We start from the raw sequence: 112,222 nt of genomic DNA on the forward strand, positions 1-112,222 counted from the left end.
TTACATTCATTTATATAACAAAAAATGTCTTAAGTGCCTATTATGCAAGCTCATGACTTGGTTTTACCTTCATGCCCGTTCTCTGGTCTTCTGGAGGAGCATCAGACTCAGAGAGTTTTATCATTTGCTTTTGTGGTTAATTGCTATTCAGATACTCTTTTTAACTATAATGACATAAAACTCCTCAGAAAGGCCGCCTCTGCTTCTCCAGTGAAGACACGTGTGTGTGTGTGTGTGTGTGTGTGTGTGTGTGTGTTTATATGTTTACATATATTTAATTTTTTCCCGTTTTCATATCTTTCTAAATCTTCTTTTGATACCTGAGTACGAGGGCTATTTTTTCTCAGCTCATATATAAATTGGACACATGCAATTTACAGGTTAATTTTAAAGGAGAACCCCATAGGGTTAATTAAACGTAGAGGTTAGCTACTGATAGGATAAAGTAGCTGTGTTAGAGTCCCTTCCTGAAATCGAATTGTCCCTGCATAGAGCCATAACTTGCCTATTAAAGAAAAAGAGTTCAATTCTAATTAGCAACATTTTTGCCACTTAATTTGCTTTAATTTTAGAAGCTCACCAACTAATGAATTTATCTGTCTCCATAAATGAGCCGCTACTATGCGCAATATTGTGCCAAGTTCCACAGGCATTCCTGTACACAGTATGCTGGATTCTTATTTGCAAACAAGAAGAGGCTACCGATGGTGGTGAAAAAGAGTGCTAAGGTAGATATTCAGAAACATAAATAATGCTATTATGAAGCAGAATAGGAAAATGGCCATGAGAAATAATCAAGAAGTTATAGAAATTTAAAAAAAAGCAATTGCCTTTTTTTGGGATGGGGCAGGAAAGGTTTAATGGAAGAGGGGGATGTGAGAGGGGCATAAAAGTTTCTGTTTGACCAGCAGAGATGAGGGAAGGCATTCCTGCAAAAAACAGAGGGGTGAAAATATGAAGGTGCAAAATATGATGGATGTATACTATCTGCAGACGGGGAGCCTTGAAGATCACTGTGAGTGACCTTGTGAAAGGAGTCCCACAGGAGGCTGGGATGATATGGCTAGCATTCAGTTGCACATGAGATTGGGCAAGACAACTCTGTAGTGTCAGAGGAAATGGCCAAGAGAATCTATGGCAGTGACATTGAGAAGATGAACTTCAAGGGACCTGGGTGCAGACTGTGTCTGTTCTGGAGAAGGTAAAGAGAGGTGAGGAAAGGGAGGGGTAAGAGAAACCCACAGAGAGTGGATTGAGTAGGGAGGCAGAAGCAATACATTTTATTTTAGACATGTTAATTTGAGCATGAATGGCTTATCCAGATGGAGACATTCAACAGGAAGTTGAAAACATGCCTCAGGGGAGGGTAGAACTGTAGATACAGATGTGGAAGCACTGAAGATAGAGTCCTAAGGGTCATGACATTCTTGAGAGAAGCAACGGTCTCTTTTTCTACACTGTCTCCCTCAAAAATCTCTTCCTTCTTAGTGGAAATATTTTTATTTAGGAAGTGGGAAGAGATGATGCAACAAGAGGTCACACAAGGAATAATCTGAGAAGTTTCTGGGTTAATAGTATTAGGGGAATGAAAGGAAAGGAGAGGTTTAAAAGGTGGGGGTGTGGTGGTCAGCCTCCTCAAATACTGCAGAGAAGCTGGATTGTTTGAACACTAAGACTCTCCCCACCCCCACCCCCGATTCCACTGTGTCTAAGACTCCTGACATAGCACTTATCATGTGATATATTTTTGTAAATATTTAATGTTTATTTATTTTTGAGAGAGAGACAGAGTGTGTAGGGGAGGGGCAGAGAGAGAGAGAGAGAGAGAGAGAGAGAAACACAGAATCTGAAGCAGGCTCCAGGCTCTGAGCTGTCAGCACAGAGCCTGACATGGGTTTCGAACCCACAGACAGTGAGATCATGACCTGAGCTGAAGTTGGATGCTTAATCGACTGAGCCACCAGGCACCCCTTATGTTATATTTTAATTGCTTATTATTCTCCCCCATAAAGTAGGTGTAATTTGATATTATTATTTTATTTCCAGCATTTATCACTAACAAATGAGTAAATGAATGAAAACACATGAATGAAAATGTCAGTTGTGACAGTTTCAATAGAGAGGTGGGTGTGAAACAAATTGCATTTGTTTGTGGTAAGGAGAGTCAGGGAGATATACTGAAATATATAGTTTTTACTTTGTAAGAAACAAGAAACAACCCCAAACACATAAATTTTTATAAGTGTCGGCTTTAATTGTGGTGATCGAAAAATGAACTGCATTGTGTCAGGGAATGTTCTGATTTAGGATAGGTAGGAGGAAGTTCTGCTAAGTATAACATTTCTGTTTATTTTGAGATTGTCTGTTGACCTAGTGGGACTTCAGAGAGATTTAGATGACAAGAAAAGCCTCCGACAGGTATCTATGAAAGCTGGATTAAAACAATAATATACGCAATCAACTGTGGTCCAAGGGCTTGTAAACCAGTGCCAGATGGAATGCTCAGAGAATTGGGAACAGCGATCTTTATGCAGCCAGGTGAGACTAATCTGGAGAAGCTTTAGGAAGGAGATAAATTTAAGCTGTTTTGAAAGGGGACTATTCTAGTCAATTGGCAAAGAGTCTTAAAGCACAGGATTAGGTATTTTAATTTGATTACTTGAGGTAATTTGGAGCCACCCCAATGTTCTGAGAAGACTTGGTATAAATGTTGTTTGGAAGATGACTCATTTCAGTAGTTCTTAACTCTAGTTACGTATTAGAATTACCTGCAGAGCTCTGAAAAATCCTGGTGCCCAGGCTGCACCCCAGAACAATTAAATGTAGAGGTTGGACCCAGCTATTAGCATTTTTTAAAAAGTTCTCTGGATGATCCCAGTAAACAGCCAAAAGTGAGAAGCACTGTTCTAAGAGTAGGGAAAATTGCAAGCAAGCAAGAGACTGAAATTAGAAAGGTTAGCATGGAGGCTGGAAATTGGAGTCTGACCTAGCTTAGTGAACAGAGATAAAAGGGGTGAAGCTAAATAAAGTATTCTGGAGGAAAGCTTCGTTGGACTTTGTGACGCATGTCAGTTGCAATTTTTCATAAAGCTATATTCCAGGAGCATCACTGCTCTTTATTATGATAGATTAGTTGGAAAATGAGCAGGTAACTTGCTTTGCTAAAATTTGGGGCTTGTTCTTTAGTAAAATGCTCAGTTTCTGAAGTAGCGAAATGGGTCTGAAGAGAAAAGAAAACACAATCATGTTAAAAGTATGGAAGCTTTTGTTTATATTGGAAGGATGAAATAAAGCCAATGACGGATGCTCCGGAATTAAGAATCAAAATTCAGACTTCAAATTGAGTTATGGTTAGGAGATATTGGGCTGTGGTAAAATTATCCCTCTAGAGTAACCTTGAAGGAAATGAAAAGTCAGCCTATTAAGGACACTGAAGAGAAGGATTCCCCATCATTTTCAATCATAACATTCACCTTTCTGGAATGAAGAAGTTGTAACAGATATGGGAAATGGATGGGTAGTGTCTCAGAAATTATGACCTCTCAGAAAGGTAGGCTGGCAAGCAATGATGAGAGTTCCGATGTTCCTATTAGATCACTTTAAATTTATTCTGGCATGTCCCACCTTTAAAGTTTAGAGGAAGGGCAGAATGTCCTGAAGTGGCATATTATTTATTTAAAAAAAAAAGTGGTGTTTCATAATATAACCTGTATATGAGTATTTGATAAAATATAGATGCTGAAAGAAAAACTTCATTGGTGAGAGAATCCTGAAGAGAAGCAATTGAAGCAATAGTTGTGGAGCAAAATCATTTTTTTCTAGCTCTGAGAATGAAGCTGTCTTACAACCGTGATAAGCCTACATCTAAGAGCTGCTGTCATTATTTAGAGAAGAAACTTGGAATTGTAAGTGAAATGTAATTGTTCCTTGATTCCTGCTCCCAAATGCTGGGTCCCTGGTATGTGCAGAAATAAGGGGGCTGGCCAGGGCTATTCCTAGCTGCAAGTCAGTAGTCTCCCCTGTTTCTCCCTCCCTAAAACTTCCTCATATTTGCAGGGAATGGAGGTAGAGTAGGAAGTTAGGACACTTTTTCCAGAAGACCCTTGAGGAAATAAATTGCACTATAGGGATCAAAAACACACCACGAAATAACATTCACCCCCTTTCCCTCAGAGGAGTCCAGGGCACTGGCTGGGCAGGAGGGGATGTGGTGAAGCTGGGGGTCAGAAGGGAGAAGAGGATCAAAGTTCAGAGGCCTGGGTGGGGTGCAGCAGGAATGAGCCATTAGGTATCCAGTGGGAAGCAAGTGAGGGGGAAAAGGAAGACTTAAAGTTATGCTGAGTCTCTGAGAAGAGAAACCTGATTCTTCCATTCCGCCTCCACCTTGCCTCACTCTTGGGCACACCAGCCACTCTACTTGATTTCATATAGCTGGCCTGATTACAGGGAGGGGAACAAAACATGTGTCCAAAGCCACTCTGTACCCTTTAGTACATTCAGGTCTCCTTAAATGCTTCCAGTTTCCCTTCCTCGGATTTGCTGTTCCAGGAAAGAAGGCTCTCAATTAATACTGGACAAACTCCCCTTGCATGTTGGTTTGTAAAATTAATGACCCTACTGGAAAAGTAAATTAATCTTTGAGTGCTTGGTTGAGGCTAAGGAGAAAAACCACTGTGTAGGGAACTAGGCCTTCTTAATACACCTCACCCATAGTATTCTCTCCCTCTCTTTCATAATAACCACACTCACGGGGGGTGGGGGGGGGAGGGCTATATAGTTTGAAACTCCATCCCTGAGTCCAAAGGACCATGATGCATTTACTCAGTCTGCAAACATTTGTTATATATCATCCTGCTTTGTGCAGGACTGTGCAACGAGCCCAAGAGAAGCCAAGAAAGGCTGCACTGAGGAGGGCTCCTGATGTGATAGTCCTCACATGTCAAGTTTTACTTGCACTTTCTACATTCACGGTTTGAAAGGACTGCGGTAAACATGTTGTAAAAAAATTGTTTTAGGAAAAACGCTAACAGCTTTTCAAAAGCCCCCATCACAGGTCTGACGGTTCAGAGATCTTTTGGGATGAGCTAGATGTTAAAGGAATCAGAAGTTCTCTGATTGCCTTGCTGTGTTTTTCTAGCCAGAGCCTCTGCTGCACTGCATTGCTCAGTTCCTTTCAACTGAAAAATTCAATCTGCGCTCCTGTCAAAATGTGTCATCTCACCCCCGGACACTCATCTCAGTTCACCATCCTCCATGCAGAGTCAGAGTTGAGGTGGCAAGGACGGCGTAGCTGCCCCTTCTAAGGTCTGGAGAAGCCAGATGTTTGGGAGGAGCTGAACAACTGGTGAACTGGGAATATCCAGCAAAGCCAGCTCTGGGAGTTATCACGGGATACCAGACCCTCGGTTCTATGAAAAGGGCTCGTGTCAGTCCATTTCCTGGGGTGTGAATCACTCTCCCCGGCTGGGCCTTCGGGAGAAAAATTCACGAAGGACACCATCAGCGTTGTAGACCCTGCTAAATACGCATCAGAACCATGGGTGTGTGTGTGAAGGGGAAGGGAGGAGATTCTCCAGAGGCTTTCCTTCGGGAGTCTGTTTATCCTTTGTGCCCCAAGACTGGGTTCTTTTCATGTAAACTCTTGGAAAGGACAGGGAGGAGCCTCTTTTACGTCCCATGAAGTACCTTGCCTGTTAGTAAATGCTGAATGACAGCGGCGATTTCGGCCCGGAAGAACAGCGCCGATTGGATCTGACCGACCCTCTTGCGGGCGCGGTTCCGGGCCGGGGCCAGGAGACCCGGGAGAGGAGGCCGGGCGCAGGCGGCGCCGTCAGGCCCCGACGCCGCGGGCGCTGTCTGCCGGCGCTCGGAGGGGGGCTCCACCTGGCCGCCGCGCCGCGGCCGGAGGGGCGGAGCCCGGCTTCCCGGAGGCGGCGACGCCTCCTCGCGCCCGAGCGCGCGCTCCCCGGCGTCCGGCGCACGCGCGAGGCCGAGGAGGCGCGCGCCCCGGCGGCGGCGGCAGCAACGGCGGCGAGAGGAGCAGGGGGAGGAGGGCGGCTGAGGGGAGGTTGGCCGAGCGCGCGGTGGTGGCGGTGGTGGCGCCGGCGCCGGCGACCGTAGCCGGGGCGGAGTGGGGAGCGAGGGAGGGGGCGGAGGGAGGGGAGGCGGAGAGGAGTGAGAGCCGCATTTCCAATTCCCAACTACGAGCCCCGAGTTTGTAGATGGGGCTGCTCGGCGGCGCCTGCGGCTGAGGGAGAGCAGCGGCGGCGGGCGCAGGGGAGCGGCGGCGTCGCGGAGGCGGCCGAGGTGCGAGCCGGTGAGTTGCCGGGGCCCCCATGCCTCTGGGGTAACGGTCTCGCCGCGCGCCGCGGCCGGCCGGGGGGCGCCCTGTTGCTCGTCGCCGTGCGCCACGCGGGGACCCTGGCCCGCCCCGCCCCCTCAGCACCTGGGCTCGGCGCGCCGGGGGCCCGGGCGGCGGAGGCGGCGCGGGTGGGGAGGGCTGCTCGCGCGCCTGGCCCGGCCCGGCCGGCGCAGAAGGGGCGCGATTTGCCGGGCCCCTGGCTCCCGGGCTGCGGGCGGGCGGGCGGGCCGGAGCGCGGCAACGTGTCTGGCCCATGCTGCCCGCCGGCGCGCGGCTCCCTGCTCTCTCCACGCGCTCCCCGGCGCGGCCCCGGCTGGGGCAAGGCTGGGGCTGGGGGCGCGCAGGCCCCCCTCCAGGCTCTGGAAGCGGTGCGCGGGCGCCGACACCCTCTGCGGCGGGAGTGGCGTTTAAGGCATGAATGGAGAGCCGCGCCGGGGGCGGTAGTTGCTGTGACTGACACCTCCGGGGTCAGTGCCGAGAGGGGGCGATTCCGCCGGCTTCTGGCGTGCTCCCGAGCCCCAAGTTCTTGCGGGAGGAGGCTTTCTGCAACTACTGCTGCTACTTCCGAGGCACGAGACTCCTTTGGTCAAAGTGGTTGTGGGCCGTGCACACGCTGCTCCGGAGGCGTTCGTTGCTGAGGCAGTGTTTTTCGATCCTCGGTACGTTAATATGGAACCAGAAAGGTGCTGGTGTCTTTTGTTTTTTGGGTTTTTTTTTTTTTTTTTTTTTTTGGCGGGGTGAAGGGCCTCTAGGGAGTCGATTGAGGGCTCAAACAGGCCAGTATGATGGCAGGATGTGGATTGGTTGGTGGATTCCCCCCCTCCCCCCAGAAGGACTTTTTTAACACTTTATTGGGAGTTTAGTCTCAATCTCACCAGCTCCTGAGATTACAGTTGGAGATTATAGCCGTTAAACTTCCATCACTTGGGGCATGCATTTATGTAAGGGGGCTGGGGGCAGGCGAGGAAGGGAATTGAAGGCTGATGGGGAAGCTCAGAAAATTCTCCGCATTACTTGTAAACAGCTTGTTAAGGTCAAGAAGCTAGCCACGTTTTACTCTTTCCTACGCCTTGGGGGATTGTTGGAATTTTACTTTATGCTTCCTGAATTAGTCTTCTTGTAATATGGCTCACAACATTTGAGGTGTGTAAAAATGCTCTTCAATTGGAGTATGGTTTAGCAGCCATTTCTATCCTTGGAATCTTTGAAATGGTCGTTTGGAAACTTATGTATGTCGAATATATTAGGCAAGGTAACTATCAATGCAGAGATAGTTGCGGTACATACGTATAACAACGGACGTCAGGTAATAAATGCTTATTTTAGGTATCTACTGTGGAGTTGTGGTAAGGTATGAGGCCTGATTGTAGTCATATCTTCTGAGGCCTTTTTACAGTAAACAAAGAACTTTTGTGGGTTGTGTCATTTTGAGGTCATTTGTATCTGAAATCTATCATATATTTAAATACCTGTTTAAATATATGTTTGCACTACATGTTACTTTTTAAGGTCCATGTTTCTTTTATTTTAGACTAGGGTTACATAATATTCAAATGGTAACACTTTTAATTGCTCTATTTTGTCCTGTGGGGTTACACAGTAAATATCTTTATGAAAAAACACCACGGGTGTGTGCGTGTGTCCATCCGTCCATCCGTGTGTCCTCATTGATGCTACTCAATTCCTTTTTCACCTGGAATTTTTTTTAATGGATTATTTTACATTCTAGATTAAATAAAATTAAGGTGCTTAAGCAAGTCTGGTAGCACTATATAAGACAGACTCCTTTTTTGTTCTCAGAGCCAACTGTTGGATTTTTTAGAAATGAATCATATTTTTCTTAAACATTTGAGGGAGCAGTTTGCTTTTTTCCTGAGTCTCATTTCAGGCTGAAATTGTTCCAGAAGACTACACTGCCTGCTTCTCTCCCTCCTTCCCCACTCCCCTTCTTTTTAGCTTGGGATAACCAAGACAACCATAATTGTATTACCTTTTAAAAAGGCTCCTTTTAAATTGAAGTTGAGTATTTACTATATTTTTAAGATATATTTTACCATTTTAATAATTGATGGTTAGAAGACAGCAGATGCTTTAATTAATACCTTTGACATTTTTGGCGTCGAAGCTTTGTTAGAAGGGAGTAACAGCAAATTATTACTGAGAGTTGCAAATAATACAGGGTAAGTGCTAGTCATAGGCTATCTAATTGTAAAAACACCAAGGAAATAAATATTCAAAGAAACAAGAGGACCCATTTGTATGTTTTACATCACTTACTTTATATAAATTATAGTAGTTCTGGGTGGTTTTTGAAAGAGTGTTTTGCAGAGTAGACATTAGGTATATAACACTGATAATTTTCTTTTCCAAGGTAATTTATTTGGTAAGTGACTAAATTATATCAGAACTCTACTTCGGGTAAATGTGGTTGACTTACAAGGGATATGCTATTTATTTCAGGAAGAATGAACACCTGCCTGTTTTTAAATAACACAAATATTGGGTTGTCTGAAGATACTGTTTATTCCTTAAAAAATTATACTGAGAAAAATTATGCTAGTTTTATTTTACCTGTCAGTTCTTTACTTCCAAAACTAGGCTTCACATTTATGAATATCATAAGAACATATAAACGTAAAATATCTCTTTACTGATAGGTTGCTAGTTTTGAATTAAAGATTTTCTTTCATTTTTGTAGCAACCAGTTTCTGCATAGTGAATCTTGTGGTCATTCTCACAGAAGCTGCAATGATTTCTCCACTCTTCTTATTTGTCTATGACCACTGGGGGGAGACTATACACTTTAGGTTGACCATATCACTCCCTTACGTACACTGGCTGCTAATCATCTTGGGCACTTTGCCAAACTGCTGGCAACGTGTTGAGGAGGATGCGCTTAGAATCAAGTCTTGATCAAGGTGTCTAATGACTTTTTTTTTTTTTTTTAACTCACACCACACTCGCAAAGTACCTCTCTTTATAGATTGTGTTATTAACAGTCTACTTTTTGGTCTGTTGTTAAGTGGGCTAACATAATGAAAGATGAGATTCATGAGTACAGTAGAGCTTTCAAAGCCTGACTTAACTGACGTTAATCTTAGTAGCCATGTAGGCTTGATTACTTGCCTAGTTTACACAGAAGTTGTCTGGAAGGATCTGGAGAAAACTCTTTTCTATGAGGTGTTCCATATCTGAACCTCTTCAAACAGGTTGGTCTTCTATTTTAAAAAGCTTTCAGAGGAAGAGATATTAAGGCACCCCTTGTACCCAATTTCACCACAAAGGGAGAAGTTCTTCCTTTTTTTGTAGTAGTAAAGATAAGATTAAAATTCACAACTTTGTTGACTTTGTTAAATTATGCTGTGGCTGTTCTTAGAAGCCTGGTGTCCACTTTTTCTCCTCTGATAGTATTTAACCTAGGCAATGTCCAATTTAGTAATAGTGAAGTATGTTATGTTTATTGTAGCTTAGAAAGAACTTAAATTTTTATGTTCTTCCTTAACTAAGACCTTTGTACATCCTTGATCATAGTAAATAGGATAGAATGTGGAGTAGTCTTTATAATTTTGTCATACTAGATTCTTTTTAAATGGCTTTGCTTTTGTCCTAAATTAAAAAAAAAAAAAAAATGTTCAACAGGATATTTTCTGCTTAGGAAGTGTTCATTTCTAGCTAACTTCAAGATTGTGTTGAGTACTTGGGGATGGTGATTTCTAAAGGCCTGTTTTGTTAAAGTTATCAATGATTCAAGACAATATGAGAAATACAGTGTGTTTTTCATAAAGCTTGTTATTTTCAAATCCTTTCCTGCCTACTAGTTCCTATACATGAACTCATCCCTATGTACTTCACCATCTCATATCTCTTCTTCTTAGATCTATTACTCCTTTACCACTTCTTTAACATCCTCCTTATTCACTATATTCTATCTACATAGCCCTACTTTTTGTCCCAGAAATGTAATGGTTTGTTTCTAACTTAGGACTTTGCACTCTGCCTGGAATTCTCTTCCTAAAACATTACATGACTGGCTCCTTTTCATCATTTCAAGTTTCAGTTCAAATATTATCTTCTCAGATAAGCAGTATTATCTAACCACCCCATAGAATAACACTATCCTTATTTCTTTCTATCTCATTACCTTTAATTTTTTTTTTTCCTGCCAACTGCTTATCACTATCTGACATTGTATTTTTATATTATCTGTCTACTCTCACTAGGCTGTAAGCCCCATGGAAACAGTAATTGTATCTCTTTTGTTTAACTATATTTCAAGGACTTAAACCTGTTCCTGGCACACAGCTGCTATTAAATAAATATTCCCTCTTTAAGAATCTGAGGTTCTCTCCTTACTCAGCTTTTGGTGTTAAAATGTCCCTTTATGGAATGATTTGAGTAGATGGTAGGCTACTTTTGGCTCTAAGTAATAGAAATTCATCTAACTGGTATAAACAAGAAGTAAGATTTATTATAAAAATGCAGGGAGTATCTGATGAAATCCAAAGGTTGAGACAAAGGACTCCATCTGGTGCCAGAATGATACACTTCATCTCTTTATTCCTCATGCACATTTGCTTCATTTCTTCTCTTGCTGTGGAGGATCACTTTTTCATCCTCTTAATGGAATACGTGGCTGGCAGCATCTCCTGAGTTTTCTCAGTACCATCCTGGATGACAGGAAGGAGATTCATCTAGTACCCATTTCTCCCCAGTTCCACAACTTATGTCGTACTATTAGAACTTGGTGGCATTTGCTGTAACCATGTGAAAAGGGATTGGAGAGACAGCCCAAGTAGATGCTACAAGGGTAATTAACGTTCACCCTTTACTACCCCTAGAAGTTTGGTTTCCCTTCTTTTAAATTTTGCTGGTATATAAAGTTAGAAGATCTGAAAAGCACTGTTGTGGGGATATTCAAAAGAAATGTCCTTTCTTTCATGGTAGGAATTTACAGTTTGGTTGAGGACAATATATATACGTGAAGGAAAGAAGTGATCAAACACAGCATGATGGTAATATAGGAGCTGCGGAAGATATTTGCAACTTGTATTGGAGACAAAAGGCAAACTTCCTTAATATATAATGAATATCTGCAAATTGATAAGAAAAAGAACAACCATAAAGTTAGGCAAAGATTATAGACAGATAATTCACAGAAAAGGAAATCTGAATGATGCCTAAGCACATACAGTAAAACCTTGGGTTGCAAGTAACTTGTTCTGCCAGTATTCCACAAGACAGCAAACATTTCTAATAAATTTTAACTTGATAAACTAGTGATGTCTTGCATTACAAGTAGTACGTGACACTGAATGTCACACGATCACAACTGAGCCAATGGTTCTTCTCTCACTCGGTTTGGGATTATGAGTGATCGTCTCCCATGCTCAGATACTTGGTCTCAGGCTGCGGTGTTTGGCAGAAATCATTGATTTTTCAGAACATTGGAAGGTGCCCTCAACTGGCAGTAGTGTATTTTTTGTCACTTCAAAGAACCTATGGACAGTCATTTGCTTTTCCATACAAGAGTAAGCTTAGGAATGAAGCTTTCCTTCATTCTAGGTCAGGCTGCCTGCAGATATAGACCCTTTGCTGCCTTATTGCCAGTTTCATTAAATAGAGTAAATGACAAGAGTTTGTTAGTACTTTACTGTAGTCAACATCTGTGCAAGTCTATAAAATGGCCCCCATGCAGAAAAAGGTTGATAAGAAAGGCTACCGGTAAGAAGAAGCAGATGACTACAATGGAAGTTAAGAGGGAAATCATCAAGAAGTACGAACGAGGTATGCAAGTGGCTGAAGTTGTAAGATTTTATAAGATTTTCTATGTCTGCATCTCATCTGTAGAGGAAAAGAAGGTGGTGGAATCCCTCACTTCAAATGAGGTTAGGGAGATGTGTAAAATGTGGGAAACAGTGCAAAATTTTGAAGAAAAGCATCACTCGAATAAGGCTGTAGCAGTACAAGTGATGAATCTGTTTAACGACCACACAATGTCTCGTTTCTGCGAAATCTTCAAAAGGAGACAAAAAGCAAGTGTCATGGGATAGGTTCCTTGTTAAAGCTGCATGAAAAGAAAAAGATTCCATTTAGCTAATAGATATCAGTGATTCCATACATAATAATGAAAGTCATCCTGCATGACTCCCTCACATTAGCCACACAGGTTGTCAAAGGTAAGTGAAGGGTATTTTATTTTTCTTTATATTTTGTATTTTCTTTATTATTTTGTATTATAGTATTGTAATCATTTTTATATGAATATTTTTGGGTTGTGGAACAAATCATGTGAGTTTCCATTATTTCTTATGGGGGAAATTTGCTTTCATATACAAGTGCTTTGGATTACAAGCATGTTTCCAGAACGAATTATGCTCACAAACCAAGGTTTTACTGTATATTCAAACTCATACATAATATAAATTAAATTAAAACTATGAGATACAATTTTCAGAAATTAGACCAAAAGAATTTGATAATACTTTTGAGGAGGATAGACACTAAAAGGTGCTCTCTTTTGTTGCTGGTGGAAATATAAATGAATAGAATTTGATGTGATTGAAGTTTCTGAAGAGTACTGAGGTAAACAGAAATACCTGGAAATATGCATAAATTAATGTAGGTATTTATGGGAGAGGAAAGAATGTACAACTTAATTATCTGCACTCTAACTTGTATTGTTTTATATTTAGCTTTAGTCATGAAACAAGCCCAGGCTAGGGTAAAGCCAACAAGATCACTACCCTTCTCCCCCCCACCAACAAAGGAGATTCCTTTTAGGATCATATTCAGTTTCTATTCCCAGATCACCCCTGTCTTTTACCCTAGTGCTCAAGTTTGTTTCCAAATCACTGAGATTTTCATATACTTTGTATCTTTCAGAGCCTAGCACTTTGTTAACTACTTAGTAAACACTTAAGTAGATTCAAGTGAACTGTGGCTCTTCATAGACTCCCTTCACAATTTTATGCTTTTGGAAATCTTTTGTAAAAAGTGATTTAGAATTTCACTTGATAAATGTACTTAAGGTTTTATTATAATAAATGGTCAACAGGACAGTTTCATAAATTGTTTCTAATACATTAGTGGAACTTTACTTTTACATGGTTCTTTTGTTCTATAAAATATTGTCAGATCTTAGTTGGATTAGATATTAAAAGTGGGTAGGGCAGCTTAAGATGCATGGAATTTTTCTAGAAAAATTTGTGAGAAAATAGGGAAATGACTGAGCAGATCAAGGGCATATGCTTAGGAAAGGAAAAGTGTTGAGGGATTAGTTTAGAGAAAGTATGTGGTAGAACCCAGAGGGGCTACATCTTAGGAAGAATTTTCACCTAGGAAAATGCTAAGCTAGTTTAGCTGAGTACATACTTCAAGGATATGACATATACTTTATAATATTTTTATTCTGTAGGTCATTTATCATGATTTGACTTTGGTACAGAGGTTCTCCACCTTAGCAGGCGTCAAATCCTTTAGAGTTACTCTACACCAAAGGATTCTAATTTAGTAGGTCTGGTGTAGGGCCAGATTATATTTTTAAAGTCACTGAAAGCCAGTATTTGTAAAATACATTCTGTAAAATATTCTCTTTAATAACCAAATCAGCATAGCTTTTAGGGTCCTATACCATTTACATAACGCTAACCCTAGAATTTGGTCTCTTACCATGATGTTTACTTTAGTCAGATTGGTATCTCTACAAGCATCAAATTGATTTCCATTGCTTTGCTCACTTTCATACTCTTCCCTTTATAACCTTGTTTGTTCTTTACTAATAAATGTTCAAGCTTGCCTCTCCCAAGAAGCTATCATTGGCTGGCCTCATGCACAACTTATCTTTCCAGTACAGGACAGATTGTAGCACAACACTTACATAACTGTCAAGAACACATCATATAATGGCTGATTTATGTGCTTTCGCTCACATGAGCCTTGTGCATATGTATGCCCAGTTTTACTGTTTGAACATCCTTAATTTTTCTTCTCAGTACCAAGAGCTTGGAGCTTAGTCATAGTGTCAGTGGCATGAACAATGTTATTGAATGCTTATTATATTTTAAGACTATGCTAAATGCTGTCCACACATTTCATCTGCTCATCAGAAACAGATTTTTAAAATCAAAATAAAACTCATATATGATTGTGTCAGTTTTCTGTGTCTGCTATAAGAAATTGCCATAAACTTAATAAGTTTAAAACAAAAGAAATGTATTCTCTCACACTTCTGGAGGCCAGAGGTCTGAAATCAGTATCCCTGGGCCAAAATCAGTGTGTCAGCAGGGCTGTGCTCCCTCAGAGGCTCAGGAGGAGAATCTGTCCTTTGCCTCTGTCATGTTTCTGATGGCTACCAGCATTCCTTAGCTTGTGGTTGCATTGTTCTAGTCTTCAAGGGCAGTATTTCAAGTCTCTTAGCTCTGTTCTTACCACCTTCTGTGTGCATGAGAGAAGGAAACCTCTCCCTTTGCCTTTCTTTTATAAAGACCCATATAATGGCATTTAGGGCCCACATAATGATCCTTAATAATCTCCATGTCACAGGATTTCCAATCACATATGCAGACTCTTTCTCCAAATACGGTAACGTTTCACAGGTTCCAGGGACCAAGACCTGAGTATCTTTGGGGGACCATTATTCAGCCTGCTATAGTAATAATTTAAGTAGTCCAGAAAAGGATTGCTGGTAAAAGTCTTTATGCCCCATTCCATCCCTCTCTTTGTAAGTCAGTATTTCTTAGCCAGGGATAGATTTTGCTGCCTTCTCACTCCCCCAGGGACATTTGGCTGTTATAACTGGGAGGCCACTTATCAGACGCCAGGGATGGGCCTGGCCCATCAGTGTATGGGACAGACTGCCATGGCAAAGAATTATCCAACCCTACATGTCATAGTGCTGAGATTGAGAAACACTATTTTAAAGTTAACTATTGCCAGGATTTTCTTGTGTATCTATCATTCTTGAAAAAAGCTATATATTTGTATCAGCACATGTTATGAGTAAAACCCCCTAATCTGAGTTGATTATGACTAGTGGTGGTTGTGGTTGATTGAAAGTTGACTTAAGTGAGGGGTCATTAAAAAATGATTCACATGTAGTTTAATATATTTTTACTTAAAAATATAAATATACATTCATGTGCCAGTCTTCTTTGAGTATGTATCTTTTGCCTGGAGCCCTGGGTCATCATTCTTCTATAAATTAGCGCATTATCACCAATTCCTAGCTTTGGAGCAAGAACTTAAAAGTTTATGAAAGAATCTGAGTGTAGGATCCTTGTATGTTTTATTACTCCTCAGTTGTTTATAGTTGTTTTATGTTTAATTATACAGATCACTCTTGGTTTTCTTGTTGTTGTTGTTTGGTCATTTGCTTTCTTCGGGTCTCTCCAAAGCATTCAACTTGATTCTCGTATGAAGAACAATATAACTCCATGGTCTTGTATTAAATACAATTGTGTGTGTGCATGTATTTTACACACACACACACACACACACATATATATGTAATAGAAGTAATACGTATGTGTAATATGTTATATATAAAGAAATTCTGTTTTGTCTAACAGCTCCCCAAGATACTGGGAATACTACTCTCCATTGCAGCTAATTTGCATAGCTTCTAATCTGGCAGTATGATGAGAACTCATATCCTAGTTGCTTCCAAATTTTTGGAAGTTGTAGAAAATTCTGTTTTAATACTGTAATTACAGTTTATAAATTATAGGATGTTACTATAAATACTTTATTGTTATTACCAACTTAATGCTTGGGTTACTTTTTTACTAAAGGAAACATTGGCTTTTCATTATTATTTGGAGTTTTGCTTATTAGCGAAATATTTTCACTGCTTATATAGTTTATTATTAGCGTGGCAAAAGAGCTTGAGGCATGGGTTGTAATCCCAGTTTTTCTAACTTCCAGCTCTTTTACTTTGTTCAGGACACAGAGCTTTACCTGGTACCAGACAGTAAGCTTGCTGGCAGACATGTCTCGTGTTACCACTGAACTCAATATACCTCGTCTCTAAAACAGAGGTTAGAATATCTATAGTGTTACTATAAGATTTTAATTAGATAATATAAGTGTCCAGCACAGAGCCTGGTACATTTTAAGTGTTCAGTAAATGTCAGTATCCTTTCCATCACCTACCATTAGGTTCAGTGTTATATGTACACTGAAAAATATTTGTTGAATAATGTTTTCAGTTGCCTTTGCCCGATTCATAACTTTGTTTTTTTTTTTCACTCTGCTATGAGCCATGTGTCATTCAGTAAATATTTTTTTAAAAGAGCTTTGCTTTTAAAGTAGTCCAATGAATTATGTGCTGTTAACTAAAGTTAATAAGTCTTATTTTTACATGACATTTAAGTGTGTTTACAAGATGAAGATATGAACTCAAAGATCCTTCCAACATAATCTGAAGAGTTTATAAAACTCACATAGCCCTTATTTTTCTTCCTGCTTTCCCTCTAAAAGTCTACAGAAGTAAATAGTGTTTGGTAATGTAGCCTTTTTTTTTTTTTTTTTTTGAATGAAGAGAATGACCGTGCTTGTAATATGTTCCTAATTGTTCATTATCACATAATAGGAATTTTTTTAGTATCTTGTATGAATGTGGCTGTCTTCAGGTGGATTTGTCTTTTTGTATTACCTAGAATATATATGTCCGTGTACATATAAAATGTTTTACGGCAAATTTAGCTTTACATAAAATTATACGCCTTTTTATTCATCTGGTAAATGCCCTTCTATTTGGGACTTTGATGTAAGAAACGTAGGTAACTGAGTTAAAGAAATTTAATTCATTCAAGTTCCTTATTTCAGAAATTAAACAATGGTCATGCATATTTGTATGTAAGTTGATTCAGATGTTTTTCATTTTCTTTCTCAAACGAGTAATCTTTTGGAATGGGGGATAAATGAAAAAAACTTTAAACAATGTGTTAAGGTTGGAACACCTATTAAGGCAAAAGTAGGCAAAGTACTCCCTGGATGCCTCATCATTCTTAGCATTAGGTTCTTGAAAATCCAAAGGTAGACAGATATTCCCTGAAGGAATTTAAGATGTTATGGGGGAAATAAGGTTAAGGAGTTTGTGATTGTGAACGAACCCTTTAAAAATCTTTATAGACTTCTAATGTTCATCCAATTAAAACCTTAAATAAAATATATCAAACAGATTATCAACATTTTATGCAATTAAATTTGGAAATACCACGTACTATATAGTTATTTTCCATTTACTCCTACTTTCTTGAAAGAAACTTTTCAGATTTCCAATCTAGGGGGAATGGGCTGGGCATTTCTTAAAATTTTTAAGCATTTTTTAGGGTGTCTTATAAAAAAGTGTCTTTCTTATTTTCACTTAAAAGTTACTCCAACTTGTAGTTCCAACTGTTTGCTCTAGAGATAGCATAACTTGGATATTTAAATTAAAAAAATAAGCTTTTAGTAACCTTTATTTAACTCAGCTTGCTAGAGCTGAGTGGGTATTTATAGTTCTACCCATGATAATTTCATGCTAGCACTCATCAGAACATAACATAATGTAACACTGACTTGGCTTGTCCTTCTCATTCTCATATCCTTTCTCTCCTTCCCCAAAGACTTTTCAGATTGAAGGCTGGAAACTTGTTTTGCTCCTTCTTCTGTCTCTTCTAAGAGCACACTGAAAATACCTTCTCTTACTCTGTCGTCTCTTTATTTCCCTTCTCTTTTATCTTCCAAACCTGCAGTTCCCCCTTTTCCCAAAATACCTCCAAAAAGAGCACCTTAGAACTCATTACAGTCAAGTAGAAATTTTCACTGGAAGTAAATGTGTGTATATATGTATATACTGGAATTTCACACAATAAAAAGGTTACTGTATATGGTTTATGTGAAGAAAGAAACTGTCTTTGCATCCGCTCAGCCAAATATTGTCCCATGCTCATAGGCTGTGTTTAATATTTATTACTGAAATTAGGAAGCACAAATTACCATATAAATAGCATTTTATCATGTGCAGCTAAGTTCTGAAAGAGTTTGAAGTTTAGGAAAAGAAATTCTCATCTGTAGGGAGGGACTTTGCTACTCACTTGATTGAATTAATTTTGAGATGAGTCCTTTCAGCTCTAAACCTTTGATTCTAAAAGAGCAAGAAGTGTGTTATAAATCGATTAGGTATTGAATAACTAAGAAAAAAGAACACTGTTGGGTGGGGTAACATCAGTGAAGGCATTTAAGTAGGAAGAGATGTGTTTATGCATATACAAAGTAAAAAAGAACAATGGTTAGAATAGTTTATATTAGAGAACAGAGGAATTAGGCTGAATAGATAAAAAGCTAGATTTTTAAAAGAAAAATTTAAACATTCCCAGATAATAAAAAAATTTTCTAATCTAGTATCATCATTAAAATGACATTTTTACATGATCTGTGTGATAGTTTTGTGCTGGGTGAGTTACAGTGAAGAAGAGAATAGTGGAAAGAGACTTGCAGTGATAATTAAAAAAAAAACTTTTTTTAATGTTTATTCATTTTTGAGAGAGAGAGCGAGCAAGTGGGGAAGGAGCAGAGAGAGAGGGAAACACAGAATTTGAAGCAGACTCCAGGCTCTGAGCTGTCAGCACAGAGCCTGACCAGGAGCTCAAACCCACGAACCGAACCGTGAGATCATGACCTGAGTGGAGGTCGGACGCTTAACCGACTGAGCCACTGAGGCACCCCTCTTGGAGTGGTAATTTAAAGGAAATAAGCTTGAAAGTGGTGGCAGAAGGAATGAGGAATGAGAGTTGGATACAGGGAAATTATGAGTTCCCTGTGTCCAAATGACATAAAGGGGTGTCTTGAAGTTTGCAAGGAATTCCTAGGCAAAGGACAGTCCCTGGATCTTCAGGGTTTGGGGATCTTTTCCCAAGGTAAGCCCTGATCTTGTTTAAAGGTTCATTTAGGTTCTTATTTTTTAAATAACTTTTTGTACTCCTTAGATTTAAGCAATTTATTCTTAACTATATTTGACCGCTTTATTATTATTAAAGGATGGAGATGTCTTTTGCAATCACTTACCTGGGTATTAGTCACATTTCATTTATCCCTGCATAAAATACTGTTAAGTTCAAAGGAAAGATATTTACAGTAAGGATGATGGGTGAGCTATGTGGTTGCCATGGAAGGGAGGGGCAAAGGAACTGTAAATATTAGGGAAAAGGGAAACTTAGAAAATCAAGATGCTTAGGGGTGCCTGGGTGGCTAAGTTGGTTAAGCGGCTGACTCGTGATTTTAGCTCAGGTCATGATCTCGCGGTTCATGGGTTCGAGTCCTGCGTCAGGCTCAGTGCTGACAGCTCAAAGCCTGGAGCTTGCTTCGGATTCTGTGTCTGCCTCTCTCTCTGCTCTTCCCTCACTCACATTCTGTCTCTGTCTCTCAATAATAAATAGGCTTTAAAAGTTAAAAAGGAAATCAAGATACTGATAGGAAGATTATAAGAATACTAAAGAATTTTAAAACATTTTAAAAGTATTCAAATACTTGAAAGATGCATTGTTTAAAATTCTTTAGTATTCTTATAATCTTCCTATCAGTATCTTGATTTCCTTATGGTTTCACTCTTATGTGGATCCTGAGACACGTAACAGAAACCCATGGGGGAGGGGAAGGAAAAAAAAAAAAAAGAGGTTAGAGTGGGAGAGAGCCAAAGCATAAGAGACTGTTAAAAACTGAGAACAAACTGAGGGTTGATGGGGGGTGGGAGGGAGGGGAGGGTGGGTGATGGGTATTGCGGAGGGCACCTATTGGGATGAGTACTGGGTGTTGTATGGAAACCAATTTGACAGTAAATTTCATATATTAAAAAAAAATAATAATAAATAAATAAATAAACAATGTTAACATTAAAACAATGTTAGAAGTTGTGGGCAAATGAGAGAAGTATGTGACTTGATTTTTATTATTAGATAACACATGTAAAGTATGGTCATGGGCTTTCTTCTCTGACATTTTTTTTTTTTATTTCACTAAACACTGTATAGCAAGTACTTATTTTCTGTATAGAGCTAAATTATTATGAGACATTTACTAGGTGAGCAAGAAAATTGGATGATTTTGATGTTAGAAATATCAAACTGTATTAGCTTTGTGCATCTATCTGCGTTATTTAAAATATACAACTGATTCCGGGGCAATTTTGCCTCCCACAGGACATTTGGTAATATCTGAAAACAGTTTTAATTGTCACATTTGGGGTGGAGGTGGGAGTGGGGATGCTTGTTAGTGTCTAGTGGGTAGAGGCCAGGGATGCTGCTAAATAATTTATAGGACAACCCCACATAACAAGGAAATATCAGAATGTCAGTAGTGTCGGGTATAGCTCAGTGGTAGAGCATTTGACTGCAAAATGTCAGTAGTGACAAGATTGAGAAATCCTGGAATACAGAGTAGGCAAATTCTCCTGTGGGCAATTTTAGAAACCTATCAATTTCTTCTTTTTTTTCTAGGATTGACCAGATACTGTCTTGCTGTTAACATACTTTTTTTCAATTGCTTATAGTACACTTGTCACTATTTTCCTTATTATGTTCTTATCCTAAGGGTATATCTTAAGCACTTTAATTAGACAAATATTTCCAGTAGTTCTACCCCTCTTGGGGTAGTTTTTTTCTACTAACCTTGTGTATCTTTTGTTTCCTTTCATTAATTTAATTCTTGAGGGATCACTGTTTCCAAATTGTGAGAGCCTCTTGATGTGATTTCCTAAGTACTTTCTTTTAACAGGGATTTTTATGTGCTTTAAGGTGCTTTATGTCCCAGGTTTGGGCTGAGCTAGTTCTTGAGTCTAGGTTTTTTCTGATAGTGTTTGCATCTGTTCTAACTTTTTTATGCAGGATTTTTTTTTTTTTTTTCTGGCAGCATTTGAGCCTTTTCTAATTTTTCTATATACAAGAAGTTTGTTTAAATAAAATTCTTAGCTGCAAAGAAAAAATCACTTAGGAGTTATTTCTTTTAGAATAATTTTATCCTTGCTTAGAGGTAAAGATTGCCCTACATACAAACAGGTATATATGAAAAGGTTTTAGAATAGTTTTATAATGATAAGTGGAAAACATTGAAATTCTAGAGTGAAGGTATGCAAAGTTTTTTATTTGGTGTTATTGTTAAACAGTGCAAAATAATTCATTGGAATATAAAGATAAAAGTTGAATGAACATATCACTGATGGAGAAAGATACTTTGAAAGAACCTTAACCCATCTTAGTTTGGTGTTGACCTAAACATATTGGTCTTTTAGTAAAATATAAGTGAAGTATACCTTGTATACAAGCTACTCTATGTAAAATAAAGAAATTGAGAGGGAAAGCAAAAGTATAGAGAAAACTATTCTGTAGTGGTCAGGGTGTGGTGATAAAAAGGGAGAAAGAGAGAAGAGTGAGCGAGAGAACATTGCCCCTCAAAGATGACAAATTCTCAAAGTCGTGGAGTAAGTGCAGGTTTTCTTTTTAGTAGACAACTTTTTGTCTGCTTCTAGTACATATAAATTATATTTTCATCTTCCATTTTCATCTGTGCAAGTGTTTCATTAATTGGCCTTTATAAAATCTAAAACTGATCTTCCTGTTCACAGGCATCATGTCCTCACTGCATGAGCACACAACCCTCATCAGTAAGCTTATTTTAATTGTGGAGATGTGTTAGCTAGGAAACATTTACATATTTAAAGAGATTTCCCTTCTGAGTCTAGGAATTCTAGGGTAGTCGAGTACACAGTGTTCATGTTCTGATCAATCCAGTTTATATGGAGGGAGGGATTTTATGTTGGCCAATGAACAGGACAGCTTTTCCTCCCTAGTAATTTATGATAAACTTGTTTTAATCAACTTTTGAAAAATACTGTTACATGGTAAAGAGTTAAAATAATACAGAAAAATGAATGTGCAGTGAAAGCTAAAAATTTCTGTTCCCGGTCTTCATAGAGTTAATCATTGATAACAGTTTTAGATTTAGTTAGTAAAGTGTTTCTCAACAATTCATAATTGGCATTTTGGCAGTACTGTTTTGTATGGTGTTGTCCTGAACACATCTTAATGCTTAGTGCCCCTGTTTCTCTGCCACAGCCATTGGGGCATCAAAAATGCCCTCACGTACTTCCAAATGCTCCTTGGAAAGGGGGTGGAACTTACCCTGGATGAGAGTATTGTCATTATTAAAATTATTCCACGTGTCTTAGAAAACATGTCTTTTTTCCATTTTACACAGTAATTATATTGACTCCAGTATAAAAGAAGAATATTTGAGCACACATGTACTTCTCAAGGGAGGCTTTTTCTTGGGAAGAACTGAATGTCTTAGATTACAATGTTTATTCAATCTTATCTGCTTTCCTTTATGACAGTGTTACTGTCTTGTGTTTTCAATTACTTTTTTTTTTTTTTTTTTTTTTTTTTTGAGTGTTCTGTGGTTTTTGAGTTGTGAGCTCATGCTTGGCTGGGTTTTATTGAAAGGTTTCTGTACAGCCTGATTAAAGAGCACATTCCTCCAAGGAAGATTTGCTAAGGCTTTTCTTTGGCATCTTTGTAAATTCTCTGCTCATGGTTTTCTGAACTTGGTAGGTGTATTGGAACCCTGAATCCTTGAGAGTAGGCTGTGGTTACAAATTCTCAGGCAATATTTTCCCCTAATATGGAATCCAAGCTAAGACAAGCTAATGCCCTCATTGTCTTTCGTGACCAGCAGGCACGTCTTTGCTAGGCCACTCTTTTACAAGGTGGGGGTTAACCCTGTAAGGTCCCAGCCTTATATGGAGGGTCTCATATGCAATTCTCCATTTTGAGCAAACTAAGGCCTAAGCTGCTGCCTCTGAACTTCTAGGTACTAACATCTGCAAACCCTAGAGGAGCCAACCGGTCTTTTATCCTCTTCATGTGGGCTCATGGAGATTTTCTTGGGGATTTGTTTTGTATTTGAGAGGATGTTTTTGGTATTTAGCATTTCTAGCTGTTTTGTAAATGAAGGAATTATTTTCAGATTATCAAGCCTAATTTTTTGCTGGACCTCCAGGCCTCAGTTATCTGTTTTCTAACTTCCGGGAATTTCCTAAAATTTCTGGTTTGGCTAATCTCTTTGACTTCTTTCCCACCTCACCTCCAGTATTCTTGGCATTTTATTCTTTTTTTTTTTTTTTTTTTTTTAATGTCCATTTTTGAGAGAGTGGGAGGGAGGGGCAGAGAGAGAGGGAGACACACCGTCTGTCAGCACAGAGCTCGATGCAGGGCTTGAACCCAAGAACTGTGAGATCATGACCTGAGCTGAAGTGGGATGCTTAACCAACTGAGCCACCCAGAAGCCCCTCTTGGCATTTTATTCTTTTTAAAAAGTGTTTTTCCTGTCATTTCACTGTGACCTCAGGAGGAGAAAATGTGGGCATGTGTGCTCAGTCTTCCATTTTGGCTGGCAGCTTCTCTGTTTTTAGATCTAAGCTCATTAGGGCTAACTGATGAAAAGTAAATCTCTATAAATGCCTTTTCATTTAACTTTGATTTTTTAAGTTTGAACTTGAAGAGCATGATCTTTGGTTATAAAAGAGGTGAAGGGGCAGGGATGGAAGATAAAGTTCAGACCATTCACTGTCCAAGTGGAGCAAGGTCTTCCTGGGCTGGGGAACAGTTGAGGATCCTACCATAATGTCTAAACGTACACGGCATATCCACATTACAAAAATGAGAAACCATAGTTGTAAAATTATGTGCAATAAATGGTAACTTCAGTATGCATGTCTGGCATAATACTAAGAATTAGAGTTCAAAGATAAGTAAGATGCATTTCTGCCCTCAGCCCACTAATTTTGTGGTGGAGACACGTAAATGAAAATACAGTCAATTTTCATTATTCATGGTAGTTATGTTTTAGAAATTCTTTGTGAACACTGAATTAGAAAATATTGCTTTTAGAGGAAACTTCAGGGTTAGATTCTTATGAGCCTCTGATCACATTTTTATTAACTGGTCAGTGCATAACCGTGTTATTTGTGTTTTTTGTTTAAAGACACCTTAACATGTGTTGTTGATTCATTAACATTGAATGGTCAACAGCAATAACTCATGCCTAAAGGAAGCTCATTGAACACATGTATTTTCTGTGCAAGGCACATCATCAGGCTTCTTGTCCTTAGGAACACTAAACAGCACTTAAGCATTATGCTTGGGGGACATTTTCGACAGCAGAATCACCACAAAAAAAAAGCACAAAAATGTGAAAAACATGGCACTAAATAAACTGTGAAAAGGATCCTTGTTTTTAGTGTGAGAGCTGAAACAAAAGGGCAGAGTGTTTCCTTGTTGGACCTATGCTGGGGATGCACACACTGGACACATTTTTTGCCTCTGTGCCTGTCTGCAGGTAACCACAAAAGCACTCCAAGTATTGACTTTAGGGTTAAAAATAAATTTCAGCAAATAGGCAAATTCATAAATACAGAATTCATGAATAATGAGGATTGACTATACTTATACAGTAAGTGTTGTAATTCTAAATCTGCTAGGATGGGTCAGAAAAGGCTCCATTTGAGACAATTAAGATGAAGTTACAGCAAAATGAAGCAGTGGATTTAGGGACTAGCAAATGGCCTAGCGTGGCCAGAATTAAAAGGGCCCCTCCAAGGGGGAGCAGGAGAGCATGTTTGAACAGTTACAGGGGAAAATGTGAGGGCTTTGTGCCATGTTAAGGAATTTGTATTTTATAGATGATAGGGAACCAGTGAGTGATATTAACCTGGGGATAAACATGGTCATATTTGTATTTTTTTAAATTTATTTATTTTGGGGGGGGGGGGAGAGAAAAAAACGTGAATGGGGGAGGAGCAGAGGGAGGGAGATAGAGAATCCCAAGCAGGCCCCAAAGAGGGGCTTGAACCCATAAACTGTGAGATCATGACTTGAGCTGAAACCAAGAGTTGAACACTCGCCCAGCTGAGTCACCCAGCTGCCCCTTATATTTATATTTTTGGAAAGCTCACTCTAATGGTGATATGGGGGATAGATGAAGGAAAATAAATAGAATGTTGTGGAAGTTAAGGTGAGAGATGAGAGAATGAACTAAGGCACTGACTGTGGAGATAAAGGGATATATATGAAAGATACTACACTGAAAGGTCTTGGCAGCAGGTTAGCTAGAGACAATAAAGGAGATTGACAACGTGTACCTGGGTGCCATTACCTGAGATAGGAAATATAGGAAGCAAACCAGATTTAGGAAGTAATGCAATACATGGGTACATTGAGTTTATAGTACCCATAGAACATCTTTACAGAGAGGTAGGCAAGGAGATAGGACTCTGAAACTCAAGAAATAGAACTTTGAACGGCATTAGCACATATTTCTGAATTGGTTGATAAATATCTGAGTGCCTACTGTGTGTCAAGTTATTGCCCTAGCTCCAGAGGAGATAAAATGACTGAATTTTTAGTGAAGGGAGACAGACAATAAGCAAAGGTACTTCAGATAAGCACTCTGATGGATACAAACCTAGTAGGAGGGAGAGTGCCCAAGTGTGTGTGTGTGTGTGTGTGTGGAAAAGGCTAGTTAGGATTGAGTGTTTAGGTTGTTTCTGGGGAGGTAACATACTGAGACAAATGAGAGAGGAAGGATATATGTGTGGCTATCTGGGAATCCTTTCAAGCAGAGAGAACAGAAAATGGTAAAGATGAGAAATGGGAAATTAACTAGGCCTGTTTGAAGTACAGAAAGCAGGCCAGTGCGACTGAGGATAAGCAGATTGGGGAGAGATTGTCAAGGGTGAACTCAGCGGGGCACACAGAGTGCCAACTCGTGAAGGCTGGTGTAGGCCATGGTCAGGATTTAGAGCATTTTATAAGTGCAGTGAGAAACAATTGGACAGTTTTGGCAGAACAATAACAAAATCTTTTTTATGTTTTAAAATAATGTTTCTAGCCCCTCTGGAAAATACTGTTGAGAACTAGAGTGAAAGTAAGTGACCAGTTGAGTGGCTGCTGAAGTAAATAAGCAAGAGGTGATGGTGGTTAGAGTAGTGATGGCAGTGGAGCTGTGAGAAGGTCAGGTTTTAAGTCCATTACTTAAGATTACTTTTCTTCAATCACCTCCGTCATGGCTGAATTTAAAAACCATTTTATTACTGGTTCTGTTATGAACTCTAGGTATTTTTGTAAGTGTATTATCTTGAAAAAAGAAACTCAATGAAATTTATTACCATAAAATAACCTAGTTTTCAGATACTAAAAAATATTCAAATTTGCATATTTAATAAGATCGAGCAGTGATCCTATAGTCAGTCATATTTCAGGTTTATTAGTGCTTATTGTATAAAAACATTTTCAGATAGTTCGACTAGTTTAGTTATAACAACTACATATTTTCTTACAATAAGTAATGAAACTTTGACCTGCTTTGTTAATTAGTGGTGAGGTCAGTAAAAATATTCAAAACAGGACTACTACACTGTGAGAGTAAATTAGGGACAGCGCTATTTACTTGAGCTGTTTAAAAAATAAATCTCTGTAGATCTAGCTTTTCTCTGGATGAACTCTGCACTTTAACCAGATACTTCTAGACATAGTCTGGAGCAGGGGCCAGGGTGGGGAAAGATTGGGGCTTGGTAGACTAGTTAAGAGAATTTTAAAATAGTCTGTGCAAAAGAAGATAAAAACTTTAAACCAAAGGTCTGAGAGTGGAAAATTTGAAGATGATGAATTTGAGACTTTGATGAAGCAGAATAAAAATATTTGAAAGAGAATCAGATATCTAGAAGTTAGGGAGAAGAAAGAAAATCAGATGGCTTTGAGATTTTAAGCTTTGGAGAATGGGTGGATGGTAATGTCATAATAGGTAGAATATATAGTAGGAAGAGTAGGTCTCAGTTAGGTGAGTGAGTAGTTTTGAAAATGGTAAATCGAAAGCACCATCTTTGGGACGCCCAAAGAAAGTATGTTAAGGCAGTCAGAGAAAGGTGAGTGCTGTCACTAAGATTTGAAAATCATGTTCATATAGAAACTAGTTACAGTTCTGGAAGTGAATGAGATCACTCAAGAAAAGAATGAAAACCCGAAGGATGTTAAAAGCAGTGATGGTTGTCCTCAAACAGGATGAGGACAGATTATGTAACTGATTTATCAGTAAAGTCATTCCTAAATTTATTTACAAAATTTGGAGAGAATAGTGGCTGGGGAAGCCAGAAAGCAGTGGCTGAGATGGGAAGGGTAGAGAACTGAACTACTCTTTAGAGGAGCTTGGTGGGGTAGGAAAAGGACAGAGAGAGGGTATGATTTAGGGAAGAGGGAAGTGGGGTTCTAAATAGTTATTTAAAAGAATTATTACTGAAGGATGAGGTAGATGTTAGCACATTTACAAAATGTTTAAGTATAAAGTGAGGAAAAAATAGTGACAGTGTAGGAGAGAAATGACCTTTGTTTCATGGTCCCACAGTGGGCGAGAAGGATTTGATTCATTGCAGCCTTGTAGGAGAGGAGGGGCATATTTTCTTCTGACCTTGGAAAAAAGGGAGGAAAGAATGGTGCTGACATATCTGATTCTAGAAGTGGAGGGAAATTTCAATAAATCATAAATGATACCATTTTTTTCCTTTTGTCTTCTAAAAACATCATCTGTTGGCAGTTTAGTGTAGTGAATGTTTGAAATGGGAGTATGGGAGAACCCAAGAAGGGGCAAAATAATGGAATTGTGCAGCAGTATTTGGGACCTTGCTGTTTTTTGGAGAAGCAGGGAAGTTTGAAAACCTGGGGAGAAGAATACATAAGAGGACACTAAAATGGGGGAAAGAGCTGTGGACATCAGAAGTGAAGAGAGAGGAAGAGAAATTTGATTCCCTGATGATTTTGTCTAGGGCTACCTATTTTGAAATGAATGACGGCAAGCTTGCCAGAACACTGGGTGACTCTTTTCACTAAGTCTAAATGTAAATAAACTACATCATTAATAGCATTTTATCAAATCAGAGCATATGAGGGAAGTTTTGTTAAAGCAGAAAACTATCATTACAGAAAAGGACTTGTAAAACATCCTGCAATATTTGAAACTATTATGTAACCTTTAAAAAGAATTATGAAAGACTAAATTACCATATTTTTAGTTCATTTTGTTACCAGTATTCTCAAAACATGGTATGTAGCTCAATCCTTAGCTGCTAAGAAATGAAGTCTGGTAAGGATATCCAGTTGTGTCCAGTGTTTATGCTTGCCATAGGGAAATACACAATAAGATTTAAATAGTAACAGTGTTCAATTGTTATTTCATCTATTTGGAGTACTCTTTCACCACTTTGAATATATTGCATGTTCTTTAAGTTTCTTATAACCAGAAAGTCTTCCAGATAATAAATGTGAGGTAACAACCTAAAATAATATTTTCATTTTGGATGGGATATAATTTGCTCCTCTTACCAAGGTAGGACCTCTTTGGACTTTGTAAATTTCTAAAATTTTGTTAAATAATTAGTAAAGCTAAGGCTACGCAAGGTTTTCTTCTGGACCTGTAAAATCAAAATCTTCTAATATTTGAACTATGTTTTGACATTCCTGTTGCTAGGACTCCCCATGTGGGGAGCTGGTGTCCCTCTGTGTTTTCACATGAGCATTCCTGCCCAGAGGACATGACTGAGTGACATTATATCTTTGAGAATATTTCCCACTTTTTTTTCACCATCAAAAATAAAGTTTTGTGCTTTAATGCAGTGCCTTGTAATGTTTTGCTCAGTGCTTTAAAGGCTGGTGTAAGTACAAATGGACACAATCTGAGAGTGCTAAGACACAAAAATACTCCAAATTGATGGCTAATTCTAGTAGCTTGTAAAATATCTTTGCATAGAGAGATCTGTGTCATTTTATTATATTATAATCTGAATTGTACTTGAGTACAGGTCAATGATTTTTAAGTCCCAGTTTTTTGTTAGAGTGGAATTGGTAGGTACAAGTTAAAGAAAATGATTTGAGGGGCACCTGGGTGGCTCAGTCAGTTAAGCGTTCGATTTTGGCTCAAGTCATGATCTTGCATTTGGTTCATTTGAGCCCTGCGTCAGGCTCTGTGCTGACAGCTCAGAGCCTGGAGCCTGCTTCGGATTCTGTGTCTCCCTCTCTCTGCCCCTCCCCTGCTCCTTCTCACTCGCTCGCTCTCAAAAATAAACATAAAAAAATTTTTTTTTAAATGATTTAGGTTGACATTAGATACACATGGCAGTAAGTAGAAGCAGTTTTATGATGAGTCAAATAAGATTGACTAAAAAATTCCCTTTTATTTAGGTTAAATCTTTATACTTAAAGATGTAAAGAATATTCATACCTTTTGAAAATTGAAAATATTCTTTGTAGGCTTTTAAATGTTGGTTTTATTTTATTGTTAGGTTGAGTGGAATATTTTACTAAAATATATTTAAATATGTTAAATATGTTTAATGAAGCTTATTTTCCAAGGACAACTTGGTCATCCTCGCCTTCAAAGAAAAAGTCCTATTTGTTTTTAACTCTGAAAGAATGGTTATAATTCTCTGATTTTTCTGGACTCAAACTGGCATTACGACTTATACATGAGAGTTGTATTTTTTGTACTTTTTAAAAATTAAAATTGTTAGTGTACATATAGATGAAAGACTGACAGTACTTCTCAATTTTATCTCTATTTCTTGCTCCCCAGAGGCTACTACTTGAATTTTTTAAGATGTCATGCTTATGCTGCTGCTTCTTGATTTGTTGATTTTAACCATTATTGAAGATGAGGATTTAGCTCTTTCCCACTCTCCTCCTACTCTCTCTGTCTATACACACTTTTGATTCCTCAATTCTCCCAGTGTAATTATATTAGTAATTTTTATTAGATCAGTATTTATTAACTGATCCATTAGTAAACTATAGTTACCTTTCTCCATTCTTATATTTTTATTCAAGTTATTATTTGCTTAGTTCTGTATATATACTACTTATCGATAATCCAATCCCCAAATCTCTGCTAGTTTTCTAAATCACCTTTCAGTATGTTCATTCAAATTTATCAATTTTATTTTCTTGAAGATGTCACTCCTGGAGGCTTCTGACCTGTTGAATATGGACTCATTATTCTCTATACCTGATACACACTTGTCATCTTCTCCTGAGAATTACTTTTGCCTTTCTCCTAGTTTGCGTCTTCTAGTATCTCTTGGTATCTAACGTCTTTCCTTTTCTATGTTGCTCCTTTGTTTCATGCTTACAGAGCAGCACACCTTTGTTTGTCTTTAAATCGTAGAAAAAGTGTTGTGGTAGATTAATTTTATGAAACCGTATAAGCAAGTCTGAAAATAATTTTTAACTGTCCCCACACTTGATTGATAGTTTGTCAAGGTAAAGAATTTTAGGATGGAAATGTTTTTAAATGCATCACTTAATTATCTTCTATCTTTAGATGTCATTATTGAAAAGTTTAAAAGCACTTTGATTCTTGATTCTTGACATGTGAGTGTGGTTTTTGTTTTTCCTTTGTCCCTAGTGTTGTGAAATCTCACAGTGATGTCTCGTGCTATAAGTCTGTTTTCATCTGTTTCACTGGGAGCTATATGCCCCATTTAGTCTAGCAACATAATGTTTTCCAGAACCAGAAGCAGTAAGTATTTCAATAACATTTTCCTCCCCTCCAGGAGGAAAATTTATTCTTCTTTATGTAACTCCTCTTAGATGCCCTCTTATCAGGTCGTGTAATTCTCTTCTATTTTTCCTGCCTCTGTGTTTTTCTACTTCTTTGGTTTTTCCCTGAATTTATCTTCCATGATTTCTACTGAATTTTTTATTTCTACTTTTGCATTTTTTGTTGTCTAAGAGTTCTTTTGTTTCCTCTGGATGTTCCTCTCCTAGAGCAATCTTATTCTGATCTCGTGAATGCAATATTCTCTTCTTTCTCTGAGAATGTTAATGATGTTGATTTTCTTTGCCCTGAATAGTTTCATTATTCCAAGTCAACTTTACCTGTTTGATTGTTTATTCTGGTCTGTATCTTTCATGTTATAGGCTTTTCTCAGCATCTAATATCCCAAGGTTATTGGTTCATTGTTAAGAGTGGAAAACTAAAAACATAAAGCACATTTTGCATTTTGAGCTTCTCTGTAGACATTGTATGACTTGATTGGGGGTTTAATACGTGAGCTTGATATCTATGTCTTTCCTGTTAGGTTGGTCATATCTTGAGAGAAAACTCTTCACATCTGCCTAGAAGGTCAAGTATAGGCTAAAATAAAGTCTTCTGATAGTCAAAAGGGAGAAGCAGATGGAGGGGTTGTTTCATTATTCAGTAATTCCGTTTTCGATATGATTTCAATCCCCTTTGTCCAGAGACAGTTCTTACCTTAGCGTCTCTAGAAAATAAACCTCTAGTTTTTGGTCCTCCATGGTGGAGGGTAAGGGGCAAACACCCTGCAAGGAGGGTGAAGTTGAATTATTGATAAGTAGTGTATGAAAATAAATATAACTCTAAGAAAACAAAATTCAGGAATGGAGAAAGGCAGCTACAGTTTATTAATGAATCATCTAACAAATCCTGAACTAATATTATCTAAGTCTCCTTATTATAGCCCCCCTCACCTCAGGTACCTTGTTCTGCTAATCCCTGGGCCTTTGGAAAATTGAGATGATTTTTTTTGCTTTACCCATAGTTTGTTTAAACTTTAGCCTCTTTGGGTTTGCTCAATCCATTCACTCCTTTGCTCACAGGTTTTATAGCTTCCAAAATCAACTTTTCACTCATTCTTTCCATTTTTGTAAACTTAAGCTGTTAAAAGTAAAATAAAATTATAGATACACATTTATTACATTTTAGAGGGGAGAGAACAAAATTAGATATGTTCAATTTACCTTTCCCTGAAAATATTGATATTTGTCCTCTTGAATAAAAAAAAATTTTTTTTTTATTGTGTATTTCTGTTTACTTTTCTTTCAAGCTTGACACTTGATTTTGTCAAATCCAAGCACACCAAAAGTTTGGAGCCTGTCAAACGGAAGAGCTGCTAAAAAACCATTCGTTATTTTATTTTATTTTATTTTATTTTATTTTATTTTATTTTATTTATTTTGAGAGAAGAGAGAGCATGAGAGCGTGAGCAAGGGAGGGGCAGAGAGAGAGAGAGGAAAGAGAGAGAATCCCAAACAGACTCCATGCTGTCAGCACAGAGCCCAAAGTGGGGCTCAAACTCATGAACCATGAGATCATGACCTGAGCCGAGATTAAGAGTTGGACACTTAACTGACTGAGCCACCAGGTACCCCTTAATTTAATTTAATTTAATTTAATTTTCATTTTTTATTTTTTTTAATGTTTATTTTTGAGAGAGAGAGAGACAGAGTGTGAGCAGGGGAGGGGCAGAGAGAGAGGGAGACCCAGAATTCGAAGCAGGCTCCAGGCTCTAAGCTCTCAGCATAGAGCCTGACACGGGGCTTGAACTCATGAACTGGTAGATCATGACCTGAATGGAAGTCAGCTGCTTAACTGACTCAGCCACCCAGGAGCCCTTTAATTTTGTTTTTTTAATTATGCTTTAGGTACAAAGATCTTTGATAAAGAGCACCCTTCAGCTTTCTCTCCCAAAATATTTTTTTTTCTCTAAGAGTCACTGCAGTCATCTACACTTTGCTTCAATTTGAACTTTTATTTAGATTTCTTGAGTGTTAATATGACCTATGAATTGGCTCCTTTGACATGCTGGTATTATTACAAACTCAAGGTAATTCCAAAATAACTTCATATTTTACTTTGGCATGTATCAGTTGATTGTACAAAATTTTATCTCCAATTTGGGCTGAAAGCTGGGTAATGGAAGGAAAAATAATTCAGAGCATTAGTTGAGCATTTTTTGAGTACCTATTGTACACAAGGTAATATACTGGGCTATGTAGAAGAGAATGCTCTTGTTCTTTGAGAGGTTATAAGAGAATAGGGAGCACACAGGAAACACCTAGTGAATGCTGAAAAACCATTATTTCCCCTCATTTTACCAGATATTTTAAAACATTTGGGGAGGGGCGCCTCGGTGACTTAATGGTTTAAATGTCCCACTCTTCATCTAAGCTCAAGTCATCTCATGGTTTGGGAGTTCGAGCCCCATGTGGGGCTGCGTGCTGACAGTGCAGAGGCTGCTTGGGATTCTCTCTCTCTCTCTATCTCTCTCTCTCAAAATACATAAACATTTAAAAAATAAAAAAACATCTGGGGAAATAAGAAATTATGAATGTAGGGGCGCCTGGGTGGCTCAGTTGGTTAAGCAACTGACTTCAGCCCAGGTCATGATCTTGTGGTTTGTGAGTTTGAGCCCTGCATCAGGCTCTGTGCTGACAGCTCGGAGACTGGAGCCTGCTTCGGATTCTGTGTCTCCTCCTCTCTCTGCCCCTCCCATGCTCATTCTCTGTCTCTCTCCATCTCTTAATAATAAATAAATGTTTAAAAAAATTAAAAAAAAAGAAATTATGGATGTATGTTTTCCCTTTGGATCTTAGCTTAGCTTCAATTATTAATTATTATAATAGTCCTTTTTGGAATTATGTCGTGTACAGTGACATAATTTGAATCTTTAACCATTATCACTCTTCCTTCAGTATTTCTTGCACTTGATAATTTCCTTTAATCCTAGGAAATTACTGCAAGTGAAGAATATGAGAGAAGAAAGAGGCATTTTTTTTTAAAAAGCAGGTGTTTTATATTTAATCCTTTTCTTTCCTTTCAGTAAATACATTTGATTCAGTGGCTATTTATCTATTACAATCCAGGGAGACAAATAATAAAATAGAATGAGTTAAGTGTCTTAACTCAATGTTAATTGTAGCATCCAGCATCTCTGGATCCTTTTGACTGCAAATAGTTTTTAATGGCCATTTCTGACCATTAACCTTTATTTCAGTCATCTACTGTTCTTGCAAGCATTTGTTTCCGTCACCTGCTGCTTCTGAGCACATTATTACTGGCAACTCATTTTCTTCCATCTTACTAAACTTTGTAACTGCCTCCAAGTTTTTGCAGGTTATTTCTAATTCCATTAGCATGTCCAAACACTTGGCATGGCAGTAGGAATGTTGAGAGATGTTGACCTGTGGAAATTTGTGTGTCTACTCTTTCAGGGCTAAAATCATAATAAAGTCATATTGCACAATGGCAAGACTAGAACTAGAAACTGCCATTTTCTCATACCCAGTGCCCTCTCCACTACCCAAACTAGATTGTTGCATGATTTTTCTTCATACCTGCCACTTGTTAAAATGCAGACCCTCAGTGATAGAAATGAGCTTATCATGTTCTTATGCTTATGGTCAGTTCCTTGCAAGGAAGGTTGCTTATAATCTATGATTACAGCTGCAAAAGTTAAGCATGGTTTGAGACCAGTCAGTTGAACTGAACTCTCAATTTTTTTTCTCCTGTTGATCTGTTTCTGGCATGTCACTTAGTTTTGGGGCTTCATTTTTTTCATTTATAAAGTGGAGATAACACCTAACCCATCCAGCTTACAGCATTTATTTAAATATTTTATTTACTTTTTATTTATTTTAGAAAGATGATGCACGTGAGTCGGGGAGAGGGGCAGAGGGAGAGAGAGAGAAAATTTACATGGGACTCCATCCCACAACCCTGGAATTAGGACCTGACCCAAAATCAAGAGTCTAACCCTCAACCAACTGAACCACCCAGGCCCCCCACAGCATGTTTAAAAGACTAAAATGGGTTAGAAAATGTAGGAAGGGATAATAATCTACACATAAGGTGGTTAGGGATTCACCAACTTAGGGAAAATGCAAAGATATTTATTGAATTGACTAATGTGGTTGGGAGGCAATGGACAACTGACCTAGAAATGAAATGGAAATAAGATAGTCTCTGTATCTATAGTGTTATTTAGGCAAGATTCAAAGTGGTGGAGTTGTGAAGAATACACATTGTTAAGACTTCTGCCACCAATACCACTTGATGACTTTTGGTTAAATTAGCATGTGTAGGTGCATGTTTATATTAGAAAAGTCTAAAAGAGCTCTTATAAGAGGACTGTTTAAAGCAACAATAGTAAGAAATTCTTCCCAAGTCACTTAGTATAAATACAAAAGATTGTTTTATCATTTTATAATTGTGAGAGAGTAATATAATATTATAGGAGAGTAAGTTCTCTGGCCTGATAAATCAAGAATCAATATCAAGATATCTTGATAAATCAATATTTATCAAGAATCAATATAGAACTTAATTTTTAGCAGTCTCAAATCAAATACCCTTAGAGCTACATGTGGGAACTACAGTGTGTGTGAGTAAAAGTGAAAGATAAGTTGTTTTCATCTATACCCACAGTGTCTTGAAGCCTCCGTTTTCTTTTTGAAATCTGTAAAGGCTTTGATTAGGGCAAAAATGGGAAAAATATCTGATTTGTAGGATTTGTTAATGAGTTTCATTTACTCTAATTGTTTAGGCCTTAAAGAAATCTTTTAATTTAAAGCCAACCTGCTAAAGTTTTTAAAAGGTATTATTTAGTGTGACATAGCTGGAAATGGCTTACTCAGAAAGAAATCCATGATAAAAAGTACAAACTAATACATAAGGAACAGGATATTTAAGGGATGCAGTATTCTCTATAAGGAGATTATCTTTGGCAAATTCATGACTTGAGGAATGAGGCTAAGCATTTTTCCCTAATAAAATCTTGTAGATGGTAGTACTTAATTTTATTAGGTGAAGTGATTTTCTTTAATCCTTATGGGTCTGTACAGAAATCTCTAGGAACTCTCTTGATAATGATTTACCAAATATACAATTTATAGCTAGAGCAACCTATTAAGTTATTGTTTTTTTAAACATGTATATGTAAATATGTTAATTTTGTAACAATTTTAATTATTACCAGATAGAGCCGAGAGCCTTTTAACCAACCCTTCTTTCAATCTTTCTCCTCTTTCCTAAGGGGTAACACCTGTTACACTTATATCTTTTCAGACTTATTCCTATATATTAACATATTTGTACCTATGGAAAATACAGTTTTGTGTACTTCATTTCTATAAATACCACACTTGTTTTTTTCCCACAGAAAAATGTGTTTTGGAGAGCATTTTTATGTTAGTACGTGAAAAACCATGTTGTTCTTTTAAATGTTTGCACATTATTCATATAGGATGGATATTTACCCATTCTCTTCCGAAGTAACATTAAAGGTTGTTTCTGTTTTCTTCCTATGTTTTTGAATAATATCACCATGTGCATCCTAAAAAATTGCCTCATTAGAAGCAGCATTACCAATTATGATTATCTTTTTCACTTGGGACAGTGAAGGTTTAAACTTTGAAAATCTTTATTAAAAACATTATTTGAATTCTAATAATAATGGCATGAAAAGGCTGGCAGTTCCCCTGTGCAAAAAGTAAATACAAAACTGGACAAAATCATCAAAAACAGCCATTTAGGAGTACTGGAAATTGACCAAAGGCAGTTAAAAAATTGATCTTGCACAACTGTTAGGGCTTGGGGTGAGAATAGTGTGAGTCTATGGCCTTCATGCCTGATATCTTCCCAGATAGATACCTTCCCAGATAGATACCTTCCTAGCACCCCTCTGTCCCTTCATTTGGTGAGAACTGAAGTTTTACCAGATTGGGTCTGACAGAAAACTAGCAGCTTTGCTTCCAGAACTGGGGGTGATGTGACTTAGGGAATGGGGGACTAAGAGGGAATACAGAAACCTGCGGCTTTGCTGGTGAAAAGTGGTAGCTTTGGTTAGGAACAAAGAAAACCTGCTGCCTTGCTGACAATGGTTTGGAGTGAGTAGTGGACCAATAGAAATTTCCCAGAGAAATCCTAGAAATGAGAGAGCCACAAAAGGGCTGAGATAAGCTCTCCATATAGCTCTGGTTGCCTGGGAAACTACATATGTGGAGGGGAGACCGAGGGAGTCTGGCAAAAAGTTCAAAGCAAGGGAGACTAGAGTCTAGGTTTGAATCCATTCCCCACTCTATATACAATCAACTGGCAGATGGTGGAAATCGTACAGGCTTGAGATGTTAAAAAAGACAACTCTGAAAAATAAAATGAATGCCCAGTTACTGTAATATATTAAAGATTCAGTTTTCAAGCAGAAACTTCTGGACATGGAAAAATAAAGGCAAGAAAGAAAAGCCAGGAAAATATGACCCATAATCAGGAAAAATAGTCAATGGAAAACGCACTCTGAGCTTGATGTTGGATTTAACAAAGACTTCAAACTGGCTATTTTAAACAGGTTCAGAGAATTATAGGACAGTTTGTTAATTTTCAATAATCTCAATAGAGAATTTAGAAAATAAGAACCAAATAGGAATTTAGATTCGAAAAGTACAGTAATTAAAAAATTAATTAGATGGGCTCAACAGCAGATTTGAGGTAGCAGAAAAAACATGAAGATAAGTAAAAGGTATTCAACCCAAAGGAGAAAGAGAAAAAGATGTTAAGAAAAGTAAACAGAGCTTCAGAGACCTTTGGGACAATGTCAAGCATTTCAACATGCATGTAATGTGATTTCCAGACAGGAAGAGGAGAAAGGGACAGGAAAAATATTTGGGGGCGCTTGGGTGGCTCTGTCAGTTAAGCGTCTGACTCTTGGTTTTGGCTCAGGTCATGATCTCATGGTTCATGAGTTCGAGCCCCACATCGGGTTCTGCACAGACAGTGTGGAGCTTGCTTCGGATTCTGTCTTTCTCCTTCTCCCTCTCTGCCCCTCCCGCATTCTCTATCTCTCCCTCAAAATAAATAAACTTTAAAAGAAAGAAAAAGGGGCACCAGGGTGGGTCAGTTGATTGAGTGTATGACTTTGGCTCAAGTCATAATCTCATTGTCAGTGAGTTCAAGCCCATCGTCGGTCTCTGTGCTGACAGCTCAGAGCCTGGAGCCTGCTTCAGATTCTGTGTCTCCCTCTCTCTCTGCCCCTCCCCCAGATTCTCCCAGAAATAAACATTAAAAAATTTTTTTGAAGAAATAAAGGCACCAAACCACCCCAAATTAGGTGGAAAATATAACTCACAAAGGGTTCCAGTATGGTAGAATAAACATGCTATATCCTGTCTCTCCCAGTGAATGCATCTATAAAAACAGAACTGAATATAGGAGTATCTATTTATAGATTAAAGGGTGATAGTACCAGGCAGGTTGAGAAGACAACCAGGTATTTAAATACCACTGAATTTATGTTGAGTTTACTTTTGGCATCTCCTGAACTAGCCCCAAACCTGAAAGTTGGCATCAGAATGAACAGTGAGAACTTCCAAAACCTTCTAGTTCTGGCTTAAAGAGCAAGATACTCAGAGTGCAGAAATCTCTTTTTTCTTATTCTGAGTTCTCTTGCCCCCCAGTCCCCAGGAAATCCTTTGGTAGCACTGTTGAAGCAGCTGCAACAGCCAAGAAGACAGTAACTCCAAGGAAGGAAACCTTCCTCTTCTACTGAAGGAGTTGTGATTTTAGTAAGTACATGGCAGAGTAGGTTAAACAGAGCCCCTGATTTTTGGCTGGAGCATTGGTAAAGAGCATCCCAGAGAACTAGAAGTACCAGGCATATTTATGGAGAGGAAGTAGTCTAGAAAGGGACCCCTTAAAGTTGTTTATGCACTCCTGGACTCGCCCTTGAACTGTGCATGTGTCAATCTGAACCTAAAGAGCATACATAGATGTTGAGTACTGAAACACTGATAGACTACCACCTAAGTCCCATGTTGCCTATGTGGGACAGATCCAGATAACATTGTGAAAGTTTTGAACAGTTTCATAGTTTCTGATGATGTTAAAAATATACTGATCATGTGACCCAGCAATCTCCTAGATATTTACTGGGGAGAAATGAAAACTTAAATTCATAAACAAGCATGGAAGACTAAACTAAAATGGCCATAGTACCTCAAAAGGTCAGAATCTGAGGCCTGCCCTCAACTGACTAAATTGCTTGCTAAAACAAAAATATCAACACTCTCCGTAAGTTTTCAGCAAGATTCAGTCTCATATGTTAAAATACACAGCATACATTCCAAAATTACTTGGCACGTTGACAACCAGGAAAATGTTCAACTCACATGTGCAAAGATAACAGACACAACACTGAGATGACACAGATGTGGGAATCACTTGAGAAAGACTTAAAGCAGTTATTATAAATATGCTATGACAACGGTGAGCTCTCTTGAAGCGAATGGAAATGTAGAATGTCTCAGTAAAGAAATAGAAAACAATGGAAAATTTGAACTGAAAAACACAATAACAACTCATTGGACAAGTACAATAGCAAAATGGAAATGACAAAGAATCCGTAAACTTAGAGATCAATAGAAATCTATCCAACCTCTGAACAAGAGAGAAAAAAAGTTTGAAAAAAATAATGAGCAGAGCTTCAGGGATCTGTGGGGTAATACCAGAAAATCTAACATTTTGTTTCATCAGACACCCAGAAGAAAAGAAGAAAGAATATGGTGCAGAAAAAACTATTTGAATGGTTGCTGAAAACTTCCCAAATTTGGTGAAAGGCATAAACCTATAGACTCAAGAGGTTCAACAAACCTCAGTTATCAATAAGTTCTATGAAATACATGCCCAGTCACATCATCAAACTGCTGGAAACAAGACAAAAAAAAAAAAAAATACTGAAAGCAAAAACCACTAATAGATGAATGATTTAAATTCATGGGAATTTCTCATCAGAGATTATAAAGACCAAAAGGAAGTAAAACAGTTTTAAGCATGGTGGTAGGGAGGGGATATATCAGTCCAGAATTCCTTATTTAGTGAAAATATCTAGATGCTGCCTGTTTCTTATCTTTTTTTGTTTTTGAAGAGGACTTTTTTCTTAAAGCATTGCCCATAATAGGAAATTGTTTCTAGCAAGAGTGTTGGTGGAGCTAGAGAGTGTTATGCTAAGTGAAATAAGTCAATCAGAGAAAGACAAATACCATATGATTTCACTCATGTGCAATTTAAGAAACCAGTGACCATAGTGGTGGGGGGGGGGGGGGGAAGGCGGGTAGGGAATAGAGAGGCAAACCAAGAAACAGACTCTTAACTATAGAGAACAAACTGATGGTCACTGGAGGGGAGATGGGCTGGAGGATGGGTTAAATAGGTGATGGAGATCAAGGAGGGCACTTGTGATGAGCACTGGGTGTTGTATGGAAGTGATGAATCACTAAATTCTACACCTGAAACTAATATTACACTGCATGTTAACTGGAATTTAAATAAAAATTTGGAGGAAAAAAGTCTTTTCTAACTAAGAATGCCAGAAAGTTACACTAGCTGCTTTTATAAGACACTTGATTTATAATAGGAATATTGATAAGTTCTTTACAAATGGTAGTTCACTTTCATTTCTGAAATTTATCAGACGATGACAAGGTGCAAAGTGGTCAGTTAAGATAATGAAATTAGGGAAACCCTCAACTATTTTTTTAAACCATGTTTTCAAGGTAGGAAAAAATATATTTAAATTGCTGTTATTGGGATTTGTTTTTCATTGACACTTTGAATAATTAGCAATAGTCACAATGAGAGATGAAGAGACTGAGTTACAGAATATTAGCCTGAGCAGAATATTTAGCGTTTACATGTTTTTAGTAGGTGAGTCATTTAATTTTGTTGAATAACCATATGAGCTGGATCATTGTCATTTATTTTTTACAGATAAGGAAATAAAGGTGCTGTTAGGTTTATTTTGATGCCACGTTGGAGGAAAAATGAGATTAGCATTCAGAATTTGGTTCTCTCTAAAACCACTCCTTTTGCTGCACAAGTTCTATGCATTTGTATTGATATGTCTTTATGAAGCAATTCATTATTATTGTAAAGATAATGAAATGAGGATCTCCTGATGGAAATGTAATTGATAGACCCTGTTTAAAAAACAGTTTCACAATATCTGACAATTGAAAAATCACATATCTTCTGAACTAGCAATTCTACTCTTAGTATTTACTCACTTATGGTACATACATTTATGTATATGTGTATGGATATAGAGCTGTAGATGCTGATTATAAATGATAACTGCAGAAAGTGGAAGCAACCTGTATATCTTTCAGTAGAGGACAGACTAAATAGATGTTGATGCATCTAGTGAAGTACTAGATATATTGGAAAGGGTGAGCTCCAATATGGAAAGATCACAAAGATATTAATAAAACAGTCACATTTGCATAAATAAAGGATATATTTAAATACAGGCATAAATTTTGTCTAGAAGGCTAGAAAGCTCTTTGGAAGAGATTGTGTTAAATATTTCAACATAACTAAACTTTTACCACATACGTATGTACACATACGTGAACGTATTTTATGTATATATGTGTGTGCATGTATGTAATGTTTCTTTAAACTTATTTTGCATCAAAACTTTGACATTCTTACTCTGTTATCTTTTGGCATTCAATATTACCAGTAATAAATGGCATGGAAGTCTGATTATTGTTCCTTTTACACAACTCTTCTTTTGAGAAATACCCACTTACCCCCCATTTTTAATCCTCGGCATTGTGAGATGTCACTTAGATGTGGCCAGATCTGGATCTTTTTCATACAATCTGCTCTGTTCTTGGAAAGCCTTGCATTCTGAAGGTTTGCATGTCATTTAAACTCAGGGACGTTTTTTCCTATTGTTTGACAGCTATTTCCTCATCCTTGTCTTTGATCTTGTCTTATGAAACTCCTGATAGGCACTATTGGACTTGCTTATGTGTTTTTTCTCATGTTTTCATCTTCTGCATTTAGGACTTTATCTTCACTTGATTTTCCAGATTAGCACTTTTGACCTTAACAGTCTTATCATTTAGTCTACTGTTTGAGTTTTCTAAATTTGACAATATTTTTAATTGCCAGGAACTTTTTCTTATTCTCTAGATGCCCCATTTTCTCCTTCTTAGTTGCCTGTTCCTTTATGAATGCAGTAGTCTCTCATGTATCTCTGAGAATGCTAATAAAAATTAAAATTTTAAATTGTATTCTCAGCACCATCTGTTTCTCCTTAGTTGAGTTTGTTCAGCTTTGTCCACTGTCACTGATGTTTTCTTCAGATGTCTGGTGATCTTAGCAGTTGGTTTATATTGATAAATGAAGGACTAGGTTGATTAATCCAGAATATGTATCTACTGAGGATAACCTCTATAGTGTATAGGCTGTCCCCTGAACCTGCTCCACTCTCTCTGGAATGAGAGGGCTTGAGCAGGGGCTGAGTGGCGAGCCTCAGGCAGGCTTCTTCTTGAGATTTGAAGGCAAAGAGCAGGTGAGCAAGCTAGGAACCCTCGGATAGCTAAATTGAGAGGGAAGAATTTACCCTGGAGATAAAACATATTAGTGCAAGCCTTTCTGTTGGAAGAACAGAAGGGGAGAAGATGGTACCACCTATAGATGTGTCAGAAAATGCAGTAAGGGGAACTTTCGGTTGTCATAATAACTGTAGAACACTATAGGCATTTGGCAGAGAACAATCCTGTGCCAAAAGTATTTTTTGTTCCTGAAATGCTAATAGTTTCCTGTTTCCTGAAACACTGTGTATTTGTGTATTCCCTCCTGTATCGTAGCCTTGCCTCCACCCCTTCTTCTTTAGAGTCCATTATGAAGAACCAGATTTACCTTGGCCTCCGTGCTTCTTTGTTCAGGTCCCAACATTTGTGTTAGGAACCCTTCCCATGCAGAACACCTACCCACTGTCTCTGTGAAGAAATGTATGGGTACTTAGGTTAAAATGTATGCTCTTGTGTATGGGATTCCTTATTTACCCTGTATGGTTGCCCCTTCACTGTGCCGGTGCTTTTGTTGACTTCAAGCTTAGATTTTTCTCTAGGAATACTTTAGGAAATACAGCTTCATATAGATAAATAGGTAGATAATAGATTTTTAAAAATTAATGTTAATTTTTGAGAGAGAGAAAGAGAGTGAGCATGAGTGGGGGAAGGCAGAGAGAGAGAGAGGGAGACAGAATCAGAAGCAGGCTCCAGGCTCTGAGCTATCTGCATAGAGCCCGATGTGGGTCTCGAACTCATGAACTGTGAGATTGTGACCTGAGCCGAAGTCAGATGCTTAACTGACTGAGCCACCCAGTCACCCCATTTTTTGTTTGTTTGTTTGTTTGTTTGTTTGTTTAGAGAGAGAGCACAAGTTGGGGAGGGGGCAGGGGGAAGGAGAGAGAGAAAATCTTAAGCAGGCTCCATGCTCAGCATGGAACCTAATGTGGGGCTTGATCCCATGACCCTGGGATCATGACCTGAGCCAAAATCAAGAGTCGGAACTGTGATTCCTTCAGAGTGTTCTTATCACTATTGTGTTTTGTACACATGTTTACACATTTTGGTCTGCTAGTTTTCAGTTTTTTGGAGCAAAAATAGTATGTTTGTAGTCGCTTCAACATGTAACATCATACCTAGCCTATAAGCCTTTAGCTAATTTTGATTAAATTAGCTGAGCACGTTCAAAGTTTTTTTTCTTTGATTTGGTATAACTGTAACTAAATTAGAATTTTAAGATATTAGTTTGAGAGCTAAAATATTGACAGCATATTATCATTTTATGGAAAACAATTGTTATTGACTTAACATTAATGATTTGCATGAACTCTGCTGTGATGGTTAAATTAGTTGTGTGGAAATACTGTGTCACAATTTAGTTGTAAAGAAACCTGATTTGGTCCAAACCTCAGTAGAAATTTGTCTTAGAAATATATTTTTAGAAAGAATTTTGATGCTCTGTTGCAACTACATGAGAAGTAGTCCAAATGACTTTTTAGATACCTCCTTTAAAAGTTTGATTAAACCTTTCCAAAAGCACATAGGAGGAGATTTTGTTTTTCATTTCAGGAATTCTATAAATTATCCAGGGTGGTTCTGCTGAAATAATTGTTGTTTTATCTATAAAATATAACAACAGAAATAAATTTTAACATGTTATGAAAACTTAACTTACCTGTCATATTTTTTTAACTTTTATTTATTTTGAGAGAGAGAGCGCGCACAAGTGTGAGTGGGGGAGGGCCAGAGAGAGGAGAGAGAGAGAGAATCCCAAGCAGGCCCCACAGTCAGTACAGAGTCTGATGTGGAGCTCAAACTCATGACCCATAAGATCATGATCTGAGCCAAAGTTGGATGCTTAGCCGACTGAGCCACCCAAACACCCCTTACCTGTCAAATTTTCAATGGGAAATCTAGTTTGTTGAGTTGAATGGGAGTGAATATACCACCAAGTGTGGTTACAAAAGGATTTTTTATCTTAAGACTCTAATCCTAATTTATTAAGGATAGCTCATTTAATTATAGTTCTAAAACTAGTTAGAAATGCTTACATAAAACAATTCTAAAGAGTTTTTGAAACAATATAGGTGGGTAAATTTATTTTTTATATTTACCTTACATACTGAATTATATTCTAGGAAGTTAGAAATATAGAGAAGGATTACTGAAAAAGCCATTTTAAGTAGACTAAGCATTGAAAGATACCATTTCTATCTTTATGGCTTATTATACAATTTGTGGAAAGTTAGTAGTTTTAAGGTTACTGCTTTGTAAACTACACCACATTTTGCCAGTTCCAAGCAGTAGGCAGATATTTTGTTTATAAATAACAACACATAATTTAAAACTATTCTTGATTTTTTTTTTCTTTTGGTGTTTATTTTGAGAGCGAGAGAGAGAGCATGAGCTGGGGAGGGGCAGAGAGAGAGAGAGAGGGAGAGAATCCCAAGCAGGCTCTGTGCTGTCAGTGGTGAGCCCAATGCGGGCCTGATTCCACAACCCCGGGATCATGGCCTGAGCTGAAATCAAGAGTCAAATGCTTAACCAACTGAACCATACAGGCACCCCCTATTCTTGATTTTAGTAGGAGAAAAATGGTACATTTTTGTGACTGAAACTGTATTATGAAGAACGTAGGATGTACCAGACTGTGGGCTGGGAATATGGGTTTGAACAAAACAGATACAATTTCTATGCTAAATTAGAGTTTAGAAAAGAAATTGTACATTAAACCAATATCAAAGTACTTAATTATAGGTTTATCAGAGTTATAATGTATAGAATACTGTGAAAATATATGTTAGGAGAATTTATCCTAATTGGGGCAGCCAGGGACATAGAAATCCTGCTCCTAAAGGGTGAGTATGAATTAAGTACACAAAAGTGGTTGTGAATATGGGGTGGTAAGTGGAAGGAGGACTTTGCATCAGGACAGGGATAGGATTGATATAGCTAAAGCTATAAAGGATGGTGCAGATTGAATCTAGCAATGTATTACAGGCCATAAAATCTAGGTTTCAGTTAATTACACACAAACACACACATATACACAAGAGAGGCTCTTGTAGTCTGGACAAGAAATGATGATGGCTAGGACTCATGAGGGGGCGATGGAAAGAAGTTGTTATATTCCACAAGTATTTAGGAGGTAGAGCCTACCTTTGCTCTAAGTTAGTTTCTTTTTGTATTATTCCAATATTTTTTTGCTATTTTTTGTCCTGTTTTTTTTCTCTTTATTTTTGTAGGGCTTTACCTTTATTAATACTTTGCTACTACTTTAATAGAAGTTCTGAAGGGAAAGAATATAAACTCAAGTAGTTATTCTACCATATTTAACTGAACCCTACCCACACTGATTTGAAATGTCACCTTTAGCATATTAAATCCTGGGTAGCTCATCTCTTTCCTTTTTTTTTCTTTTCTTTCATTTTTAATTTTTTAAAAGATTTTATTTCCTTTTTTTTTACTTTATTTTTTAAAATTTAATTTATTTTTTAAATTTACATCCAGGTTAATTAGCATATAGTGCAACAGTGATTTCAGGAGTAGATTCCTTAATGCCCCTTACCCATTTAGCCCATCCTCCCTCCCACAACCCCTCCAGTAACCCTCTGTTCTCCATATTTAAGAGTCTTTTATGTTTTTATATTATTTTATAATGTTTTTAGATTATTTTTGCTTCCCTTCCCTTATGTTCATCTGTTTTGTATCTTAAAGTCCTCATATGAGTGAAGTCGTATGATACTTGTCTTTCTCTAATTTCACTTAGCATAATACCCTCTCGTTCCATCCACGTAGTTGCAAATAGCAAGATTTCATTCTTTTTGATTGCTGAGTCATACTCTGTTGTACACACACACACACACACACACACACCCCACCTCTTCTTTATCTGTTCATCCATCAATGGACATTTGGGCTCTTTCCATCCTTTGGCTATTGTTGATAATGCTGCTATAAACATTGGGGTACATGTGTCCCTTCAGAACAGCACACCTGTATCCCTTGGATAAATACCTAGTAGTTCAATTGCTGGGTCGTAGGGTAATTCAATTTTTAATTTTATGAGGAACCTCCATACTGTTTTCCAGAGTGGCTGCAACCAGTTTACATTCCCAAGCTCATTTCTTTCAAGATTTGTCTGTTGCCATTGCTGTGTCAATACTGCACTATTTTAATTTATACTGTTTTTATACTTGATAATGCAGGTTACTCCTTTATATTTATGCTTTTGTTTTCTAAAATTATTGGCTACTTTTACCCATATTCTCTTTCAAATAAATTTTGGAATAATTTTATTTAAAAAATCCTGTTGGGATTTCTATTACGATTTATTGATTTTTTTAAAGAAAAATTTGGAGAGAATTGACATTTTTATAGTATTAAATCTTCCTATCCCAGGACATGGTCTCTTCATTTATTTATTTTAAGCATTCTTCATTGTATTTTATAGTTTTTCTCATACCTATCTGGATGAAAATTTTTATTTTAGCATTTTTTACTATTTTTGCAAAATAGATTTTGTTGCTATTGTTAATGGGATCTCTTTTTTCCCTGCAATGATGTTTTCTAGTTGGTTATTACTATTAGGAAAGTTTGTTTTTTTTTTTTTTCTTTATTGCTCTTATGTCTAGTCACTTAGCAAAACTCCTTTAACTTAAAACTCCTGACTTAAATAATTTTTTAGCTGGTTCCTTGAGACTTTTCCAAGTAGATAGTTAACATCTGTAGTTTTTTAAAATGTCATGTCTTAATACCTTGGTTAAAACTTACAATATAGCTTTGAAAAGTACTGGCCTGAGTGGGCATTCTGGTCTTATCTTTGACTTTAATGGTAAAGCCTTTGGCATTTCTCCATTAAGTATGATAGTTCATATAGATTCTGGTATAAAATGACTTTCTTCTATTCTTATTATGGTAGCAGTTTTCCATCAGGATTAGGTTTTTAATTTTATTTGATGTGCTGTATTCAAAACATTGAGATGATAGGGTTTTCTTATACTGTGACAAATTACATTATATTTTTCTTAATGTTAAGTCATCTTTATATTACTAGGATAAAGTCTACTTGGCTATTGTTACTTTTTAAGACCTTGTTAGATTAAATTTGCTAGTACGTTGTTTAAGGTATTTGCATATATGCTCGTTAGTTTAATATATCATTTTTTTTTTTTTTGAGTTTTGAAATCTGCATTGAAGTTGGAATGCTTTCAGTCCTTTCTATACTTTCTTTTAAAAATGTGAAGTAGCTCTTTCTTGAAGGTTTGATAGAATTTATTCTTATATCTCTCCTGGCCTGTGTCTTTTTAAGAAGGTAGATCTTTGAAAACCTTTTCAGTTTCTTCTATTATAATCTATTTCTATTTTTATCTTTTTCTCCTACACTTCTGTCGTTGACATTTTCCAGGAAAAATCTCTACTTGACTAGATTTTAAAATAAAGTTGTTTATTACATTCTCTTTTTAATCTTCTTTTTGCCTGCAGTTACTTTCTCATTGCATCCCTAGTGTTACTTATGTCTTTTCTTAATCAGACTAGCCAAGCATTTATCTATTTTTATAGGTCTTTTGAAAGAGCCAGCTTATTGATCAAATTATGTTTTGTTTTTTATCGATTGCTGCTTTCCCTTTTATTAATTCCTTCTGTCTATTAATGAATTTCCCATCATCTTGTAAATTTTGGTCTTTGTGATCCACAGCAGGGTTTTTTTTATGTTTTTCTTCTCATAAAGAAAATTTTTAGTGGGAGAATTTTTCAGTTTGATCTTCCTACACATTATAATTTCATCTTTTTTTCTTACTTTTACTCTTTCTCCTCCCCACTCCCCACCCCAGTAATTCTGTTTCTTTGGCAGTTAATGTTTCTGTTTGTTGAATTTGGTGGTCATATTCATGCTGCTAGCTTTCGTAAGTGTTTGATGATTCTTGATTTGTTCATTTTTGTAATGGGATGATCTGGATTAAATATACTTTTCTCTTAAGTAAGAATTCCATTTATATGTGTCATTGAATATATATGTCATATATGTCATAAATAAGAATTCCATTTATATATGTCATTGAATATATATATTCATATATTTATATGTGAATATATATATTCAATATATTTTTCTCTTAAATAAGAATTCCATTTGTATTTTTCATTGAATGTAGCTTCTGAATAAAGGGTCCATCCTATAGTGATTATGGAGGAGGAGTGGAACTTGTAGGAAACTTTTGAGTTTTGGGGTTTTCTTTTATCCCTGGAATCTCTGAGTAAAGGAGGACACTTTACTTCCCTGGCTCCCACTCAACTTTGCTAGGTCCCCACTATAGAGAGCTTCCTCTTTAATGTGTTAAGGTTTTACATACATTAGATTTGATAGGTTTAATTTATGTTTTAATATTTTATAGAGTTAATTTTCATTATTTTTTGTTACAATTTTCTCACAGTTCCTCATTTTTTCATATGCTTTGAGGGTAATTTTGTTAAAAAGAACAATGGCATTTTTTGAATAGGTCATGTTATTAGATAACTAATTTATAAAGTCAGACCAATGAATTGATTTAGAGGAAACCATTCCCTCACACCATCCCATAGCATCCCAATACATGAGGGAGAAAGGGATTATGCCAGGTCAGAACATTATTCATTTTATTCATGATAGTATGAAATGAAAGTGTCAGAGCAAATCCTTGCATGTCAGGGAAGTTGTGTTAGTGTTTCCACATCCTGGTTTAACTGGAACACCAGGGTAGGTTGTTCCATATACACCTACTGCCTCACCAGTTTCTTCACCAGTTTCTGTCTGCCTACCCTACTAATCTACTCCAAGATGCCCAAAACCCAGATGGTTCTCATTCAGTCACGTAAAAAGGGGAATCCATGGAAGAGACCAAGTCCCTTCATCTCAACTCTCACCTTTGGGATTAGATAGCCTGGAACAAGGCAGACAAACTATGATCAAAACCAAGAAGGGGGGAAAAAAAAAAAGGAACAAGAAAAAAAGTGAGGACTTTTAAGGAAGCCTTGACAGGAATGTTAAAAATAACATCTGAATTCAACTCCAGAGAAAAGTGTTACCAAGGGAAAACAAAGTCTTAGTGGATGTTCTGAAACTGCCTATAAGAAGGGGTTGGGGAATGATCTCTAGGAGCTTGGGACTCAGTGAGGCTTTGGCTTCCAGTCTGAACCTGCCCAGCAAGCACACTGCAGTCTGTTTGGCTCAGTCTTCAATGAGAGTCCTTCAGCTCTATCAGAGTACTCCCCAGTGTGTTACATTGTCCTCAAAGTTCTGTAATTCAAGGAAGTGCTTGGCATGTTGACTCTTCTAACTGGAGAGGAGGTTTTTTACATGATGGCTGTTGGGGAGACTTTAGTTAGGTCTCTAGCTGCTGACTGTTGGTGTTGCAGACAGCTCCCAATTTGTGCCTTGACCATGGTGGGCCAGCTTGGTCAGGGTCTCCTGTTAGAGCAAGTACTCTCTCAGTACTTGCTACCGACCCATATCCCATAGTGGGCCATCTAGCCATCCAGCAGGAACAGGGTACCGCTGAGGGCTTCAAGTACTCCATGAAAGGAGTACTACTGATTCAAAGTTCTAGCAGGTGGGGGGGGGGGGGGAGTTCTCACCCATAACGGAAGGGGGATACCAGCCTCAGCTTGAAACGGGATCTCATAGGCATGGATGGCATCCAGAGCTTTCATCCTGGTTAGATAGTTGTAACAATTCTGATTTCCTTGGGTTTCCATTGTACCAGCCTTGCATCATCATTCCCAAGGAGCTAGGGTTCATACTGCATATCATGAAGCCTGAATAGTGGAATATCGGGTAGAAGCATGGGTCCCAAAGGGACTTGAGGTCCTTTTCAAGATTTCCTTGTAAAGCACATGATTTGCTTTTTACTAAAACTGACAATGTATACCAGGTTCCTGTAGACATTCACTAGCACAACATTGCCCCAGGACAACCAGTTACTGCCAAACACTGTGGTCTCCCCAACCTGTGGAGAACTGCATTGGTTTTTCCCACTCCCCTGCCTCATTAGCCCAGGTTTCCTGGAACTCCCTGGCCATTTCCTTATGGGGGGGGGGGGGGGGAACAAGCCAGACCTGGCCTGAAAACATGTGGGAGGGTCTGTTGCATTTTGATTAGAACTCCATTAAATGTACAAATTAGTTTGGGAATGTTTGACAACTTTATAACATTCAGCTTATCAGTTTCTGCAATAAAAGGGAAGGGGGCAGCAGAGATTTTGACATGGATTGCATTAAGTCTGTAGATCAGTTTGCCAATTTAGCAACATTAAGACTTCCAATACATGGAAATAAGGTATCTTTCTATTTATTTTAGTCTTCTTTAATTCTTTCAATGATGTTTTATAGTTACAGTGTATAAATCTTGCATTTCCTTTGTTGCATTTATTTGTAATTATTGTTTTAGTGCTCTTGTAAAAAGAATGTTTTCATAATGTCATTTTCAGATTATTCATCGTTAATATTTAGAAATACATTTGATTTTTGTATTTTCCGGTTGTATCCTGCAACAAAACATAACTTGCTGAACTCAGTAATTTTTTGTGTGTGTAGTTTAGGATTTTCTGTATACCAGGTATTATCATCTGCAACAATAGATAGTTTTACTTATTTCTTTCCAGTGTGATGCCTTTTATTTCTTGCCTAAGTGCCCTGGCTGGAATCTCCACTATAATGTTGAATAGAAGTGGCAAGAGTAGACATACTTGCCTTGTTCCTGATCTTATGGGAAGGCATCCAGTCTTTCACCATTAAGTATCATGTTAGTTATAGATTCTTCATAAACACCTTTCATGAAGTTTGGAAATTTCCCTTCTGTTCCTGGTTTGTTGAATATTTTTATCATGAAAAGGGTTTGGATTTTGTCAAATGCTTTTTCTGTGCCTCTTGAGATACCATGGTTTTTTTTGTTCTGTTAATACAGTGTATTACACTGATTGACTTTTATTTGTTGATGAACCACTCTTATATTCCTGGGATAAGTTGTACTTGGTCATGGTGTACAGTCCTTTTCATATGTGGCTGGATTTAGTTTGCCAGTATTATATTAAAGATTTGTGCATCTATATTTATAAAGGATATTGACTGTAATTTTCTTGTGATACTTTTTTGTGGATTTAGTATCAAGATCTTATAGAATAATTGGGAAGTATTCCCTCTATTTTTTTTTTTTTTGAAGAGTTTGTGAAGTATTGTTTTAAATTCCTCTTTAAAGTCTGATAGAATTTACCAGTGAAACCATCTAATTCTGGGCTTATGGAAAGTTTGTATTAGTAATCCCATCTCTTTACTTTTTTATAGATCTATTAAAATTTTGTATTTCTTCTTGAGTAAGTTTTAAATTAAAAAAATATATAAAGCAACTGCAAAGTGGTAAGTATGTATAAGGTAGTCTGATAAAGCCCAAATGGCATACAAAAAACTGTCCTCATGGGAATTCAACTTGAAACTTACAGCATTTAACAACTCATTTTATTAAAACATAACTTTCCAAAAGAGTGTTAATTGTTAATGTCTTTTTATTTAAATTATTTTACATATATAAAATATATCTTATTTTATAATTATATTTCATAATGGCTTGTAATTTAAGTTTTTTTGGTTTTGTTTTGTTTTTTGCTTTTATCTTAGCAGCAATGCAGCAAGTGTTGGATAACCTTACAGAGCTGCCCTCATCTACAGGAGCAGAAGAAATAGACCTTATTTTCCTGAAGGGGATTATGGAGAATCCTATTGTAAAATCACTTGCTAAGGTATAGTGGTTTATTCATAAGATTACTCAATTAGTTTTAAAATTGTCTTTTCAGAAGTCTTTTTAGATATTACTAATTTAGGACTTGGTTGATATACCTTTTGCTTAGCAAATAGTAACACTTATCACATAATGAAATCATGCACACAAAAATTTAGACCACTTTTGCCTCACCTGTGCAGACTTTTAATACAAGATAAAATGACTCTTAGTTTTAACCTAACACATTTAAAGTTTTAGGGAAATGGTAACAGAACCTGTGAAAAAGATCCTGGTGCTATCTCCGTTTCAACAATAGCAAGATACTGATTTTCTTCTTTTACATTAGAACATGTACCTGTTTTTCATTCTGGTTCTTGACTTCCTATATCTAGTACTTTTTGAAATCTTGTCTTTTTATGGCTAACCCTGATATTCTGAGTATTTTTTGTAATGAACTCTGTAGTTATGTCCTTAACTCATCCATAAATACACTTTTACAAGTATTTTTGGTCCAGTTTTATTTCATTTATACTATTTCCTGTATTAATTTTTATAAATATCACTAAAGCGTGGTGTATTAACTACTTCACAACCCAGCTCTCCCATTCTTTAGCATTCCCTCAAATAATTCTTGCTCTTGGGAACTCTGTGCCACATGTGCTCTCTGACCTGTCCTACGTGTAGTCATCTTGTCTCTCCCTTTGCCTCTTGCACTCCTACCTAGTATGTTGATTTCACCCCCTCCCATAATCATTTTTTAACCACAGTCTCTTTTATTCTTTTTTTTTTATAATTTTTTGTTTAATGTTTGTTTTATCTTTGAGAGAGAGAGAGCACAAACAGGGGAGGGGCGGAGAGAGAAGGGTACAGAGAATTCAAAACAAGCTCCATGCTGACAGCAGAGGAGCCCCAGTGTGAGGCTCAAACTCTCATCTCACACCGTGAGATCATGACCTGAGCCGAAGTCGGATGCCTAAACGACTGAGCCACCCAGGTGCCATCTTTTTTTCTTCTAACTTGTATAAAATGATACGTTTACAAAATTTTCCATTTGTAAAAGTGAATTAATGATGCAGATCCTCATTGTATTCAGAGCCTTACCCATTCTAAGATCCCATGATAGAAAGGCTTTGGCTCCTCCGTACAAACTAATCCATGTGTATATTACCCAACTGGAATTTAAATTTAGTAATTTTTTTTATAGTATACCAATCCCAACCTTTTATTCTAACAAAATAAGGGTTAATGAGTTATGGCTTCTCCAACTCTATAATGTTTACAAAGCAAAATTTCTGAATAGGAAAAGAATTTGTAAAGTTAGTACCTGGAATTAACTTAAAGGAAAATAAAAACTTTATCACATTGAGCTGTCTTTCAATAAATACAAATTAAGAGTGTATTTAACAACTTGGTAAGATATAACAGGACTTCAGAGGAAATCAAACATTTGTTTCTTATAATTACACAACGAGAGATAGATTCAGAAATGATTTCAGTTAGTATTTCAAACTTGCTTTTACAACTTTATGGATATTATTTAAAATTTAAAAAATACTTTCATAAACATTAATGCCTATAATATAAAATTGGTAGCAGTTAATAGCTTCTTCCTTAGTCTGTCTATATAAATAATTGATGAACCAATTAATTTATCCCTATTCTGTAAAACTAAATGGTCAATGCATTTGATTTCAGATTTAGCATTTTTGAAAAAAAAATGACCCAAACATCTAAATACTTATTTTAATACTTTGGAGAATTATAGGAATATGAAAGAAAAATTTTATTTCTTGTATTTTTTATTACTAGAGAGTTCTAAAACATTAAAAAGTATTTTTCTTTTTAACTCATTTAAGACTATTAATATGTAGAAAAAGATGAGAGATTTTTGTTATGCAAGCAAATAGTTGTGCTTCAGACTGGAATTGCTTTTGAATTCATGTTATTTTCCCCTCTAAAGAGAAACCAGGAAAAAGAGAATCCTGTAAAACTAATAAACCATCACAAGTGCTTTCAAATTATTCCTTTTCATACAGGAACTTCTAAGCAGTCACACTATGGTGAATATCTTTCCTTCACTCCTCTTCTGGCAGACCAGGTGAGGTTAGCTAGAGAAGATCTCCGGGGGAAGGGCACATGTGAATGGAGAGGCTTACATCTGCTTTGATTTTCTTCCCATTGCCAAATTAGCTGGTCTCTGTCTATTGATAAGACGATTCATCACAAAAATAAAAAATACAAAAAAGAATTGTTGTAACCTCATTTTTCTGCTACATGGAAGCAGAGTAATAGCTCTCAGTGTAAATGAAATAATCTTTGAATAGTCTGTGCAATATCTGTGTGGCTTTCCTCATATTCTAACGAGGTACCTCAGAGAACTGCCAGCTACATTTACCAGAAAGGTTAATGATCACATCACACAAGGTTACTGATGCTGTGGTCTAGCCTCCCTCTTTCTCAAGTCCCTCCTCCATCCCTCCCCCTCCCCCATCACTCCCTTTTATTTCCATAAGCAAATATTGTTGAAATAAACCATTCAAATGTGCTGTAACTTAGTGGAAGTCTACTAGTAGTGGAAGTTCCTAGGAGAGACTCTAGTTTAGTAATTTTTGATTGCAGTCTAAAGTTTATTAGATAATACTTTATTTTAATAGTAATAATAAAGGATATGATTACTTACTTTTTTTTAAGTTTATTTATTTTGAGAGAGAGAAAGTGCAAGTGGGGAAGGGACAGAGCGAAGGAAAGACAGAATCCCAAGCAGACTCCAGGCTGTCAGCATAGAGCCTGATGCAGGGCTTAAACTCATGAACCATGAGATCAGGACCTCAGCCAAGATCAAGAGTTGGACACTTAACCGACTGAGCCACCCAGGTGCCCAGGATATGATTTACTTTAAAATTCAAGCTTCTTATCATAAATACCAATTACTGTACCAGGTCAAGGTAGACTAATAGCTTCAGGGTCCATTGAAATATGTAGGGGCTACTTAGGCTATATTGACTAACTCACCCTTAGTTCTAATTGGTACTTTTAAAATAGTTTTTGACTCTTCCTTTGGTGTTAGTTGTCAGTTTTTATTATCAGCATATCTATTATACCTGTGTCTCTGTATTTGTTTAATTTATAGCTTTTGATCTGTAGATTTAGAAACTAGATAATAATATTATGTAAGACATCTTAAAATGTGTTTATAATTTACAGAGGTCTTTAAAATATATTGTTTTGAGGTCACCTGGGTGGCTCAGTTAAGCGTCTGACTTTGGCTCAGGTCATGATCTCATGGTTTGTGGGTTCGAGCCCCATGTTAGGCTCTATGTTGATAGCTCAGAGCCTGGAGCCTGATTTGGATTCTGTGTCTCCTTCTTTCTCTGCTCTTCCCCCACTTATGCTCTCGCTTTCTCTCAAAAATAAACATTAAAGGAACAAAATACATTGTTTTGTCTTCACAGCAACTTAATGAATTGAAAATCATGATTCAAAGTACAAAAATTATTTGTCTAAGGTCACTGTCCTAGTAAGTGACAGAGATGAGGTGTAGACCAGGTTTTCTTTCTTTAAATTCTGTGCTCTTTCTACTACAGCATAGGTTTTTGTGTGCATGTGTATTCTTAAGAATTTCTGGTAAAAAATTATTTTTAATGTGGCTTTGGTGCCATTGATACTGGCCTTATGGAGGATCATCTTGATCACTATTTTCAATAAAGGAAATGGCTGGATGGCTTTGGAGCAGCTCAGGTACTAGTGTAATGTAATCTTATGATAAAAATGAAATTAAGAACAGAATAACCAATAGTATCCAACATTCAAGCAGTTTCTCAATAAATGGGAGCAATGATAACTTAGTATTCCTACAATGAAAGAAAAGAAATTCTAGGAGGAAGGGAAGACATCTACTTCCAAGAAAGAGATATTAAGTCACAGCCCGCCAATACTCCCGGTACAAGTAGAGGAAAAATGGTTAAGTTGCTGAAGAAACAGAGAGGCATATGTTGCTAGACACATGGAGAGACAGGAATATGTGACTAATAATCACGAGAAAAATAATGGAAGCAGTTCCATAGATGATGCTTTTATTAGAGTTTATAAACAAATATTTTTAAATAATTTATTAATATCTTTTTAATAGAAGAAAAGAGAAAGTGAAGACATTTAAAATATAACTAGAAAATTAGAATAAAAAGCAATCAAAAGGTCATTTGTTCTTTTATTTTTTTAATTTACTTTTTACTTTTTTAATGTTTATTTTTGAGAGAGAGAGAGAGACAGAGACAGAGACAGAGAAAGAGTGTGAGCAGGGGAAGGGCAGAGAGAGAGGGAGACACAGAATCTGAAGCAGGCTCCAGGCTCTGAGCTATCAGCACAGAGCCCAACTTGGGCCTCGAAGCCACAAATCACGAGAACATGACCTGAGCCAACGTCAGACACTTAACTGCCTGAGCCACCCAGGCGCCCTTGTTCTGTCTTTTAGATTCCACATATAAATGAAATCATTTGGCATTTGTCTTTGATTTATTTAAACTTAGCATAATACCCTTTAGGTCCATCCATATTTTGCAGATGGCAAGATCTCATTCTTTTTTATGGCTGAGTAGTTTTCCATTGTTGTATGGATATCAATGTGTGTATATATATACACATATATACATATATATACACACACTATGTAATCTTTTAAAAATTTTTTTTTCTTTTGAGGGGTGCCTATGTGGGTCAGTCAGTTAAGTGTCCAACTTCTGCTAGGGTCATGATCTCACTGTTCGTGAGTTTGAGGCCTGCGTCAGGCTCTGTGCATACTGACAGCTCAAAGCCTGGTGCCCACTTCAGATTCTGTGTCTCACCCTCTCTCTGCCTCTCCCCTCTGTGTGTCTCTCTCAAAAATAAACATTAAATTTTTTTTTTCCTTTTAAAATAGGGTTGACACAGTGTTATTTTAGTTTCAGGCGTACACCATAGTGATTTGACAAGTCTATACATTATGCTGTGCTCACCACCAGTGCAGCTACCGTCTGTCACCATGCAACACTATTACAATACCATTGACTGCTTTCCTATGTTGTACCTTTTGTTCACGTGACTTATGCATTCCATAACTGGAAGTCTGTTATCTCCCATTCCCTTTCACATATTTTGCCCATCCTTCCACCTACTTCCCCTCTGGCAGTCATCAGTTTGTATTCTGTATTTATGAGTCTGTTTGTGCTTTTTGTTTGTTTTTTAGATTCCACATGTAAATGAAATCATATGGTATTTGTCTTTCTTTGTCTGACTTATTTCAGTTAGTGTAATACCTTTTAGGTGCATCTGTATTTTACAAATGGGAAGATCTCATTCTTTTTAATGTCTGAGTGATATTCTGGAACTATACAACATTAAGAATGGATCTCAATGTAAACTATAGGCTTTAGTTAGTAATAGTATATCAAATTGACTTATAACAAACATATCACACTAATACAAGGTGTGAATAAGGGAAACTAGGATGAGGCAGATACATGGAAATTCTCTGTACTTTCTTTTCAATTTTTCTTTTTTTCAATTTTTCTTTTTCTTCAATTAATTAAAACTTAATTCGCTAAAGTGCATAGTGTACATTAGTGTTCATACTTTGTGTTGAATATGTCTGTCTGGGTTTTAATAACTGTATAATGACAAATTAAGGTTTTGTCAAGTTTTGGTATTAGAGTAATGCTCTCCTTGTAGAATGAATTAAGAAATTTTTCTTCGGCTTCCTGGAAGAGATTGCAGAGAATCGGTATAATTTCTTCCTTAAATGTTTGGTAGAATTTACCAGCAAACCCATGTGGTCCTGGTGCTTTCTGTTTGGGAAGGTTATTAATTATTGATATAATTTTTTAACAGATATAGGACTATTCAAGTTATCTATATTTCCTTTTGTGTGTTTTGTTGGATTGTGTATTTAAAGGAATCGATCCATTTCATGTAGGTTATCAAATTTCTGGGCTTAGAATTGTTCATATTATTCCTTTATTGATAGTGTCAGTAGTAATGGCCCCCCCTTTCATTTCTGTTATTAATAAATCTCTGTCTTCTCTCTTTTTTCTTAGTTAAGCTGGAATTTTAATCTTTTCAAAGAACCAGCTTTTGGTTTCATTAACTTTTATTGATTTTCTCTTTTCAGTTGATTGATTTGTGCTTTAAATTTTTCTTTTCTTCTACTTTGTATTTAATTTGCTCTTTTTTGAGTTATATTGTAAGGTGGATGTTTAGATGATTGATTTTAGGTCTTTTTTCTTTCCTAACTATGCATTCACTGCTATAAATTTCTCTTTAAATATGGCCTTTGCTGCATCCCCCCAAATTTGGTAAGTTTTATTTTCATTGGTTGATATATTTGTAAATTTTTCTTAAGACTTCTTGGACCTGGGGCGCCTGGGTGGCTCAGTCGGTTAAGCGTCTGACTTCGGCTCAGGTCATGATCTCACGGTCCGTGGGTTCGAGCCCCGCGTCGGGCTCTGTGCTGACAGCTCGGAGCCTGGAGCCTGCTTCGGATTCTGTGTCTCCCTCTCTCTCTGACCGTCCCCCATTCATGCTCTGTCTCTCTCTGTCTCAAAAATAAATAAAAACATTAAAAAAAATTAAAAAAAAAAAAAAAAAAAAAAAGAAAGAAAAAGACTTCTTGGACCTGTGTATTATCAGAAATGTGTTGCTTTGGGGGACCTGGGTGGCTCAGTCAGTTAAGCATCTGATCTCAGCTCAGGTCATGATCTCATGGTTTGTGAGTTCGAGCCCCACATCAGGCTCTGTACTGACAGCTCAGAGACTGGAGGCTGCTTCAGATTCTGTGTCTCCCTCCCTTTCTGCCCCACCCCCAATTGCGCTCTGTCTCTGTCTCTTAAAAATGAATAAACATTAAAAAAAAATGTGTTGCTTTGTCTCCAAGTGTTTCATGGGTTTCTGGCTGTTTTTCTATTACTGAGTTTCGATTTAATCCCATTGTGGTCTGAGAGTATACTCTATATAATTTTTATTCTTATAAACTTTTTAAGATGCGTTTTATGGCCCTTACTGTGGTCTGTCTTGGGAAATGATCCATGTGAGCTTGAGATAAATGTGTACTCTGCGCACTAGTATGTTCCCACCAGGGGGAAAAAAAATGTGTGAGAGTGTCTGTCTTCTACCCTATTCTCACTAACATGGTATGTTACCAGAATTTTTATCTTTGCCAATCTGATAAAAAAAAAAAAAGAATATCGTATTATAATTTGCTTATACTTCTCATGAATGCGGCTGTGCATCTTTTCATATGTTTAAGAGTTTGAATTTCCTTTTCTGTGAATTTTTCATATTATTTGCTTATTTTTCTTAATGTGTTGATCTTTTTCTTATTGGTTTGTAGAAGTCCTTTATATATAAGGAAATTAACCCTTTGTCTATATTATGATTTGTAAGTATTTTAACCCTAGTTTTTCACTTGTTTTTTGACTTTGCTAATTTTTAACAAGAAATTTTAAATTTTAAATGTTAATTTTATTGGGCCTTTTTTGCTTAATTTATGGCTTTTCCAGATTTTGCAACATAAGTTAGAAAGGTCTTTCCCACTCAAAGATTATAAAAAGTATCTTTTATATTTTCTCTGAATACTGTTAAAGCCAAGCTTTAAAAAAAAAAAAACAAAAACGGTTTTTCTCATTTTTAAAAGCATAACAGATTCCCATTTCTAGTTTTTTGACATCTGTGTGGTTCTCCTGATTCTACAGATACCTCTAAGAATGGCTCAGCAATGTTATTTAGAAGCTCCCTGAGTACTTTGATATACAATTTATCTAACGTAAGAATTTGACCTCTTTGGTTAACTAAATTTCTGACAAGTTCTTTACTCATTAGAGAATTCAGTTCTAATTTATTTATACTTATTTCATCTTTGTTGTTCAAAACAAATCTCATTCTCTTTGATATAATGTATGCAGAAGCAAATTAGAAATTGCTTTCTATTCTCATTTCTACTTTCTGCTCAAATTCTTATTTATTTTTGACCATTTGTGGGCTTCTCTTGATTTTTCTTGTCCTAAATGTCTAGTATAGAAGAGGATAACTCTTTGACCACAGCCAAACTTATTTCTCATGTACTTAGCTTTTTCAGGAAATATTTAATGAGCAACTACCACGTACTTAGCCACATTCAAAGAAGATAGAAACAAAATTTATGGGGCACATGGGTGGCTCAGTTAAACATCTGACTTCGGCTGTCAGGATCTCATGGTTCGTGGGTTCAAGCCTTGTTTTGGGCTCTGCGCTCACAGCATGGAGCCTGCTCCAGATCCTCTGTCTTCCTCTCCCTCTGTCTCTCCCCCACCTTGTGCATGCATGTGCACGTGCTCGCTCTCTCTCTCTCTCTCTCTCTCCTAAAAATATAAATAAACATTTTAAAAATTTTATGGTATTTTGGTCCTTGCTTTTAAGGGAGAAAAGGTTACTACACAAAATGATAATAGTATTAGATACAATATAATAAATAGTAGTATTTGTCTCTTTATTATAGCCCACAGCTTCTGTTAGACTTTTTTTTATTATTGTTATTATTATTATTTGCTTGCAAGCATGGTTAGACTATGCCAATATAAAATACCTAAAAGTCCTGAAAGAACTCTTTCCTCTCTGTAGGTCATTTTTCTAAGATGCAGTGGTGAATAGGTTTCTCAGAACTGGACCTACCAGGTAGATTAGGCCATATTTGTGTCAGCTCCAAGTGTTCTACAAAGCCAGTTGTGGCATGTTCTTTCAACCCTTGTGGCAAGTGGAATATATTTTTATTAAGTTATGCTCGTTTTTTTTCTTTTTTTTAATCTTTTTTAATTTTTAATGTTTATTTTTGAGAGAGAGAGAGAGAGAGTGTGTGTGTGTGTGTGTGTGTGTGTGTGTGTGAGCAGTGAGGGGCAGAGAGAGAGGGAGACACAGAATCCGAAGCAGGCTATAGGCCCTGAACTGTCAGCACAGAGCCCCTCATGGGGCTCCAACCCAAGAACTGCAAGATCGTGATCCGAGCTGAAGTCAGACGCTTAACCGACTGAGCCACCCAGGCACCCCTTCAATCTTTATTTTTGAGAGCACAAGCAGGGGGAAACAGAGAGAGAGGGAGACACAGAATCCAAAGCAGGCTCCAGGCTCTGAGCTGTCAGCACAGAGCCCATCGTGGGGCTTGAACCCACGAACAGTGAGATCATGACCTGAGCCACCTGGGTGCCCCAATTATGCTAGCTTTCTAATAATGCTTTTTCTTAAAGGAAACAAGACCCATTTATTCAAATAGCTAATGATTCATCTGTCCTTCTGGTCAGTTTTTAGTATTTCCTTTTTTTTTTTTTTGGTTGGTTGGATTAGTTAAATTCAAGTTGGTACTTGCCTCTTAAAAGCTAGTAAATATATTCTGACTTTAAAATGAATAGAGGTCCCAGCTTCTTTCAACAGTATCTTAGAGCTTAAAAATCTACGTAGTTAACAAATATGGACCTACACTTGCTTTCTTGGAAAAACTAAAGTTGATCTTGATAGCCCCAACTGTATTTCAGAAATGAGCTTTCCGGGGTGCCTGGGTGGCTTAGTTGGTTGAGCATCTGACTTCGGCTCAGGTCATGGTATTGCAGTTCATGGGTTCAAGCTCTGCACTGTGCTCACTGCTGTCAGCGGAGAACCACTTCACATCTCTGTCTCCCTCTCTCTCTGCCCCTCCACCACTTGTGCTCTCTCTCAAAAATAAACATTATGAAAATATTTTTTAAGAAATTGGCTTTCTGTGTTAATATAATTACAGCTACAGTTTCACTAAAAAGCTTTTTTCTGAGAATTTCTGTATTGTGTGGTGATATTCTTTTCCTACTACAGAACCAGTCTGTGCAGTTCATGTGAAAAAACCTTCAGGTATGTTTGTTTTTATAACATAATTCTGCCCTCCTACTTACTTCCTCTTTCTTGTGGGTCTTTCCACATTCCCATGTGTCCTCACCCAATTTGGGAGCAGTAAGGTAGATGAACATAGAAATGAAGGGTTTATTAGAGTTCTCAAGTCAGTGATCATTTTGGTTTCTTTACTTGTCCCAGTGTCTTGAATTGATAATGTTACATAATCATAGAATGTTATAGAAAATATACTGACTTACTACCTGAAAACTGTAAGCCAGTCATTATCTGTTTTCCTGGAGAAATAGGTGGTGTTTTTATACCTCTTATTTGGAGCACAAAGGGTACAGGTTGAAGGGGTGGGTTTTATTCTGAACCATAGGAGTATAAAATAACTATGAGGACAGATGTACTAGAACATAATTAACACCACATCTGGACTAGAAAAACATGCCAAGAAGCAGCAACTCAACTAGCAGTCAATGAGAGCATATCTCACACAGTTAAAATGAGTTAGAATGATACATCATATAGTAGATGGAATAATTAACCACAGTGGCTGTCTATATAGTGATCAAGTCAGATATGCCTTGGTATTAGACTACCTGACTGCCACTTACCAGTAGTATGAATTCAAGCAAATCACTTTATCTTACTTTGCATGAGTGTTTATAAGGTGAAGATAATAACACATCTATCTTTGTTTGATATACACATATACACACACTCATTCACTCACACAGCACTGAAAACATGGTGTCTCTCTCTCTTCCTCCCTCCCACACACACACACACACACACACACACACACACAGCCCTCAATAAATGTTAAGCTTCTTTCCTTTTTTTTGCTTAAACTTTCTTATACTACCATAAGAGGTTAAACAAGGTTAGCAAGGTTAATGATGCTAAATTCAGTATTTGTTAACAGCGAATATTTGTATTAAAGTAATAAGCAAGTCTAGTTTGTTTTGTAAGAGTTAGCTAGTTATGTCTGTTATTTTAGTTTTTTTCCAATGGTGATAATCATTTTATGATACATATTGAGTGTCCTCATCATCTTATCCTTATTAGGCTTGTGTTATGCTTTCAGAAAATTACAAATTTATCCATTTCATTCTTTGTGACGTTTTCTAATCTTAATTTTTTTATCTATTTTTTTCTTATCCAAATGTAATAGAAACTGCTTTCTCTAAATTACATTTGGTCTTTTGACATTTTTCTTCGTTTAATAACAGTTATAATTTCTTCTGTCTTCATATGACTTAAATTTCTTCTTCTGAGGTATTTCTTAGAAATGTTGCTTAATATATGTCCGCCTCTTCTACTTAAGCTCTTACTTCACTCTTGTAAGTCACTTAGAGGAAATACATTTAAATGAAAAAAATTGCATTTTAAAAATTAGAATCTGTATTTGTCTTTGAAGGATCCACTCTGTGGTAAAAATAACAGCTGAAGTATTATAGGTGCAGATAAAGTTTAACTGATACTGTTACCACTTGAAACTTGGATTTTTCCTGAGTACTTAGAGAAATTGATCTTAAAATATTAAATATAAGGTTTGTGATCTTACATCGTTTCATTTATACATTAAATCTTAACAGTTATGCTCTGCTTTGTCTTCAAAATCAGACAGCAACCATTTATCAGAAAAACAAAGAGCAGTTAAAAGAGAGAGAATGCCGGGCACCTGGGTGGCTCAGTCTGTTGAGCATCTGACTCTTGGTTTCGGCTCAGGTCATGATTTCAGTTTGTGGGTTTGAGCCCTACACTGGGCTCTGTGTTGATGACGCAGAGCCTGTTTGGGATGCTTTCTCTCTCCTTCTCCTGCACCTCCCCTACTCACTCTTTCTGTCTCAAAATAAATAAACATTTTTTAAAAATAGAGAATATTTAGCATTCATTTCCAGTTTGAATTTTTTTTTTTTTTTTTTTTTTTTTTTTTTTTTTTAAGAAAGCGATTTTGCAAGCCTGTAAGCAGGGGAGGGGGTCAGAGGGAGTAAGGCTAGGGAAGGAGGGAGAGACGATGAGAGAATCTTAAGCAGGCTCCAGGCGTAGCGTGGAGCCCAGCGAGGGCTTGATCCCAAGACCCTGGGATCGTGACCTGAGCTGAAATAAAGAGTCAGAGGCTCATCTGACTGAGCATTCCAGGTGCCCCTCCAGTTTGAATTTAAAACTCTGCTTTACCCTCACTATTGAAACCTACTTATTTTCTGTGACAGTGTGATTCACAGTCCATTTTGCATGGAAAAGATTGTGAGATTAAAAAAAAAAAAAAAAAAAAGGCAACTTAATACAGAAATATGAGAGGGTCACTCCCCTAACAAAATCATACAGTCTTTCAAGGTCCAGTTCAAGAGCTACCTTCCCTGAATTGACACTATTTTGCTGATTTTCAAAGTTGGAAAATGGTAGCTTTAGGATTCTGGTGCTCCCAGAATGGTTTTTATTATTTTTTAATGGCAGTCCATATAATGATTATATTCCTATTTTTTTGTTTTTATTTATAATCATTTATTTTCATAAAGCATATGTAGTATCATCTAGAGTTTGAGCCTAGATAAGAAGGTCATGAGGAATTTATATTGGCTAGAAAATGTTTTTTAAATTGTCATTTGACCTGTTCAGTTTTTTCTTTTTCCTTTTTTTAAAAAATTTAAAAAAAAATTTTTTTAATGTTTATTTGAGAGAGAGAGAGAGAGAGAGAGAGAGAAAGAAAACAGGAGTGGGGGAGGGGCAGAGAGAGAGGGAGACACAGAATCTGAGGCAGGCTCCAAGCTTTGAGCTTTCAGCACAGAGCCCGACACATGGCTGGAACTCATGAACCATGAGATCGTGACCTGAGCCACAGGTGGACGCTCAATGGATTGAGCCACCCAGGCTCCCCATACCTACTCAGTTTTTCATGGTTTAATTAAAAAAAGTTTTCCATGACTTTTAGGTTAGGAATAGAAGCCAAGATTTATTATACTGCATGATAACATTTACTATAGAATCTATATATTGCCTCTGATTGGACTATTAAATTTGGTTTCAATGAACCAAACCTTGGAATAACATATTTTAAAACATTCTTTTTGAAAAAAATCAAGAAGAAAACCATGGTCTGGAGCAAGACAATGTGTGTTATGACTTTAATATACGGTTATCTTTTCAGGCTCATGAGAGGCTAGAAGATTCAAAACTAGAAGCTGTCAGTGACAATAACTTAGAATTAGTCAATGAAATTCTTGAAGATATCACTCCTTTAATAAATATGGATGAAAATGTGGCAGAACTGGTTGGTATACTCAAAGAGCCTCACTTCCAGGTAAACTTTGCCTATTATTCTTTTTCCCAAGTCCCCTGTATTCCCAAAGTATTCTCTTTTATTTTTTTTTTTTATTTTTTTTTTTTTATTTTATTTTTTTCAACGTTTTTTATTTATTTTTGGGACAGAGAGAGACAGAGCATGAACGGGGGAGGGGCAGAGAGAGAGGGAGACACAGAATCGGAAACAGGCTCCAGGCTCCGAGCCATCGGCCCAGAGCCTGACGCGGGGCTCGAACTCACGGACCGCGAGATCGTGACCTGGCTGAAGTCGGAGGCTTAACCGACTGCGCCACCCAGGCGCCCCCCAAAGTATTCTCTTTTAATAGTTAAGTTCCAGCTTAAGGTGATATATTTAAGATTTTTTAGAGCCATATTTTGTAAATATGTGAATTCCAACTTAGGTATTTTACTACCCTGATATACTAAGGATACAAAAACAGACACACATAACTAAAACACAGTACATAAATGTATAGCAAAAAGACATCAGAATGGATTTTCCTTTGTGTAATTAAAACCAGCCTTGATTCACCATCAGAACGTATGCTAAAGATGTTTTTCTTACTGTGATAATGGATTTTTATTCCTCACTACCAGTTTCACAGCCTTCCTTGTTAAAGCTGTTGCAGTATTGCTTCTGCGACTGAGATGCAATCGATGACCTTGGAATAAGAGAGGACTGTGTAAGAATAGAAACTTATCCATAGCATATCCTCCACAGGTGCAAAAAAATAAATACAATTGAAGCATTGGCCTGTATCAGTGAAGAGTTAACCTGTTTAACAAAGAGTCAGTTTCAGAAGAGAAAGGGAAGGGGGCGGGGAGGTTTCTTATAAACCCATAATTAAGTGTGGTATTGAGACAGTGTTCGAAAAATAAATGAATAGAAGAGAATAAAAATCCCAGAAATATATCCACATATATACGGCAGCTTGATTTATGACAGAGATACTGCATTTTAGGGGAGAAAGAATGGACCGTTCAATAAGTGGTGCTGGGATAGAAGAATAAAGTGTCACCTGCTTTCGCTGTAAATCTTAACATTGAAAATCAAATGGCAAAACCCCTTTGGTTTTTCTCAGGAACTTTATATGACCCTTCAACAATGTGGCTGCAAAATATGAAGGTTGATAGTGAAATGATTTCTCCATGAATCAGGATCTTAAGTACAAAAAAAAAAAAAAAAAAAAGGACAGTTTTTGGAGACATCTTATGTTGGTACTAGTTGATTAAGGTCTTATAAGTCAGAGTGAACTATTTGGACCTTATCCTGAGAACAGTGGGAAACCATGAGGGGGGAAAAAAGAGGAGTATGTAAGGATTTTCAAGTTTTAACCCATAAAATCAACAGGACTTGGTGATTGATTACATGTGGTGTAGTTGCAGAAGAGGGATGTGGGAAGTTGACAAGGGTAAGATTTCTGAAAAATAATTGGTGGCCCTCACTGAGATGAGGAACACTCTAGAAGAAACTGATATGTTAATGTTAAGGTAACTGGCCATGTTAAGTTTGTGATATCTCAAGCATCTGGTAGAGCTTTCAGGCATGCTATATGTTTTTCATAAATATATAAAATTTAATAAGTATATGAATTTATATAAAGTTCAATAAATATAATTAGAAAATACAAGCAAAAATTTTTAAATTAAGACATTGCATTCTTAGTACCCAGAACACTACTGTACTATTCTAGTGCATATTCCTCCATACTTTTTCTGTGCATATACATACGTATTTTTTTCTTTAGTGATTGAGATCCTTTGGCACAAGGTATTTTGTAACTTACCTTTTTTTTTCCTGTCATTAATTTCCACTTTTCCATTTCAGTGAATCTTTATCTCATGTAATATGCATATCCTATTCATCTCCATTTGACAACAAAATATTCTTTACAGCTGGTTTGTATTTATGGGTTTCCAACCTAGACCCATGTTTGGCATTTGATTGAACCATCTATTCTCCCTTGATTATGATGTTGACCTCTTAAGAGACCAGGCCACTGCCCTCCAGAATATCCCACTGTCTGGATGAGTCTGGTAGTCTCTTTGCTGTGTTGCTTAGTTTTCCCTTCTATTTCCTGTAAATAGAAGTTCTAAAAGGTTGATGATTCAAGTTAATTATTTGGAATTAGAATGCATCATTAGTGATGTGATGCAACATGAATTAAACTACATCAGAAGATGTGTGACACCTAGTTAGCCCACCATTATTAATGCTGAGATTGGTCCCTTGATTAAAGGCAAAGACAGTCTAATCCTTCTTTTGAAATATTCTTCACTAGGACATAATCTAGTGTGTTATTATTCTAGCATTATAGAAATGCTATTTCTTATCCAACCATTTATCTACTTATCAACACAAATTAATGCTTGCCTGAATCAGTATTTTCATTAGAGGCTTCAAAATGACATTTTTCTGTTTCACTCATTTTATATTTTATAGCTGGTATTCTTGTATAAAGAGTAGAGTGTTTCCTTTTCAACTGGGTTATTTACTTATCACATAATGCATTTCATAAAAGAGAAGTGCCTGATCCTTCCCTTCACCAATTTTCAAAGTAAAGAATTGTTTAAAATAGCAGTCTCGAATGGTAACAGATGAGTTTTTCAGTACTTCTGTTTTTGAAATAGGATTGTGCAGTTACGGATTTTTCATTAATTCAGTATGTTTCAATATTCTACAGTCCTTACTCTTTTTGATTTTGAGGTTATCATGACTTTGGCTAGTTGTGGACAAATTTTTAGTCTATGAATCTGAAGCTCATGAGAGTTCTGGAAGTTATCAATGTATGAGTAGTGGTGCAGTCACAGGAGTAGATAATATTACCTAAGAAGAGGGCATAGGATGAAAACTAAACAGCCCAGGTTAGAGGTTTCAGCACCTTCTAGCTTTTATAAGAATAATCTTTACATGTGGATTAGTGAATTTTTCTTTTGGAAATTTTCTTTAGTCACTTACAGCATATTTTCATGAAATGACCAGAAATTACCAATTAAACTCATATCTTGATTGCTTCTATTCTGAATCTGTTGACATTTTCTTCCTTTCTATTTTGATTTGTCTTTGAACTTGCATTGCATCCACTCAAAAAAATAACTTTTTAGCTCAGTTTTATGTTGGGTATACACAATTATAGTATAAATGAAAAACTAAAATAAATACACAAAAAATTGTAAGAAATTCCTAGAAAGCTAGATCAAAGTCATCCTTTATGATAGCACATAGTAAATGTAGGAGGTAAAATTATATTCAGGACCATTACTAGCTCATTAGTTTTTTTTTCCCTTAAAATACATGTTTTACAGACTAAGGCTTTCTCAGTAATAGAACATCTCATCACTGATATGCAAATATTTATCCATTTTCTATTGGATATCTTTTTAGCAGACATTTTGTACATGTAAAGAATTAATATAATAATTTTAGAGTAAAAGTGAGGGTCTGTACCATTTGAATTTGTATGATACCTAATAAACAGGGATTGATGATAAATACTGAATGATGATATTGCTGATGACAATGGCAGCAGTGAAAGCCAGTGCCTTCAGTGCACCTCACTTTGAAAACTAGGTTCAGTTTCCTCTGAACATTTTTTTAAAAAAAAATCATAAAACCCTATCAATCTCTCCAAATCTTTTAAAGCAAGGAATATAATACTATTTATGTTACTGAAACTATTTATATTTCTTTAAAAGGTTCTGTTGACTTTGATTTAACTCATATTTTAGAATTTAATAATGTGTGCCTTGGAATATTTTAGCACTCCACTGGGATAATTAACTCTTTATTTTTTAATAACTTATTCCATCAATAACCAATAACCACAGGCTGTTTTGAATCCTTATAGTCACTCTTGGAGGCCCATGATATTGTGGCATCAAAATGTTATGATTCACCTCCATCAAGCCCAGAAATGAATAATTCTTCTATCAATAATCAGTTATTACCAGTAGATGCCATTCGTATTCTTGGTATTCACAAAAGAGCTGGGGAGCCATTGGTGAGTAGATATATCAATGCCTTTTAAAATTTGAAATCTGACATATTTGTGGCTTATTCACTATCTCATTTTTTTCTTTTTCCTAATTTGTATTACTATGAAAATTTTAATTCATGTTTATCTGTTTTATCAGTGTTTTTTGGCTTGTATATAAATACACAACTGATGCTCTCTCAACTTAATATAGCATACAAAATTAAACAAAAAAAAAAAAAAAGTGAAACTGAATAGAGGCCAGAAGTTTGCTAATGGGCAGCAAAAATTACAGGAGATAACGATACTCCATTTCTTCCTATACCCTTTGAAGAAATGAACTCAAGTTGCTTGCTAATTATAGTATCAAAATACAGAAGAAAGTTATTAAAAAGTGAAGGTATTGGGGCGCCTGGGTGGCTCAGTTGGTTAAGTGTTTGACTTGAGCTCAGGTCATGATCTCACAGTTCGTGAGTTCAAACCCCACATCTGGCTCTGTGCTGACAGCTCAGAGCCTGGAGCCTGCTTTGGCTTCTGTGTCTCCCTCTCTCTTTGCCCCTCCTCCACTCATGCACTCATGCTCTCTCGCTCTCTCTCTCTCTCTCTCTCTCTCAAAAATAAGTAAACATTAAAAAAATATTTAAGAAAATAGGATATTGGGAGAGGAGAGAACATCGGAAAAAATGGGAACAATTCACTCATCTACTTTTAGTATTATTTTTTTATATACATATTCATGAATACTTAAGATTTCTTCCTGAAATATAAAATCAGTGATAATTCTGTTTTTTATTTCCTTTAGGGTGTAACATTTAGGGTCGAAAATAATGACCTGGTAATTGCCCGAATCCTTCATGGGGGAATGATAGATCGACAAGGTCTGCTTCATGTGGGAGACATCATTAAAGAAGTCAATGGCCATGAGGTTGGAAACAATCCAAAGGAATTACAAGAATTATTGAAAAATATTAGTGGAAGTGTCACCCTAAAAATTTTACCAAGCTATAGAGATACCATAACTCCTCAACAGGTTAGCAATAAAATTCTTGGTAATATTAAGAATACTTTCATTTCTTTAATCACACTGTTGGGTATAACTGCCACTTGCTACTTTTTTTTGCTAAAGAGAAAACTATGATTTCCGTGTTCTGAATTGCCTTAATTTGTCAGGAGTGAATTTTTGAATTTTTAAATTTTTAAACAATTAACACTATCTTTTTATAAAGGAAGGATAAAGAAATGTCTTTGTGAGCACTATGAACCTTAGTATTATAAAATCTATGGCTCGGTATCAGAAAAATCATGAAGCCTTTTAGTCATTAATCTAGCGAACATTTTTGATACCTGTCATGTTCTGGGTATTGTATTAGGCCCTGTGAGAGGATAAGATATAGCTCCAATTAGCTCTTACTTAGTATTCATGTGATGGGCTAAATTGGGAATGTGGCCAGAAAGAGAGGATGGGTATAAATTGAGAAAAACCTTGAATACGTGGTTTGTACACATTTGACCTGATTTTTATAACTAACTTCTAGGTAAAGTAGATTATTGAACAGGGGAACGTTTTAATGACACTTTTCATCTAACTTCATCATGTTAAGTGAACTTCCAAATGGAGAGAAATGATATCGTGTAACCCAGAAGCAGAATTTTAGAGATGTGAGGAGGTGATTTGTGAGAGACAACTCTAATGGAAAGTTAATACTGAGTTCAAATACCAATGCTGCCACTTACTAGCTTAGCCTCTCTCGTGCTTGGTTGTCTCATGTATGTAGTTAGGGATAATATTTATTTTCTCAAAAGATATTATGAGGATTAAATGAGTTAATTCATACTTCATACTCTCATAGCCGTGCCTGGCACATAGCGCTCAACACATAGCTGCTGCTATTGTTGTGATGGTGATGATGAGGTAGTGGTGGTGTAATAGAATTGTAGAGAAAGAAAAGTAAAAATGTGATTGCAGAAAAATATTTGGCAGTCATGGTGGGGTGTTGGAACTGAGGAGACTTTCAAACCTAGATAATATAGACATAGGAAATATCTATCCATGTTTCAGATTGATGCCTTTAATTTTTCAACTTTATTCCACAAATTTATTGTTTCATGAGTAAGTGAAGTTGTAAGTTTTTACGTAAGATGCTGCCAATGGTCTTATTTTCAATATGAGAACTTAAAAGTCTATATAATTCTTTGAAATATATGGATAACATGTTAAATACCTGTTGTACATTGTTCATTGAAGGATAGGATAGCTCTGAGTTCTCCCAGAGGTAAGCATGCTAACCTTTACAACTCCAGGCTTTATTTAGGCCTCACTGGTTGCAAGAACTCATGAACTTTGGATGCTCTCCCTTTCCAAGGCAGTTGCTCCAGGGATTCATTTTCCCCATGTGCTTCCCTGTGTGCTTGTCTGTCTCTTCCCTCCTCCATGACCATGGCTCCCTCCCCATCGCAGTGGCCAGGATCCTTTTCTCTCCAGGTCTTGTCTCCATACTTCCTACCTTCTTCACTATGGCCTCTTCTCTACCTTTAGTTGTGGAATTTGTTCTGCCACTCTTCAGGTAGATTTCTGGTGTATTTAGGATGATTTGATAGTTATGTAGTTGTATTTGTAAGATAAGGCAAGCCTAGGGACCTCCTACTCCTCCACCATCCTCCTTCAATAGGATAGAATATTTAGTCATGGATTTTATTATGTATATTTGACTTCTGAAAATAAATAGGTTTGTCATGAACTTTGGTTGAGGTGAAGGTAGAGACCTTGTCTTCAGAGAAAAGAATCATGAAAAGAAATGGGTATTTGAAATTAGACATTTCACATCAGTAGTACCTCTCAGACCACCTGCATTTCTCAACTGGCACATTTCCTTTTGGACCTGAGTAGTATGGAAAAGTAGAATCTAAGATTTATTTATTATTTTTATTATGTTGTGATAGCTAGAAAGATTATCTTTCCCTCCCTGTGGTTTAAACCAGGAATCTTCCCAGTTTACCAAGGCTGTCCTGGATTTTTACAGGCAAGATAAATTTTTATAATATTAATATGTTACATGTTAGCACTTTGGCTCAAATTCCTTTGTAGATTCTGCACCTTGTGAACTGATCTGAATAGTGTGAAGTGCCAGTATATTTAGTCCCATCTTAGGCATAAATTTATCCCCATCCCATGCCTTCTCAAACTCTTTTACTAGCCTTTAGAACTGGGAGAAAAGATTTAATGGGTTAGGAGAGGTCATCCAAGCCTGAGGCAGTTCTTGGGCCTATCCTAGGATAAAAAAGAAAAGAGACTATAATATGAAGGCTTCCAAAGGAGAGCTAAATAAAACATGTTTAAAGTGAGTAAGGAAATGATTACTAATTATGTTGGAACAAAAGGCATTACCAGTGCCTCTCCTGAGCAAACTATGGTCATCTTTCCTAAGAAAAGTTATGGAGAGGCAAGAGAATTTAGCCTCTTCAACTCTTTCAATAGAAGCTTCATCATGTAGTCCTGGTGGGCCTATCTTAACTCTTCCTCTGAACTGCTGTGAGAGCAAAGGGAAGCCAGGAGCTCCCTCTCCCTGGTGGTGTGTTTCAAAGCATGAGCAGTAGATTATTTTTATCAGAATCATTTGAGGTGGCTTATTAAAAATCCAAAATTTTTCATTAGGCCTGAGGATCTATAATTTTAAATTTGAGACCAAGGTGAATTAGAAGTTGTAGCTAATTCTGAAGTTCTTCGACTTAAGTAAAATGGGTTTGTTCCGAAAGGCTGTTCATAATTCCATTTGTTCATTAAAGCCAAACTGACAGGAATTCTCTTATTCATCTTTGAGGCCACCATGAGCTAGGTACCAAAAATATAAGAAAATAAATTATGGTTCCATTTCACTCAAGGATATGCATGTAAAATTTTTCAACAAAATATTAGCAAATGAAATTTCATGATGTATAAAAAGATAACAGGATATGTCCAAGTTGGATTTGTCCCATGTGTGGTAAGATGGTTTCATACTGGAAATCAATATGTGTAACCAAGCACATTAGCAGATTTAAAGAGAAAAACCTCAGTGCAGAATTTGATAAAATTTAATACATATTCATGTTTTTTAAAAGGATAAGTAAATTGAGAACAAGAGGGAAGTTCCTTAATCTTAATTTTTAAAAAACACTAGATAAAATACTATTCTGGATAGGTAAATATTAGAATCATTCTCTTTAATATCAGGAACTGAAATCTCAGCTGGTGTGCCTAAGACCATTTGGGTGCAACCCCATTCCCCCACAAAGCCTCATTTCTACTCCAACAAGATGTAAGAACCTATCATAAACTAAGAGAAGCTTGCAGACTTCAGACATTATTATGCAGTGGTAAAAAAGAACTGCCCTGGGATGGTATACAGAGTAACAGATGACATAACAAATATCTGTTATAATAAGTGATATCATTTTTCAGTTCTTCTTAAAGAAACTAAGAATAAACAGTATCTCTGATATTAAGGAGGTAAGTATATTTGCAGACTAGGGAATGGTTATCTACTTTAATAATCCTAATGTTCAGACATTTCTAGAAGCAAACATTTTTACCATTACCAGCCGTGTCAAGACATAGCAGCTGACAGAAATGCCACCCAGCTTCTTAGACCAGTGTGGTATTGCAAAGCTTAAGGACACCGCAGTGGCTGGGTGGAAAAGCACCACTTGCTATTGGGGAGAAGGGTGATCTTGTTCAGGGTTTTGATGAGGTTTCCAATAATTAGGCAAACAATTGACTAAATTTGTTTAAAAAAATAATAAAGCTTGAATAATTTTGACTGCTTTAAAAATTTTTGTTTAGGATGAATATATATAATGTTGAAGTATAGAAACCTATAGTATTTTAAAGTCTGCTTTTTAGTTATTGCTTATACACCATTATTTGTTTGTAGTTAGTTAAGCCAAAGAAGCCAGAATATGAAGTTTAAAAGAATGATTGATAAAGTCTTTACCTAGTTAAAAAAGTAAGAACTAGGAGAAGGATGTTCACTAACACTACTTCTATTTAATATTTTATTGAGAGTTTCATAAGCACAAAAAGACAAATTATAGAAGCAAGAAATTTGGAAAGGAGAAAATAAAACTTCGTATTTTTAAGTAGCATGATTTTTTTTTTTTTGCAAAGAACACCCCAAGACTATAAATTATTAGAAATAACAGAGTTTAGCAAAATATTTGAAAATAAGATTAATATACGAAAGTCACCTCTATTTCTGTATGTCATCAACAAACATCAAGAAATGTAACTAAGACAAACATCGTTTACAGCAGAGTCAGAGAATGTCACATTTATGTCTAGGAATAAATCTAACAAAAATATTCAAGGCCCCTACACACACACACACACACACACACACACACACACACACACACATTGTGACGAATTATTATATCATCCTAAATAAATATATCCTGTTCGTGGGCAGGAATACAGTATTGTGAACTGTATTCACAAGGCCCCTACACACACACACACACACACAAATTGTGATGAATTATTATATCATCCTAAATAAATATATCCTGTTCATGGGCAGGAATACAGTATTGTGAACATAGCAGTTTTTCTCAAAATCTTTTAGATTCAGTGAAATTCAATACAAATTCCAATAAGCTTGTTCTTGGTATTTAATAAGATGAATAGCCAAGACACTTTTGAGGCAGAAAAGCAGGAATGTGGCATTACTCATATGTAGAAATTAAGTACCATTGTATTATTGGCATAGGAACAGATAGAATGATCACTGGAATAAAGAGTTCAGAAAGAGAGGTAACACATGTACTACTTTGATGATGTATCTTTCAGTGAGGAGAGACTATTCAGTGGATGAAACTGGTCATTAAATGTGGATAATGTATGAAGTTGTGTTCCTGTCAATTTACATACACAAATCAAGTAAAAGGACACAGTATCGGTGAACATATGAAGAGATACTAAAAATCACAGTGTAAAATACCATTTTATACCATTCAGTTGGCAAGAACATACATGTGATTCTACAGTATCTCTTCTACACTGCTAGTGGCAGTGTAAATTGGTATAAGCACACTGGGTAGGGGAAAGTTCAGCATTATCAGAGTTGAGTGTTCACATATATCAAAATGAATTCCTAGAGCAATTCATATGTATGTACAGCTGGAAACATCTTAACAAGCCTGGAAATAGCAAAAGATTTTATGCTATAGTGTGATGCTATTTTTTATGTTTAAAATAGCTGCATAGTTTAAGGAACGCCTATATATGTACAATAAAACTATACAAAAGGAAAGCAAGGTGTTAATGAGCACAAGATTCAGGATAAGGGTTACCCTAGCTGGCAAGCCAGAGTGATCAAATGGATGGAATGAGAGCAGGAGCCCCACTTAGGGTTGTAGCCTCTGTTTTGAGTATAAGTTAAGGCTATTTTTCACATTATTAAAAGAAATAAAATAACCAAAAGTAGGTTTTGCGTGAACCAGTGAATCAAGTGTGATGTAAATTAAGAATAATTAACCTGAACAGTGTAATTTAATAGATTTTTTTAAATAAATTTTTTGACAGAAGCTTAAGTGTATGGCCCACAGATGGATATTTACCAAATAGGAGTGTGAATTGTCCCTCAAAGCTTTTTTAACCAAACATATATTCCAGCCTCCCTGCTCATTTCAAAATATGTGTGTGGCATCATGTAACTGAATAAGATGAGGTCATGTACTTGGAAAATCTTTAGAAAAATAACATCCTTAATCATCCTGATATTGTCATAGTGAACTTCATAGCAACTATGATTGCCGCATTCACCACCTTGTAACTCATTCTGATTGCAAATTCATATGGACCTGAAAATATGTGTTGAGACTGAGGGTGTGTGAGAAACTCTTGCTCTATGTTCAGACAACATATTCCCAAACAAATTACCAGCCACCTTCTGGCTTAACATAAGAGTCATGGTAGAGCTGTTTCTCCAGCCATTTCATACATTTATTTTCTCCTGTTAATTATTGTCATTTGCATAGGCCCAGCATAATCCTGTGCGATATCTTATTTTTTCAGTACTTTTACAGTTTTTAAAAAATGTTTGTTTATTTTTTAGGGGGTGGAGGGACAGAAAGAGAGGAAGAGAGAATCCCAAGCAGGTGTCACACCATCAGTGCAGAGCCTGACACAACCCTCGAGCTCACAAATTGTGAGATCATGACCTGAGCTGAAACCAAGAGTCAGATACTTACCTGACTGAGCAACCCAGGTACCCCATACTTTTACAGTTTTTATCTTTCCTTTTAAAAAATATCTTTGAGGTGCGCCTGGGCGGCTCAGTTGGTTAAGTGTCTGACTCTGATATTGGCTCAGATCATGACCTCACAGTTGGGAGACCAAGCCCCATGTCAAACTCCATGCTGAGCTTCGTGAAGCCTGCTTGGGTTTGTCTGTCTGTCTTTCTCTCTCTCTCTCTCTCTCTCTCTCTCTCTCTCTCTCTCTCTGCCCCTTCCTTGCTCACGCAACTCTCATCTATCTCTCAAAATAAATAAACTTTTAAAAAATATCTTTGAGATAAAGCTTCTATAAATAGCATATATTTAAAGTGTACAGTTTGATAAATGTAGACACACACACATACATACCTGTGAAACCATTAACACAATCAAGACAACATATATATATATATATATATATATATATGTTAATATCTATCATGTCCAGAAGTTCCTTTGTATCCATTTATAATCCTTCCCTCCTCCCCTGCATTCCAGGCAAGCACTGCTCTGCATTCTGTTTCTATAGCTTAGTTTACTTTTTCCTTATTTTTATATAAATGAAAGCATGCACATGAATCTTTTATTTGCTGTGTTTTTTTAAAATATGTCGTCTTTCAGCATAATTCTTTTGGGATTCATCAATCTTTTTATGTGTATTAGCAGTTGATTCCTTTCTGTTGATGAGTGGTATTCCATTGCTTGGCTATACCAGTTTATCCATTAACTGGCTGATGAACACTTTAATTGTTTCCAGTTTGAGGCTATTATAAATAAAAGATGCTGTGGACATTTACATGTAAGTTCCTTGGGTGAATACCTAGGAATTGAAGGATTAGGTCATGGTAGGTCCATGTTGAACATTTATTTATTTATTTATTTATTTACATGGTAGGTCCATGTTGAACATTTATTTATTTATTTATTTATTTTTCATGTTGAACTTTTAAAGAAGTGTCCAAACCACTCTCAAAAGTGGTTGCACCCGTATACATTCCCATCAGCATACTGTACATCTTCACCAACATTTGGTGTGATCAGTCCTTACAATTTTAGACACTCAAATAGGTGTGTAGTGGTATCTCAATATGATTTTAATTTGCATTTCCTTAATGACTACCTAATTTTGAGCATCTTTTCATGTGCTTATTTTTTAATGTCTGTTTTGGTTGTTTTCAGATCTCATCCATTTTTTGCCAAGTTGTTTTTTATTTAGTTTTGAGAGTTCTTTATTTTTTTTTTTAATGTAAGTATTTTATCTGAATTATGATTTACAAGGATTTTCTCACAGTGAAAAGGCTTATCTTTTCATTCTCTTAATGGTGTAATATAAAGAGTAGCAGTTCTCAATTCTGATGAAGTCCAGTTTTCTTTTATAGATCATGCTTGTATTCTGTGTAGAATATTTTTGTATAACCATAGGTCATAAAGGTTTTCTTTATTTTTTTCTAAAAGTTGTATAGTTTTACACTTTACATCTAGTCCTAGGATCCATTTACTCTACGAGCTTTTGTATATGGTGTAAGATCTGGACAAAAGCGGGAAATGCATACAGATACCCAGTTTTCGAGTTCCATGTGTTGAAGAGACAGTTTCTTCCATCAGATTTGGAAAAATTTTGACTATTATCTCTTCAGCTTATTTTTCTATTCCTGTTTCTCTTGCCCTTTGATGCCATCACTTCCACATATATTAGGCTCCTTGAAGTTATCCCCTTGCTCAGTGATAGATACTCTGTTCATTTATTTCAGTCTTGTTTCTTCCCTGTTTTTTTTTTTTTTTTATCTTAATTTCTAATTGCTATGCCTTCAAGTTTACTAATCTTGTTTTCTTCAATGTCTTCAATCTGTTAATCACTTCTGGTATACTTTTTCATCAGAGATATTTTGGTTTTCATCTCCAGAAATCTAAATTGAGTCGTCTTTATATCTACCATGTTTCTACCCAACATGCCCAGTCCTTCCTCTAGTTTCTTGAACATAAGAATATAATATGTAAAGTTAAAAATAACTATTTTAATGTCCTTTTCTACTAATTCTATCATATTTATCATTCATGGATCACTTTTTTCTTCTGTATCATTAATTGATTTTTCTCTACATTTTAGATTATGTTTTCCTGCTTATTTGCATGCCTGGTTATTTTTGATTGGCTGTCAGACATCATAAATTTTACCTTATTAAATGCTGAACATTTTTGTATCTTAGAATTTTTCTTAAACTTTCTTCTAGGGTATTTAAGTTACTCAAGAGCAGTTTAATCCTTTCAGATCTTGCTTTTTAAGCTTTAGGTGCAGCCGGAGCAGGATTAAGTCTAGGGCATAATCCTTCTGATTACTCAATGCCTCATGAATTATGAGACTTTTCCACTCACCTTGATGAGAACAGAAACTATTCCTGACCCTGTATGACCTGCTGATATTGCTACCTATTGTGCTTGTTCTTTATGTGAATTTGAGTAGTTCCCTTATACCCATGCACAGATCAGTGCTCTGCTGAAGACTGAAGGAAGCACTTTGAAGTTCTTGAGTCCTTTCTCTGTGCAACCCTTTCCTCACTGATTACTGGGTTCTGTACACTGTAGCCACCCGATCTCCCTGGTCACCCAGTTCATCTCCTCAACTTGGAGACTGCCAGGCTCCACCTAGATTCTTCCTTCCTGAGTTGCAACCTGGAAATTTTTTTTATGCAGTTAGCTAGGGCAACTGAATAGTTCACCTTGTTTCCATTTTTTAGGGATTGCTGACTTCATTGTCTGATGTATTAAAAAGTGGTTTGTAAAATTTTGTCTGGTATTTTAGTTGTTTTAGGCTGGAGGGGCCTTTATTCCTTCATCTTAGTCAGAAGTAGGAGTCCTCTTTTATCTTGTATTACAATAAGAAATTAATTTTTAAATAGGTGAATCATTCCCATGTTTCAAAATTCAAGAAATATACGTAGGTATTCAATTGAAATCTCTCTTTCAAAAAATCCACTGTCAACCTAGTCCTTACTCCCCATAAGAAACCATGCTATTATGGGGCACCTGGGTGACTTCATTGGTTAAGCATCAGACTCTTGATTTCAGCTCAGGTCATGATCTCATGGTTCGTGGGGTCAAGCCCTGCATTGTCAGTGCAGAGCCGCTTGGGATTCTCTCTCTCCTTCTCTCTCTGCCCCTCCCCTACTCATACTGTCCTCCCCTCCCCCCAAAATAAATAAATTTTTTTTTTTTTTTTAAAAACGTGCTTTTTAGTCTTTCTAGAGTTTTAACCACTTACCTATTGTTAAACAATTAGGTTGCTTCTAATCTTTGGCTATTAGGAATAATTTAGTAGTTAATAGTCTTGTATGGAGGTCATTTTGCATATGTCTGAGCAACATTGCTGTTTAATACATTCCCAGAGGTGGATTACTAGGTCAGAGGATTTTTGCATTTGTAATTCTGATAGCTTTTGTCAAATTGTTCTCCCAACTGATTAAACCAGATCTTCCATCAGCCTGTTAGGAAAATGCCTGTTGGACCATAGTCCTATCTACAGAATGTTATCAAGTATTTGGATTTCTGCTAATCTGACAGGAAGAAAATGTTATTAAAACACAGTTTTGTTTTGAGTGATGTTGAATATCTCTTGTGTTTAAAAGCTATTTGTACTTCCTGTTCTCTGTTTCATCTACTTTAGATTATTGGTCATTCAGTTTTTTCTTTAGTGATAAGAATATGAGATTCACATATTTTAGTAGGTTGTGTTTAGTAACTTAGTAATGAATGAACCATTAATGTATGGTCTATAGTAAAACACTTTACAGTGTACTTAATAAAATGTAATTATACTAAATCCAGTCAAATCTCTAATGACTTTTAAGGTCATTGCAAAATGTTTAGATAAAAACCTGGGTTAATTTTTCAGATAGATTTTTAAAATTCAAAGTAAAACCAGGTTAATCTGAGATTTTGAGCATGAAAGTAATGTTCTAAAAATTAGTTCAATAAATGAAAAAATAAGAATTGTTCTCTTTTAGAAACCTTTTTACATCTGAGTGATGTGTTTTGTTCCACAAATAATGACATTTCCAGAACAATTTGGGAATAGGGAATAGATATTTGAAATTTGGGCTATCTCAGAAAGTCTGAATTTATGGTTACAAAATGTATGTTGTCCCACAGATAAGAATGATAAATTCATGGTTAGATGGCAAGATGCTCTTACTATTCATTTGGTGTAGCTTTCTTGAGAAATAAGGAGTATCCAAGTATTTTTACACTTTGCATACCCATCCTTTTGCTCTGCCTCATCTCAAGCGCCTCTATCTTTTTGCTTCTGTCATTTATAATTTTCAGGGATTATACCCTCTGGACAATTAATTAGGGAAGTAGTTACTTTACCAAAGAGTGAGGTAATAAAATGGTCCAGTAGTTTGTTTATGTTTTGTTAATTAATTTAGTTTAAAGTCTGGCTTTATTTATGCAATGAAAAATATATTTTTAGAGTTGCATCAATATGGAGAGGCATCCAGCACACGTCCGTCAGGTATGATGTCATTCCAGGACATTTTCTGGTACTCCAGTTTTTCTGTCTTATCAGCCAACTAAATTTACCTTGATTAAATAAACTTAAAAATTTGGGCTTTTTTTTTTTTTTTTTTTCCATTGCCAAAACATTGAGCTGCATGCCATTGTCAATTTAGCCAGTTGTCACATTTCAGCAATCTTAATATTGTTTGTATGCTTGCTTCTTCAATATTTCTAAAATTGTGTATCAAAAGAATTATTGGCTTTCTGAGTTGTTAAACAACATTTAGACTTTACAGAGTTATTGAAAATGTTCTGAATGCGTTCTATCAAAATCATCTAATTGTAAATAACTAAAATTTTGTCACATGTACCCAGACTTAGTTACTTCTAAATGATTTTAATATGCATCCATCACATTGCATTTTACCCCACTAATATTATGTATCTGCTTGTGTTACCTGAATATCTGGTTTGGTTACATTTGTAGAAGTATGATAACATTGTCATTTTTACTAATTTTGTGCTTTTCTGCTTGTTACAGTTTACCTGATTAATGCCAGGTCATTTCCTCAGTACATAACATTTGAATTTTTATAAATATGCATGAAAAGTTTTAAGAATATAATCACTCTGAAATTGCCATCAAATACTGAAAATGCTTAATAGAATTTCAAGTGAATAAGCAAAATATTCCTGTGATTGGAGATAATAACTAATAGTGGTAATTGGCATACTTTTATTAATAAAATATATTTTAAAGAAGTATTCAATGAATATTTCAATGAATTTAAATTGGGAAGTAGTTTCAAGTCTTTTTCAGTATTTTTCTTACAATTAATTTAATGCTAAGTATTTAAGTTAGAGCAAGGTGATTTAAAAAAAAAAATATTTTCCACCCTTGTTTTGGCCAGTGTAAATCTGTGTGATTAAAAACTATATATTACCAGTGATGAAAGTTGGTTTTTTAATTTTTTTTTTTAAGTTACTAACTGTATTTCAGGTCTGACTTCAACATTCACTTTCATTGTTTAACTTTGGTTTCAGGGCTCTTTCATAAAGTCAATCCTAAAAAAAAAAAAAAAAAAAGGTCCTAATGTACCTGAAATATATGCCTTAAATCAGCTGCATATATTATTTCTGGACATTAATCAGAAAGTAGCATTTAATTGTATTCAAAATTATGCAACACTATTTAGAAAATCATGTGAAAAGATTGAGGGAAAGTGTAAGAATGGTGGAGTAAAATGATTGTCAAACTGTTGATTTAAAATTAGAAGTTAAAATAGAAACAAAATTTTAATTGTACTAATGTTTATTTTTTTCTTTTCTGATACCTAAGTATTAATGTCTAGAAATTGATTTCTATTTGAATGAAACCAGTTCCTTAGTTGAAGTACTAAATGCATTGTCAATTACAATTAAATCACAGTTATTTGAAAAAGATTTCAAAAATCTAGTGACAAATGATACACCTATACTATCTTAAATTGTGCTATGTGTTTTAGGTATTTGTGAAATGTCATTTTGATTATAATCCATACAATGATAACCTGATACCCTGCAAAGAAGCAGGATTGAAGTTTTCAAAAGGAGAAATTCTTCAAATTGTAAACAGAGAAGATCCAAACTGGTGGCAGGTTAGTATGCTTCTCATAATTTCCTCAATTGCTTTTTTATTTTCAATCTTAGATCTGGCCAATAGCTGAATATTCAGGAAGAAGGTATTAGCATTTGTTCCAATGATTTTTCCCACATGAACAGCTCCTGCTTCATGGCTGCTAATTTTGTGGACAGAAGATCAAATTGAGAGGGAATTTGCAAGTAGCTGTTAATAAATGCAGAATTAATTAGCCTGTGGAGATATTCCATTGGTTTAGGGATCAGAACAGTTGGTTCTTCCACATCAATGATTGCAGTAAAATATGATATTGGGGTCATCCCTTCTCAGTGTTTGTTTTTGTTTGTCTTAACTAGAAGTGTTATACTATGTGTATAGTAGCGTCTCTCTCATGTCCTCTCTCTGTATGTACATTCATGGCAAATAAAACATAGTTTCTTAAACTCTTAAATCTGTCTCCCCACCTGTTCTCAGTTATTGTGAAATAAAGGTTTGCTTTATGATCAGTGTTAGTTGGTCGTGGATTGAAATCTGTATATGTGGAAAGGGATGTGTGTTATGACCGTATTTTCCCCAGTTCATTTCCTTTTTTTCTTTTTTTCTTTTTTTCTTTTTAATGTTTATTTGTTTTGAGAGAGAGAGTACGTGCAAACAGGGGAGGGGCAGAGAGAATGAGAGAGAGAGAGAATCCCAAGCAGGCTCCATGCTCTCAGAACAGAGCCTGACATAGGGCTCGATCTCACAATCTCACGAACCCTGAGATCATGACCTGAGCTGAAAAATCAAGAGTCAGTCATTTAACCCACTGAGCCATGCAGGCACCCCACCTCTGCTTCATTTTCTAAAGATCTGTGTGATCATGTTCTTTTTCCTTTCCCCTAATACAGCTTTCAGAAATCTCTAGCAGGAGTAATAAGTCTGTTTTTGTCATTGCTGACACCAGCTAACAACCACAGTATTCAGAGCTGGAGAAACTGACAGATCAGAAAGCTTAAAATTCCTTAAACTGTCTCATTAAAAAGCAAGGTGTATGAGGAAGGGACCCAAGACCCACCTCTCAACTCTAAGTGGAGATGGTAGTAACTCACATTAACTCTGAAAAGTTATATTGACTTCTAAGGGGGAATGAATAAGAATGAGGCCAATCTTACTAATGTGTCCTTAAATTTAAATTAAGACATTATTATGTGCAAGCGCTCTATGAGGTGAGAGAACCAAAAAACAGATAAACAGAGTCTGTAATCTTGAGAGGTGTCCACTGAATTTTTTAGAACTCTCATCAAAAAACTTTCTGTAGTTGTTTCCTTTATTGAACTCTTCTTGCAAGAGTCCCCCTTTTGGGGAATGTCCTTTTTTACTCTCTTCTCATACCATCACCATTATTTCAGTCCCTTCTTGCATTTGGTGATGTATTACTTTAATTCTACTTTTTAGGATGTTAATTGCGAAAAAAGATACCAAATTTTTCTATGCTAATTATAAAGATAAAGACACTAATTTTGTGGGATAAGCCACTAACAGGCAGTTCTTTAGCCACTATTTTAAAATAGCACTTTTGGGGCGCCTGGGTGGCGCAGTCGGTTAAGCGTCTGACTTCAGCCAGGTCACGATCTCGTGGTCCGTGAGTTCGAGCCCCGCGTCAGGCTCTGGGCTGATGACTCGGAGCCTGGAGCCTGTTTCCGATTCTGTGTCTCCCTCTCTCTCTGCCCCTCCCCTGTTCATGCTCTGTCTCTCTCTGTCCCAAAAATAAATAAAAATAAATAAATAAAATAAATAAATAAATAAAATAGCACTTTTGGGGATTTCAAAACTTAGTTTCTTGACAGTGTAATTTTACCTATTTTAAATTTAAGATATTCAGGTCTTCCTTCCCTCTCTCTCTTTGTCTCTCCACCCTCCCTCCCTTTCTCTCTCTCTCTCTCTCTCTCTCTCTCTCTCTCTCTCGTGGGATTATGGTTGGTAGTGATACCTTACTAAGAGTGCAAATGAAATGTCCTGTTAAAAATAGTGTTTATCCTGTCCATTCTTTGACTAAGCATTATAAATAAAAAGTTGACATAATTTAAAGATCCTATGTACCTTTGTATTTTGGTCCCCAAATTTCAACACAAGATGGCAGATTGATTAGGTGCCAATTGATTCCTTAGTGCTAAGTGTTTAAATATCTTTACTGACAGTGCCATGGATTTAAATCTCAAGGTCAGCTTTTAAGAGCAAATTTGATATATTGTTACTGACTATTGACTGTCCTACTTATTAGAATATGGTCTCAAATTTTGGTCACTGAGATATACAATTCATTCATTTGATTCTAGGCTAGCCATGTAAAAGAGGGAGGAAGTGCTGGTCTCATTCCAAGCCAGTTCCTGGAAGAGAAGAGAAAGGCATTTGTTAGAAGAGACTGGGACAATTCAGGTGATGAGCTTAATACAATGTGTAACAAGTGGTCCTTTGTGGTTACGTTTCTTTGCCTCTTTCCTCTGAATCAGCAAATGAATTTATTTAAAATGCATCTAAACTAATCCAGCCCCTGTACTTTATTTTAACGCCCTCAAAAGTAAACTCTTTGATCCCTTTCTGCCACCTGCCGGTATAGTATCAGAATTCAGTGGCTCAACTCACTTCTGCCCCCTTCTGCTGTGTAGGACATAACACTCCCACCTCTAGAATACCACAGGGCAGTTTTATCCTATTCCAACACACTGTTTTAAGTTACATTTGTCTTGTCATCCTTCAGGACCTTTTTGTGGAACCATAAGTAGCAAAAAAAAGAAAAAGATGATGTATCTCACAACCAGAAATGCAGGTATGTTTTAAATACTTTTTGAGAAGTCTGAGTGAGATAGCTTTATATCATTAATTAATATGGCATAAACTCTAAATAATTTTAAAAGAAGCTAATTCAGATGAATACCCAATTTTAAGGGGCTGTCACTTGAACACATGGCCCAATATAATAGGGAGACATTATTTAAATCTCAATATGTCACCAGTGCGTTTTATTCTATAATTTACAATAAAATGAATTGGTTAGGATTTATGATTATATTAGTGAAGGAACAATCTTATTAAAACTTTCTTCAAAGAACTTTGATACTGATTTATGTGGGTTTTTTTTCTTTTTTTTTTTAATTTTTTTTTTTTTAATGTTTATTTTTGACAGTGGGAGAGGGTGGGGCAGAGAAAGAGAGGAAGACATAGAATCTGAAGCAGGCTCCAGGCTCTCGAGCTGTCAGCACAGAGCTGGATGTGGGGCTCGAACCACAAACAGTGAGATCATGACCTGAGCCAAAGTCGGATGCTTAACTAACTGAGCCACCCAGGCGCCCCTGTGTGTCATTTCCAAAGAAATGCCTTTATGAAGATATTAAAAGAGTTATGATTCAGGGCAACTCTATTCTGTCATCGCATTGTCCATGATACTTTTGGGAAAACAGTAGTAGACCAAACAAATCTTAGTCTGATATAGTAGAATTCTCTCTTAAATCTTTTAGACTTAAACGTGAATATCACAGTTACCATAGTTATTCTTTTCAGTTATAGAGGCAGATAGGAGTGAAATGCAGCTCTTTGAATGAAAAGGCTTTCTGAAAGAAATTGATAATTTTTTAAAGTACTTGCTAGACATCAGAGCTGCTTCTCTTCTGGTACTAAACTAAATAGCACACTCTAAAGGGAATAATAATAATAATAATAAAAGGGGAAAAGAGAGTCTCTCAATATTGGTTTAATCGGTGGAGAAATTGTGCAAATAAAGAGTTGCTGTTAAGATAATAACCTAAGGAAGAAGTGTTATCACTACAGATTGAGAGTTATAATACTAATGACAGGTAATATACTAGTTTAAATCCACTTTGGCTTTATTATTCATTAAATGTGTGTCCTTAAAGCTTTCTTGCAAAATAGAAAACTTGCAATTTTCTCATTGACTAAGATTTAATTTTGGAGTATATTTTGACTGAAAATAGTTTGGATCCAAAATTTCATTTTGTACATAAATCCAGAATCTTAATGTTTAATTATCAATATGTTTGTCTGCATTTTGTTAATCAAACTGGTATTTGCTAAGTCAGCACATGGTATTTGTTCTTTGATATTTTTGGAAGGCCATACTCATTCTATGGGGCTTATTTAAGCAGTCACACTAGTTATACTTCTGTCCTTTATATCTGATATACACTTTTTGGCTGAACAAATTATAAAAGATAATTTGCAGTTTGATTGTATATATTAAAAGAATTATTTCTATAACAAATTGATAAGAAACGTTTTAATGGATAGAATATATGGTGAAGATAAAACATGGCATTTTTCTAGCTTCCTTAGCCAAATTTTTAAGGGCAAATGGTTGAAAACAGATGTTTAAATCAAGATCAAAAATAATTTATTGTACTTTACCAAATTTATAAAAAATAAATCTATACTAAGTACAGTTCAAGTGATATTTACTTGTCAGGACAACGAAGCCCTTATTGAGCAGAATTGCAGACGTTTTTCATCCATCTAAAAGGTAAGTGAATATGATGATTTTCCATTTCCTTTTACATTTAGAATTTGATCGTCATGAAATCCAGATATATGAGGAAGTAGCCAAAATGCCTCCCTTCCAGAGAAAGACTTTAGTATTGATAGGCGCTCAAGGTGTGGGACGAAGAAGCTTGAAAAACAGGTTCATAGTGTTGAATCCCACTAGATTTGGAACTACAGTGCCATGTAAGTTTTTTCTCCCTTTTCTTTGCTGTTTAATTGACATCAAAGAGTAGGTGGGGCAGATTATTATTTTTTTTATTTCTAAATAATTTTTGATATGAAAGCAAATAGAAGATACTGAAAAACTCGGTGACTCTACAGCGGTCTTGAAATAATGCTGTAGCCATGTTGGCTTGCTGCCTTGCAGCCCTTGTTTCTCCAAGCTCCTGAGTCCAGAGATGTCAGTTAAATACAAGTACTAGGAGTTGTGGCAAAATCAGCATTCACTTTGTATTTTCTTGTACCACTGATGTCTATCTGAAAAGTTGTGTTTTTTACCCACATTAGCATAAAGAAAAGAGGGAAATCTGCTGGATCCTCAGACACTTCCAGTGTGGCAATTCCTTTGTGAATTTTGTACGTTTTCTCTTGTAGCTCTGTCCTTCAAGGTCGTAAACCTGATTTTTTGATAGCACATCAACAGTGAGAATCTTCAGAGCAGGCAGCATTAATTAAGATTATAAAGGTTGACATAAAAAATGAAAATACTGATAGGGGAAGTATAACCATTAAATGAGCCAAACATTCATTTTATCATCTTTGCATTTTTTCCCTATTTGCATATTTATATGGAAAGTTAAATAATGTCAGAAGTATGCTTGATAAGAATGGAATCACATTAAGGAGTTAGATGATATCATAGTCTTATTATAAGAACTAGTATACATTTGTCTTTATTTTGGATATGTGTGGGCCTTTACATGTGGGAATTTACACGCTCTTTCCCCTGAACAACGCAGGAGACAAGCCAGCCTCACCTTCTATAACTCCCCTTTCTGTGCTGCTTTTGCTGACCAAGCCCCCTTTTGATTAACAGTATTTCTTTAGGTATATTAATGCCATTAAGCTGTTCTGAGCTAATCCTTAGCCTACTGTCACTCCATCTCTTGTCAATGAATTTTCTAGTTTCTCTGCTTGCATCTAGTATGTTTTGAGGTTTAATTTTCAGTGAGTGATCTTAATGCTAAAACTTTTAGGGATTGGTTGGGAGAGTAATCGTGTACTATTTGTAATCCCTTTGGGGTAAGTCTTTGGATTCCATTGTAAGCACTTTATATCACTAAATTCAGACAAATACTGGTTAAATAGTTAAGAAAATAAAACTTCACTGTGACCAAAGTATTTTAAGTATTTTAAAGTGTTTTATTTTTCATTTTTGTCAAGTTAATACATGTACAGTATTTTAATCAAGTAGTTCTTAAAGATACGTAATAGATAAATTAACTTCCAGTCTTTGCTGTATTCCACCTTTAACCTACTTACCAGAAACAGTTGCTTTTCATGTTTGTTGCTATTTATTTGGTTAGTCTTCCACATTTCTTAATAATGTCACCATTCTGTAATATCTTGCATTATCCAGTATAGGCCTTATCTGTTGACTTGCTGACTCTTCCCAATATAAAAATAGGTCTAGTTTCAGTTCATTGCATTTTACTTTCTTGAACAGATTTTCTCTCCTTCCATCTAACAGTTGCTGGAATTCCTTTTTCCTTCCTGTCTTTACCTTGATTTTTTTGCATGTATGTGTATAAATTTGTTTTAAACCAAAGATTCATCCAGTAGGTCATGTTTATTTTCCTGGAGCTTCCTGTCTCAGGACCATAGGTCTTCCTGCTTCAATGAGGACTACGCACTCTCCATTCCGGCTGCCCCACTATTAACACAGGAGAGCTTCCCTTTGTTGCTGTCCTGGGTTGACAGCAACCTTGTTTTGCTGGAGCACATCCTCTTGTTACTTCACAAGAAATGTGTATGAGGTATAATTTCTCTTTGTATTTGAAGATGTATATTTTCTGCCCTCTATTGATTGTTTAGCTGAGAATAGAAATTTTAGATTATAAAACTCAAAAGACATTACTCTTGAATCCACTTCTATTAAGTCCAGTGCCATCGTAATTCTTGTTCTTTCATACATGACTGATTCTTCTTCCACAGATATTCAGGGTCTTTTGTTTGTTTCATTCTGTTGTTTTTCAGTATTTTGAAATTTAATAATGCTGTGCCTTTGTGTGCATCTTTTCTTTTTATAATTTTTTTTAAATGTTTTATTTATTTTGAGGGAGAGAGAGAGAGTTGAGCAGAGGAGGGTCAGAGAGAGAGGGAGACACAGAATCCGAAGCAGACTCCAGGCTCTGAGCTGTCAGCACAGAGCCCGATGCCAAGCTCAAACTCATGAACCGCGAGATCATGACCTGAGCCCAAGTCGGACGCTCAACCGACTGAGCCACACAGGCGCCCCTGTGTGCATCTTTTTTTATTCATTGTGCTGATTATTAGTGGGTTCTTCAGACTAGAGACTCATGTCCCTCAATTCTGGGAAATTATTATTTCTTGGATGATTTCTCCATATTTTCTCTGTTCATGTTTTCTAGAATTTCTGTTAGTTGAATGTTGAACATCCTGGATTCATCTTCTCAATCTCTTTTATATCATGTTGTCTATCCCTTTATCTTTTTATTCTACTCTTTAAAAGATTACCTTGAGTTCTTTGTTCTGTTCCCTCAGTGTTTTATCACAAGTAATCATATTTTTCATTTTAGGATTTTCTATTTCTTGGTGGTTGTTTTTTCCACAGCATTGTCTGTTTGTATATCTCGTGTATCTCTAAGAATAGTAAATAGTGTATTCTTTTTTTAGTTTTTTTTTTTTTTCTATAGGCTAAATTATCTCTGCTTTCCTCCAGGTTACTTTTTCTGCTTATGTTATGTTTGTGTGTGTTTTCCCTTTTATGCTAGAGGATTTTTTCTTTTAGGTACTGATCCTTGGATGTACATCCATACTTAAAAGTAAGTGTTAAAACTGATTGGAAGCTCTATATACTTGAGCAAGTCTTGGCAAATGGCTGAGCTTTATTTATGAGATGGGCAAGGAGACAACTGTATTGTCTGGGGAGTCAAAAAGTGGGCATAAGATATTTTTGGAGGGAGCTGTTAGATTTCTCCAGGGAAGAGTTTTCAGATATCCCTCTGCTGAGAGTGTTCTTTCACAAGATAAAGAGGGAGAGGATATGGATTGACCTGCTCCAAATGCACAATTATACCCCCAACTCAAATTTTTAGCTTCTTGCTTCAAAGTCCTCAATCTCTTCAGCGTTCTGGGGATAGCTCTGTAAACACTTTAGTTTATTCTTCTTTAATTTCTTTCAATAATATCAGTAATTTTCAGTGTACAAGTCTTATGCTGCTTTTGTCAGATTATTCCTAAGTATATTAATCTTTTTGACTCTATAATAAAAGCCATTTTCCTAATTTCCTTTTCAAATTGTTTATTACAAGTGTATAGAAATGCAGCTGATTTTTGTGCATTAGTTTTGTATCCCTTAACCTTGCTGAATTCATTTATTATAATTATTTTTTTGCAAATTTCTCGGGATTTTCTATACACAAGATTATGTCATCTGCAAATATAGTGTTCCTTATTACTCTAAACTGGCTGTCATTTATTTTTTTTTTTCTTGTCTAATTGCCCTGATTAGAATCTCCAGTGCAGTATGGAATAGAAGTGGCAAAAATGGACATCCTTATTTTATTCATGATCTTAGAAGGATACCTCTTTCATCACTAAGTATGATGTTAGCTCTGGGTTTTTTGTAGATAACCTTCAGGTTGGAGAAATTCTCTTCTATTCCTAGTTTATAGATTTTTTTTTTATCATGAGAAAGTACTGGATTTTACCAAATGTTTATTCTTTGTTTATTGAGACAATAATATGAGTTTTGTTTTTTAGTCTTTTACATTGTGTTCCTGTGGTAAATCCCAATTAGTTGTAGTGTATAATCCTTTTTATATGCTTCTAGAATCAGTTTGCTAGTATTTTGTTGAGTATTTGTGCACCTATATTCATAAGAGGTACTGGTCTCTAGATTTCATTTCTCATGACATTGGCTAATGTTGATAATTGTGCTAATGCTGGACTCATATACTGAGTAGGGAAGTGTTCTTTTTTCTTCTTTTTTTTTTTTTTTGGAAGAGTTTGTAAGGGATTAATGTTAATTCTTGTTTAAATGTTTCATAGACTTTACCTTGAAGCCATCCTGGGGTTATTTTTGTAGATTTTGACTACTGATTCAGTCTTGTTCTATGTTGTAGGTCTACTGAGATTTTCTATTTCTTTTTAATCAGTTTCAGAATTTCTGCAGCATCCATGGTAATACCCCCTCTTTTATTCCTGATTTCAGTAATTTGATTCCTCTCTCTTCTTTTCTTAGTTTTTCTAAAGGCTTATCACTTTTGGTGTTCTTTTCATAAAACCAACATTTGCTTTTGTTGATTTTCTGTATTGATTTTCTATCCTCTATTTCATTAATTTTTGTGATAGCCCTTATTCTTTCCTTCTTATTTCGGGTTTAGTTTGCTATTTTTTCATTTTCTTTGGGTAGAGGTTAGGTTATTGGGTTGAGCTCTTTTGAAGTAGGCATTTGCAGCTGTAAAGTTTCCTAGAAGCAGCTGCTTTGCTGCATCTCCCAATATTTGGTGTTGTGTTTTTGTTTTCAGTTATCTCAAAGTATTTTCTATTTACACTTGTGATTTCCTATTTGACCCATTGGTTGTTAAGGAGCATATTGTTTAATTTCCATGTATTTGTTAATTTCCTGAATTTCTTCTGTTACTGAATTCCAATTCATGCCATTGTGGTCAGAAAATAGTGTATGATTTCACTTTTTTTAAATTCATTGAGACTGGCTTTATAACCTCAGGTACAGTCTGTTTTGAAGAATGTTCCAGGTACTCTTGGGAACAATGTGTATTCTGCTATCTTTGGGTAGAGTGTTCTACAGATGTCTGTTATGTTTAGTTGGTTTATAGTATTATTTAAGCCTTTTATTTCCTTGTTGATCTTCTTCCTATTTGTTCTATCCATTATTCAAAGTGTGGTGTTGAAGTCTCCAAATATTATTGACTTAACTATTTCTCCCTTCAATTCTGTCAGTTTTTGCAGCATGTGTTTTGGGAAGTCTGTTGTTAGATGCATATATGTTTGTAATTTTTAAATTCTTTTGATGGATTCACACTTTTATCATTATAAAATGTTCTTCTTTGTCTCTAGTAACAGTCTTTGTCTTTAGGTTTATTTTGTGTGGCATATGTATAGGCATTCCAGGTCTATTTGTGTTATTGTTTGTATGGGGTATTTTTCCTTTTTTTTTTTTTTTAACTTTCAACCTATTTGTGTCTTTGAATCTAAAATGTGTCTTTTGGAGACAGCATATAGTTGGATTATGGTTTTTGTTTATTTGTTTTAATCCATTCTGCCAGCCTCTGCCTTTTATTTGGAGTCTTTTATCCATTTAATGTAAATGATCCCCACTAGGAGTTCACCTGATTGTTTCCCTGTGATTAGGTTCTGGTCATGCATTATTGTTACTAGAAAAACAGAAGTCATGTTTTATTCTTCTCTGAACATCACATCTGGAGGTACATCTTGTCGATATGTCCCACTACTGATGATGTTAACTTTGATTATTGATTTAGGTGCTGTCTGATAGATTTCTTCACTGTAAAAGATAATTTTTCTCCCATTTGTTATTGATAAGTAATGTGTTCAAAAATACTTTGAAACTGTGTAAGTATTCTCCTCAGCAAACTTTTACCCAATTGTTTTAGCATCCATCAATAATTCATTAATTTAAAATCTTTTCCTGAATTTGGGGAAACAGCTATCAGTCCACTAAAATCCCTTCTCACATGGTTTGAATACACATTCATTTCCTAGTACCTTTGCAGTTAGGTCACCCGACTAATTTTTTCTGGCAAGCATATAACTAACTGGTTTGTTGGATGGCTGAGCTCTTTGGGAGCACAAACAGGAAAGAGCTTTATTTTCATCCAGTCACTGACTTCATACATGCACTATCAGATCTTCTTTCTCTCTTCTTTTCCTTCAGTCCCCTGGGAGATTCTATAACTTTCTAGTCACTTGCAGTTATGAGAAGTATGTCATTTTGTCAAATAAGATTTTATTTTGGGTATGGAAGAAAAATAAGGCTACTCCAATTCAAAACTTCAGTGTTGCATCCAATTCACTATTTTTCCCTTCCTTACAGCTCATTCCTGACTCTTGGCTTAGGACCTACATTGGGAGGGGAAGGGTATAGTTTGTTCTATCATTCTCCCTTCATACCCTGCTCTGCTGTGTCTGGTTTTCAGGGTCAGGGCAGAAGAAGTGAGGATAAAAGGGCTGTCCTGTAAAATCTTGCCTTTTGGGGACTAGAGTTCTTTATGTCACAAATGTCTGAATACTCTTTTCTTCCTTGAGGCCTATTTGTAGCTAGGTTCTTTGGAGACTCTGTAAAGACCTCTCTACTTTGCAATTCCCTGGCCAGGCTATTATGATCTCCAGCTGTCCCCTTGAGACCCATGCCAAGCTCCATTCCTGTATCTCATATTCTCTTTTGCTTGGTTCTCTACCTTTCATTTTGTCTTTCTGTGCAGGATACCTTCAGAAAAGTTCAGGCCAGGCTATCTTTTGAATACACACACATCCCTACACACACAGCCCACAGGAAGCTCATTTCTGCTTTGCCAGACAGTGGGAGTACAAGTCGCTCCACTGCTACAATATGTCTCATGGGCTTTCACAATTCCCCAGGGAGAATCATTTTACCGTGGGGTAAAGGAGAAGAAAATAAAGCATTCTGCCCTGAACCTATGATTCATAATGTCAGTGACTTCTTTCTGAGTATATATTAGACAGAGGCAGGTGAGCAGATGATCCTAGGACCATGCTGGCCACTTTTTGGTAAACCCTGACAGAGGAAGGTGTAGATCCTTGGCATTGTAGCATCTATTTGGGACTTGAGGGATACTACGAGACTACCAAAAAAAAAAAAAAAAAAAAAAAAAAAAGTCTTATTCAGCATTTTGCTTATAAGTATTGAGAACACAATCAAACTAACTTCTAACCACAGAATTGTGACTATATTATTCACATAAAATTCACCTACTTTTTTCCCTACTTAACACACTTCTTTCTTTTCTTCAAACTCCTTACTTATCATTCACAACTTTTTGTTCTTGTTGATCCCTTAGTGTGGAACACTGCCTCCCAGATCTTCAAATGCTTGAATTTTAGTTTTTATTCAGATCTCACCTTCTCAGAGGCCTTTACTGACCATTCAATCTAAAATAGCCTCCCCAGTACTTAGTGGTTGTGTTTTACACTTAAATTCTCATTTGACTGCTCACTGTCTCCACGTTCAAGAATATGTCCCATGAGAACAGAGAGCTGCTCTGTCTTTTGTACTGCTGTAGACCCTAGAATAGGATCTAGCACATAGTATACACCCAACAAATACTTGATGAATGAAATTATATCATGAGCTTTTCCCCACAAGTCATTATATGTATGTATTATGTATGTGTGTGTATATATATATATATATATACACATATATATACATATACATATATATATGTATATGTATGTATATGTATATATATATATATATATATATACACATATACATATACATATATATATATATATAGTAAATATTAATCCTACAACAACAACAAAATAAACCAGTTCGGAAATGGGCAAAGAATCTGAATAGAAATGTCTCCAAAGAAGATACACAAATGGCCAGTAAACACAGGAAAAAGATGCTGAACATCACTAATTATTAGGGAAATGCAAATCAAAACCCCAATGATATCCCACTTTATACTCATTAGGGGATGGAATTATGTATTTTTAAAAAACAGATAATAATAAGCACTGGCAAAGATGTAGAGATATGAGAATGTGTGTTTGTTACTGAGGAGACTGTAAAATGGTGTTATCTGCTGTGGAAAACAGTATAGCAGTTCCTCAGAAAAATAAACATAGAATTACCTTATGATCTAGCAGTTCAGCTTGTGGGAATATACCCAAAGGAATTGAAAGCAGGGAGTAAGATATTTGTACATGAATGTTCATAGCATTATTTACAATAACCAAAAGATAGCAATAGTGTAGATGTCCATCAGTGCATGAATGAGTAAACTAAGTGGTATATACGGACAGTGGAATATTATTCAGCCTTAAAAAAGAATAAAAATCTGATCCATGCTGTCATATGGGTGAACCTTGAAAACATTATGCTGAAATAAGCCAGACACAAAAGGACAGATATTGTACAGTTCCATTTGTATGAGATACCTAGAATAATCAAATTCATAGAGACAGAAAGTGGAGTAGTAATTACCAGAGCCTAGGGGAGGGCATAATGGGAAGTCAGCGTTTAATGGACACAGAATTTCAGTTTGAGACGATGAAGATGTTCTGGAAATGGGTAGTGGTGATGATGGTTGTACAATAATGTGAATATAATTAATGCCACTAAATTGCACACTTAAAAATGGTTAAAATGATCAATTTTATGTTATGTCTATTTTACCCTGGTAAACCTAAAAGAATGTTAATAGCTTCTTAATATTCCAGCAAAGAAGTATACTGTTATTACCCATTTATATAGTTTGAGTAGTTATTTTTGTTACAAGAGATGATAAAATGTGTATACATAAATCTAAAATTTAAAGTTATTAGATAGATGGATAATTTTAATTTCTTGATTTCTTAGTGCCAAATTAATTTCCAGAAAGATGTATTTATTTTACCTTTCTTCAGACTGTTACTTTAGTAAAGTTTCAAATCTGAATTTTTATATAGAAAGATTTAAATATATCCATACATTAAGTTAACTCTCACTTCTTCATATAATGTAGGTGTGTTTTCTCTTAAAATCATTCACGTTTATATAGCATCTAGCTTAGTTTTGTTTTTTTGTTTTGTTTTTTGTTTTTCTTTTTACATCTCACAATCCACACAAAAAAGAAACACCAAAAAAATTATGACAAGTTTGCCTAATTCCTGGTATATAGTATTGTGCTGCATATTGTCAGGTGGTATGGACAAGAAAGTCTCATAGGGAAGGAGGTAAATGCTGGCATTATATTAAGTTGATTTTTCTTTATATATTAAATGATCCTAAAATAAAATAGAAAAAATTATTAATCTAGGGGGATGGGCTACCTTCTGAATCAAGTTTGCTCTTTAACATTGACATCTTGAGTTTAACAACACCAAAAATGTTACTTTGTTGATTGTTCTCTCATTTGAAGAGCTGTAAAAATTCAGAATTTTGCCATACAATTAAATTCTAAGAAATCACATTACTTGTTTGCTTAGTATATAAGCCTAAGGAATAATTTGTAGTAAAGTCACCCTGTTCTAATTTCTCTGTCCTGGGAATGGAAAGGAACTTAAATATGTGGCAGTATTGTTGCTGGCTTTTGTTAGATTTTTGTTTCTAGTTTTCACTAGAGAATGGGATTATAGTTAATATTTGCTTGTAAACTAAAAACATTTTGCCAAGAATTAAGATTCCCCCAACACATTGGAGGTGGCAATGGGGGCAATATATGCACCTATACATATTTATTTCAAGTAGTACATCCCCATATACGGTTTCACTGTAGAGCTTCACCCAAAAATAGTACTCTTCTAAAATTACATTCACAAATATTGAGCTAAGTCCTAGTATGTATTTATTTGGGGAGTTTAAAATTGCTTTAGAAGTTTTTTCATACTACCTTTGGTGAATAATTTCAGAAACCTTAGACGTCACATATTTTTTAATATGAAATGCCATCATAGCATCTTGAAGATCTTTAAGTTACTTTATAAATGCTCTCCACAGTTTTCTGGGATCATCACCTTCAAGGCTGAGCCGGAAAACAATGGGAGAAGAAAGGGAGTCCTTTTGTACTTAATGACCTCATTTATGAATTAGACCCTTATTATTGAGCTTGAATTTGAATTTCATTCTGTTCTTATCAAAGTTTTCTTGATGTGCTATGGGTATTATAAGTAGTCAAAGTACTGTCAACTTTTAATCTGGATTACTTTTTAATTACATGTGCTTGATGATCTCATCAGATAATCTACGTGTAAGTACTTGATTAGTAAAAGAATACTTTTTATATATAATCTAGCCAAAACTAGGTGAAGGCTAAACTGGAAAAATCACATACACACACTAACTCTGCATCTTTGCAATAGTTTTAAAGAGAATATCCTTTCCTAGGCTAGCCCAAGTTGCAAAGGAGTTTATATCCCTGGAAGTATTCAGAACTCTAAAATATCAAGCAAAAGCATCCTCTAAATTTTGACTTGGTCTATCCACTGTTATTCTCTCAGAAGAAAACACTTTAGGTTAAAGTAGAGTAAGTTAAGAGAACATAATAATATCAAGTGTTGGCTAGATCCACCACCGAGGTACAAAACAAACAATTAACATTTCAGATTATCAGTAAGCAGGAAGCCCAAAGAAAGGTTTGGTATTAGGGTGAGAAAGAGGATAGATAATTTGTGGGTAAAACTGCATTTCAGAAGATTGATAATACAAACTAAAAATAGAATTTTGCTCACTTGTTGGACACTCAATTAGGAAATGTTCAAGCGTAAAGAAAGAATATAATTGATATTCCTTAAGGAGAAGGGGAGTGCTGGTGGCAGCTAGAAAAGGTATTCGCCTACAATATACCTCATAGTTAGTAGGATTCATTATAATTAAGAATTTAAATTTAGGGCTCTGCTTCTAGGAAATAATTTTGAGTTTCAAGCTGACTTTATAAAGCACATTTTTTTGAATATAAATTGTGTATTGGGAACTACCTCTTTAAACAGTCTTGTAGGTCAAGGGGCAGCAAACTTTTTTTTTTTTACATTTATTTATTTTGAGAGAGAGTGACAGCAGGGGAGGGGCAGAGTGAGAGGGAGAGACAGAGAATCCCAAGCAGACTCCACATTGTCAGTGCAGAGCCTGCTGCAGGGCTTGAACCCATTAACCACAAGATCATGACCTGAGCAGAAGTTGGACACTTAACCGACTGAGCCATCCAGGTACCCCATGGGTCAGCAAACTTTTTAATTCAAGGCCACATAGTAAATATTTTAGGCCTGGCAGGCCGTCTATTCTCTGTCACAAACTGCTACACAATTGTGAAATGAATGAAACCCTAGGTAATAAATGAGCCATGGCTGTGGTCTAATCAAATTTTATTCACAAAAATAAGAAGCAGAACAGATTTGGCCATAGGCCATAATTTGCCAAACCCTGCACTAAATGTAAAAATCCTAAGCTACCTGTGCATTTTAATCTCAATTTTAATACTTTGCATCTTTGCATAAATTCTCAACATTATTTTAGTTACTTCACGGAAACCAAGGGAAGATGAAAAAGATGGTCAGGCATATAAATTTGTGTCACGTTCTGAGATGGAAGCAGATATTAAAGCTGGAAAATATTTGGAACATGGGGAATATGAAGGAAATCTCTATGGAACAAAAATTGATTCTATTCTTGAAGTTGTCCAAACTGGACGAACTTGCATCTTGGATGTCAACCCACAAGTAAGCTGCATGGATTCCAAAACTGTTTTTAAAATTTTGATTTCTGTGGAGTTTTTTGTTTTTTGGGTTTTTTTTGTTTTGTTTTGTTTTATTTTCAAATTGTGAGGGTGGTGATAGAGAGCTTTATCATGCATCCACATGATAATTTCTGATCAATTCGCCAATAGAGGCTTGGATAGCAATAGAACTTGATAGTTTAGTATTTACTTACTTGCTCAAGTAATATATAAATGCATGTGTTAGGAAATGTTAATTTTAAATTTTCAACAAAGCTGCAACACAAAGAATAAAAGATTAAAGTCACACCCCTTCCCACCCAACACACATACTCGCACACAACAATCTCTTCATTCTCATTCCCTGTCTTTCTCACCGACCCCTTCCCACCCCTCCACATTCAACTCCACCTAACTTCCCTACTCAGAGATAATTATTTAGTTCAGTATATATCTTTGTCATTTTATATACCTTAAATACAGATATATCTATAATTTTAATGGGCTATTTTTTTATATAAATAGGAAATTCTATACAGATTCTTTAGTTTTTTTCATTAAACAGTATCTCTTGAAAATGTTTTCATATGAGTTACTGTAGAGCTTTTGTTTTTAGTTGTTTGTAATTGCTGCATAGTACAAATGTATATTAATTTATATACCACTCTCAATAAACACTGAGATTATTTCTGCTTTTTCAATATTAACAGAATTCTACAAATAACATATAAAGCATTTACATCATTCTTGATGATTTTTTAATTACTTTGCTTTGTTCAAAAGGATTAAAGAGTAATGTGACTGAGGTCAGAACATAGTTACTGGATCACTAAGAAAGTGATCAAAAAGATAGAAGGGGGCAAGTATTAATTTACAGCCTTAATCCTTAGTGAGAGGGCAGATAGACTGATTATTTAGCATTTAGTATAAATTAAAGGATAACATAAATTCTAATCCCATCTAAGTTGGTTTGTAATTGTTCTTCTACACAGGCCTTGAAAGTGCTGAGGACATCCGAGTTCATGCCCTATGTTGTATTTATTGCTGCTCCAGAACTAGAGACGTTACGTGCCATGCACAAGGCAGTGGTGGATGCTGGCATCACTACTAAGCTTTTGACGGTGAGCAGTTCTTTTCAGGCTAACAATATTATTTTCTTCCTAAGATTTTTTCTGTTTTATTTTGGACACGTTTTATTCTAATCATATTCACGAAATAAATATATGATATATTACAGAATAAAAATTCATTCATGAGATGTCGCTAGGATCTGCGACAGTGTGGCTTTAGGGGCTCCTGGGTGGTTCAGTCGGTTAAGCATCTGACTTCAGCTCAGGTCATGATCTCATGGTTTGTGTGTTCGAGCCCCCCATCAGGCTCTTTGCTGATAGCACAGAACCTGCTTTGGATCCTCTGTCTCCGCCCCCACACACACCCCGTTCCCCTCATGCCCCTCCCCCACTGGTTCTTTCTAAATAAACAAATAAATAAGCTTTACATACATACATACATACATACATACATACATACATACATACATACATAAAACACAAGTTTGTTTCCTCTATGTAAATGAAAGGGAACAGTACTAAAATATTCATATTAATCCGTCTCTCATTTTACCAATGAGGAAAAGGCTCCAAGACCATTAACAAGCATATTCATCATAAGGTTTACTACTGGTAGTATGTTCTGACTTTTAGTTTTTGTTGCATGTTTTCTTTTGTTTTCCTTCTCTCTCTCTTCATATTATAGGAAACTTAAAATATGTACAGAAGAGGGAAAAAAATGAACTCCCATATGCCCATCACCTAGCTTCAATAATACATGCCATTTGTGTTTTAATTAGACCTCTCTTCATTTCCTCCCTTACTTGGATTATTTTAAAGCAAATCTTTGATATGTCAGCAGTAAATATTTCAGTATCTATCTCTAAAACATAAAGGTTTTTTTAAACATAACCGTAACACCATTAACACAAAAAAATTAATAAGAGCAACTTTTTTTTTTTTTTAATGGTTATTTGTTTTTGAGAGAGAGTGCGAGTGGGAGAGTGACAGAGAGAGAGAGAGAGAGGGAGACCGAGAATCCGAAGCAGGGTCCATACTGTCAGTGCAAAGCCTGATGTGGAGCTTGAACCCTCAAACCATGAGATCATGACCTGAGCTGAAGTTGGATGCTCAACCGACTGAGCTACCCAGGAGCCCTGAGAGCAACTTTTAATATCATCAAATATACCATCCATATTTGAATTTCTCCAAGAGTTAGAATTTTTTTACAGTTGATTTATTCAAATCAGATCCAAACAAGATCAACACATTTCATTTACTTGATGTCTTCTAAACTTCTTCCCCCCACCCACCCCTGCGGTTTAATCAAAAGATAACTGACTTACAATAAACTTTACGTACTAAAAGTGTACCATTTGGTAAGTCTGGGCATATGTATATACCCATAAAGCCATCACAGTCAGGATAATAGACATGTCCATTACCTCCAAAGATGCCCTTGTGCCCCTTCAGAATCCTTCCTTTCCACTGCATCTCTCTCTTCCCACACTGTTGCTGATAAGCCTTGAAATCATGTAGTGTTACTCTGCTTTGTTCTTTTTCAGGCTTCTCTATGTTTCTGCTTCACTTTTTGAATATCTGAAATATAGTAAGTGTTTTCATGTCCTTGTTTACTAATTCTGACATTTATGTCAGTTCTGGATCAGTTTTGACTTGAATGACTTTTCTTCTCACATTGGTCCTATTTTCCTGCTGCTTTCAGGCATTGTGAGCTTTGTTCTGAGATGCACTTGTTGGGAAACAGTTTGTTCCTTTCAGGTCTTGCTTTTAAAATGTGTTAGGTAGGACCAGAATAGTTCTTGATCTATGGGCAGTTATTGTTCACCTGTGAGGCAAGACCATTTGAGGGCTCTTCCGAGTGGCTTGTGCATCGAGGTTTTCTGTGCTGCCTGATGAGAAGAGGTCCTGTTCCTGGCTCAACTTGAGTACCTCTCATTTTTTCTGATGGTTCTTTGGCGGCCTCAGGTAGGTTTACACTGCCCTAATTGGTATATAGCTGAATGCTGGAAGGGGATGGGTCTTTGCAAGTCTCTGAAGTTCTCTCTCCATGCTGCTGTTCTGTTCAGGTATTCTGTCCTGAGAACTCTTGCCCCCTTGGTTTCCCTGGGCTCTCAGCTCTGTCCCAACTCAGAATGTTGGGTAGGCTCCTCCTGGGTTCTACCTTGTGTGCTGCAGCCTAGAAAGTCTTTCAAGACAGTAAGCTGGGGTGGTCATAGGGCTCATTTCATTTGTTTTCTGCTTCCTGAAATATCAGTCTTTTGTTGCCTCATGCATGAGGTCTTAAAAACTGTTTTTCTGTACATTCTGTCTGTTTTCATTGTGAGACAAGAGGGTTAGTCTAATATCTGTTACTACATCTTAGCTGGCAGTAGACATCACTTTATTCCGTTCTAATCTGTAAATTCTCACTGCTTCCCTCCCTCTCCTCTCTTGTAACCTTCTAATTTAGTTGTTCAAAAAATGAAGTCAGTTATTCTATAGAGTGCTCCAGAGTCTAGATTTTCACCAGTTCTGTCCCCATTGTGTCATTTCCCTCTATTCCTTGTATTTCCTGTGAACTGATGGATCAGATATAGGTTCACTTTTATTTCTCAAGAATAATTAATAAGTGATACTTCTTGTTTTGTTACATTATGAGGCATATTAAAGGTGCTCTTTTTGTGATAAGAATGCTCAGTGTGTTCAAATGTCCTTAGCCCAGTCTATGAAGTAGTAGCTTTTTACCTAATGATTTCAGCAAGTTTTATTCATCTTTGCCTGGATCACTTATTTTAGGGATTGTAAAATGGTAGTATTCAAAGTTTGTCATTCTTTATGAATTTATAAACTAGAGCTCTTCTAAGAAATAACTTTTCCTTATCAACTAGTTGATTACTCTGAAATAGAGTTCAAATAGGAAGGTCAGGGTATATGTTGATACTTTGCTTTTTATGGGTCACTTTTCAGAATAATGGATTTGTTCCTTAAGAGCCCCCAGAGGCAACAGGTGATCAAATAAGGGGGTTTTTTTTTGTTTTTTTAGTTTGATTATGAGCACATGATATGAGTTTTTGATGTGGTTACTCTATCGCAGTTATTGTTCTTACTGATGCTCAAATTGCCCCATCTTTGACCAATAGGAGCTTATTCAAGTTGGCTCTTGAGACCTTATTTCATGAGCCCAATAGTCTCTGATAGCTTCCTTGCTATCTGGTATGACAGATATTCCAGGCTCCTCTTGTACATTTCCTTTTCTAGGCCAGTCATCAGCTGTTTCTTCAAGAAGCTCTGGTTCCTTTTAGGGTAAATGGTGTTTTAAGACCATAATACTAGGGGTGTACATTGTCACAAGATTGATCATTGTTTCTAGCTATACCTTTCAGGTAGACAGAGGTAGGATATATGTTTTTCTGTTGTATGTCTGAAGCAAACTATGTCACGAATTCATACTGAAACTTCCCATTCAAATTCAGAATTACAAGGTTTTTACTTAACCTCTTTTATATGTATATCTCCATTCCCCTACCCTGAGTATCCCAGTTCTCAAAAACACTGGGAATGTTAGACCTAAAATAATCATATAATTGCTCATTTACTTAATCACACAGTACACACACAGCAGTGTGAGAATAAGTATACTGACACTACGGGGTATGATTACCATAAACTGGTTTTTTTTTTTTTTTTTTTTTTGTCCTTAGGGTTTATCCCCTGAATATATACAGTCAAATCACTGTGTTTAAAGTCCCTTGAAATACTTCCTCTCTGTGTACTTAGTTATTACTCTTTTTTTAATGTTTATATATTTTGAGAGAGAGGGAAAAAGAGAATCCTAAGGAGGCTCCATGCTTAGCACAAGCCTGACACTAGGTTTGATCTCACCACTATAAGGTCATGACCTGAGCTGAAATCTAGTCAGGCACTTAACTGACAGAGCCACTTAGGTGCCTCTAGTTACCATTCATTTTGATGTTTAAATTGGCCTATGTTTAGCTCATGGGAATATTCAGTTTGTCTTCTGAGTCTTTTTAACACAACCCCAATAATCTTTGATGACTCTTTTCTTTCTAGTACAACAAACTGTTCCAGGTCTTACACATTTATTGGCCCGGACCTGGAACCAGCCATCCAAAATCCCTGGTTCCTTTTAGTGGGAAATGGTATTTAGAGACGATATAGGTACTAAAGTTGTGCATTGAACTTAGTTACTCATTATTTCTAGGCCTTTTTGGTGGCCAGATATAGGAAATATATTTTCCTTTTTCAGAAAACACACATCATTCGTTCAATTTGATGGTTCCAATTTAAACTTTACATTATTTTACTTCTTTAACTCTGTATTTGTCATTTTTCTTATGCTGAAAATATTGGTTCCTGATAACATAATTTCTTACTTTACATATAAACTGAGAACCTACTATGTATATAATTTCTGAGTAACAATATCAGTATTAATGTCAATAGTATGATTATTGAAAACTTTTAAGTTTTGGGCTTTTAAAAAAGTTGTTCCTAAGATCTATTCCGGTGGGTATTATTTAATTTTAACGTTACTGAAATAATTCCTTTCTGTGTAGTTAAACCATCAACTTAAAACACTGGTTTATTTCATTTTGCTTTTTATTTTCAGGTATTGTTCTTTTTTTCATGTGAATTTAATTCTGTTGTATCATTCTATACATTTAATAGTTCTAAGGTAAATCTTAACAGAAAAATCTAGCTTTTCTCTGTCCTCTACACGCCCACCTACAAAGGTAGCCATTTTCACTATTTGTTTTTAATATAAGCAAGTGTGTATATGTGTGTATCCTTTCTCCCCTATTTCTTACATAAAAAGTCGCTTATTATATACGGTAGTCTGCCTGCATTTTCCACCTACCAATATAGTCTAGAGATCCATCTGTATGTTGTACTCTGCTATTGTTACATGATTGTTATTGCCCAAAACAACCTTTTTTTTTTTTTTTTTAATGAACCAGATTGCTAGTGACTGTAATAGGTAAAAATTATTTTCAAGGTGAGTTGTGGCTGTACATCTATCATAAAAGATATTTTAGTTGTTTCAAACTGATTTAGAGATGTCAGTGATGTTAACTAAAATATAAGTAGTAGTGTCCCTAAGGCCTAGTTTGGAACCCATTTGTCTCTCTACACTTCCCTTTAGGTGTTTTTACCATTGGTAAAATGGTTTTATGTACCATTGTTACACTGATGATTCCTAGTTCATGTATAGGTAACCCAGGCCTCCGAGCTCTGACTTTTACCCATTGGTAAAATGGTTTTATGTACCATTGTTACATTGATGATTCCTAGTTCATGTATAGGTAATCCAGGCCGCCGAGCTCTGACTTGCATAACCTATCACTACTTAGCACTTAGATGTTACCCAAGACATCTTAAACTTAACATACACAAAGTAGAACATTTTCCCCCCAAAATTATGCTCTCCCTACTCCCACCCCCAACTTTGCATTTTCTACAATTACTTCTTCCACATCTTGATTCATTTTCCTCACTTTTCACATTCATAGCTAATATTGATGATTTTATCACCAAAATATATTTCCAGTCTGGTGTCATTTCCATCTCCTCTTTCTCCATCACAAGCCAGAGATGCCTTTCCATTGCATGTGGGTCCTCCAGGACCTAGCCTGTACTCATCTCCATGTTACCCCCACCCTTAGTCCCTCTGTCCATCCTGACCTTTCAGTATCTTAAAACACATCAGGGTCATTTCCCTCCTGGGTTTTTCATTGGTGTTTCCCCTGCTTGGAATGCTCTTTCCCCCCACTAGAGTTCTCAGGCTAAATGTCATTTACTCAGTGTCTTTGTAATCACTCTTTCTAAAGTAGAATTCTCAAAATTCTTTGTTCTTGGTTGGTTTCTTTTATAGTACTCATTACAACTTGGAAGTTTTTGTGTTTATTTGCCCTTTATCTGCCTCCTCCACTGGAGGGTAGGAACCCATTCTCTCTTATTCATTGTTCTATCTATAGATGATGAAATATAGTAGACACCTTAATAGAAACTCAATAAATATTTGAAGAACATATAGAAAAAATGTGAAATTTCATTTTTAAAGTTGCAATTTAATGAAAAGCTTCACTTGCTCATGCAGAACCCATTACTTATTTATTCTCCACATTATTCCAAAATATTTTACAAAATATAAACAGTGCTAGCTACAGAAATAAATGTGTGTGTGAGTATATGTTGTTGGAGGTGGGAAACATGTGGTTAGTCTTCAAAATACATTTCGAAGATTCTCTTTCCTAGAATTAGGCAGCAGATTTGGCTTTGAGCTTAGAAGTCACTGCAGAATGGTTTCCATGATCTACAGAACCTGTAAGATAAAAATCTTTTGAACTCTTTCCACCATCTTTCTGTGCTGCCATATTGGTATACATGAATGTCCTGGCAGATGCTCTTAAGAGCATTAACAATGCTGAAAAGAGAGGCAAATGCCAGGTTCTTACTAGGCCATGCTCCAAAGTCATTATCCAGTTTCTAAACTGTGATGATGAAACGTGGTTACATTGGCAAATTTGAAATCATTCATGATCACAGAGCTGGGAAAGTTGTTACAAACCTCATAAGCAGGTTAAACAACTGTGGAGTTATCAGCCCCAGATTTTATGTACAACTCAAAGATCTAGAAAAATGGCAGAATAATCTCCTGTCCCACCAGTTTGGTTTCATTGTACTGACCACCTCAGCTGGCATGCAGGATCATGAAGAAGCAAGACAAAAACACAAAGGGAAAATTCTAGGATTCTTTTTCTAGGATGTCATACATATATTCAAATTAAAAAAAAAAAATCATTTGAAGAGGATGCTATAGTTGTGCTAGAAACCTAAAATAATTATTTTATTACCTTAGATTTCACCCTGAGTTTATTATCAGCAGTTGTTTAATTAGGAATATTTTCCTAAGATCAGTGAAATAGAAGATAGAGAATACTCATAAAGCAAACATGAACTCTGCTGTAAAGACTAGGATATGAACATATGGTAATGTTTTTTTCAACACTATATAAATTAGATTTTGAGAATTAATATTAATCACCATAAATAAAAGTCCAATGTACTTAGTTCTTACATTCACTTTGGTGTTTGAGCAAGTAAATACACCTTATGATAGAAACATTTCCTTTTAACACTCTTTGACAGGACTCTGACTTGAAGAAAACCGTGGATGAAAGTGCACGAATTCAGAGAGCATACAACCACTATTTTGATTTGATCATCGTAAACGACAATCTAGACAAAGCCTTTGAAAAACTACAAACTGCCATAGAGAAGCTGAGAATGGAGCCACAGTGGGTCCCAATCAGCTGGGTTTACTGATGATTCACTAAGGTTCAGAATGGAAATAAAACTTTTTAAAAGTGACTGCAACAAATAAGCCTTCTACTGAGAAAATACATGCACAGGTAGACAATATCTGCCAAGTTTAGGCATTTTTATTGTGTAGATTGAAATACCAGTACACTATTCTGAATTTTTATATAAAATGTGGTTGGGAAGGTGTACTAATATATAATTTATCTTAATTTTTCTAACTTTTTATGGATAATATTTCTATTCATACCACATAAAGAAATGCGTTGAAGCATTTTGTATATGTTTTGATTTAGTACCCTTGCCTTTTTCATCAAAGGAATTTTCAAATCCTTCATTCTCATATTGGTCTCCCATTTTCACTGTGATAATGAATACTTGAAATAGTTTTGTAAAGCTGTCCTTTGGTTCAGTATCAACTAGTGAAGTGTCAGTTACTCTTAGGAAAAAATTGTAGTTATTGGTCTTCTTTCCTAATACAAGTTCTTACAGAAGCAGGACTGTAACGTCAGTGCCATCCAAGGCTGACATTGAAAGTCTGCTCAACACTACATGGCTTCATTATTTCAAAGATAGATGGCTATCCATTCTAATTTAAACAAATATATTGGTTTCTTTTCCCTTCATTTCTATCTTGAGGGGAAAAGTGAAGAGCAATAGTTGGCACTCTCATTTGTTGCCATGACAAGCTGATGCTTGAGTGAATGTGTCCCCAGCAAGCAAGGCCATGCAGGCTGAGAGAGTGCCTTATCCTGTAACACGTAAACTGACACAAAGTTGATTTATTTTCACATGTAGAAATTTGACAAAAATGAGCCTACTGCTTTCAACGGGTTTTCATTAGGATACGGTCAGCAAATGTATTATGCCTCTGCAAATTTTTTTGATGCTTTAAAATGCCTCTAAGTTTGCAAGTGGGGGATTTGGTGAAAATCAGTGTGCTTTTTTTGAAGTGGGATGTGATTGTTAGAATATTTGTTAAATCTGTTGTGTTGAGAACCAAATCCATTGAACAATTTATAAGATTTGCAAATAACTCTAAGCCGTTTCATCTATATGTAATATATACATTATATAATATGTACATTGTATGTATTATATAATATATATTAAAAAAGGTTTCATATATTGTTTTTACGTTTCTGTTAGGAAATGTACTTTTTTGTTTAATGATTAGGAAAACAAAACAGCTCCCCTCTTTTAGATGCGTTAACATACTCAGATTTTTAAGATTCATCTCCATTTGTATCTCCCTTTAGGATTCTTACATGGTATATATTCTTCCTCAAACATATTTAGAGATGTAGCTCATCATTAAACTAAGTTAGCCATGTTTTATATTGCTGCCAACTTTTCACAGGGACAGTATTCACACTTAAAAGGTTAGGTGCTTAAATATTAGTGGTCATCTTTGTCAGTGGTAGGCATTAGACACCTGGCTGTTGAATTTGTTTTCTTCTCAGCAAAGCTGTCACATGGAATGCCAGCCAGGAGCACTTAGAGGGAAGAGAAAATACATGGCAGTAAGCAGTATGCACACATTGCTTTAAATCTTTTTAACAATGAAACAACGCCCAAGTTGCTGTATGGTTAAGAGTGGAAATCTATAGGTATTTTTTTCTAGAATTTCATATCCAGAACACAAATTAATGTTCTTTGTCCTAGCATAGGACATCAGTGGCAAAATGGATCATACCCTTTTAATAACTTTGGTAACTTTTAAACGACGTATATTTACATCAGAATTCTGGCTTCTCAAAGCAACCTGAATCAAAGCACAGTGTCAAGGTAATATCTTATGACTTAATGTTTCAACACACTATAAATTTTAAGTTTCATTTTCATGTTCTCAGGAAATGTGCTGTCTTCTATGGTATGCCTTCATGCTGCTGCATGGAGCCTCTGTGAACAACTGTACGATCATCGTAACAGCACAAGTTTATCCACAAAAATATTTCAACTGTCTTGACATGATAGAGATGATCTTTACATCATATATATTTTTAGCTTTATCATCTAGCATAAAATGCATATTAGAAAATAGTCTATACTTAAAGGAATTATTTCTATTATAAATTGTATTCATGACTAATTAATACACACTTGATTCCCCATAATATAAAATGAAATAATGCTCTTTAGTTAATTTCAGTCAAGATGCCAGAGCTGAAGAGAATAAATTCAGAGAAGTTATTTCAGTCCAGATGCCAGAGCTGAAGAGAATAAATTCAGAGAAGTTCATTGTATCTCAATAGAGTCATTGAACTTGAAACTGAAGTCTCATCTGAGTCTGCAGGACCTGGCAGATCTCTGCTGGGGCAAGGAGTCCCAAGGGCCCCAGTAGTCTCCCAAGGCAACAAGAGTATAGTTGTAATCAAGGAAATGTGAATTTCTCTTGTGGGAAATATACAAAATAATGAGCTTTACCGAAGAGAAAATGGTTTAAAGTGATGCTGAACAACTGATAATAGTTAAAATACACATGCACCTGCATATACTTTTGGGAAATGTGCCAATACGTTAATGCACATGAGCATTCTTTGTAGACAGATGAATGTCCACATTCAGCATTCAGGGCATGACTATTTCCATACAACTAAATATTATGTATATATATATATATATATATATATATATATGTATATATATATATATTTTATTTTCAAATGTACAAATACCCATAGAATTGATGTTCCTGGGTAAGCCATATAACACTGTAACTAGTGGAATATATGCGATGCATTGCAAGTAGAGTTTCACTTTTGTTCTAGCCATGCCTTGATTATGCATTCTCTATTTCTGTTTGATATTTGGATAATATCAATCCAATACATCAGGACTTTGTTTACTTTTATCAATTCTAACTATACAATTGCTGAACATAGCTTTTTAAAATAGAAATCATAAGCCCATGAATGACTACAGCAATAGTAGCCTGAATCTAGATTCTAGAATCTAGTAAATTTACTTATAGTAACTTATAAGGACAAGTTTTCTTTAAAAGAGCAAATTGATTAACACAAATTTAGAAAATAATGCAAATTAGCAATAAAATACAATAGGGTAGCATTATAGATTATGGCCAGATACTAACTGCTTTGACCATACTTTGTCATTGACAATAAAAGATGATCTTTGCTTTAACAATTCATTAAATTGCTACTTATTGTTAAGTAAAACAACAAGTGTCATAATCTAGTAATTGAGTTGATTTTCAAGATGGATAGCCATGGAGTTAGGTACAATTACTTTAAACTGGTAAATATTGAACATCAAGTTCTAAAAATTGGTCAAAATAGCGATCTACTTAACATTGTACTTTTATGACTTCTGAAACAACACTCCATTTTCCAGAAATCACAGGATAGGGAGCCAATAATTTTGTAGTAATGAATCTTTATACTAAATATGAAAAAAGAAATCCTGAACTTTTATGTACATATATAGGTCATTTTTTTAATGTCTCAGTCACCATATATATTACAATATATATACAGCCATATGTATAATATGTAAAACTTTCCCAAACTACATGAATAATAAAACTAAATGTGTTTACCCATGTAATTATAGCTAGTGTTCTTAAATGTTTACTCCCAAATTCTTAGACCTTCTGAAACTTTTTTTTTCATGTTGTTTTATAAGACTCTGGTTTTACCTTGAGGCAGATACTAATCTCCTTTTTGAAAAAAATGTATGATGAAATTCAGATCAGAAAATTATCACTATAACAATTTCCTTAAGGAAAAAGGACAGAGTTCTAAATGGCATTGTCTTGGGAAATACTTACTTAAGCTTTCAAATGAATTTGTGATATGACTCAGATTTAGAGATTGGGGTAACTGCCCTCCTCTTCCAATGGATTTGCTGTGAAAATATCTGTGTAATAATATCTGCATTTTGAGTTTTGGGAGAAATTCAGTATTTTAAATAATGGCATTATTGTATATAGTACAAGTGAATATTCACAAACTTTCTTTTTTTTAATGTTTATTTATTTTTGAGAGAGAGAGAGCGCATGAGCGGGGGAAGAGCAGAGAGAGAGGGAGACACAGAATCCAAAGCAGGCTCCAGGCTCTGATCTCTCAGCACAGAGCCTGACACAGGCCTTGAACTCACAAACCGTGAGATCATGACCTGAGCCGAAGTCGGACGCTTAACTGACTGAGCCACCCAGGTGCCCCTATTATTCACAAACTTTTAAGAATACAACTAATAATTCAGTATATGAGTTTTTGAGTATACATTGCATATCTAAAGGAGATAACTCTTTAATTCTTTAAGGTAAGATGATTTTTAAATTTTTTGTTAGCTTCAAGTTTTATTCATTTTTAAATATTTCCCATCCATTATGTTACTTTTTTGTGTTCCTGGAATTATTTAGTGCACAGAATCAAAAATGAGTCTTTAACACAGTAAAAAGTGAAGGAACGATACCTCATTTCCAAGGTAAGAATTTTAAAGCATGGTTCTCTACCACTCCTGCAGTACATGGCAGTACTTTCTTTAAAATAATCTCTTTTGTTAAAAATAGAGATGGTGTACTTCTAGCTGAGATCCTAATTCTGATTCTTGACCACCTGACCTTTGATAAAATTTATATCTCCCTTTACTTTTAATATTCCACTAGTTAAATAAGGCTAGCTTAATATTTGTCTTCACCTTAAATTACAAGAAGCAATTTGTATCTCTGATATAGTAAATGCTAGATTGGGAAAGCAGCTAGGCTGCTTTATCCATTTATTTTATGTATTCACTTATAGTGAGGTTGTTTACCATTTAGTTTTTTTTAAAAGTGCATCTCTTTCAGAGGTTACATAATGAATGGTACATACCATTCAAGAATCTTA

General features: G+C 36.0%; 2 protein-coding genes and 1 pseudogene across 4 annotated transcripts; all 3 read left to right on the plus strand.

Annotated features, from left to right (window-relative positions):
* The first annotated feature begins 5,700 nt into the window (after window positions 1–5,700).
* On the plus strand, window positions 5,701–16,389 carry LOC144613832 (uncharacterized). Its single transcript, XM_078435366.1, has 3 exons — window positions 5,701–6,116; window positions 6,222–7,020; window positions 16,301–16,389. The coding sequence occupies exons 1-2, from the start codon at window positions 5,701–5,703 to the stop codon at window positions 6,997–6,999; spliced, it is 1,194 nt and encodes a 397-aa protein (XP_078291492.1). The 3' UTR covers window positions 7,000–7,020; window positions 16,301–16,389.
* On the plus strand, window positions 6,181–109,210 carry PALS2 (protein associated with LIN7 2, MAGUK p55 family member). Of its 3 annotated transcripts, none has more exons than XM_078441338.1 (13): window positions 6,181–6,316; window positions 52,234–52,355; window positions 65,352–65,504; window positions 69,355–69,507; window positions 70,283–70,510; window positions 81,200–81,241; window positions 82,731–82,862; window positions 85,159–85,258; window positions 85,581–85,649; window positions 87,395–87,556; window positions 98,784–98,986; window positions 99,975–100,103; window positions 107,202–109,210. In XM_078441338.1, the coding sequence occupies exons 2-13, from the start codon at window positions 52,239–52,241 to the stop codon at window positions 107,376–107,378; spliced, it is 1,665 nt and encodes a 554-aa protein (XP_078297464.1). In that variant the 5' UTR covers window positions 6,181–6,316; window positions 52,234–52,238; the 3' UTR covers window positions 107,379–109,210. The 3 variants fall into 3 exon arrangements, with proteins under 3 accessions (XP_078297464.1, XP_078297463.1, XP_078297467.1); XM_078441337.1 differs by having other exon boundaries at window positions 52,237–52,355; XM_078441341.1 differs by lacking the exon at window positions 81,200–81,241 and having other exon boundaries at window positions 52,237–52,355.
* On the plus strand, window positions 106,388–107,194 carry LOC132679291 (small ribosomal subunit protein uS8 pseudogene; annotated as a pseudogene).
* Window positions 109,211–112,222: the final 3,012 nt, after the last annotated feature.

This window comes from Panthera onca, chromosome A2 (genome assembly GCF_046562875.1).
Source record: "Panthera onca isolate mPanOnc1 chromosome A2, mPanOnc1 haplotype 2, whole genome shotgun sequence".
NCBI lineage: Eukaryota > Metazoa > Chordata > Mammalia > Carnivora > Felidae > Panthera > Panthera onca.

Excerpts from the sequence above, each read along its gene's own strand:
- LOC144613832 (XM_078435366.1), top strand. The coding sequence starts at position 5,701 with ATGCTGAATGACAGCGGCGATTTCGGCCCGGAAGAACAGCGCCGATTG. Across the intron at positions 6,117-6,221 it reads TGGCGCCGGCGCCGGCGACC|ATGGGGCTGCTCGGCGGCGC; the intron begins GTAGCCGGGGCG and ends CCGAGTTTGTAG.
- PALS2 (XM_078441338.1), top strand. The coding sequence starts at position 52,239 with ATGCAGCAAGTGTTGGATAACCTTACAGAGCTGCCCTCATCTACAGGA. Across the intron at positions 65,505-69,354 it reads TCAAAGAGCCTCACTTCCAG|TCACTCTTGGAGGCCCATGA; the intron begins GTAAACTTTGCC and ends GAATCCTTATAG. Across the intron at positions 70,511-81,199 it reads ATACCATAACTCCTCAACAG|AGTTGCATCAATATGGAGAG; the intron begins GTTAGCAATAAA and ends ATATATTTTTAG.